Genomic DNA, 144179 nt, shown 5'->3' on the forward strand with positions numbered 1-144179 from the left:
CCTTTCCCAAGGAGGACAAGTTATCCAACTGCCCTGCATGCTCTTCTAAGGGTAATAGATCAAAAGAGTGGAATTTGGGATCTACCCAGAAAATCTAGAATATGTGGCTGTCATGTTGTGAGTGAGGTGATGCTCCTTCCCCGCCCCATGTGGAGGGATACCTCTTATGTACTTTGGCCTCTTGTTTGTCGTCCTCTTTTTTCTTATTTACTGATTGCTTGAAAACATGGGCAAGTGCGAGTGGCATGATTTTTCCTGTTTGTAGTTACACTTCATATTGTTCACATACACCTTAAAAGAAAGATGAAAACTCTACCTACCCCTGTGTATATTTGTAAGTTAGGACCTAAATGTTTTCATCATAAGTTTGAAAAGTTATTTCTTGGCAACAAATAAGACAAATACACAATATTCTATAAGCTGAAATAAGATGATGATTGATTATGATTAGAATATATGTTATGTGACTTGATAAAATAAGTTTTAACTATTTTATTGAAGAAAATCCACCAACTATAAAAGGAATCTCATAAAATCTTTCTCTGCACATTTAATATAATGTATCTTGAAGAATTTGCTCATTCCACAAAACATTCTGCTTATACACAAGAACAAGTGGCAATGACCTGAACCTCTTTGGCTGTTCTACATTCAGAATATCACACAGGTCAATACGCCATTTCTAATACCAAGCTTCATCATTAACAGAAATATCTATCTATCAGACAGGGAAAGACAGGAAGCCCTATGGCTCAATGGTCTTTGTTTAATCATCAAAATGGTCTTTTTTTTATGCTGCCATAGCTGCATTTTGGCCAAGGGCAATGAGCCACAGTAATATTTGAAGTGGGTGAGGGACACCCATTTTTATTGTGGGAAAGGACTATCCTGAATGAAGGATCACTCTCAGACAGACACATCTTAGGTAAGGGTACCGTCTTAGCATAGGTCCTTTGAAAACAGACTCAGAGAGTGGGATGGAGAAGTTTACGGGGGAACATTCTGGGGAAACCTACATCTAAGGAAGTGAGGAAGACAAGAGTGAGCAGTAGGAGAGGCCGAGACTCAACAGCTACAATTGAACTGATACTTATTTCCCCCTTACCCACTGCCCAGTCTAGATTCCCTCCTTCTCATCTGTACCTCTGCTGGTGTAGACCGATCACCTGATAAGATGATCCAGACTCTCGTCTCTGACGAATCTAAGTGCCTGGGTACCCTACCCATTTAGGCCATGGCTGCTGCTCTTTGAGCATTGAAACTGAGCATAAGAGCATCAAGAGACACTCTCGTTTGTTACCCAAGTGCCAAACATATTTTTCCCTGTGCCCACTTCTCTTGAAGACCAGGACTTATCACTGGCAGTGTGGCACCCCCTTTCTTCACCTGCTGGCCCTTGGCATAAGGAAGTTACTGGATGGCAGCCATAGCTTGAGTTTCAATGAGGCTTTTCATATCCCCTGGGGGAAGCATTTCGACACTCTGGGAACTAGGACCTCTAGACCCAGAAATCCTCAAACTGTAGGCACATCAAAGCACAAATTCCTTACGTTGGTCATTAGTAGCAATGGTGAGGGAAGGGCCATCCTATTGCCCACCTCTGGTTCCCAGACTCAGATATTGGACCTGTTTTGGACAGAGCACCATATGCTGGTCATTAGTTAGGGTGTACCACATCCTGCACGTTGGCACCCTATCCCTGCAGCGTATCCTCTCCAAGTCTGTGCCTCAGCTTCAGGAGACCATTCCCGTTTCTCAGGCCAGTAGCGTCTGGGTGGGTGCCGTATAGGATACTCAGCCCTGCCTTTGTTCGCAATCCCTGCTTTATGGATCAAGCAGTCCATAAATACTCAGATAGCGGGGCTTGCTGGGGCCCTGGGGGCGGGAAAGGTGAACCCATACTTGCAACATATGTATATGTCCGAAAATGAAATGATTGCTTACGTGCAAATATCTCCTGGAAATCTCGCCCTCTGGTTGGTTTTGCCGTCTGTGCATGTTGTTTAAGCTCAAGCTTTTGGCTGCCTGTCTTTTTCCTAAGTGTGAGCCAGAGAAGGGTCTGGAATAGTCAGTGAGGTTAATGTCTTATATTAACCTGCTTTCAAACTGGGGCATTTTTACTACAGGGCACACAGCCCTTGGTGGGGCAACATGAAACCACAGGGCACAGCTTCCTGGGGCATCAATATTTCTGAGGTTTTGGGCAATCACTAATTCTATATGCAATATAAAATAGACATCAGTATATTATGGAGTGGGACATAAAATTATCACGAATTACTAAGGTAAATACAAGACTTCAAAGACATTCCATGTTCATTATGGGACAACTCCAAGCTATGCTTCCAGACCCTGGGTGTCTATTCACCCTCCTTTATAGCTGGAGGTACTCAGTAGGAAATTAAAAGAAATGTGGCCCCATATACACCAAAAGCCTTGCAAAACTTGGCCTACTATCAGTGATCCTTACCTAAGTCACAGGGAGCTAGACTTATGATAAGGCAGGCATTTGGGGTACTGTGGAGATTTAGTCCAAAGTGGGGTGCAGAGTCACAGACTCCTGAACTCCTAGCTTCACTTGGGGTCTCCTGGGGGGACTTGGGCTCCAGAACCATCTATGTTATGTGGGAGACCACTCCAGGCAAACCACTGGTATGGGCCTGCCTCTGAGGCTGAGGTGGGGGATGAGCCTAGCCTCCTGTCTGCCTGGCCTCTGCCTTCTGCGATCCACGCAGTAAGGGCACATGAGCTGGGCCTTCGCTTTTGGCGCTTGTTATTCTAGCCAAGTCCTGAGCTCAAGCATGTTCTATGCTAAATATGTCACCTAAAATACATTCTCAGTTACATACCCAAAATGCAGCCTTAGGAGAATGTACTGCATGAGATTTACATATGCAGTTATCTCGAAGTACCGGAAAGTGCTCCCTGACTGACTGAGTGTTCCCTGCCTGGGGTATTTGAGATCCTGGGCCCAAGGAAGGCTGGCCTTGACTCATGGATCCCGCAGTGCAAACCCACAGTTTGGTAGAGAGAAGGGAGAAGAAGGAGACGGAGCTCAGAAATTTCAGTAACCACTCTCTTTGAATCAGGAACCCCCACTTTCACACAACCTGTCTGCCAGTGAAAACGAGAAGGCAGCAAAAAATCAGGTTTGGGCTGGTATTTCCTGGAGCTCTCTTTCTGGGCTTCCGGCCTCACAGTTTCCTGGCTGTGCGATCTTGGGCAATATTCCCATATTCCCATCACCCCCCCTCCCAAGCCTCCATTCCTGCATCTGGAAGGTAGGAAATCATGTATACAAATAATAATAATAATAATAGCTGCCACCAGAATGAATAAAATGGGCGCATGTAAATCCTTAGCAGCGCGCTCAGCACTTTGGAAGTGATCAATACATCTGAGATTTCACTTTTTCCTTGATCACGTTACGCTCCTGGCTGTGGGATCGGAATGTTGGCAGAAGCTAAGCAACGAGTATGAACAAGTATGCCACGCAGGCGAGTGCCTGGGCCCGCTGGCCTCTGAGGTCCTGTGGGTGTCTGGGGAGGGTGTTGGGCTGGGTGGGGCCCCAGAGAAGGTTGGGTGGGAGCAAAGATTCAAAGATGAATGAGGGTTCCTGCCCTCGAGGAGCTCAGGCATTGAGAAGAAAGAAACACGTTCTAAAGGAGGAATGACTGGCGTTGGGCATATTCTAAACTAGAGGCTTGTAGGAGGCACGAAGAGAGGCAGGAAGAGGAATTCACTGCACAACCGGGGAGGCAGCAGGTGAACTTGAGTGTGAGGAGAACAAAAGCTCAGGACCAGGGGGTGGGGTGAGAGAGGCAGGGAAGAGAGGAAGGGAGGAGAGTCACAGGAGGTGCCTGAAGGGGGAGCCTGGTATTTGATGGGAGTAGAGCTCTCAGCAGGCACCAGGCTTCTCCATGGGTGGGAGGGATGGAGTGGGGTGGTTGGCCCAGGCAGGAGACAGAGGTGCAGGCAGCCTGTGAACTGGGCCAGGGTAAGCTTTGAACTGGTGGCAGGGCTAGGGCACAGTACTGGAACGAATCCATCTCAGGCGCTGACATAACATAATATAGATCATCCCAGGACCAAGGTCCTGCTGAGAGGCCTCCAGTGGCTTCAGAAATCCTGAGTGCATGAACCCAGATACCCTTTTGAACTAATCTCCATAGAGCCCACATTGCCTCCAAATACCTCTCTTTCTGTAAATCAAGCTCCCTGGGACTTGATTAAACCGTGAAAGATTGAAGGTAACATTGTGATTGATAACAAAAATGCCTGGACCTGGAGAAGCAGAGTCTAAGTCATGGGCTTGGTGCAGGGGTTGAGGTTTGACGGTGATGCTGCCAGGATGTCCGACTCCAGGAATGACATCTCATGAGTACCGTGATGTCCGGGCATGACATTAGAGCAGATCCACCAGCTGGAAGGCTGAACAAGCAGGGAAGAGACCAAGAGGGCCTTACAGCTTCACTCCCCAAAGTGCAGTCTGTGCACCAGCAGCATGGCCACGCCCTGGGAGCGTCCAGAGATGGAGTCTCAGATCAAGTTGCCGTGAGATTCTCCTCATGGTTGAAGGACACCTTCTCTGGCTTCAAGCATCATGTCCTCAAAGGCCATTACAGAAGCCGGGGAACAGAGGCTGAGGTCTAGTGTCCTAGGGCTGCCATGACAAAGTAGCATAGACAGGGGAGGTTCAGCAGCAGAAACTTATTGACTCACAGCTCTGGAGGTTGGAGGTCCGAGATCAAGGGGTCAGTAGGCAGGGTTGGTTTCTGCTGAGGCTTCTCTCCTTGGCTCATAGATGCTCTCTTTTCCATGTGTCCTCGTGTCATCTTCTCTCTGTGTCTATCTGCATTCTAATCTCTTATTAGGATAGCAGTCCTATTAGACTAGGGCCACTCTAATGATCTCATTTTAACTTAATTACCTCTTTAAAAAATATGCCTCCAAATACTGTCACATTCCAAGTACTCGTGGTTAGGATTTCAGCATAAGAATTTGGGGGTGGGGACAGTTCTGCCCCAGACAGGTGGCCAGGGAACACAGAGCTCTCTTTGCTTGCCTCTTTTCTTCTATCAGAGAGGAAAAGTCTGTCCCAGATTCCCTCCAGCAGATTCCCTCATGGCATCTCTGGAACTGGGTCATATGGTCACCCGAACTGTGAAGGTCTTTGAAAACGAGAGCAACTGCCTTCTTTGACCTTTATAGTGAGAGTGCTTACTGGAGGAGTAAGTTGGCAAAGGGTCTAAGAAAGGGATTCAAGCAGGTCCTGCCCTAACTGGCTTTGTGACCTTGAGGATACCACATAAGCTTAGTTTCTTTTACAGTGAAACGAAGGGGTTGGATTGGATGAGATTTAAGGTCTCTTTCAGTGCAGAGGAATTTATTCTAGAAACCCAAACCCCATTGGCATGTCCAACATGCAAGTGCAAAAGGGTGACTGATTCAGGGCAGTCCCTGGCTTGGGAGTTTGAACTTCTTGGGAGCTGGTTGATCAGCTTGGATGGTTTCTCTTCCCTGGACTGTGTAATCAGAAGCGTGTCTGGAACAGTTGGGCTTGTAGGCATTTCAGGGACCACTGATTAATGTACGAGGTTGGACATCTGAAGTAGAGCCTGGCTGCTAGTGGTCAGTGGGGCCATGTTATTAACCCCGCTGCCTTGGGGACGGTTGTGTGGGACTGGAAAAGTCAAACGGTGGGTGAACAGAGAAAAAGGCTGTGTTTAAATGGAGCTTCATGGGTATCGGGGGAGGGGGCGTGTGGTGTATTTGCCTATCTGCGTTCATTCTTTCTCTTCTCCTCTCTCAATCCACTTCTAGGGTGAACTGTTACATCTGCCCTGGAAGCAATGGTTTATGGGGTCAGGCTCCAGGATTAACAAACAGATTTGAATAACACCTCAGTCACTTACCAGCTGGCCCACGTTGGACGGTTTGCTAAGCTCGATTTAAGCTCCGGATCCACCATCTGTAAAATGGTGCCATGATATTTCACAGGAGCATTTGATGATGACGTTACTAGATGTGTGTGTGGCATAAGGCCTAAAACTGGGGCTTAGTATTATATGCTGCCTTAAATCTGTTCAGATCAGGGGAGCCTCAAATGGCCTAACCTCTAGTCCCTCCCCATTCTGTTCCTGCAGATAAGGTCCTCCTGAGAAGCAACGCTTTTTATCAAGTGGACCAGGTACAGTTCTTGCTTCTTCCTCAGTAGTGGGCTTCATTCAGTTCTCTGCCAGCTCACAGAATTCTTCGAGCAAGGCAATCACGTCCTGGTGCCTATTCACTGATGTCATTGGGGTATTAAAGTCCCCAGCTATTATTGGATTGCTGTAAATTCCTGCCTTTAGGTCTGTTAATACTTGCTTACGTGGAAGCCTCATGGTAACCACAATGCCAAAATCTATAATAAATAGACAAAAGATAGAGAGAAAGGAACATAAGTATATCACTAAAGTATGTCATCAAACCTCAAAGGAAGAGAGCAAGAGAAGCAAGGAACAAAGAGGAACTATTTAAAAAGATCAGAATCTTTTCTATTATCCTTTTAGTCTCTATTTTATTTTTTTTCTGCTCTTATCTTTGTTCTTTGTTTCCTTCTACTAATCTTGAGTGTCATTTGTTCTTTCTCTAGTTCCTTGAGAATAAAATTAGGTTGCTTATTTGAGACTTTACTTGTTTCTTGCCGTAGGCATTTATCACTATGAACTTCCCTCTTAGAATTGCTTTTGCTGCATCTCGCAAATTTGGTATGTTCTATTTCCATTTTCATTTGTGTCAAGGTATTTCTATTTTTGTTTAAAGATTGTATTTATTTATTTGTCAGAGAGAGAGAGAGCACAATTAAGGGGAGCAGCAGGCAGAGGGAGAAGCAGGCTCCCCACTGAGCAAGCAGCCCCATGCGGGACTCAATCCCAGGTCGCTGTGATTATGACCTGAGCTGAAGGCAGACGCTTAACCAACTGAGCTACCCAGGCGTCCCTGTGGCAAGGTATTTCTTGATTTTCTTTTTGATTTCTTCTTTGACCCATTGGTTGTTAAGTAGCAAGTTTTTTCATCTCTACACGTTTGTGATTTCTAAAGTTTTCTTCGTGTAATTAATTTCTAGTTTCATATCACTGTCATCAGAAAAGATGTTTGATATGATTTAAATCCTCTTAAATTTATTAAGACTTATTTTGTGGCCTAACATGTGATCTGTCCTGCAGACTGTTCCACATGCACTCGAGAAGAATGTGTGTTCTGCTGCTTTTGTATGACATGCTCTGTATATATCTGTTAAGTCTGTCTGGTCTAACGTGTCATTCAGAGCCAATATTTCCTTATTGAGTTTTTTTTTTTCTGGTCTGGATGACCTATTGATGTAAGTGGGGTATTAAAGTCCCCTACTATTACTGTATTGCTGTTAATTTCTTTCTTTAAGTCTGTTATAATATTTGTTTTATATGTTTAAGTGATCCTATGTTAGGTGCATAAATGTTTGTAAGTGTTATATCTTCTTGTGGGATTGACCCTTTTACCATTATGTAACACCCATCTTTGTCTCTTATTACAGTCTTTAAAGTCTATTTAGTCTGATATAAGTATAGCTATTTCAGCTTTCTTTTGGTTTCCATTTGCACAGAAAACCTTTCTCCATCCTTTCATTTTCATTCTCTGTGTGTCCCTACATCTGAAGGGAGCCTCTTATAGGTAGTATATAGATGGACCTTGCTGCTTTTTTCCCATTCAGCCACTTTACATTTTTAAAAAGATTTTATTTATTTATTTGAGAGAGAGAGTAAGAGAGAGAGAGCAACAAGTGGGATGAGGGGTGAGGGACAGAGGGAGAAGCAGGCTCTCCACTGAGTGGGGAGCCAGACGCGGGGCTCGATCCTGGGACTCGGGGATCATGACCTGAGACGAAGGCAGATGCTTAACAGTCTGAGCCACCCAGGCACCCCGTCCACTATACATTTTTTGATTGAAGATTTTAGTCCTTTAACATTTAAAGTTATTGTTAATAAGCATGTTATCTATTTCCACTGTGTTCCTTGCTCATGGGTTGAAAAGATCAATGTTGTTAAAATGTCCATACCACGAAAAGCAATCCACAGGTTCAGTGCCGTCCCTACCAAAATTCCAAAGGCATTTTTCAAAGAAATAGAACAAATAATCCCGAAATTTGTATGGAACCACAAGAAACTCTGAATTGTCAAAAAAAAATCTTGAGGAAGAACAGAGGTAGAGGCATACTGAATCCTGATTTCAAACTATATTACAAAGCTATAGTAATTAAAACAGTATGGTATTGGCATAAAAACAGAAATGAAGATCAATGGAACAGAATCAAGAGTCTGGAAATAAATCCGCACATATATATGGTCAATAAATTTGTGACAAAGGATCCAAGAATATACAATGGGGGAAAGACAGTCTCTTCAATAAATGGTGTTGGGAAAACCGGACAGCCACATGCAAAAGAATGAAACTGGACCACTATCTTACATCGTATGTAAAAATTAACTCAAAATGGATTAAAGACTAGAACATAAGACCTAAAACCATAAAACTCCTAGAAGAAAACATAAGCAGTAAGCTTCTTGACATCTGTCTTTGTGCTGGGTTTTTGAATCTAACACCAAAAGCAAAAGCAAAAATAAATAAGTGGAACTGCATCATACTAAAAAGCTCCTGCACAACAAAGAAAACCATCAACAAGATGAAAGGCAACCTACTGAATGGGAAAAAATATTTGCAAATTGTGTATCTAATAAGGTGCTAATATCCAAAATACATGAAAAACTCCTACAACTCTACAGCAAACAAAACAAATAATCCAATTAAAAGATGGGCAGAAGATCTAAATAGACATTTTCCAAAGAGGACATATAGATGGCCGACAGGTACACGAAAATATGCTCAACATTATTAACTATTACGGAAATGCAAATCAAAACCGTGATGAGATATCATCTCACACCTGTTAAAATGTCCATTACCAAAAAGACGAGAAATAACAAGTGTTGTAGGGGATGTGAAGAAAAGGGAACCTTTATTTACTATTGGTGGGAATGTAAATTGGTGTAGCCACATGGAACACTGTATGCATATTTCTAAAAAAAAAAATAGAATTCCTGGTGATCCAGCAATTCTACTTTTGGGCATTTGTCCAAAGAAAAAAAAACACCAACTTGAAAAGATATCTACACCCCCATGTTCACTGCAGCATTATTTACAGTAGCCAAGATATGGAAACAACCTAAGTGTCCAGCAATGAATGAATAAAGAAATTGTGGTACATATATACATTTCTAGCTAGCTAGCTAGCTCTCTAATGGAATATTATTCAGCCATAAAAAGAACGAACTCTTGACATTTTTTAAAAATTGTTTTTAATTAATTAATTAATTAATTTGAGAGACAGGAAGAGAGAGCAAGAGCAGGGGGGAGGGGCAGAGGGAGAGGGAAAAGCAGACTCCTTGCTGAGCAGGGAGCCCGATGCAGAGCTTGATCCCAGGACCCTGGGACCATAACCTGAGCTGAAGGCAGATGCTTAACCAACTGACTCACCCAGATGCCCCGAAATCTTGCCATTTGTGACAACATGAATGCACATTAAGGACATTATCCTAAGTGAAATACGTCAGGGGAATACAAAGACTTTATGATATCTCTTACATGTAGACGTTTTAAAAACCAACAAAACAAAACAAAAAAACCAAAAAGCAAGTTCATAGTTGTAGACGACAGATTGGTGGTTGCCAGCGGCAGAGGCAGAGTGTGGGGTGTGAGGAACAGGTGAAGAAGTTCAAAAGGTAAAAAGAAAAAAAAAATTAGTTGATGTAAAACAGACGTAGAAATTTTAAATCATTTTCAAAATATTGGCTTCACACACACATTTATATAGTGAAAAAAAGAAAATAAATCATAAACAAACAAACAAATAAAACGTTCCCTGAGGCGCCTGGGTGGCTTAGTTGGTTAAGTGTCTGACTCTTGATTTTGGCTCAGGTCATGATCTCAGGGTCATGAGATCGAGCCCCGTGCCGGGCTTTGGGCTGAGCATGGAGCCTGCTTAGGATTCTCTCTCTTCCTCTTCTCTTGCTCCTCCCCTCACCTACACTTTCTCTCTCTCTCTCAAAAAACAAACAAGCAAACAAAAAACAAACCAATAATGCTCATGAATGATGATATAAACAAAACAAAAACAATAAAAACTCAAAACTTCCCTCAACAACCTGCACAATCTTCACCTACTCAGCAGTCTCTTTGGTCTTCTGCATAGCATAAATTCTTGAAAATATCTATGCTCATTGGTTTTATTTCCTAATCTTAAACTTTCTCCTCAACCCATCCCACCCATTATTTATTTTATCAAAACTGTTCTCCTGGGATCATCAGTGAGTTCCATGAGAGTGAAGTCAATGGAAACATTTTGGTACTCATTTTTTGGCTTTTCAGTGGCATTTGAGACTGTTAACAGTGACCTTGGCTTCTGTGACATCACACGCTGCTTTTTTCTCCTCTTGATATTCAAACAAACAAAGAAACGTCAAACCAGGATGTCTTACTTTATCAGTCTATTGTCTCAAACTTTAGCAACCAGTGCTGCACATGCCCAGATGAGAAGGAAGTTCATTTTCCCCTGGCTCCTTATCTGTCTATTTCTAGACAGAGGAGACCAAACTCAGCTATGTTCCCTTGAGGCTGGAGGACTTCACAGCATGACTACTGGCAGCTCAGAATGAGTGTTGCTATACTGCTTATATTGTCCCAGAGCCTAATGTTGCTGCCCAATCTGGGATGGGGGGGGGGTGGGCAGATGGCCACCAGTAGCTCCTAGGGCCTGGCAGGCTAATGGGACATAGCCAGCTTGACCACACTCACCAGCTGTCTCCAATGGCTGCTTTCCCTGGCTGCTGAAGAAAAGTATGGTATCTGGCTGCGTAAACACCATCAGCCTGAGAAAGTGCGGCTTGACTGAGCTTTCATCTCTGGCGTTTGCCCTGCCTTTTGGTGCAGATCCCACAGTGGGCTCAGCCAAGGATGGGCCACAACAGAATTGGATTAAATTCCAATGTGATCCCTATATAGGCACACACACAACCATTTCCCCAGGGTGCGAGCCTATCACTAATATGCCCAGGATGAGAAGTCTCTGACACCAGCAACGTAACTTAGAACTTGAATCACTACCTTCTCCTCCATCATGAGTGCTATCTCATTCAATGAATAAAAAAAAAAAAAATTCAACCAAGTGCTTATTACGTAGGGCATACTCTCATAGACACCATAGATACAGGAGGAAAGAAGGCAAATCCCAATCCTACGGAGCTAGTATTTCCAGTGTTAGTGCTATTTCCTGCTATTGAGCTCAAGTCAAGACCAGCTTCATCCGCCTGCCATGTTTTGTACAAAAGGAAGCATTCTTTCTATCTACCCCATTCTATTCTATTTTATCCTATCCTCTTATGCAAACTGCCAGAACTTGTCCCAGCAAGCAGCATGCTGTATCACACTGGGCAAACTGGGAAGTTGGGAGGTTGCGGATATGTCAGAGAGAAGCTACCTCTCCACTTGCCTACACAACCAGGGTCCCTGTTTCATGAGAATCCATTTCCTTTGCATCATGTCAAATACAGCTTGTCATTAACAGGGTAAATGACCAGCAAGCCTTCTATGCTCACCTTGACATCTCGGTATGCAGCTGCATGTCAGGGACTCAGTTTATTTAGTCTCACTAGAATGGCTTGACCTTCTTCCTTTGCTCAGGAGACCAGGGAATATGGTAAGAAAGGAGTAGTCACATAATTAAACTCCGTGAACCTGATCTATGATGGATCACTGAAGCCCCTCCCCTGCAACCTTAAGTATGACCCATTGTTCCATTCCCCTCAGCTACCCACAAAGCTGTCCTGAAGTGTTGGGGTGGGTGTTGTCTAAAATATGGCCACAGGGGCGCCTGGGTGGCATAGCGGTTAAGCGTCTGCCTTTGGCTCAGGGCGTGATCCCAGCGATCTGGGATCGAGCCCCACATCAGGCTCCTCCGCTAGGAGCCTGCTTCTTCCTCTCCCACTCCCCCTGCTTGTGTTCCCTCTCTCGCTGGCTGTCTCTATCTCTGTCAAATAAATAAATAAAATCTTTAAAAAAAAATAAAATAAAATATGGCCACAGATCCTTTGACACTCTCTTGAAAAGGTGGAGTCTATTCCCCTCCTCTTGAGTGTGGGCTGACTTAGTGACTCACTGCTAGCGAACAAGGAAACAAAGCACAAGTGACAGAGGGTAATGTCAGGGGCAGGGCAATTGAAGGCGTGGTGTCTTCTTGTTTGCTTTCTCTCTTGGATCACTCTCCCTGGAAGATGTTAGCTTTCATGTCATGGGAATCACTATGCAAAGGCCCATGTGGTGAGGAAGTGAGAACTCTAGCCAATAGCCAGTGAAAACTCGAGTGCTCCCATCGATGCTGTCTTCTTCGGTCCCAGCTGAGCCCTCAGATGACTGCAGCTCCTGCCAACACCTTGCCTGAAACCTCATGAGATACTTGGAGTCAGAACCACCTAACTACGTCACTCCCATATTCTTGACCCTCAAAAATATTGAGGTAATAAATGCCGGTTGCAATAAACCACCACCTTTCAAGGTAATTTGTCATGGAACAGCAGATTACTAATATAAGGCACCATTACATTTTCAAAAACTTCTAAGAATCTAGCATAAAATCACCAGTTTTATTAATGTCAGCGCATCATAATGACATGTCTTAAGTCAGAAACTCGAAGTTTACAGCTTGTGTTAGTCAGGCTAGTTGTTACCAGCTATTATAACAAACAAGCCTCCCCCGCCCACAAATCCCAGTGACTTATCAGAATAAAGGCTTAGTTCTCCTTTGCAAGAAGTCCAACGTAGCTAAGCCATCTGCACAGCCATCTGCAGTCCCAGATCACTGATTGAAGGGAAGGAAGGAATGGAAGAATTAACCGCCTTGCTCAGAAAAGGAGACATGATTCGTGCTGGTACTCTGTTGGTCAGAACCAATCACATGTCCTCAACCCAGCTACAAAGAAGACTATGAAATGCTGGAAAGTCTAAGAATATTGATGACTGCTATTGCTACTGCAGCATGGCCCTGTTGGGGTCTTCTAACTTCAAAGCTGGAGTAAACATGGTTTTAAAGAGGTATGTAATCTGTATTTGCTCTTTGTACACAGCCTGGGATTGAAATGGGGGACATATTAACCATAATAAACCTTATTATCTTATTCTTTGGATTTTGTCAGTATTCTTTGGATATTGTTTCCTGTATAAAGTCCCCACCACAAATTGTTTTTCTGAGAATCCTGTAGGCACTTGGGACAAACTTTATCAGATACCCAAGGAGTCTGCCATTGCTTTCCTTTCTCCTACTGGCAGCATCCAGCACTCCACGATCTGCTCAGGCCAGTAGGAACAGAAGTAGGTGCATTAGGGCTTGGTGAGTACTGTACCTTCAACAGAAGGCAAACCGACTGTTCCATGAAAGGGGAGACAACTGCCTGTCTCCCCTTTGTGTCATACTTGGTCTCTTGGAACCTCAAACTGAGCTTTAGATGAAAACAGCTCTTTAGGACTTACATGTGAGTCTTCGCTTGGTACCACATCTCTGAAACAAAGATGGCGCTGGCATTCCCCCTGCACTCCTCTCCCTTTGCACCCACCACCTCTAAAACATTTTCCCTACCATCACTGGTCATGCGTCCACTCCTAAGCAGTCCATAAGCAACTCTCTTATCACATGTTTTTTAAAACAAAGAGTTTCCTGGAGAATGGTGGAGATCCATGCTGGTGGGTGATGTTAAGATGCCATAGTTCTTTTTTTTTTTTTAAGATTTTATTTATTTATTTGACAGAGAGACAGCAGGTGAGAGAGGGAACACAAGCAGGGGAGTGGGAAAGGAAGAAGCAGGCTCCCAGCGGAGGAGCCTGATGTGGGGCTCGATCCCAGGACTCCGGGATCACTCCCTGAGCCGAAGGCAGACGCTTAATGACTGAGCCACCCAGGCGCCCCAAGATGCCATAGTTCTGCTTCATTCTCTTATGGCTGCTAGGGATACACAGCCTGACAGCTAGAGATGAGGGAACCTGGAGTGATCTGACACCACACTTTCTAGACTCCTCCAAGCTTGTCCTTATTGAACTTACCCACATTTCCCTGCACTTTCCAAGAGGTTTTTGAATAGACTCCTTTAGCACATTGTGACCGTGCACCTAACGGGTATGTAATTCTGGGCCCTAGAACTACCTAAAGTGTGACCTTTAACCCCAACCCACATTTTCTGGCATACAATTTTCCCAGACGTCCCCATTGTCTCCTTTCCCGAAGTTAGATGTTTGAAAATAAAAGTTATAAAGTATTTCTCAGACCTCCAAGAAATCTTATTAAACATCTTGATGAGTGGAATATAAAGAAGTTGAAATATGCAGATCAAATTCTCTTTAAAATACGCGAAGACTCATATAAATGTGGAGAAACACGCTTTACAGAACCATGATGTTGGTTTTTCTGAACCAAAAGCACTTGAACAAAATAGTTTGAGACATTCAGTAATTCCAAACTGTGGCTGGGCTCACCCATCCCTAATTTCAAGGGAAATTAAATCCATGTGTTTCTCATTCATTTACACTCAGCTCACCAAAATACTGTTCCATAAGAGCGACGGGACTACCAGGAAGCTGCCCAGGCTGTTTTTAAGCCATGTCCTCAGCTGGGAAGTGGGCCTGGCCAACGTCCCCTTGGATCAGCTTCTCCGGCGGCTGATATTCCACTTTGTGGAACCCACAAAGTCTTAACAGACTCAAAACTCTCTGAGGTAGACTCGTAGAAATGTGAGGGCTTGGAGAGGTCAACAGACCAGGTCCCTGCCTCAGAGAAGACAGTTAGAGCCCTTGTTACTCCAGTTTGGTTCTGTCTTCCTTGCTAATCCGTTCTTATCAACAACAACCTTGCCCTTCAGGAAATGCCTCTTTCCAGCTGCCCTGACAGGCTCCTGTGCTATACTGGACACCGTCAAGGCTTCACTCAGATGCCCTTGGACACCGTCCCCAGTTCCCAACTTCTACAAGCTTTGCTGCTAGAGACTCACCCTGGGAGCTTGGAGCTCTCTTACCCTCAGTCCAGGCAGGAGAACCATGTATTGTAAGGAATAGTTATGTCAATTAAAATGGGTTTCTTTGGTGACTTATCTGGGTGGACACAGAATAACACAACAGAGAGGCATATGAAAGTAAAGAGGACTGATTATCCTTGCAGGTCCTGGAGGAGGGAGGCACAGCATGCAGCGGCCACATAGGCAGAACACCCGGGGAGTGGGCTCAACCAGGCAGGTGGGAAGCTCAGAGGGAATGCCACCCATGGACAAATGCCTTTAGTGGGGTCAGGTGGAGTACACCAGGGGGTTTTACTGGTGCATTTGAATGTCCCTAGGACACAGTCAGGGAGGACAAGGAAGGGAACTTGTGGCAGGGGCCAGCCTTATCACCCTGGTGCACCTGATCTCTTGGGTGGGGTACTCACAGCCTATTTGTGGGCATATTGAGACAACAGGAAAACAGGAAGTTTTAAAAATTTACAATCAAGAGGCTTCTTGGAGGGCAGATGATGAGCCCAGGGTGTCAGCTCTCTCCCTAGAAACTGACCCGATGGAAACGTTTGATAGGCCTCTAGAAAGAAACTCCAGAGTTTTCCCTGTCTTCTATCTCACCTAACAGTCTCCCTTACAGCAAGAATCTTTGATCAACACTCCATTCCATTGGTAGCAGGGATTGAAAGATCAGAAGTCCCCAGAATCTCATATCAAGGCTCTCTCACAGCCTGGGCTCTGGTCCGAGGAGACACTAGGGAAAAGCGTGGTGCTGATTCTGTTCTGACACAACACCAAGACTAGGGGAATGGAAGAGGGGTGAGGAATGTCGGTAGGCATTCTCAGCAAACTGCTCAAAGAGCAAACTGCCAACGGATGCCATGCTTTCAGGGGAACATGCCAAGATCACCACCATCTCGTAGATAAAGACTGACACATGGCAAGTGCTCAATAAATATTTGATGTTGAAATAGGAAAGCTCTCCACAAAGAATGACAAAGTGGGAAGATTCTTGGCACAGATCAGCAGCTCTGACTTTCAGGCCAGAACCTGTCACACTTGGAAAATGGTAGTTCTTTTGAGGAGAAGCCATAAAACACAATGATTACGTGAGCAATGCCTGGGGCTCACTCTGCCATTTCTGGGCATCAGCTGGTTGATCTTGGGCAAGTTCTGTAAACTCTCTGTGCTTTGGTCTTGACATTGATTGTGATGGGATAATAATAGTACCTGGCTTTGCACTGAGGATTAAATGAGAAAATTCCTGTGCAGCTGTGAGGACAGTATCCACACTTATATGCACTTAATTAATACCAGATATGATTGTTATTGCTATTAGAGTCTCACAGATTGATAAGGCTGTATAGGAGAGGTTGTGGGACATGTCACAGCTCTACAAGAATGGAATAGGTGAGCCAATCACACATGAGAAAGGGATTTATAAAATGCTCCTTGGCAGTATCTTATCTAGATTTAGTCAGGTAGTCTCAGGCTCCCTTAAGGGTAGAATTGGACTACCAGCTTCAGCATCATCTGGGAGCTGGTTACAAATGAAAAATCTCAGGACCCATGCCAAGTCTAGAGAATCAGAATTTTCATTTCAACTAGCTCCCAAGTGGTTAGCATGCACACTAATTCTTTAATCCTATTTATTGTGGCAAAATTAAGATATAATAACTTCATTCATTTAAGTTGTCCTGGTTGAGGCGTGTGTGTGTGTGTGTGAGTGTGAGTGTGCGCGCACACACGCACATGTGTGTGTATTTAGCTTATTGAGATATAACTGACATACAAAACAGCATACATTTAATACATACATCTTCATGAGTTTGGACACGTGCACACACATGATACCATCACCACAGCCAAAGTTCTAAACGTATCCATTATCTCAAAAAGATTTCCTTATGTCCTATTTTATGGAGATTTTTTTGTAAGACCACTTAATGTGAGATCTACCCTCTTAACATATTATAAATTTCAGAATAGTGTATTGTAAATTATAGGTTCTATGTCATACAACAGACCTCTAAGACTTCGTTTTGAGATATAAAGACTATGAACAATCATCACAACAAAAATTCTGAATATTTCCATCACCCCCAAGGGTTTCCTCATGCCCTTTTGCTTTATGTTTCTTTATCCACCTTTGACCCCAGGCAGCATCTGATTATCTTTCTGTTAGTATAGATTATTTGGGATATTTTAGAATTTTATATGGAATAAAACAGTATGTATTCTCTTTATCTGGCTTCTTTTTTGTTCCTCACAATGACTTTGAGATCCATCTATATTGTCTTCATCAGTAGATCATTACTTTTTATTGTGTTCCATTGTACAGGTAGGTTACATTTTGTTAACCCACTCACCTATTGATGAACACTTAGGCTGTTCACAGATTTTCTGGCTATTACAAATAAAGCTTCCATGAGCAATGATGTATATATGTCTTTGAGTGGATATAGGTTTTCATTTCACTTGGATAATGCTTAAAAATGGAATGATTGGGTCTCTGCTTGCCTGTAAATTAGGCATTTAACATTATGCTACATGTCCCTGGGCTTTGTTAACTTTTTAAAAAGTCTTTTTTTGGGGCGCCTGGGTGGCGCAGTCATTAAGCGTCTGCCTTCGGCTCAGGGCGTGATCCCAGCATTCTGGGATCGAGCCCCACATCAGGCTTCTCCACTAGGAGCCTGCTTCTTTCTCTTCCACTCCCGCTGCTTGTGCTCCCTCTCTCACTGGCTGTCTCTGTCAAATAAATAAATAAAATCTTTTAAAAAAAAAAAAAAAAGGTCTTTTTTCTCTCTTTTCTTTAGTTTGGATAATTCTGACATATTCAAGTTTACCTATCCTTTCCTTTTTCACTTTCATTCTGCTATCCAAGCCATTAGTAAATTTGTTATTTCAGATATTTCCCTTTTTCAGTTACAAATTTTCAGCTTGGTTCTTATTTATATATTCTATATCCCTAGTGAGTTTTCTTATTTTTTCATTCATCACCATCATATTTTCTCTACCTGATTGAGCAGTTTTAATATTTTGAGTCATCTTAGGGTCAACCTCTGTTAATTGTCTTTTCTCTTGAGTACAGTTCACGCTTTTCTGGTTCTTCTGGTTCTTTAATTTTTTTTTTTAAGATTTTATTTATTTATTTGACAGAGATAGAGACAGCCAGCGAGAGAGGGAACACAAGCAGGGGGAGTGGGAGAGGAAGAAGCAGGCTCATAGCAAAGGAGCCTGATGTGGGGCTCAATCCCAGAACGCCGGGACCACACCCTGAGCCGAAGGCAGACGCCTAACCGCTGTGCCACCCAGGCGCCCCTGGTTCTTTAATTTTGGACTGTATCCTGAACATTGTCAAGGACATGTAGCAGAGAATCTGAATTCTGTGTTCTTCTTATAAGGCGTGCTGATGCTTTTCTTTTAACAGGCAACAACTTGGCTAAGATTAAACTTCAAACTTGATCTCACCAGTGGTCATGCAGTGCCTGTGTTCTCAGTTTGGACTTTTTAGTCTGCCCCACGTGTGAATGGTTCAGTGGTCACCCACAGACTTTTCTAGATTTTATGAACAGAATTAGAGATTCCCATTCCATGCTCTCTCCTTAGATTTTTTTTTTTCCTCCTTAGATTTTTGCCACCCTCCAGTAACCCTGGTTGCCCTGGGCACCTTCTCTTTTCTCCTGGTGACTTTTCATACGAGTTTTAGTTGACCTATGATATACCACAACTGCAGTTGCCTTCGGGTAAGGCAGCAAAGATGGGAACTTCTCCCATGCCCGTTGCTTCCTGTGAGTTTCAACTCTCTTTAAGAGTTTACGTGCTTCTGTTCACTTTGTAGAATCCTTGGGTAATTGATTTTATGTATTCTTTTCCCAGCATATGTAGCTGTTATCTGTGGGAAATTAAATTTGTTACCTCAAATAGAACTATTGTTTGTGTACTTTTTATTTCATTGATTTCTGTGTTGTTTTTGATATTTCCTTCCTTCCATTTATTTTGAGTTCAATTTACTATTCTTTTTCTAACTTCTTGAGGCTAGAGCTTAAATCTTTGATTTTAGGCTTTTCTTCTCTAAAATAAAGACCTAAAGCTATAGAATTTCCTTTGAGCACTTTTGCTGATTCTATCTTTATTTAAATTTTTTATAGTTTGTCCATCACGGATTTTTTGCATTTTGATTTTAAAAAACATTGCTTCAAAATATTTGTCTTGATTACTTAGCCTTTCAGCACCTCTTACATTTAGCACCCAAGGCAAATGTCTCATTATCTTACCTCACCCCACCCTAGTATTATCAGAAGAATCCCTGTTGAGTCACTTATCTAAGTGACCCAAGGTCTGGAAACAGCCCAGTTGCAAGGCCTGGCTCTGGAGATACAGCTGGGCAATTGTGGACTGTTATCTAGAGGCGTGGTAAGTTCAGTCACGTGACAGGGAAACCTTCTGAGAGGTGGGAGCTCTGCGTTATGGGGAGTCAATAAAGTGGCCAGGAGCCCTTATTAGGGATATCATAGACATTGTCAGGAAAGCTATTCATATAAGGCAGTGAGCAGACCTAGCAGGACTTGGCCAGGGACATCCCAGACAAAGGGAAAAGCATAACCAAAAGCCTAGAGGCTAGAAAGAGGAGGAAGCATTCAAGGAATTGCAAATGGTTCAGAAAGTTTGAAGACAGAGTGCAAAGCAAAGGGATGACAATGCAGGAGGTTATCGGGAGCTACACCTCAGAAAGCCATCAGTCCCATGTTAGGACACTTGACTTTTATTTTGAAGAGTCAGGTTTGGTGTGAGGATGTAATATGATCAGATTTTACTGTCATGTATTCTAGAATGACCACCCTGAGTACAATGTGGTTGGTGGATTGGAAGGGAAAAAGACTAGATACAGTGCAGCCACTGCAAAACTTTATGGAAAAACCAGATGAGGAAAATGGCTGCCTAAGTGAAGGGTGGAGCGATAGAATGAGACCCATGTCTGGGTGCCGTGGACAGGGACTGGCAATGGATTAGATGCTGGTGGAGAGAGGTGGGAGAAGCAAGGTGGGTCTCAGGTTTCCAGCACTGGAGGAGGAAATGGTTTAGGAATGAAAACAATGTATAAGGTCATCATTCTCAGAACATGTGATGCCACTTGATTCAGCAAAATGATGCAATTCCAAGAACCCAGCAGGTGTCCCTTAGCTTCTAAACTGATGGTCCCTGTAGAGCTGACTCCATTAAGCATGCCTTAATTGAAAGAAGGGTTTTCCCTAGCCTTTGTGGTAGGAGACACAAAATGCCAAAAAATTATAGACACGGACTTATGAAATGCATCTAAAAATCAAGTACTTTCAAGTCTTGGGAAATCAGCAAGCTCTTCGTGATAACAGTAGGGGTGGCGAAGAGCCCAGTATATGATGAACTTGTAGAGGCTACAGCTAGCCTCTGACTATTTGAAAACCAGTGTCAAAAAGTCCTCCTGTGTATGAAGCAGTGGAGACGATTCCTAGGAAGAAGACTTTTTGTTGTCTACGCTGAGAACCAGAAACCCTCTCAGAAGGAGTGTCTAGGAGTGTGCCCTGCCATAGCTTGCACACTGCTGTGATCAAATCACCACAGAACATCTGCCAGAGGTCTGCTTTGTCTGTCTGTCATGCAGCACTGGGAGATCTAGGGCAGCCACTATAACCGAGGGGATCCTTCATCTCATCCAAGGAAGAGAATAAGAGGAGGGTTGAGTATAGACAAGCTGGTGATGAAGTCGATAGGAAAGAATAGTGTTATAGGTTGAATTGTCCCTTCAAAAAGATGTGTGGAAATGACAGTCTAAATTAACCTAAGGCTTAGATTCCAGGATGCATGATTTCCATGAACTTCCTCCAAATAAATAAAATACCTTTGCAAAAAAAAAAAAAAAAAAAGATGTGGCGGTCCTAACTTCTAGTACTTCAGAATGTGACCTTATTTGGAAATAAGGTCTTTATAAAGATTATCAAATCAAAATGAGCTCGTTACGTGGCCCCTAATTCAATATAACTTGTGTCCTTAAAGAAAAGGGAAAGACACACATTGAGAAGAGACAGTATGAAGACACAGGGAGAGGCCATGTGAAGACAGGGCAGAAGTTGGAGAATTGTGGCCACAAACCAAAGACTGTCAGGGGCTCCCAGAAGCTGGAAGAGGTCAGGAAGGAAACTGTCCTACAGGTTACAGAGGGAGCACAGCCCTGACCACTGATTTCAGACTTTTGCCTCCAGAATCGAGACAACAAATTTCTGTTGTCCTAAAGACCAAGTTTGTGAAAGTTTATTATAGAAGCCCCAGGAAAAGAATACGAAGAGCGTGGCTCTTTCAGGAAACTGCTTTTAACTCCTTAGAGCAAGGAATGTTGTCAAATCAATCGTAAGGTGGAGGTCATAGCACTGCAAGGATGTGGCTTTGTAATCAGGTGATTATTAAAGTGTCTGGCTTGGCTGAGCAAATATTAAGTGAAGCAAGGAACCCCTTATTCTGTCAGTAAACTACACACCAAGTCTGGAAGGGTGTGGCTTGCCTTCTGGCCTCCCAGCTTTGCCTTAGGGAGCACTGAAGCATGAGCTCTGCTTTCCAGCTCTGACTCCTCCTACTCAGGGAAAGTGAAGATGTGATGGGCCATTGGGTCCTTGACCCTGGTCCTCCTCGCTTTGAACTCTTCTTTCCGGGGAAGAAGCCACAATATTTTACCCAGTACCATTTCTATCTCAGCCAGCCTCTTTGTGCTGGAGTTCTAGCCTTAGGTTTTTTGTTCCAGAAATAAGATTTGCTTTGCTTTTCTTCTTCACTGACTCCCTCTTAGGGACAGGGTTCTGGTCCTGATTTGGAGAACCTGGGCCTGCTCCTGAAACTTCACTCTCTTGATCTCGTCCTCTGTTGTGGATTCATACCACCCTTCCCTCCCATTTGCCCATGAAATGGGGAGATTTGCAGACCTGTCTTCCCTGGTGTCGGGACCCATCCTTCGGAACTTCCCTCTGCAGTCAGCTTCTAGGAATTCCCTTGTGATCTTGTGCTTCTAGCTTTTCTTGGTGTCTAGGTCCTAATCACTCCCACTCTATGGTCATTATTACAGCAGTGATGGCATGTGCTGGGGCCATTCATTTGCCCCCAACAGGCCCCATCTACTCAGTATCAGATTCCAGAGAGGTCTGCTGATTCTGTAGTGTTTGCTCATATCTACAAAGCTCTCTTTGTCTCTTGCTCAATTAGCCAAGATCTTGAGTGATTACCCCCACCTTACAGTTCCACTGAAGATCCCAGTTTCAATCCTTCAGCTCAGGTCTGTAGAAGTCAGCAAAATAACCACATGGAAACATACTGCTCCATCCTCAGTAGGCAACTCTTGAGCAAAATCCTTGATTATCTGTGGTGTTCTTCAGCATTAATTCAGCACTCATGGGCCAGTTCTGTGGTGATACAGCAACTCAACCATGCTTTTGTTTTCACTTGGCAAAAACACTTGAGGGCCAAGCAAATGCTGCTTTGCTCCAAAAACATCAACCACTAAATCCCCTGGGTTCCTTTGAAGGCCTTGTGTAAGGGCCCACCCGGGATGCAGGATAGAGCCTGGGGAAGAAGACAGGCTTTCACTGTGGTCAGCCCTGGGTTTTACTTCTGGCTCTATCACTTACTAACTACGCAACTTTGGGCAAGTTACTTAATTTCTCTGAGCCTCCGTTTTATCTTCTGTAAGATGGGGCTCCTAGCAATGCTTACCTATGTTGAGATAGGATGCAATTATTCATTATGACAATGAATATGAAGAACTTTGAAAGAAACGAGGTACATTTGCTTGGTCACCATGACCTTCCTTCAGGATTTCTTGATTCTGGCCACTCCCACATCTATTCTTTGGCTGTTTGTCCCTACTTGGATGAGCAACAGGGCTGTGGATTCTGTTTCAGTCTTGGCGAGTGGCATCCATACCCCTCTGTCCTTTCCTTCCAGGATGATTGCTGCATGTCATTCATTTCTGCCTTCTAAATCCTTATCCTGTGTGCTTAGCTCCTGAATAATGGGCCCCTGGCCGCAGGCTAGGCCCTCATGGAATTCATCCAGACTCCCAGCCTTACGCTTTCCCTGAGTGATCCATTCTGCCCAATTTTGACCTATACCCCATAGACATCAGCTCTGTAATGACATTCCATGTTGTAAATTGAGCGGAACGTACACGAGAGCAGGAAGGAAAACTGTAGATGACTGCACTGGCTTGCTAGTCACTGGGTGAGGCTCTGTACCTCAGTGAGCAGTGGGGTCCTTCTCCTGTAAACTATAGGTGATCAGACATGTCCTACCTCCCTCACCAGGTATATAATGGACTAGTAAATGTTCGACATTGTTGAAGTGTTCAGAACTCTACAAGCATAGTATGGTTTGTTCTCTGCAAATTCAAGACATGGCCGGAAGTCATAAAGCATGTGTGTGTGTGTCGGGGGGGTGTTGTATGAGCAGAAGAAGCATACTGACAATAGAACATATGCTATGACACGCTTCATGTGTAGCAGGTCAACCAGATGCACTGGGTGGAGGGGTAAAGAAAAGCACACAATGTTCTGTGTGTCCTGGGATCGAGCCCCGCATCTCAGCGGGAAGCCTGCTTCTCCCTCCCCCATGCCCTCTGCTGTGTTCCCTCTCTCACTGTCTTTTGCTGTCTCTCTCTGTCAAGTAAATAAAAAAAATATTTTAAAAAATCACACGTAAAGGGAGTTTATAAGAATGTGTGCTACCAAGAGCAAGAGTTTCTGACAGATTCAGAAAGGCTAACAAAGAAATACAGAAAGCGGTCCTTGGGTGAAAATACATTTGGGACATTCAGATATGCTACAGGCTAGGCACTGTAAGGGGTATGTTAAACTCAAGTAAAGATATAGAAAATTTGGCGAAACAACTCAAATGAGTAAGAATTTCCAGGAAGAATATGGACTTTTGCATGAAACATTAAACCATTAAACTTGTTTGTCTGACATTTTTGAAGGCAGGTTACCAAAACCCAGGATTTCTGAGAAGAGAAATGACAGCTGCCAGGATGCCTTGTTTTCAGCCCAGAAGCAAAACTTCCCATGCTGCTGTGACAAATGCCCGTATTCACTGCCCCAGGGATATGGTGTGGTGAAGGCAAAGCTATCTTATGTCTTCAATTCTTGGCCAAGGTGACCCCACGAGGGCAAACAAATCCTTGAATAATGGCATCAAAAAAAAATATATATATATATGGGTCTGAGAAATTCAGTGCAAATTGAAATTAGTAAAATGTTTCCTGCTCCCAAGCCTCATTACTTGTTCTAAATTACTGTGCACTTTCTGGAAAACATTTTGTTTTCTTGCCCAGACAGCATCCTCAGTTTGACTTCTTACTCTATGCACCAGTCTTTTTTATTTCCAAGTGTCATGTTCTTGCTCAAAGAACAGAGTTTTGCCACCACTGAGAACACTAGAGTGGATGAACCAAGGTCCCAAAAGAGAAGGTTCCAAAGAGAAACCTGTAGCAGGTTTGGAGCTATGGCTACTACTCTTTTGTATGTGTGTGTGTGTGTGTGTGTGTGTGTGTGTGTGTGTGTGGTTTCCCCAGCAAGGTGATTCCAGGACAACAGCTGTCCCCAGTGCCCATCTCTGCTGTGTGGCTTTTAATAGTTGTGTTGTTCCACGGTTACCCCCAGACTGATGCCTTTAAGGATTATGTAACCATGTGTTTTCTTTCTTTTAATCCATCAAAGTAAAGAGCAATGGAACATAAGGCACATTGGTAAGGGGATGAGGTGCCGAAAGAACGTTGTTAAATAGCTACTTGATCTTTAATCAGTGACGAAAATGAACTGGTCGCTAGAGCACCGAGGCAAAAGAAAGAGATGAGACAGGGGTTTCATTTTCTTTTCTTTGATTAAAAAGGAAGGAAAATACATTCTTTCAGGCCCTTACAGACAATCCCATCTTCGCAAGGTTTTAGGACCTACTCAGTCCCAAATTAATGTAGTTGCTGTCATCGGAAACAGCCTCTGAGCTCTCCAAGGAAATACTAGATCCTTCTTCACCAGAACCCCCTGGTGACACCATTACCATTCCAGTGAAATGCAAAGCAACTCAAGACCCTAAAATGAGCTTTACTATATTTGCTATTGTTTCACAGACTAGAAGGATTCCGTATATAAACAGGAAAAGGAGGAGATACCTAGGAAAACAAGAAATGCCTTGACGAATAGAGGTGCGGGTTTCTGGAAGATGAAAGTACATATTTTGAGTTGATTGGTCATAGTCTGTTTGGGCTTGGTGGTGTCAGAGTTTACGTATCAGTTAGTGTGAGATTTCCAACATTCACCAGTAGTAACTCAATTCTGAGAAATGTAAGTCACGATTCTGCTTAGACAAAGCCAAGCGTAAGACCAGTTCAGAAGTCAGAGGGAAGCAAGGGCAATCACCTTGTGACACAGTGGAACAATCGGGCGTAGGGTCGTAGGGCTGTACGTAGCAAGAGACTGAGGCGAGATCGAGATTTCGCTATGCGCGTACTGCCAGGGTTTGTAAGTTGTGGGACTGTTTGCTTATAAAGTCTCCATGTCATTTGGAATTTTGATCTCCATAACATTCTCGTGGATTTGATTTAGTGCTATTTTGGAGTGGGTCCTTTTGGAATGGAGATGTCTGTTTACCAAAGCATACTTTTTGTAACTTACAATTCCATGACACCCTACAGAAATAATTCTTCCAAAATAGATCCAAGTTGGCTATTATCCTGCCTTCCTGTCCTGCCTGCTATTTAATACTCTGTCAGCACACACACACAGCTTCCTCTGGTGATCTGGAAGTTTGTTTTTGTAAAAAGTCCCTGATAGAGTCATACTTCCTGCAATGATTTGATTTAATACAACATCCTTAATCCTAAGATTTGATTGCAGATGAAAGAGTATAGTTAAATTACAGTGAATAAAAAGAAAAATCACTCTTTTGAACTCCCCTCCAATCACCTTCTTGGAAGCTTTTTAGTTTTTCCATAATATTGAGGACATTCGCAATAATAACAATAATAGTAATGATAAGTTAAGAGGTCATATTTCCGAGCTCAGAATCAAGAGCTTCTGATTTATTTTATTATTAATTATTATTATTATTATTTTAGGGAATAGGTACTTTTTAATCAATTGTGGTTGCTTCCTTGAAGTCTAATTTTGAGTGGGTTCCACCTTTACTTGAATATTTTTGAGGGGTGAAATTGGGTGTCTTCAGGGGGTGGGAATGCCTGGATATTAGGTATGGTTTGGCCTCGAATGAAGCAAAGCCCCCGGTGAAGTGAAGTACCCATCATGAAGTGGGGGCTGCCAAGCAAAAGCTGGTGATGGACTCTCCGGTTGACTCCCCCATCTTTGGCTTCGCCCACCCAGCGGTCATTGGGAATCCATCCTAACCATCAGCCTGATTCTCTAGCACGGGTTGGGAACCAGGACTCCTGTATACCATGTGGCAGAGGGCTTTGAACCCATTATTCTAGGCCTTTCCTCGATAGACAGCCTCAAAGAACATGCTGTTTTGTGCTGCACAGACTGTATCAAGGACCTCCGTGTTTTGCTGAAATTTACTTCTTTAATGGAGCAAGCCAGGGAAATATCTTTCTGGAATACTCCCTTTCCTTACTGCTAGTTGTATGAAAACTGTTGCTTCCAAATGAAGGGACATTTGTTTGCTGCTCTTCTAGAGATGGGCATAGTTTAGGATTATGTAAGTACTCTCTGCAGGGGTGTCAGACTTAGCAACTAAAAATACAAGACATTAAATTTGAAATATTTTCTAATTGGCTGTGCAATGTTGTAATTTTTTTTTTTTTTGGAAGGGGGAATGAATACAGGACATTTACGGCATCTTAATAAAGTCCCTACAGGATGCAGGACAAAAATCATTAAATACAAGACATATCCTGTAGACACAGCATGCCTGGCATTCTTTGCTCTGGTTTTATCATTATTATTGAGAGTTACATGGCTTTACCTACACATATGACGTCTTCGGCTTTTGTACTCCTGTATCATTATGTCCTTTGACTGCCACAATCAATTATTGTAATTTAATTAGGAATTAACTAGCTACTGCAATTTTCAGCTGTTTCTTGGTTTTCTATTTCCTATACACGGGCAACATACCAATTAAAAAATAAAAATCCTTGTCCCTAAATTTTGGCCACCTAAATGTTTCCAAATTACTAATTTGACTTAATTCTTCTTAATCCACAGGATCATTTGATTTGGTAGAGTAGAGAACAAAGATGAAGAAGGGCCAGTGAAGCGCGTGTGAAACAGAAAGGAAATTGAGCTCGGCAGAACTGGCAGAAGATACAGCTGAAATGGACTGGCTGAAGCCTTATTTCTGCCTCCTGTTTCTTTTCCACTGAGTATTCATCGGAAAACTTTGGTGAAAAAGTTGGACTTCAGCCATCAGTGTTTCTTTAAGGCTAGAAAATTGCTGTCCACAGGCCCAAAGAGGGGTGGGCGGCCCATTCTGAGTAAAGATAAACTGAAGTTCACAGAGGGTGAAATGTAGGTAGTTAAACAATTGGGAGTGAAATGTTAAACTTTAGACTTTCAAGTGTGTCTTCCCAGAGGAAGAAAGCTAAGTGCATCTTGGACCTATCCAGAGTCAAATGCTGGAATTCAAGTGCACACCACGGAACATGGAAACCAGGAGTTGACATGCTAACATTTCATTAAAAAAAAAACACCATCCCAGTAGGCTTTGATAAAATAAATTGCATTCAAAATGACTTGCTTCAAATGTTTAACAGGCAAAGAAAATTCTAGCAAGAATGAAAAACCAAGATTGAGAGACTAGCAGTCTTCATGATGCCACGCGGTCAAATGTCTGACCCTTTGACTATAGTGACAAAATACAGAACCAAACCCGAAGGTGAGGATGATTCTTTACTGAGCTACCAAGGCAAAGGCCTAGAGCCTTCTTTGCTTTTTGACTCTCTTTCCTTCTTTCTCCAGATGACATGAGCACTGAGGATCCAACCAAGGGAGAAAGAATCATACAGGAGTAGAAGTGTCACTTATTTATATATCTTAATTTACATTTAATGGTATCAAAATCACCGTCAATTAAAATAGAAGATTCAATTCAAAGAAAAATCAAATGAATCATTGTTTAAAGTCATCTCAAATCTGGTCCACTGGTTCACGGCATTTTTCACCTTAAGCCAGTTATTTTACATTTCTGGAGTGCCGTCTGCTGCTGTGATTTCCCCTTGTGTGAGGAAGGGAACCAACATGTGACTCCGCCCCAACTCCAAAGGGGTCTTCTTGGGAGGATCAATGAGTGAATCTTGGCTATGCTGTGTGGGACCACCGACGACCAGGTACCAGGCACATACAATATATTTTCTTATTGAAAGAAGACACAGCTTGCAGATTTACACTGATTTGCTGCTATTTATTTTGCGGTTTTTCAAACGGAACGGGGCATTCTTGAGTGGTCTAACTGAGAAGACCTGATGCATTGGAAATGTTTCAAAATGCAAAAGCCTTTTTGGGTCAACAACATTCCATTAGTTTGATTACTTCTTCGTTAGCTGTTGAGCGTGAGTCTGTTGCCGTCAGAAGACTGCCCAGATGTAATCAAACAAGTTTGCCACCTCCATCTTTTGTGAGTATGTTAACACCGGAGTATTGTGTACAAAGTAATAATAAGTAAGGCAATGCTAACTTTCAAACCAGATGCAAGTTTAGAACTATTTACAGAATATTATATTACAATATGATTTATTGACTTATACGAGTTTTGGCTTTTAAGATACTGCATATTTGTTTTGCGTATAGTGCAAAAGATCAAATGATCAAGTCCTCCAGATTTGGCTGAAATAGTTATGCTAAATGAATAAACCAAAGATTTCTCCATCTCACGCTACATCAGTGTACCAAATACAATGTAAGTATGGAGATTCCTAATCTTGATCACATTCAAATTAGCACTGATGTAAATCGCGTAAAGAATTTAATAGTGCAACAGAAAACCTGTAAACATGCCTCTGGCATTATTTTCCTGTCGATTATAGCACAATAGACAAAAAAAAAAAAAAAAAAAAAAAAAAAAAACACCCCACATATAATAACTAAAAGAGCTAATGTCTAACTAAACTAACACAATTTCTTTTAAGAAATTAAAACAATCTGCCATTAAATTATCAACAGAATGAGAGAAAAAATTCCTGAATAATAAAAGAAAAAGCCTCTCGTGCATTGAAATTGCCCCTTCAACCTCTAGAACCAACTTTACCCCGGCTGTTCTTACATCTGTGTTAGATGGTCGGCTCCAGGTCAGAGGTATCAGCCACATCTTCTCTTCCATGGAAGGACATTTGAAAATGTGTAAGCATAAAGATAGGACCACATTTGCTTTAATCCATAGCATCATTTCACTGATAACCTGAATCCAGATTCATGTCCCCTTTTTCTGAGCCCCAATGTCCCCATTTTTATAGAATAAAACATATGTGAGCGTATTGTCGAGGACTTGCTCTCTTAATGGCAAATGTCTTTCAACTTCCACAATTATGCTTGAAAAGCCAGGGTGTGCACGCATGTGTGCGTGTGCCTGTGTGCACATGTATGTGGGCTCACGTGGACGTCTATGCAGTGCCGACCCACCTACAGTCACGTTCTTCTTGCGTGAATACACAAGTCTGTCCTGGTTTGAATGAAATGAGAATTCACTCTCTACACAGACAGCCAATCCCCACCCATGTATATTCTTTGCCCTAAAGAAATGTGGCTCCTGGCCCCTAAGCTCTGCCAGGAGCAAAATGTTACCCTGTACTACTTGGCTGCATGAGATTTATTTAAATACTGAGGGCATTCTTCACATAGCATCAGATTTTCAAATTTGGTTCATGCTTCAAGGAATCACCTGTATATGAATTCATTAACCTCAGCTGTTCTTGTTCCTCATGGCCCCGTCCAACCCTGTGGACGTCAACATCTTAGCAAATTTCCGATTATAATGCGACTTCATTTTTCTTTTGTGCTAACTCTAGTCAACAAGCATGTGCTTGGCATGAGTGAGACAACCATTGCTCTCGAGCAATTTTTCTCAATCTTGGGATATCAGTGGCAGTTCCTCGGCAGACAAGGTATTTTAATAGACAAGGAACGAAATGGCTGATGAGACTATTGGCCCATAATAATAAGCTGCAGAGAGAAGGACAGGTCTGGAGGCCATGTGGGTTTGGGACGCAGAGGGCGCTGTGGCTTCAGGAAGTTCCCTGGAAAACTTTCCAGAGTGGACATTTTTCAGACTTTCATTTGTATACATATGACTTGGCGGTCTCGTGAAGATACAGGCTCTGGCTCTCTAAGTCTGGGTGAAGCCTGAGAGTCTATATGGCTAATAAGCTCCCAGATGGTGTTGATGCTGCTGGTTTGTGACCTAAGGTTTGAATAGAAAATGGCTAGCACATTCCAACAAAAAATTACTGTGGACAAAAGAGTCAATTCCATTTGTATATGTTTTCACAACTGTTAAGTCCTGATTTGTTCAATTTCACTGTGTACAATTAAACCTGATGAAAACAGGTAAGAATGGAATTATTATTTTTGTGAGCACAGGGTCCCCTCGACTCTATTACCAGATAGCCTCCAATAAAGATAATATTTTCTGCTTGAAAAGAGGGTGTTGTGAAGCAATGACAAAAGGGATACTGAACTGCATTTCAACTCTCGGCTATAACGTCTTTCATACCTGTTTTGAATAAATACCTTAAGTTATAGCTGATATCCAGTATAGAAATGCATTTCCTTTCAAAACCAGCATTGCTAAATGCCTGTCCACCCAGAATGACATATTTCAATTGTCCTACACCAAGGTTTTGGAAATATAGCCCCATATTAGAAAATAGGAATTTTGAGAGTGTGCTTCAGACAAAGCATTTTAAAAAGGAACCTTCTCAAAGGTGGAAATGCTTGCTCAGGCACCAGATCAAAGGGAAAAAATGGATTTTATATGTCTGCACAGTTTTTTAGAGTGAATCCACACAATTTCATTTTCACAGTGACCTTTGCATTCGAAGGGAGCTCAGACGTGGAAACAGCTCACAGAGTTAAACCCGGGGCGACCACCGCCATCAGACGTTGCTCTGTTGTAACAAAAGTGTTCTCAGTTCCCTCTCCCTCTGATCCTCCTGCCTATACTTCTCCTCAAGTTTCTGCTTCTCGGAATCCGCGCAGTAAAAGGTACAATCTGGGCTCTTTCGGATCTGTTCAAACTGACTGAAATCAGCCACATACTTTCCATTTTTTGAGAGAGAAACCACAGGCACGAACTCGAAGCCCCAGTAGATCTCCTCTGGAATATAAGACGTGCGGCTCTGGCATACAGCGCTGGTGGATTCCACAGTGGCATTGAGGAGGACCACGAGCTCGAACTCCTTCTCCTTCAGGTTTTGGGGTGTGAGATCTCTCAGGGGGCTTGTCTCATCCAGTACGTGGTAGAATGTCATGGGCAAAATGAGGAAGGGGCTCTCTGAAGAGGAGTCCACGTGGAATTTGACGGTGGCTTGGTTGAGCAGAATCCGTTCCCCCTCCTTAGTGACGTGGGTCTGGAGGAGCTTGCCGGAGAGCTGGCACTGAATCAGAAGGCTCTTCCTCATGTTGGCCACCTGAATCACCAAGCACAGCTTCCCATTCTGCTTGGTGATGACCGCGCAGTGGCTGAACTTGATGGTCTCTGCCCGCTTTTTGGGTCTGGCGATCTTGGCCAGAAAGGTGCCCGTGATGAAGATCTCAATCAAGGTTGTGATGACCAGCTGAGCAACCAACAGGAAAATGGCATGAGGGCATTCTTCCGTGATGGAACGGACTCCGTAGCCAATGGTTGTCTGGGATTCCAGGGAAAAGAGAAACGCTCCAGTGAGAGAGTCCACTTTCATGATGCAGGGGGTGTGATTCGAAACATCCTCCCGCAGTTCTAAATCCCCATGAATAAAGGCAATGGCATAGTAGATCACTCCGAAAAGGAACCAGGTCATCACAAACGTGGCGGCGAACAGGGTGAGCTTGTATCTCCACTTCATGTCGATGACGGTCGTCCACAAGTCTTGAAGGTAGAGTAAGTATATGCCATCCACTTTGTCAATTCTCACGTTGCTGTGCCCACTCTTGGACATGACTCGGGGTCTGCTGGTCTTGAGTCCAGCTCCTGCAGTGTGCTTCACCAGGGGAGCACTGGACATGCCGATGTGAATGGCGTCCATTGTCAGGCTGTGAGAACCACCCAAGGAAATAGCAAAGAAAGATGTTCCATTACTGTCACATGTAGCAGAACATCCAGAAAACAGAAATAGGATAATCACGTGAAATACGTAAGAATGTATACAGACGTATGTAAGACAGGAGTATTTGGAAGGCAAGGTTGGTCTACTAGTACTTGAGGAAGATGGGAGGGTGGAATGGGGAGCATGGATTCTGGAGACAAGCCAACCTGGGCTAAATGCCAACTCTCCAATTTGTTTGCTGTGTGACCTGGGGCAAGCTATTTAACTTGTCTGGATCTCAGCTCCCTAATCTGTGAAATGGGAGTACAACCTACTTCTCAGGTTTTTGCGATAGTTAAATGAGATCATAGCTAGAGAGCCAAACAAAGCCTTATGCTCAAAAAATGATGCCAATCTTCTCATTGCGAAATCACACTCACATGCACCTAATCCACTGAGTATTATGAATATTTACGTATAGTCAGCAAGCACAGATTTCCAATTCTAGAAAATTTACACATAAGTTGAGCATAGGGTCAGTACTGATATAACTAAAATGTACTATCTATAAGATAATTTTGATATAGCAATAGAGAATATTAATACAAATTTTTAAAAGTTCAGTAATATTAATAAAATCTTTAAAAACTTACCCTTTCGTGTGACATTCTCTGCAACAGAAATTCATTCCCCCCCCCATCCAATGAATAATTTAGAACCCATGACCTCTTTAGTTCTTGAAGACATTAGAAAGGACTAAGTTATCAACCAAGCAACAACAAACAGATAGCAAAAACACAACCAATCAGTAGTTGGTTGATATGCTGGTTATCAAAATGTCACATTAGGTATGATGTTTAGGTATGTTACAAAATTTCTGCCTTACTCCTTTCGAACTGACTAGAACCCACATAGGAATCTCTCGTAGGGGCGCCTGAGTGTCTCAGTCATTAAGCTTCTGCCTCCCAGAGTCCTGGGATCAAGCCCCATATCGGGCTCCCTGCTCCGCTGGGAGCCTGCTTCTTCCTCTCCCACTCCCTCTGCTTGTGTTCCCTCTCTTGCTGGCTGTCTCTCTCTCTGTCAAATAAATAAATAAAAAATCTTAAAAAAAAAAAAAAAGCTAAAGAACAAGTAGGTAAGGACAGGCACCCAACATTATGGCAGAACAGACCCACCTAGAATCTGGGCTCCCACGCTGAGTGCCAGGGAACGCTCCCCTCTGCACCAGCAGACAGGAACAGGCTGGGCGTGAGGCCCTCCAGCGTCTTATACTACCTGCCTGGTGACTGAAATCAGTCACCCTACGTTCCTTGAAAAAGATAATGTCAGTGATTACAGGGTAACCCTACCTGGTTGGCATGGTTTTGTTCTGTTTGTTTTGTTTTTTCACCTCATTGGTATTTTAAGGATAAAGGAAAAATCCCCCCTTTAAAAAGGAACTGGATACAGTGGTCTGTGATTCATGCAATAATCTTTGCTGTTAGAGCAGCATTAGCTCAATAGAAGTTTTGGAAGTAATCTTCTGGGCAAACCCTTTCAAGGAAACTGAAACCATCCATCAGAGGCTAACACTTGTTGAGGGTGCAGACAGTTGTTGTGCTTTTTAATTTTCCTGTTATATTAAGAGCGTGTCATTTACTGAATGGCCCTTGAAATGATTTTTTTTTTTCTTGGAAAGGAAAGTTACTTTTTCATTTGCATTGCAAAGAAGGACCCGAAGCAATTCAGAATTTATTTTCCTTGTTGAAGGCTATTCCACTTCCTTGGAGATCAGTTTAGAAGAAAAACACAGGCTGTAACTGATGAGCCTAGACTTTACCAGCCCCTCAGCAGCATTTCTCAGGAACCAAGAGGAAAGGGCCCACCACGGAAGCTTGGGAACGAAACGCCATGCGGCCATGCCCAAACGCCTAGGCAAGCTCAGAACACGAGCACCGCCAAAAACAAACGCATCTTATGCACAAGCAAATGCATGCACTTTTGAGAGAGAGAGAGAGAGAGAGAGAGAGAGAGAGAGAGAAACTGCTAGGGGAAAGTGCATGCCATTCAATCCACTGAATAAAAACAGAGACTTATGTTTTCAAGTGTGAGTGACACACAAGTGTCCTGAGGGCACGAGCGAAGCTCCAAGCTCAGCTGTCTGCCAGATTCTGGAAAACTTGGCCCTGTTTACGTGAAGGCAGTGCCATGAAGCTTCTGTTTTAACCTCTCATTAAAAGGGGCAATGGGCCAGGCTTGGGGTGAGCTGGATCTTTTCCCTCTTTCCGCCGAAAGCTCTTTTGTTGCACTTTTGCACGTCTAGTGTTGGAGGTAGAGACCTCAATAGCTACCCGAGGTTGGTGGTCTTACAGGGGGAACAGACCTAGAGCCTCTGGGGCGGGAGTCTCGGTTTTAGCATCTCTCTCTGTGGAAAAGAGTGGCTGCAGGACCACACTCAGAAGGTAAACACCTTTTCCCTCCCTCTCAACACCCTGTGCCCTCAGACTGTTTACTACCTGGTCACTCCCTCCGCGGGTCAGAAGGCGTCTTCTTCAAGGCAGGTAGGACGTCCTCGCTCCCCTTCACTCACCTGGCTACCATGGGATTCTGCTTCTGCCTGAAAGAAAGAGGCATGTGTGGAGTTCACAGGTGTTTACAAGGAGACCGACCCAGGGAAACTGACCCTTAACCGTTCCCCCAGGGCTAGAGCCCTAACATTCACCTTTCAATCCCTGATAATCTGGCATGCTGCCCGGAATAGACCAAAGGCTCAAGGAATGTTTTAAGAATCAAATTGAAGCCCCAACCACTGCCTTCCCTATAGAATTCCCACCCTCTGGAGGGATCTCAATAGTAAAACACCCTGGAAAGAGTGGGTTAACTCACCCCCATTGAGGCCCACTATCAACTGACCAGCAAACAGGGAGGCAGGAAGGGGAAGTGCAGAGGAAGTAAACAGTGAGCATTGGAAGGGAAGAGTCTAGAATATTTTTACCGCCTGTGGAAATGCATTATTACTGTTGAGTCACAGAACATCAGAGCTGGAAAGACTGTCAAACCCGAGGCATCAGACCCACATTTTTCAAACAAAGAAATAGACCTGGGAGGTTGGAGTGACTGGTCTGCATCACAAAGATGGTTCCAGGCAGAAAGAACAAGGTCCAAAGTCTTTAAAAGGTAGACCGGAGTTCTTGTCAGTACGCCACAAATGCCCCTTCAGCCTCCAAAGTTTAATGTAATGTCTTCTAAATTCAAAAGGCTCTTTTGCCTCCTCCTTAGATCTCCCCACATTTTTGTCTGTCTTACACATAGGGGTACACATACCTTTCACACTTCCTTTCTGATCCACCAATTATTGTAAATAGTTACAATAAATACTCTCTGATCATGCCAATAGTCCCCGTTACCAACCTGGGTAGCCTCTCGCACACTCAATTCCCCCAGTGTGTTTGCGGTCTTTGGCCAACGATGTCTCATCTATTTCCGGCTGCATCTATTATCACTGTAATCCTCATCTGTGAAGATCCAGCATCTCCTTCTATGTGCCCATCAATCTTCCCCATGTGCTTTGTCATTTACACTTCGCCATATGCTCTGAATTTACAGTATTGTGTTCTGCAGCACCCTTCCTTCGTGAAGTCTGCTTCATTGTTTATACACACTCTCATTTCATATAATTTTATGTCACTGCCTTAGATATTTTTTTCCTTAGTGATTCTTCAATCTACCTGGCTTCACTTCTAAAGCGTTAAGAAATAAGAGCAGTTTCCCAAAGCTAAGGATGGAAAGAACACTAAAAGATATTCCCCTCTCCTCTAAATTCCCCGATCCTATCTCCACAAATAAGCAATAGTCCCTAGAAACCATTACAGTTTTCTTTTGTCACTGGAAATTGTATTTATTTCTCCAGTGTTCATTATATTTGTTCCAGCCTGTGGGTTGGGATTGTAATCTTACAACGGTGATATCTTTATTGAAGTGAAGTCCTGGAAACTACTGAATGGAGAGGTCAACATTCCTCTCCTACTTCAAGCCAATCACACACACATGGAATGAAGTCATTGATTGCCTATGCTGTGGAGCATTTGTTTTCTAGAGATTAAGGAAAGAAAAACATATTTTGAAACAGAACTAAAGGGTTGGCACATTGAAAAAGGTATTTAGTTATATGAAGAACCGAACTTCCAGTCTTGGGGACAAAACAATGAGAATGAAAAAATGAACGAGAGTTCCCAACATTTCCTCAGAGAGGACAAAATTCTGTCAAAGAAAGAGGGTCTTAACGAGAAGATGATCAAAGAAATCAGCCACACTGAGCCCGAACACTCTGACCTATCAGAGAGAAATCGGTCTATAAATGACCAGGAAGCCACTGACCAATTAGAAGAAATATGCATGCCAATAATAAGCATGAATAGAATCAGAATAGAGTCAGAAGTGGTCCAATGTAGGAAAGATGTCGATGAATAATAACAATGACAACAATAAAATCAAGATTCTGATAAGTTACCATCATCGTCATTATAAAGAGATAACACTACAACACCGTGTGCGACCATTGTTTTCAATGCCTTCCGTGCGTGAACGTAATGAGCCCTCACCCCAGCTCCATGAGGCAAGTGCCATCATTATCCCCATGAGGAGGAAACAGGCACAAAGAGGTTAAGTGTCTCACCCAAGTTCCCAACAGCTGGTATGTGGCAGCAGCGCCCCTGTGAAGCTCCCAGGCCTACCCTCCCTGCCCCCTTGACAAAGGTGCTCAAGCTTTAGCTGCATCAGAATCACCTGGAAAGGTCAGAGTTTCCGATTTCAATAGGTTTGGGATGGAGCCCAAGAATCTGTGTATCTAACAGCTTGCAGGTGATGCTGCTGTTCCAGGAACACACACTGAAAACTACGCACTGGGATACACAGTTCAGATGATAGCAATAGCTTTCCCTCTTGCTGAAGACCCTTAGCCCTCATTTCCCCTGAGCATCCTAAAATAGCACTGTTGCGCATAGGTACGGAAAACGTCTGGTTGTTCATTTTCAGAAATGTCCTATCTCCACCATCCTTATAGATGAGTGCCAACTACCCCGTGGGCCAGTGATAAATACTGATTTTTTAAAGCATTAAAGAATGATTTTTTTCCCCCTCCTAGTTAGTACAACACTGATTCCTTCTAAAAACTTAGTGCTCTGTTGAGTCAAACTTTGGGAGTTTTCAATTTGCCCGTCCTGATAAAAACTTCATTCTGTGTTCCCTGATGGGCAGAAAAATAACTCACTTCCATCTACAGAAAAATAGCTAATAACAAACTAGGGAGACGGCAGAGTTCCTCAGCCAAAGCTCGAGACATTATTCCACATACCTTCACAGGGGTGGGGAGGCACTAAGTGATGAAATCCAAATCAAACCATAACTTTGGATTTCCAGATGCAAATTGCAATTTGAGGGGATCTGACTTTAAATCTCTATCGAAACAGTTTCCTGTTTGTAAGAAAAGTTGCTTAAAAAGCTTCTTTGGACATCAAGTATTTCTAACAAAACAGTCTTGGCATGATCTGTCTCTTAGCCATGGATCCCAAATACCTGGATTAAATTTCACTTTAAGGAACCATGGGTTTAACTAGTAAGTAGAAAAAGAAATGCTCGACAAGAATGTACTTGGGGTTCACTGAACTCAAGAAGTTTAAAAATAATTGAAAATAAAATCAGTGAGGCTTGGCTGTCCTTTCTTTGGATCCTGTGTCTGTGGCCACACAAATCTATGTGCTGGGACCTTTGGCTCTGGCCTCCCGCCATAGTCTTCCCTGCTCTTCAAAAGCAGTCTAAGACTTGCTTCAGTGCGGCTGGTCTGACTGTTCTTTATGAAGTCGTCAACTCCATCCATGTCAGCCGAGGACACGGTTGCCTGCCCAGGTGGCCTCAGAAATGGGCATGTCTACTGAAAACAAAGATGGTGGACAAAGTTGACTTTCAGCAGATTCCCAAAGGGTGGCTCTTGAGTTCTTATCTATTGGGGAAATGACTCTTTTCTTCTACAAACTCATTTTTCCCATCAGGCCATTGAGTACTGAGAATGTCTGGGAGTAATGACAGCTTCTGGGAAGCAGTGGAATCGGTCCTTCTTGTCGATAAGAATCTTAAGGATCTGAGGGGAAGCACCTGTCGAGATGATGGGAAATTTGCAATTGAGTTTCCTCTATCTTGCTCTGTATTTTGAAGTTAAGAACCTGGATCCCAACTGACAAAGTTAGGGTCATTGTTGGTTATTATAGCTGATTGTGGCTTCCAGTTATGCTGCTCTTCTCTGCTGGGTCCATCTATAAGGAATCCTTCCCTGGACCTGCCCTTGGGGGTGGAGGGTGGAGAATCTGTTTCCACCCTTTTGTGTCAGATGTAGTCATGTGACTGTGTTGGCCAATGGGGCATGAGCTGCAGTGACTCACGCCACACCTGAACAGAGGTGTCAGACTCCTGGCAGGGTCTCAGGTGGGTCTCAGATGGGCTGTTTCTTCTTCTGGGGAATGGGGAGGAGGAGGCACTGAAAGCCGAGCTGCAGCTGAGCCAAAGCTGACTTGCAACACGAGTGACAAAAAACTCTGGTTGCTTAAGCCACTGGATTCTTGGAAGTGATTGTTACTGAGGCAAAATCTAGTGAAAGCCTGACCACAAGGACACCCTTGCTACATGTTTTTGTGTCTTAGGATTATATGCCTGACCTAAAAGATACTGTATTTTAAACGAAATATGGAAAGTCTTGAAATACCCTAATGTAAACTCTGAATGTTGGTCTATGACTAAACACTGAATAGAAAAAGAAACTCAAATCTAACAAGATTCAAGTAGGAAGAAAGATCTGCCTGATCTCTAAGGACAACATAGGAAAGGCGAACAAATTCTCACTAAATTACTTCTAAATCAACATTTGAGTTTATCTTGACAAGACAGCTTTGCAGGGCGAGACAGAAGGGCCTTAGATGCTATCACTCTAATATTCTGTCGAACAGGAAGCCCTCAGTTAAGGTGATGAGAGACACACATTATCATTATATCCCTGACAACTTTCATTCGGGAAGGGGATACTTAAAAGGGAACAGGAACTTTCCAAAGCAATTACAGCATTTCATCCTTCTCTTTACCTTGTGAAGAAAGTATTTTCTCAATTTTCTAAGTGAGGAAACGAAGCTTAGAGATATGAGATAATTCACACATTTCGTAGAGTTAATCCATGGAGGGCCTTGTTGGCAAACCAGGTCTACCTGTCTCTATAGCTGTGTTCCTATCTGGCCACTGTACTCCTAGGTCATCAAATTCAACTCAAAAGAGCATCTCTACTCGTGATGAACTTTGGTGCAGCATAAGGTAAGTTCCTGCTCATTACATGTTAGTATCCGTTACAGAATAAGTTGTTATATTTGATTTATTGTTGATACCATGCTAGACATTATAGAGGTGCCATATATTACTTTAATTCTCACATCGATTCTGAAAGAGGTACTGCTACTGTTTGAGGATTCCAGGTTAGGAAACTATGATGCAGCACGAGGTTTGCTGGAGCCTGTACCCCATGCCTCTCATCTCTAATCCATGACTTCTCTAACTTCAGTGGGCGTCAGAATCACCCAGAGGCCTTGAAACAGGGCTGGGTCCCACCCAGAGTTTCTGATTCAGTAGGTCTAGAGTGGAGCCTGAGAATCTGCATTTCTAATGAATTCCCAGGTGACGCTGACCCTGCTGGTATCGAGACCACACTTGGAGAGCATGACCTGTGCTCTACTCCACTTAATGAATTATAAACATACGTAGGAAATTCGTAAGCACATAAATTGGGTTGTCTCAAAGTTCAATCTCATTACCTTCAAACAAAAGACTTAGCCCTTTGGTGTAAGAAAGAAGAGAAAGTCAATGGGGTTAAACATACAAGTATGGTAGATGCCCGGTAGAGTTTTCAATTGCCGGAAGTGATCTAAGGGATAGAAGTTCAAGTATGTGATCGTGGGAAAAAATGAGAAATTTGGGGGGAAAGGAAAGCAACTGATTGAAAATTGCCCAAAAGTTTCATCCTTCGATGGTGGGTATCATCCTGGAGTTGGATTTCAGGGTTCACTGGCCAAGAACTCAGAGGCCTAAAGCATGAACCTGGCCTCTATGGCTGAGCGAGCTGGAGCTGAAGGGCGTTAGCAGTCCTTTGTTAAGGATTCTCCCAAGTGTGTGGTGCAGGCATTCCACAAATAAAAAGATTTGTACTCAGATAATTTTGGGAAGCTTTGCTTACCAAACACCCAAACAGCTTGCGGTCTGTACCCATTTGAGATGGATGCCTCATGGCTGTCTATTAAAGGGTCTGAGAAGTCCTGCTGAACTCTATCTGGCATTTATATAACATTTGAGAAGTGCTGATCTGGTCTAAGCTCTGCACTTTATATCTGGGGGAAAAGAGGATCAAAAAGTTGGGTGACTTGTTCAAGGTCACTGAGCTAGTGGCAGGATTTGGGGAGGAAGCAAGGCTTTGTGCTTCTCAATCCTTCTGACAGGCAGCTGTCTGTGTTTGTTGTCAGAAAATACCTTGAGATGAGCTGTCCTTCTCACTGGATACTGATGACAGGGGAGCAGAGAAGAGGGTGAACCCGCCCCCCCCCCCAACAACTGCAGCATCAGTACCACTTAGAAGCTCATTTGAAATGGCAATTCTTCAGTCTCACACTTCGGCTACTGAACCAGAAGCTTTGCAGGTGCTGCCCAAAACCTGTCTTAAAAAGAGCCCAACTTCTCCAAGGATTATGTGGCCAGAGCTTGTCAGTGATGGCTTGGTGGGTTGGAGAGGTCTTTCTTTTGGAAACCGATGAGTACTCCTTTAAAGACAAATCCCACATTTTGCATTGCATGTGAGTGTCTGATGATCCAATTTGCCTCTGCGGTCAAATATTTAGCCTTTTCCCTATGTTTCCATTCCATTATTATTGTTTCAAATTCCATAAGTACGAAAAAAATCCTTTTCCATCTCTAAATGTGGTTTGCATAGTTATACCCTTTCTTCCTCAATGCAGGTTTTTTTTTTTTTTAATTTTTTTCATTCCGTAGAACATCAACCTTTCTCTACGCGGCAAAAACAAGTTTAAACAGACGCAGGGTTCAACAGGAGACTCATTTTCCATTTTCCATGGCAAAGAATCTGAGCACTGGAATAAGGCAGAGGTATCATTTGCAGAATATTTTGGTAAGAAAGTTTAATTTCAAGCCCTTTATTTGTGAAAGAGCTGGCTAACCTAAATAAAACATTATACATCTGTCTGTTGTTACAAGTGACCAATTTCAGCCGAACGTTATTACTTAATAACAGCGAACTTTCCTGTAGAGTAAGAATGTGCAGCAGCTAAAATGGAAATTTCCTTTGGTGTACTGCCCTTCATCTCTCCGTGCCCCAACATGTGAAGAACTTGGGTAATAAGCATACTCTCCCCTCTAATCACAGCATGGCTTGGACATGCATTGTTGTGGAATGACTGGTAAAACAGGAAAATTTATGTCTGAGGGGAAGAAAAAAAAACCCAAGGCGAATTGTGTTGCGTTAGCCGCCCCAACGACACTGCCCCCGATTTTCTTTTCAGGGGACAGAGTTCTTTAACTAGCTCACGGACACTCGCTTACTATTCTTGTCTGGATTCGTTCAAACGTAACACAGAGAAGGTGACTCAACATTGTCCTCTTCAGATTTTAGATAAGGAGAAGAAAAGGCAGAGCTTTGGGATTGTCTGACCGTGACCTAGAATCATCAGAACGGAAGGCATCTGTCTTTGTAGACGGTGCTTGTAGAGGAACAAATATTTTATTTGGTGTATTCTGCTTAATAAAACTCAAACTGAGCGTAGCTGGAGCATTAAGAGAGGAAGAGAAACATGGGAAGCAAGCCAGGACGTTCGTTTTCTCTCACTTCATCTCCCTGCTTGAAAAGTCGCTTGAGACTAGAGCACTCTGTTATCACAACATATCATTATGTAATTTGCAAAATTTCAAGTTGATTTTCCCCTTAATAAATCTCTCACTCACCGAGACATCGAATCCACCACCTTTAGCCCCTCACATCTTGCTTTGCCGCACATCGGTAGTATTTTTTATTCTAATGAAGGCATAGAAATATAGAAAGAATATCACATTATAAATATACATACCGATTTCAGGCTGGCTTGTTTTTCCGGCTGCAAGCTGACGACTTTTTCTTCTGTTTAGAATTAATTTGGAATTGTTGGTCTCCCTCAGTTGGTGGTTAATGGCCTTTGGTGTGACTCACCTGGAGACAAATGTGGAATTCTTGTCCTTGGTGATTTCCATGCTCATTATTATCGTGATTGGAACCTCATCGCAGACAAAGGAAATTAGGACTTTTGCTTGATTTGGAACCAGGTTATTTAACAATGGGACAAGCGTCAAAAGGTTTTGAAATTCAGTTTCACTGTCGTTCTGAACCCTGACCACGTTCTCTGATAGAGAAACCGGCTATCACAGTATCTCAAGGGGACACCGTTTACACCCCAAATCTTGGATCTGTGGTCAGTTTGCTTGAAGAACTGGTCATGTATCTGAGTTGTCCGCTGGTCCCAAAGTCGAAAACATAGATGCTTATGATCACTGAGTGATATTAAGAAAATCTCAAACCTCAAAATCCCTTCCCATTCAATCAAAGTCTTTGAGACTTTTGGAGGTTAATGAATCTCCATCAGTAAACAGTGTAAGGAGACACTTTCTAGCCATCCATAGTTCATTAGCTGGAGGACTACCGGCCCAGTTTTGGTGTTTTTAGGGTTGCTAGGTAAAATAGGAGATGCCCAGTCAAAACCGAATTTCGGGTGGACAACGAGTAATTTTCTAGTATAACTACACCCCATGCAATATTTGGTATATACTTACACTAAAAATTATTCATTTTTATCTAAAGTCCATATACATGTACTATATAGATATAGTATAAAGGAGACCTATATATTTTTTTAAAGGTATTATTGATTGATTTGTCAGAGAGAGAGTGCGCACAAGTAGGGGGAGCAGCAGGCAGAGGGAGAAGCAGGCTCCCCGCTGAGCAGAGAGCCCAACGCGGGACTCGATCCCAGGACCCTAGGATCACGACCAGAGCCAAAGGCAGATGTTTAACGGACTGAGCCACCCAGGGGTCCCAAGGAGAACTCTATTTTTATTTGCTAAATCTGGCATCCCTCGGGAAGAGCAAATGTATGCTCGTTAGTAGGTCAGAAGGTCAAAAGATGTAGAGACGGGGTTTCACGTACAGATGACATTCTTAGGAGGAAAACCACCCAGACTTTCCCAGTGCCGGGAACCCTGAAGACAAAGGTAATCACTGTGGGATGAGAGTGTGGCCATTTCACGCACGGCTCACCAGAGAGCTCAGAAAGCATAGCTAGCTAGTCAGTCTCATTTTTATCTTCCAGCTCGGGGTTCCTTGACCATTTTTGTGTTGTGGTCCTTCGGGTCGGACTGCCTTCTCAGAATGGGTTTAAATAGATAAAAATAAGCTCAAGAGGAGTACAAAAGACACCAGTAATAATAAAATGCACTCATTAAAGCATTAAAAAAAAAAAACCCAAAACTGGGCTTGTCTTTAAGCATAAATAACTAAGGGCGGGCATTTTGAAGGTGTGCGAGCTGAAAGCTTATTTCAAGGTGTCTGAAACACATGCGTTGTGAAGTGGAAAACCATGATTGCTGCTCTGACCAAGTCACAGTTGGGGCTGGTAGGATTGCAGTGTGTTCCCCATTCATAGTAGAAAAAGGGTATACATTTTAGTTAGAGGTGATTGACAACAAACTGCTCCACCCCCTGCCCCAGCCTAGGTCATGGACATGCCTGAATTCTGCCCCCGATCTCTCCAGGCTCCGTGGACCTGGGGGAAGCCCCGTTGTGAATGAGGCTCCAGAGTTCAGTGCCTGTGATCCCGTCAGAGAAATAAGGCCAGTGTCCTAAATCCTCCTTGCCTGATTGTAACATTTTTAGTGATCCTTGTTTCTCATAGAGGAATAGCCGGGATCCCTAACAATTAGAACCACAGCTCGTTCTTTTCCAGTAGGACATCACTGCATGGCCCAGCGCTGGCAGTGACCATGCCACGGGGACTGGAACGACCGTACCCCTGGCGAGACAGCCCAACACCCCCTACTCAGAAGCAACGGTACACTTTCTTCTTCCATGGAAACAAAGGAGGAAAAGACAGCTCAGATACACACACCACCCTCTGTCTTCAGAGCCTGACACGTTGCACTTCTCAGAATTGTGAAGCTGGATTTTTACAGCAAATATACCGTTCAATCGCACCCAGCTTTATCTTGCAGTGATTTCCTCCTCATTCTTACCAGGAAGAAAGCAAGCTACTCATCTACAGAAGTAGTCATCCCGAGAACATTCCCCTTTGTGAATCCTCCAGCAGCCCTCACTGCTGACAGCACCGGTCCTACACCCTTCTGCACAGCCAAGGACTCGAGGAAGCCGGGCTCTCTCTCCCTCTTTATCTTTGCTCCCTTCAGAATGTAGCCTGGGTGCATACTTGCCTTTTCCCTGTGCCCTCGATGCCCTCCGACCTCCTTGTCTTGCACATGCCATTCCTTCCTAGAGGTCCTCATTCCCCTTCTCCATTAACTTCCACCTCTGAATATTATGTCCGCTGTACTTGAAAAAACAAAAAATAAAACACAAGCCCTTCTTCAGAAGCATCCTAAAGGTTAAGAGTACAGAGTCCTGCTTCTGTTAATAGTAGCTGTGTGACTTTCGACAACTTACTTAACCCCTCTGTGCCTCAGTTTCTCACCTGCAGAATAGTGACAATAAGAACTCCTACACACGATAGGGTGGTGTGACGTTATAACACACAGAGCACCACGAAGCTGTCTGCTCACGCTAATTATTATATAAGCGCTATTATCATTATGTGTTTGCAAGAAACAAAACATACAAAATTTGACTTACCAAAAGGAATTCTGTTTAACAAACATAACAGCAGAGGGTTAATATTTTGGTTATAGAAATTCTTGCAAGTTAATAAAAAAACATTGCCCCTCAAACAGCAACCTTTATAAACATACACCTCAAAAAAATTAAAAAGCTGAAAACTCTGAAGATACTTCGACAGTGTTTGTTTGTTCATTTGCACACCGAGAGATTACTGAGCACCTGTTATGTGCTGAGCCCTGCACTGGGTACTGGGACTCCAGCAGTGAATAAGACTAGTTTGGTCCTTGCTTTTCTGTGGTTTATAGTAGAACAGGGAAGGGAGGTATTAAATAAATTATTAGATGAATTTTTTAAGATATTTGTGGAAAGAATTAGGGAGAAATTCAAGAGTGAATGAGAGAATAGAACATGGGGCGTTTAATACATCCTAGTCTGCGGTCCCAGGAAGGCATTAAGGTGGAGACATAAAGAATGTGGAGCACCAGGCAGGTAAGGAGGTGGGCTAGGAGTGAGAAGAGTGTCCTGGGCACAGGGACACATGGCGTTTGCCAAGGCCCCAGGCAGCACGGAGTTCCCGCCTTCCAGGAAGTAGGGAAGGGCGTCGAGTAGGGGGAGTAGAGCAGGGTCAGGCAAGAGCTTGGGGCAAAGCCACACCATGCAGGGCTTGGGGGGCTCCTTGACGACCATTGCCCTCGCCCTAGGGGAACGAGAAGCATCTCAGTGTTTCAACCAAGGAAGAGAGGATCAGACTTGCTTTTAAAGTCATCATTTCTGGGACTTCTGGGTGGCTCGGTCAGTTAAGTGTCTGCCTTCAGCTCGGGTCATGATCCTAGGGTCCTGGGATCAAGTCCCACATCGGGCTCCTTTCAGGGGAGCCTGCTTCTCCCTCTGCCTGCTGCTCCCCCTGCTTATGTGCTCTCTCTCTCTCTGACAAATAAATAAATAAAATCTTAAAAATAATAAAGTCATCATTTCTGGCACAACATGCAGAATGAAGTGGAAGGAGGCAAGCACAGATGCTGGAAGTCTAGTTAGCAGGTGCTTTCAGCAATCCAAACTTTTAAGTCCCGATGCACGCACAAAGACAGCATCAGTGGACTGAGAGGAGTCAGGGGCTCTGGGTGTCCTGTTCCAGATAGTCAATAGATGCCTCTAACAGGTGGGGGGGGGGGCAGGTGAGGTCTCAAAAATAGCTCCTGACCTCCTGGCATGAAAATGAGGTGGATGGGACAGAGGTGACAGGTTAAAGTAAACATATTGATTCAGAGGACACTGGATCTCATTCTGGAATTTAATAATCATTCATATGTTCTCAGGTCCCATCTCAGAACACTGATATTCTATGTGTGTGCAGCCCACTCTGGCACACAATCTCGGTACAGAAGGAGGACCCAGCCCTGCCAGGGGTGAGGTCTGCGGGAGAGCTCTGGGGGAAGCATAGGACAAATGTACGCAGAGATAAGACCTGGGGTCTGGGCTGATGTTCAGAAGAGAGGGCTAGGCAGGAGGGCCGCCTTTATGCTGACGCCTGCAGACGGAATTGGAAACACGTAAGTGGATGAGATTCTCCCAGACGAGGAGTGTGGGAGAGGCAGTCCCAGTCTGAGCCTTGGGCAGCCCCGGCGGCTGGCAGAGTAGGAGACCCGGGGCCACGGGTCCACGAAACACAGCTTGTCATTGGTCGGGTCATCAGAGATTTGTAAGGACATGTCAACAGTCCATACTGACGAGGTTGCCGAGATGAATGGATGAAAGGCTTCATATACGGCTTCCAAGGGCGTCATTTGCCCGCTTTTTCTGGTACCAACTGACAATACGTTCAAAGTTTAAAACTATTTATTTACACTGTTCGACCCAGTGACTTTACTTCTAAGAATTAATAAGCAGTGTGCGTTGGGATTATGTACAAGAATGCCTTCCATGTTAGTTATAATGTTGAAACATTCAAATCAACCCGCATCGCCAGTAAGGCAGAAATGATCTTAAATTTATAAAATATTTGTAATCTGAAATATTGTGCAGGCTTTAAAAACCATGGCACAGGGGCACCTGGGTGGCGCAGTCGTTAAGCGTCTGCCTTCGGCTCAGGGCGTGATCCCGGCGTTCTGGGATCGAGCCCCACATCAGGCTCCTCTGCTAGGAGCCTGCTTCTTCCTCTCCCACTCTCCCTGCTTCTGTTCCCTCTCTCGCTGGCTGTCTCTCTCTGTCAAATAAATAAATAAAATCTTTAAAAAAAAAAAAAAACCATGGCACAGATGCTAACCATGTTGGATTAAAAACATGTATTTGAAATCACTTAAAAAATAAAAAATAAAAAAATAAAAACATGTATTTGATAAACCTGGACATACAGTGTGTTTGCTCCGTGTTCCCTCTCTAGGTAAGATTAAAATGAAATGCCTCTAAAATGTTAATAGCAGTTATCTCTTCAAAGGAAAACAAAATTAGGAAGGTTTTTCAACCACACTTTCCATTTTTATGCAGTTAATCTGAAAATTCAATTTCCCTAGTACAGACCATTCCCAAACATTCCAGATTTTACTGTAAATGAGAAATACTTACTGTGCCCTACTGAGAAACTTTCCACACACCGCTGTGGCCAAACCGTATGAAATAATTTATGTTCAGAGACGTTTAGATCGCACAACTCCAAGAACCCAGTGTTCAGTAAGTGTTCAGGGTTGTTATTTCATGTCAACTTAAGGCTTCCTTTAATTGAGTGAATTAGAAGAGTTTGCATTTCACTCAAGAGGCATGCTGATAATGCGGGTCCCTTTAGCCCCAATTCCTGGCAACCTCCTATTCATCCCGCAAGGCCCAGCTCAAACACCACCTCCTTCAGCTTCCAGGGAGAGTTCCTCTTGCTCCTTTCTTCTGCTTTTTGCAAGTTGTTCCTGCCTCACGATGACGTTTAAATGTTGCTCTACTGATGCATTTACGAGCTGATTCTCCTTAAACCCGGCTCAGCGTTAATTCATCTTTTAACCCTAATGCCAACACAAGTCCTGCCACATGCAGGGACCCTGACTGAGGGAAGAACAGGGCAAAGATGTCACGCAAGTGAACTCCCAGCTGTCCAGATTTAGTAACCGGCGAAGCTCGTTTAAAGATATGCGAACTGACGTCGTAGGTCAGAGGGGAGGCCAGTCCAGAGCCAGGCACCTCGGAAAGGAGAGGGTACAAGTACGCCATTGACTTGAATCACCGAACTAGAAATGAAGGTTTAGACTTTCTATTTTGAGTCGTAGCTCAAAGAATATCCTACAGGATCCTGCCTTGAAGAGAAAATGGGTTTTATATTTCTCACACTGATGCAATTGACAAGCACGAGAGGCATCAATATATCCGACTTAGCCTAACAAATTACCTTCTATGGTTTCATGTTCCATGAGGCTCCAAGCACACTGGCCATCGTATATAAAAGGCTGTAAGATCCCTTTCAGCAATAGCTCTCTGTTTGCTTCCTGAGAACGGGAGTCTCTGATGTTTTGTGTCTCAGGAATCCAAGAGCAAGGAAGGCATAGAAGTACTCAAATTGAGTTTCCACTTCATCCTTTTCAGTGTTTATATGTTGCGTATATTTTAAAATGTACATAATATATTATTACAGGACAAAAAGTGTGTGCATCATGCCTGCAGGTCCCAAAGTGTCCTTGTGAGTGTGTGTGTGTGTGTGTGTGTGTGTGTGTGTGTGTGTAGGGGGACGGTTCATTTTTCAATCCTTTGCTTTAGACCAGTGCTTATTAAACCTTAATGTGCAGACAGATTCCCTGGGGCTCCTGTTAAAATACAGATTCTGATTCAGAAGTTCTGGGCTGAGGTCCGAGAATTTGCATTTCTAACAAGCTCCCCAGCGACGAGGTGGCTATACTTGGGGTTGCAATCAGCGTTTTGCAACCACAGTTCCTCATCGGAATGACACAACACAGAACACAGAAAATGATTTCGGGGACTGAGTTGTCTCCCATGGATGGCCATCACCAGCTGTGGGGGCCAGGAAGGCTGATTTCTCTCACACGCCTCTGTTGTGCAAAGAGCTTTACCTATAGGAGAAAGTTCAAGGTCACTAGCTGACCTCATTTAAAAAAAAAAGAGAACATTAAAAAGCATCGTAAGCCAGCCTCGTAGTCAGTGACTGTTTTCCTGTGTTGGCTTATATTAGGAAACCTCCTTTACGAGAAGCAGAGCTAGAAACCAATGCCTTGACCACTCCTATCTTGGTAAGTTGAAGAAGGCTAAGCCAGAAGTTTCTGACTAGTAAGAGCTACTTCCACACACACTCACCCCGATGGGACCCTGGTGTTAGTGGGTTACAAACACTCTTTGTCCAAAGGAAGAGGAGAAAAATACATATAGTGCTCAATGAATATTTGCAAGTGAAAACACACACACACACTCATTATTGAGAAAATGATTCTCTTAATTCGCAAAGTCTACCCGGCCATTCATGGTGGTGTGTCCCAGTTCAACCTTCAAAAGACTACTTTGGTCTAATTTGAACCACATGCCTTAGCTTAATTTCTGAGCCACCTTGTGCTCGGCAACCGTGGTTGTGAACCCATTTTCAAGTATCTGCATCTTCTGTACTGTGTGGCTGGTGTCAGGGAAAAGTGACATGTGATGAAGACGATGCTTCCTCTGAGTCTAGGCCCACACCCCACAGACATAATGCAGCCCAGCGGGACTCAGACTCGAACACCCCGACGCCTGGGAGCACGTGTTCAGGACTAACAAGGATGGTGGAGAGGACGAAAGAGGAAGTTCTAAGGGGCAACGACATTGGCCACTTGACATGAGTTGCCCCTGAATTACACCTAGTTTGGCCAATTCCTAATGTTCTATCTTGGATCTGTCTTCAGCCCTATTTTCCAGGAGAGAGCCCATCTTCAGAGGCTGGAACTGGGAACGGGACGCTGGTTGTGAAGCCAAGACACAGCACCCTTGTGCCCCCTGTGCCATCTTTTGTCTCCTCCGATCACTGGTAAATAACCCTCATGGAACGAGAAAGGCCACATCGCTGTCTTTGGATTGTGGGGAGGGACAAAAAGTTCGGCTTGGGAGAACGCCTTGCATCACACAGCCAAGCTGGGAATAACCCTAGTTTATCTCAATGTCCTTGAAGCTGCCCCCTCCCTTCTCACCTCTAGCACCTCGGTTTAGAGGCACATACTCTCTTTCTTTGGCGACCACAGCAGGCTCATAACCAGGTCCCTGTCTCCAGTGGCCACCCCTCTAAGTCATTCCCCGTGGTCCAGCCTCGTGATCTCCCGAAAGCACTCCTCCACTGCCCAGCTCAGGGGCCCGGGTTGTCTACAAACCAAGACCTGAGCTCCTGACCTTCTGCACATGCACGCATGCCCTTCAAGAGCTGAGCGCCTACGTCGGCCTTGGTACCAGCGGCGCCACAGCCCGCGCCAGCCGTGCTGAATGACTCACTGTTGCCCCAGTGGGCCGGTCCTCTGTTGACCGATTTGATGCTTCCAGACATGCCAGGCCACCTGCTAGAAAGCTCTCTCCCTTTCCTCGCCTGCTTTCTCATATCTATTCGAGACACTGCTCCTTCTGGGCAGGTGTTTGCCCTGTTCTCACGGTTCCGTGATTTCCTTGTAGGCTCCCCGGTCGGTCCCTGTGCTTCTGTCTCTCGGAATATCTACCTCGGTATGGTGGAACTGTTTGCTTCCTTCTGTATATCTCACCGCAATGACACTTATCAAATTATCAACAACCACTAGCCGCGAACATACACGTGACCAGCACTACTTAACTCCCAACGGCAGAGTAGCTCGGGAACTCCGGTAAAAATAAGGGGCTCGGACAAGTTAGAAAGTTCGCCTAAGGCCACACAACTCGTCAGTAGTGGTGACAGTATTTAGATCCTGGTCTGACTCAAAATCCAGCTCATTGTGCGTCGCACTCCATTGTCCCTCATTGGAACAAAAGCTGTCATACCTTATATCACATGTGCTGATGCCAAGGTTCCAGGAGGGGCTTGATGTTGATGAATGAATGAATGAATGAATGAATGATGGAAGCAAAGGCAGCTTAGAGTCTGGCAGTTCTAGAAAAGCAGCCACGGGTCTCAAAGTGAACACTCCTGGGTACTGGTGTACTGACGAACGGAGTGGACAAAGAGTTACTGTGCCTCTCGGTCCCCTGTACCACACAGCCCCGCTCACTGGCGGAAGACGCAGGAGCGATCCCACCTACAATATCGGCCTTCTCTGGAAACACGCTGTGCTGAGGGCAGCGCCCCCACCCCGAAGTGCTGCTACCCTTGTGTCCTTTCTGGGAGTGGCTCCACAGTCTCCCAAGCCCGATGCCAGTCCACCTCCCTTCCCCCCTCCTTCATAACCACAACACAAGGTCTTTAGTTCTGCCTCCAGGATAAGCCCTGTTTCCATCCCCGGCTCCACTGCCCTTTCAAGGCTTTACCCTGCCCCCTGCGTCCCTGGCCTCCTTTTGGCCCCTCTTCACTCTGGCTCCCTCTTAGTGCCGATCTCCCTTTCAAAAATGAGAATTTGTCTATGTCAGTTCCCTGTGTCAGCCCTCGAACTGTTTTTCGTTTCTTGCTGATAAAATTTAAGCTTTTTACCCAATGTCCGAGTATTCCAAGTGAGAACCCCTGGCTACCATTTTGGTGACATCTCTGGATGTTCTCTCCATCGTCCCTGCTTCCATGATGACGAACTGCTGTCCCTTCTCTGCACACTGCATGCTGCCTCAAGCTTTTCTACTTGCCTTTGGCTTCCCAGCGTCTCAGCTGCCTGAGAAGCCCATCCTCGCGCCAGATCCCCCAGCTGAAGCCCCATGGTTCACCCGGCTAACTCCTCCCACTGAGGCTTCATTGAAGACCCTGTCTCTCCTTCACCACTCTAACACGTGCTGGTAGTACCCCACTCCAGCATCATGACTTTCTCTTAATGCATCCATCACCCTTCTGGATGGTGAGTTCTTTGAGAGCAGGGATTGAGCCACATTCATCTTTGTACCCAGAGTAACACAGTCCCTGACATACAGTAAGTGCTCAAAAAACTTTTTTTGATGACTTATACTGACCACTTTATAAATGAGTCACAAACGAATCAAAAAAATGGATTAATAATCCATCTATAAATTAAAGAATGAAGGTCAAAGACATGACCCAAAACACGTGGCTGTTTCAACCCATTTATCAGTACACGTGATGTTTTCTGAATTCCTTCTTTGAAGTGACTTATAGTTACACATTGTTCTACTTCTATGGGAAGTGAGTTTCCACCGTGCCACAATTCTCTGGGTTAAGGAACACTTCCCTTTGTCTGTCCTGACTCAGATGCTCCCGGAAGCTGGGCTGACCACTTCGGCTTCCTCCACTGATGACCCTTACGCTGTGATTCACGGGTGTCCTCAAAGAGTACGTGGGGGTTCAGATATGGCTCTTCTCCCCGAGGATGCCTTCCTTTTTAGGGAATGATTAATCATACCTGTAGTTACTCAAGGGCTCAGAGGTTTCCACGAAAGAAGTGTAATGACTTTCACATGTCCTCTGTTTCCTCCCTTATTTACCCCACCCACCCCATACACACACATGCACACACACACACACATTCACACACACACACACACACACACACACACATACACGCCTGAAAATTGCTGCCGAATCCTATTTGCCTTCATTAACTTGGTGACCATTGTAGCAGATTTCTCAATAATATCTTTAAGAGGCCCGAGGACTTAAGTTGAAGACTGTGGTAAGGTCAGAAGGAAAGGAGGGAAGGCTCATTGGACCCATAGGGTGGGCGGCAGCTGTTTCTTCTAATCTCCTCCAGTTCTTCCCTTTATCCATTAAACCATCACATTTGATCTCTAGGATTTACTTATTAAAACCAAAGGAGCTGGGGCGCCTGGGTGGCACAGCGGTTAAGCGTCTGCCTTCGGCTCAGGGCGTGATCCCGGCGTTATGGGATTGAGCCCCACATCAGGCTCTTCTTCTATGAGCCTGCTTCTTCCTCTCCCACTCCCCCTGCTTGTGTTCCCTCTCTCACTGGCTGTCTCTCTCTGTCGAATAAATAAATAAATAAATAAATCTTTAAAAAAATAAAAATAAATAAATAAATAAAACCAAAGGAGCTAAGTATTAATTTTGGGTAGACCATTACCCCCTTCTAGGTCATGAGAAATGGGACCTTGTTTCTAGTGCTATTCCTATTACTATTTTAAATAAACTATGGAAAGGAAGATTGAAGAAAACTGTAAAACTCACACATAGCCTAGGATTAAAAATGATGACATGGCTTTTAAACTCCAGTGCGACAACACCTCCATCCCGGCCACTATTTCCTGGAAGCTGTTACTATCCCCCAATGATGCCTAATCACCAGCATGTCATTCACTCACTCACTCGTTTACTCACTCACTTATTTAGGAAACAGTTAACATATTATAAGAAAATGCGATCTTATGGCTGGTCTTGGTCCTCAAATTATACCATCTATAGAGGAGATGACATATACGTGAACTGTTATAACACCAAGCAGAATAGAATCCTTTACGGCTAACCGTTATCTTGTGGACACTTACAGACTTCTATCATAAAACTTATGTTATTTACTGGCTCATGTGTTTCTCCTATCCCACAAGACTGTAAGCCACATAAAGACAGGGACTTTGTCTTATTCTAATACTCTATGTTGTCCTTATCTAACTTTTCAGTGTCTCCCCAGCTGACATGAATGAATGTAATATATAGAAACATACAGAAACTTCCAGGAAAGGATTGATTCTTTCCATCTGAAAGAGTCACAGAAGTCTTCATGCATTTTCTGTAGGAAGAGGAAATAGAAGAGAGGGAATTGTCTGTGAGGGGAATTGCCCAGGCAAAAGCATGATGCGGTGACAAAGTACTTTCCTGAGTACGTTTGTTTGATTGGATCATAGGTTATATCAATAATTCTCAACAGTGGCCGAATCTAGGAAACATCTGGGGAAATTTTGAAGGGCCCTCCTACCTTGGCTTCCCCACATATCAATTGCATTAGAATCTCTCATTAGGAGGAGGGAAAGGAGGGACGTATTATTTGGAGCCCGAGTTTTGGCACTTTTTCAAAATTCCCTCGTTTCTTCTAATGTGTATTGATGGTTGAGAATCTCTGTGGTACTTCAAGAAAGTTAGTGTGAGGCTAGATTAAAAGCTACACTGGCAATAGATTTTAAAAGGCCATGGAAATCAAACTGAAGAGTTTGAACAGGTAAACAGAAGTCAGGCTCATGTAGCAAGACAGACGGGGACGGGACAAGAGCTCCACAGAGATCATTCGCGATGCTGTTAAATTCACATAAGCAATGCATGAACTCAAGGGCACCACCACCTTGGCTTCCTAACAGGTGAAACTCACACAACTATTAGATGCCGAGTGGTGGCAGGGGAACTGGAGCCGATAGGTCTCTGGGGTTTGGTCCCTGGGTGAGGAGGAAGACTTACACAAAAAGCGGAGAGTATTGAAGGCAACATGGTGAGGTTGATTCTCATCACGTTTGCATCGAGGTGCTCATCTCTAGGAAATAAATTTGGGGCTAGTGATGAAGATTTGGGAATCACTGCACAAGGAGCAGACGTTAGCCACATGAGTCCATGAGATCTGTATTAAAGAAAAATACCAAGAGCAGAAGGCCGCTGAAGACAGTCTTGGAAACTGGCTGCACTGGGGAGAAGGAGAGGGGACTTGCCGGCAAAGCAGCTGGAGAAAGGGCAGCCAGATGGTTGGACAGCCATGTAAGTTTGTCAGAGTGGACAACTAAGGGAATGAGATGTCAGGAAAAAGGACATGATCTAGAGGTCAAAGATTTGAGGGTGGACAGGAGACACTGAAGCTCCCAGGGGTTAAGTCCTAGAAAGGAGGGGGAAACCTGTTTCCCTAAGACAGGAGGGAAAGAGGAAAGGTTATACCCACTGCACATGTATTTATTGAGCACCTACTATTTTCCAGACTATTCCAGACACGGGGGATGCCAGTGTACAAACCAAATGCTTATTCTTGTGAAGCTTCTGTTCTGGTTGAACGGAAGGGGAAGAGAGATAAGAAAAGCTATAGAAAAATATGAAGCAGTAGAGGATGAAACTTGATGAACTGTGCTCTTAGTCCAGGGAATGATGATATGATCCTCTGGGGTAAGATGAGCAGGGCTGAAGGACGTGGAAGGATCTGGGCTGGCTCCCGAGAAGCCAGGAGAGCAGACAAGAGATGAAGAAAGGTGTTCAACCAGCTGCCGGGCCCATGAGCCCCTCACACAGGAAATGGTCTCTCGGGTGCACCTGCTATGGCGTTGCGGGTACTGTGCAGCCTGGGAGCCCTGGCTGGGTATGGAAGAGGGGAGGTGCCCAGAACTGGGGACTGGCAAGGCCTCCGCGGTAAAAGGTTACCGGGCCTTGGGATTACAAATACCACGTTGGAGACATAAACATCTGAAAACCACAGAATGTAAATGGTCAAGGTCACAGCACACTCATCAGCTCGTGGGATTCGTATGGTAATTGAGCACATTAAGAAGCCTACTAACTCTGCTATTGAGTTTTAGAAGGGCTATAATTTAGTATTGCCAGCTATCAATTAGGCCTGTTTTCCTCATCTGTAAAATGAGAGGGTTGGACAAAATGGCCTCCAAGCTCTCTTCAGCATGGGCAGAGCTGAACGTCAGAGCGCACGCGAAATTCTGAAACTGCGCTTACTTTTTAACGTGTGCAAGGAGTGTGTCTCTGTTGGTGCTCAACAACACAGCTGCAGGGCTAACACAGCTCTGGGCTAACTGAGCCCTTGGTCTGATGGACCATCTTGGTTTTAAAAATACATTGCCTCGTGAAAATACACAACCTAAATTCTGGTGGGAGAGATCTCAGGTGTCACGGGTAATTGATAAGTTATTCATAGGACATCGGAACAGACTGACTAGAAAGTTATTAGAGATGAATAGGTTCTAATATTTGCAAGAAATTGCAAATTTCAGGGGAAATTGCTTTGTTAATATCGGAGAAAAGGAAACACTGGTTAAAAGATACCAAGAAAAGAAGGAAGGAAGGAAGGAAGGAAGGAAGGAAGGAAGGGAGGAGGGAAGGGAGAGAGGGAAGGAAGAAAAGAAAAGGTGCTTTTCAGTATTAGAATGAATAGCTAGGGATATTAAATACAGTTATACACAAGTGAGTCGTCTCTCAGAGCTAAGACGGATCTGTAGCAATATACGTAGGATCTTTCTCACTCTCAAAAATTGTGGATAAGAGTTATTCAGCCTTAAGTAGGTCCTAAAAGCCCAGGGTAAAATGTGATCCACCGGACAGGCAGTAAGGATAACTAGGTTACTAGCTAGCTACTGTCACTTAATATTTTAAGCATCTTATCACTTTTCACATGTAATGTGGTTTGTGGATAATATGATACATGATATTGAAAGAAACAAACCCAAGAATGTGTTTGTTCACACAGCTGCCTTTGTCACATACCGTGTCACTGAGATCAAGATCTTTAAGGCTCGAGACTCAGCAGTAATTCTGCAAGTTATTTATTTGTAAATTTAATCTGAATTAAGAGCTAATTGCTATTTTCAGAAGCATGCTTGATGCATTACTAACAGTTTTATACCCAAAGCCTTTGTTTATGTAAGTAAACTGGGGTTTCAGTCTTTACAGTATAGAATACAAGTATTACTCACTCTTTTCCCTAAAAAAGTTAATGCTGTATTTTATTTGCAATCTCATAGCATCGTACTAATCCATATTTAAACACTAGAAATTTCAAAAGTGGAAGTTTTCTTCAAATCAGTAAGATCCATACTGGTGGAAATGAAATAGAATAGAGAGTAGGGAAAACATCATGCCTGAGGTCAAGATGAATCATTTTGGTTGGACCTTCCAGAAATTCCCTGGTCTTTTGAGGTTTGGGTGTTTTATTTTTCCCTTCCTTCTGTACCACCCTGGGTGACCAGTGGGAAGCACTCTGGGGATCTTACCTCACTCGAGTCCAGGTGCTGGGGCCCAGCTCAACTGAAGGTCCCGGAGCTCCAGGGTGGTAATGACGGGACCTGGCTCTGCAGGAAAGAATCCTGGGCCTCCCAGAGGGCATGTGCTGTCCAGAACTTATGCTCCATGCTCACGTGGTAGCTGAGAGAATGGGCGGGAACCTGCCCTCTACCCCAGGAGGCAGAAGCTGGGCTTTTAAGCCGTCCTCACCCACTTCCCGTGGTGGATGAACAGCAGAGCCCTTGGGCCACAAGGACTTCCAGCACAGGACTTTAGTTTTTATGGGTAAATGACAGCCCCTTCACCAAAAAAAGGTATCTGTATCTGATTTTTTTAAAAGCTATCTGGCCACAGGAACTGCCAAGCAGAACTACCACGTGTACGGCAGGACGGCATTTTCTCAGTCTTCACAGGTGCTGGGGGGCACTAGAAATTCCTTCTCCCTCTTGAATTCTTTCCGAAGGCTCTGGAACGTTGGACAATTATCTGATCCAGAATCACATTTTAGGGGACGCCTGGGGGCTCAGTAGGTGAAGTGTCTGCCTTGCCCTCGGCTCAGGTCATGATCTCAGGGTCCTGGGACTGAGCCCCGTGTTGGGCTTCCTGCTCGGCGGGGAGTCTCCTTCTCTCTCTCCCACTGCCCTTCCCCCCATTTGAGCTCTCTCTCAAATAAATAAATGAAATCTAAAACAACAACAACAACATGAATCACATTTTAGTAGCTCTCCAAGCTGTCATGGGCCTCACACTCCGTCATGGGCCCGATTCTGGTCCTAGGTCACAGGTTTTATGGTTTGTTTTTAAAACACCAGGCTACGAAGCAGCCCGTTGTGGTGGATAATTATGATAAACGAATGGGAACACACTAGAAAGTTCCCTGACATTGGATGGATCTCATGCACCTTCGTTGCCCATGACCCCCACATGCACTTCCACAGATGTTTCTTCTCTGCCAATCTGCTCCCATAACGACCTCTGGACAGGATGTGGACTATCTGCATGAAATAATAATGGCCAGGCCCGCAGCCAGGGTGTGGACGATTACACTGTGCAAGCAGTGTAGCCCACAGCCTCACTGCTTTCCCACTAGAGAAATACCGAACGGTGCTCACCTCAGTCCTCAGGGGTTTTCCTTATAGGACCACCCTTAGGAATGACAGTTCAGGGAAGAAACTACTGAGAAATGTCAACAGTCTAGGGACAGTAGGGATGGTTCACCTGTGTTAAACCTGTCTTCTCTCTCTCTGTACACACACACACACACTCACACGTTCTGGTCCAATTTACAGATTTTTGTCACCTTCCCTTGATTTTGACAAAATTGGATGAATCACCATGTATTCATTTATTATCATCCCATGCTCAGCTTTGTCTTGAGCATTTTGGTGCTAGGGAAGCAACATGACAGAGTGGAAAGGTATAGGGTTGGAGCCAGACAGACTTGGGTTCAAATCTCAGGTCTTCTGGTACCACAGTGTTGGGGGTGGGCAAGTCCTTAAAGTCTGAAAGCTTGTGCCAAGACCCACCTGACGGGCGCATCCTGAGGACGGAAAATGCCCCGTGGAAGATACTTGGGCTGGTGACTTGGGACAAGCATCCAGTCTTCCTGATTTTCAGCATCCTCCTTTCAAAAAAGGGAGATAAAAGAGCTCGCCTCGCATGAGGCTAGGATCACAGAGAGCTGGCTGAATGCACCCAGTGCAGAGTGCAAAGCAGGACTTTGAGGACGGTAGCTGCTTGTCACCTGGTCAAATGTGATGCCCACCCCCGCACCCCGACCCTGCCGTCAGGGGCTTGTCATCTGATTGGGGTGGGGGGCAACACCTGCATTGAACAAATGCACACCCAGGGACCCAATATATGAAAAGGTCTTCATGGCACAGACACATTCTGGATCTGGATCTGCCCAGAGAAAAGGAAATTCAGGGAGACTGGAAGCGGTGAGGCTCCATGGAAAGGGAAGCTGAGCCGAACGGGCCTTGAAGGAAGGGTGTTGAAGGTGGATGACAAGACTGGGAGGATAAGGAAAGATGTGCTGCTTTGAGGAAGGAGACCACACAGGCAAAGGCAACAGGTGAGGACGAATCCAGAGCAACCGAGCAGGGGTCCTTGGTAAGGGAAGGTGGGGGAGGAGCGTGAGAACCTGAGCTCAGGGATGGAGGATGCCGGCTAACAGGTACCCTCGTTGATGCTTATGATCATCAGGGTCCATAAATCCAAGCAAGACCACTCCTAACTGCAAACGTCCCGGACTCCCAGGGACACCTGGTGTGTTGGTGCCAAACTTCCTCTGTCGCCTTTTCCCTGATTTTAGAGAGCACTGTGGTTACTTTCCATACCAGCCTGTGCAGTATGTACTCAATTTATAGTTTACAGGGATTTCTCACACACCCATGTATGTTTTCCACTGAAGTCTGTACTTTTTCCTAGACCCACCCGAATTCCAGAGCATGGTTCATTTGTATGCCAAGTTCATAGTATTTCTCTTTGTCACTCTCCTCTCCTTATGAAACCTAGGGGAAAGTTACCTTTTTAATGTGTTGCTATGTGTTTTTGACAACAACAACAACAACAAAAAGAAGCGTGTCAAAAAATAATTACAAGGGTAATTTCTGATTGAATTTACATTGAGAACAACCCAGTAAATCAGCTTCTGCCAAATCAAAATCATGTTCATCCCAGTTTGAGTAGCTATAGGAGTAGAATCCCTTTTATAAGTAAAAGAATAATAAAAAATCTGTTTGAAGATTTTGTAAGGGTAGTGACCTAGACTCTGGAATTCTGAGTTCCTTTATAAAGTCGGGGTTTTTTTTAAGATTTTATTTATTTATGTGACAGAGAGACAGCCAGCGAGAGAGGGAACACAAGCAGGGGGAATGGGAGAGGAAGAAGCAGGCTCACAGCGGAGGAGCCTGATGTGGGGCTCGATCCCATAACGCCGGGATCACGCCCTGAGCCGAAGGCAGACGCTTAACCGCTGTGCCACCCAGGCGCCCCTATAAAGTCAGTTTTTAAAACACAGGACTGTATAAAAAGGGAATTAAGTCCCTAAGGAGGAAAGTAAGCTCGTCCCGGTCATTTGGAGAATGCTTGCTATCTGTTGATTCCTAGAAGACACAAGAGCCTTCCCGACACTTTCACAGAGAGCATATCATTTAACTCCCCGGTATCCCTGTGGCAGGAATTCCTCCCAGTTTACAGATAAGAATCTGAGAAGTCAGATAACTGGCGGAGGATCACACAGCCCTCTAATCTAGGGCTTCTGCCTCCAAATCTACCCTTTTACTCTCCAGCCACCTTAAGGAGAAGCCTCTGTTCACCTTGGGCTGGGGCAGGGGGCGGCGGGGATGCTGAGAAATCCATGCGGGAGGTGGGGACCTTGAATGGAAACAGAAGGAATCAGTATCCCTTGATTGATGGCTTCCCATGTGCCCCCAAATGTGCAAAGACACCGGGGCTCAGAGCGTCAGTGAGCCTTACCCAAGGGCTCTGTGGCTGGGAATCTGCATGCCTGGAATTTACATCTGGGAATGTCGGCTTCCAAAGTCCAAAGTCTCTCGTCATGAGCTCAGCCTGCCTCTCTTAACAACTACCAGCCTGGGGCTTGTTCTCGCTCATCTTCTGTTTCTGTAGGGCTTCAAGAACTCTTATCACATATGTATGTTCTCCTATCCAGAAGTTTCCAAAATATTCCTCACTTGACTTTTGCTAAGAAAACGAAAGCTTCCATTCTTTTAATCCCCCTATATTTTTCAAGATGACTATAATACAGCCCTTTACGTTGTGCTGAAGTTTTGTTTAATCACAGCACAGCACCAAGAAACCAGAAGGTAGTCCCAGCAAAACAAACTTTAAGCTGTCTGTTCAATGCCAATAGCAGCTAATTGTTCCGAGGGAACTGGCATTGCTTGCTCATTCTCTTTCCCTCGTTAGGACTGTCTTTGTCAGATCCTGCTTGTGTTCAAAAGGTCGCTGATCTTATGAAAGAATAAACTTGAAAAGTCTTGCTTTAATCATCGCAGTAATTAGCAAATTTGGACACGGCATTATCTTTCCCTTTTTACTGGAAACACATTCAAGAATGGGCTTGTCGTTTATCCAGAACGGCTCAGGAGAACTGAAGCTCGTAACTTGCAAAAACCGGGTGTTCACCCAGGTGTGAAAGGGCCTGAGCTGCTAGAATCTTCCTTCAGGAGCACATGTGAGTTCCCCTCCACACTAAGCCTATACTTCGAAAATCGTGATAGAGGTGAATTTATTGATTCACTTGGTTGAGTTTCAGGAGGAAAAGGAATGGGCTAGCCACCTTTAGAGTGGAGCATGGAGGGAAAGAAACTCACTCTCAACAGTCTCAGAGCCATCCTGCAGGCCTCTGAGGACTCTGATTTGCCGTCCAAATGATAATCTCTCAATCCTCTGATTTTTTTATCTGCAGTGTAAGTTGGGAAGAGGCCATCAAGTCCTCTACACCATCTGTTCTTGTTGGTACTATCAGACCACCGGAAGCTTCTTTCTCTCAACTTCCAAACCTGCTTCTCACCCGCTATGATAAATGAGTCAAGGTGGTGTCAGCAAGAGCGTCTCCAGAAAGTTCCTACTGTTGGTTGCTACTTTGGTCCTCTATCTGCTTCTCTGATGATTCATTCTCTTTCTGCATGGTAGACTTTCCCTCTTCTCCCCCGAGGCCCCCACCAGCTATGTTCCCCCAAGGTCCTATGCTCATCCTCCTTTATTTCTCTTTATACTGTCCCTTGTGTCCTCCACCTGACCCTCTGGACCATGCCTGGTCCCATCACATTAACTCCTGTTGACTGACAGCACTTCCTCTGAGATCTACTCTGTGTTTCCAGCATCCCCTGGGACACCTTTCCTAGAGAACTGCCCAGAACTGACTTGTCCCAAACAGAAATCATATTACTCATTCTCCCTAAATGCAGTTACTTCTCCTGATTTTTGGTTCCAAACAATGGCATCCTCATTCCACCACCTGTCTGTAAAATCCTTCGCTCCTGCCTTATCTAGTGTGAGCCCCGAGATTCTGCCTTCCAGTGCACCTTGTGAGCACCTTTCTTTCCCCTTCTGCTGTCACTCTGGGCTCCAGTTCTTCATGCCTTTTAAAACCTGGTCTCTCGAAACACCCTTCCTGCAAGTCACGTGGCCTTCACTGCCAGGCTGATATTCCTAAAGTGCAGCTCAGATCCCCCAAAACCAAACTTCGGTGACTCCTCACTGCTTACCAAACCTAACCCCAAACAGTCCCTGGCAACCAGCCTGCCTTTGAGTCTCATCTCTGGAGGCTTGGCACTGAAAGGCATGGTCTCTAGAAGCCAATGACTTTGCATCGAAGACGGCTTCACCCCTCCTGAAGCAAGTTACATAACCTCTGCGCCCTCCTTTCCTCGTCTCGAAAAAAAGACTCATAGTAAAGCCTACTGGATAGGATGGACCGTTGTTGTTAGGATTAAGGCAGACCTAGAACCAAGTGGCCTTCAGTGAGCACTCAGAATCACCACCTTGACTACTGCCAGCACGGCCCCTCCTTCTCTCCCTGGTGCACCTGCCATTCATTCTGATGGCTTCTCCTCCCATCCTGACTTTCAAAGTCCTGTTCATTCTCCAACACTCTCTGGAATGCCCTAGGCCTTTGCCAAGTGTCCCAAACATACCTAGTCTTACCTCTTGACTATCTCCAGCTGTTTGCCATGGCTCCTCGTGCAGTTCTCATGTTCTGCCTGGTACCACAGATGTTCTGCTCTTAGAGTGGTTTTTACTATTTCTCCACCTCTGTTCCCACACACATGTCCTCACAGAAGCAGACTGGGGGCTTCTTCAGATCAAGGACTGATTCTTCTCCCTCGGCCACCCAGCTTCCTGCCAAGCAAGCTGCCCGCACACATGTGCTAAGCAAGGGGACTGGGGCCGGAGGCCAACCATCCAAAATCCTGATCGGATTTGATTAAAAACTCATTAAATATGCATTTCCACCGACTTTAGGGCTAGTACATCATAGACCGTTTCTTCAGATATTGAAAACTAAATGAAGTGTGCTACAAAATCATAGTTTATAGAACATCCCTGGGAGACTGGATTAGACAAGCTAATATCCATCGCTATAAAATTTATTTTTCAATATACGTATGCTCACATGGCCTTAGACTCTGAAACACCATGTGCCGGCATAGACTGCTCCCAGTCGGAGTGAGATGCCTTTGATGGCGATCCCAGAAAGGTGGCTCTTGTAAAGTTTTAGTCCTAGACTATTTCATCCTTAAAATGGGAAATCTTAGAAAATTCTCTTGAACTTAAAATTTAAAACACATTGAGAGCCAAATACCTATATTGCCCCAGGTATGCTAACACAGGCCAGATCAAAACAGAGCACTTGAGGGCACTTGAATGATGTGAGGTTAGGGCCTGGTTCCCTGGATTGGCCAAACCGGAGATCAAAGCACCCTCTTCTTCCCCGGGATTGCAGCAAATTCCTCCTATTCTTTCCTTCCCTTGTTTTCATCCCCAGGATCAAACTTTCAGTCCACACTCCCATGCCAAAACCATGGAGTTTTGTTTCAATTTCCTTCTTCCCAAAATACTCTGCATGCCACCTATTTTCCCTACATGGGGTTTACTCAGCTACTTTTGTTGTAGGTATGGGGTGTCCTGTAGAAATTCATAAAAATATGTCTCCCTTCCATAATAACCCCATTTAAGCAATTCTAGCGGTCGATCTATCACTTTATAATGTTCACCAAGGGGAAAAAAAAATGCACCAGTTCATAGTTTTCAGATATATGCATTTTTAAAACACTTTGGATACAAAGTTCTTTGTTGGCATAAATGCAGGTTGTGGTTCAGCTGAAGACGTAATTATAGCAAAAATTCCACCTTCATGTCAATGCGTGTTGATTCAACAAGCATTGCCCGAGGAATGATTTGGGCCAAGCTCTGGGAGCCCAGAGCAGGCTTCCGGTAAAATCTCCATCGTCATGGAGCTTGCAACTCCGTAGGCAAAAGACACAAGTAGGTGCGCTCTTGTAATGTGGGGCCAAGTGGGATGAACCAGCTAGCCTGGGGTGGGGAGGGACGTCTAACAGGGCTTCTAGCCTGGATGTGGTGGGTCATAGATGGCTTTCTGTTGCTGGTGCCAGACCTGAGTCTAAACCAGTGGAGAACGTTTGTTTCCTCACTTGTGGACAATTAAATTATAGACGTAGTGATGCAAAAAAAAAAAAAAAATCCTAAGAGGGAGAATAGACATTGTCTTTCAAAGGAATTATAAAATATGGCGCATGATAAGGCTAGACACAGCAAGAGCCTGGTTGATTCTCAGGTTCAAATATGAAGTGTTTTACAACTCACATTTAATTCTGAAGTCACAAACAAGACTCTGTCCCTGTAGGCCTGTGTATACTTAGTTTGTGTTTTGTAAAAAATAAATAAAACTCATATAAAGCAAGCAGATGATTTAATCAAATTACCTCTCTGAGGCTTACCCGTATTTTTCTTTCTCATCTACTTTTATGTCATGTTGTATTTGTGTGAGGGTATGAGGATGTGCCTTTGACAATCCACTTAAATCCTGTGGGAATCAGATGAATGTAGAGAAACAAAGAGTCGAAAAGTAAGTACATTCTTAGGGGCTATCTGTGGTCATGTTGCAATCCCGAAGGCTGGCCAGTCACCTGCAGGGACAGCTCAGGTCCCAAAGGTCCATCTCACAGCCAAAGAACACATGAACATCACAGCATGTTCTTTCTTGGAGCATGTGACACCTTGCCACCCCATACCAATCATGGCCTGGAAAGGTGTCCCCGGTGGGGCTGCACGAAATATTAGTCAGAGGAGTGAATCATAGTAGTAAGAAAGTAAGAGGAGATGGGAGGCAGTTCTGTAGTCCAAAATAGTTGTACGACTTGGGACTCAAAGTTAAAGGATGTCTCTGCTGTGGGATGTCTCAGGGGTTTTGCATGCCAGTGACGACTGTGAAGGCCGAGTGGGAGTTAGAGACTATGGTAGATTCCTATCCAAGGACAAGCCGCCTTACTTTTCCCTGGGTGAGAGTGCCTCTCCCAGGAAAGAGGGTGCTTTACTAGCAAGTTCTATTGTGGTTCAGAAGAGCCCCTCCTGCCTTTTGGCCAGAGGAACCACTCTTGCCCCCAGAACCATGAGCCAGGAAGTAGAGGGCCAGCACCTAAAGGGTCTCCCCCAGTTCCCAGGAGATGGAGTCATGGAGGCGCTGGAGTGGTGTCCTCACCTCCCCTTACCTCCCAAGGCAGCTTTGGCTTGCCTGGGAGAAGCAAGTTCTTCTGTTCATAGGGGCCAGGTGGGTTGTGGTGTCAGGAACTGGACCCTGAGTATTTCTTGATCAGATTATCCCAGCGTTCTCCTTAACAAGAATCGAGCCATGTGACATAATACCCAACTCCTTTGCTAAGGACTGTTGTTAAGACCAACATCACGGGCTCCTGGGTGGCTCAGTCAGTTAAGCGTCTGTCTTTTGCTCCGGTCATGATACTGGGGTCCTGGGATCCTGTGTCCAGCTCCCTGCTCAGCGGGGAGCCTACTTCTCCCTTTGCCCCGCCTCCTCCCACTGTGCTCCCTCTCTCTCTCCCTCTGCTCTCTCTCCTTCTCTCAAATGAATAGATAGATAAAATCTTAAAAAAAAAAAAAAAAGACCAATATTACTATGACAGCATTTTTGGGACACTTTTTAGATGGCAACTTGGGGGCTGTTTCAGCTTTAATATGCAGCTCAGGTGGAAATTACAGATTTGAAATTCATTAAAATAGACAAGATGTTGAAAATAAAGCAGCACTGTGATCTTGTCAATACTGGACTATTCCTTCTATACCTACACGGATTCATTCTTAATGTTGGGGCTAAATGCACACCCTTGCCTCATTTGTCACTTGCATGTCTATGTCTGTATGTGGTGTTGCTCACTATCTGTTTATGTATAAATTCTTTCCGTGGACTTTTGAAAACATGAAGAAGACAGGGCGGGTTCTCTTTCCTTAGTATTTAAAGAATTCTAGACAAAGGAACCAGGTGCTCTAGGGTTATAGATTTTTCTTCAGCCTCTAGAAGCTAGGTGGGGATGGGGTTTTTAGGAAGAGTACAGATGATGCCAAGTTTTGTGATGTTTCAAAGCAGAGGATAAACTTTTCAAATGTGCTCTTAAACGGCAGGAATAAAGGGTAACTCAGGAAGTAAGAAAGCCAGATTTGGGGAGCTGACCTTGTGTCCTTTGGCAGAGTGACGTAGGATGGGGCAAGATATCCATCTGCCAATAGTTGAAGGCATCAACATCGCTGAGTGAGAGCATTCTCTGGCTTGGTAGGCATGGGTTTTGCAAGCATCCGTACCAAGAAATGGCACAGTTACCTTGCCTGGCCTGGAAACAGCATTAAGGGAAGAGGCTGTCCCTTGTCAGACCTGTGGACGTTTCATGGACATTTCACGGGGGCAAACCCTCCAGTCTGTTAGAAGAGAAGCACGTTCTCGATGCCTTTATATCATGCTAGGTTCCAGGCTCATGACTAGCACGGTGTTCTTCTGGTTTTAACTTGAGTGAGGGCTTTCCAAATGGAAAAAGTGCACCACTAATTTCAGTGCCCACACAGTCCGCTGTAGGAAAAACAGACCTTTGATAGCATCTTGCCCTTGGGCCTAGTTATGGCCCCAAGGTTTGGCCACAGCACAAGGATCTACATTGCATGGCAACCTGCCAGTGAAATGAGAAACATTCTACGTATCGCCCAGATCAATTTTCCATATATCACCGATCATTAGATATGTATAAGCACGATGGTATTTTTGCTTATCATTTTCCAGTTACTCAGAGGGCAGCCAGCAGCTAAAATTTACATAAGTGAATGCAACCATTCTTGCAAACAACAAGGATTGGGTCTTTATTATGTATGACACAGAGTGGATTTATCATGAAGGTGATGAAACCAAGCTTCAGGGAGCCTCGCTTATGCCCATACCCGCCCTCTCCAAACTTTGTACCTAATTTTCTAGTCGTGATTTTGCATTCATTTTCCTTAAACAGGGCCCCCAGATTGTATATTCTTCAAGCTCCAGATGCTCTTGATCAGACCCCAGTGCTGGTACTGGAGGAGAAAGCACCAGAATCTCAGAGTTACCGGCCTGATACCAGGGCAACTTCAGCTGAAATAGGATGTAGATGGAAACCCAAACCTGCCTACCCGGGTCCTCAAAGCCCCCTGAGAATTGGATCCGTACTGCAGGAGTCCCCCTCAGAGTCCCCTGTGTATTCCCATGGCCCCACGGTGAGCTGTGATCCCAGGGACATGGTCAGGTGGAGAACCCGGAAACGTGGGTGGGGGCATAAGTGACCAAAGGAGCTGGTGGCTGTAGACCAGCAGGCTCCCCGCTGAGCAAGGAGCCCCATGCGGGACTTGATCCCAAGACCCTGGGATCATGACCTGAGCCAAAGGCAGCCGCTTCACCAGTTGAACCACCCAGGCGCCCCAAGGATTTGCTCATTTTCCCCCTTTCACCTCAACCAAGTAACACTTACGAAACACAACTTTTAGATGATATGTTATTTTCTCTCATTCTGTGCCCTCATTTCTCCCTTTCAAGGTGGGGAAGCAGGCTACCCTTTTTTCCTTTAATTGAGGGAAGGTTTGGTATTTCAAGGGCTGCTCATTTCTGGCTACACAGTTCCCTTTACCTGCCTGTAAAATAGGCACAGGAGAGCTACCCGAACGGCAGCAAAGAGCCAGGTGGTTGGGTCAGAGCTGTCCCCTTCCAGGGCACCGCATCCTTGAGGGGCACACAGCAAGGCCTGGTTTGGTTTGCTTTGCTCCTCTGCTACCCCACTTCCCAGGCCTGCCGCACCCCGCTCTCCAGCTGCACCAACAACAACCCCACAGCCTAGGGGGCTCCATGAGACGGAGGTGAAGGGCGGGGGAGAGAGAAGATGGATAATAATAACCTCTGCCTGATATGCCTCCTACATTTACCCATTAATCCGCAACAACCTTGTCTTTACAAGCCTACCAACTAACATTAACTCGGCTCCTAGCTTCCTATTTTTGGAGTAAATTTCCTTTGACTTGAAAGACGAATTAAAACACATTTGGAGATGCCCCCATTTCCTCCAGTGTGAGGTGCCTAAGTCGTTGCAGACGGAAAGACGGTCGCTGACTGACTTATATATGAAAGACGGCGGGAAATGATTAGGGAGGTCGCTGCGTCCCGAGCAGGGGCTTGTCATCCGTGCGCCGTCACGTTCACGGCCCCGTCCGTGGACTGCTGTGTTGGCTCTCAGACACAATCCACAAACAACGAAGGACTCTGAAGTGGGGCATGCAAGGAAGTCAGAGGATTGCTGCACGTCTCTAACTGAGGAAGGGGTGAGGCAGGAAAGGGTATTTCAAGTGCTTGACATTTACTGATTACGTCTGAAAATGTTTGCCTCTGCACAGTCAGTACCACACATCGGTGGTTGCTCTTGTACCGAGCATGTTGCTGTCTTGCAGGTATATAATTACACGTGCACACACACACACACACACACACACACACACACACACCCTGAAACAAGAAAGCGCAGCCCTTCCCTGATTTCCTCCACGCAAGGGCAGAGCAGCAGTGGGCTGAGCCCTGCATCGAGGAGCCAACAGACCTGCTTTTGTTGGCTCTTGGGACTGCTGGCGTGGGAAGCCTGGGGTCTCGCTCTCTTTCCCCCCAAAAAACGGACTGTCTGCACTGGTTTTAAGTGTGAAGAGAGGAAATTGGGGAAATAGCACTTTCCGTAAAATGACCACAACTGTTGGTGGAGGAAGGAGTGGTAAGAGGGTGGGAGGGCTTTTTAAAAATGTGTTTTCCTCAAGCGACCAGAATCACAACATTCAACCAAGTCTATTCCTAACGACCCCCCAAAGTACTTAGGCGTTTACTCAGCTCAGTGAAGACGGGTCAGCTCCGTTGTTTGATTAGCATTTCTGAGATACGACTCCCTGATCTGGTTAAGCTCTTCTACTTTCTAGCCTTTTCTGAAGACTGGCCGTGCGACCTCTGGGTGGCTCCCTGCATGGTCATTGATTCTATTCCCAGCTAGAAGAGGAGGAAAACTGCTAAAAAATCAAAACTAAACAACACAAAGAATAACCACCCCCCAGAACCCAGGGACAGAACAGCAGAGGGAACCATGGGTGAGGTGAGTGCTCACTCCTTCCACGGCGAGCCTCCTGACTCGGTTCCACAAGGGGACGGCGTCTAAACTCGCGGGGTGGCCGCAATTGACAATTTTCTTTGGATTCTTCGGACAGCTTTAAATTGAGAGAATGTGTCACCTAAGGCTATTGTCGATCGTTACACAGTTGTTGAAACATTTACGAGAGAGGACAAAATGGGGTAAGATCCGGAATCACTGTCGATTGTGCGTGTGTGTGTGTGTGTGTGTGTGAGTGAGTGATTTGGAGGTTTCAGAGAAAGGACTTTACAGATCAGTTGTCATTTTTATTTTCAAAATTCTTCCTTTAGGTTCAAAAAAAAAAAGAATGAAAATATTTTCCATTCAGAAGACATAAACCTGCCTGTGTGCACTGAGTGGGGCAAATCACGTTTCTCCTTAATTTTCCCCAGTTGAACACGGCGTTTGTTGTCCGTGTCCTAACCCGTGGCTTTCAGAAGCTGAGAGGTCACGAAACACCTCATCTAACGACAAATTCTTATTTCCTTCGGGCGACTGAACGCGGAAGTGCAGAGACGAGATAAGAAGCCAGCTCCACTGGAGCAGCGTGTCAATTCCACCCCGAGTAACATTTCGGAGCTGAGAGAGCTAAACTCACAGGAAATCACACACAGGTTCTAAGACACATTCCCCACAGGTTGTGAACAAAGGTTCATAATGTTTCCAAAGTCAGAATTGTTTACCTTCCTCCACCTACCGCGGAAAACTTACGTAACTTTTTTTTTTTTTTCCTCCTAAGGATAGGTAACAGATTTTAAAATATTCTGGTGAGGTTTCGCCTTACGGCAACCTACCCTGACTTCTCCCCGGACAAAGGAAACTGACTGCCAGAAAAAGACCCAAGAACTCTGGAATCACTGAAAATCAGTAACAAACTTGCTCTGACAGCCACTGCGAGAGCAAAACACTTGCAAGGAGAAGTCGGAGTCGTTCCTTCCCTCCACCTAGATCACTTAAACCCACAGCAAACAAGACAACATCTGGATATTGTTTCACAGGCAAGAATAAAGCACTTTTTTTTTTTGCCCCATCATTAAGTAAAAAACCCGTTTTCCACATGCAAACAGCTCTTGTAAATTTCCCCCAGATAAGCTTGGAAGTTTTGAATGATTTCAGTGAGTGTTAAGAGAATCACCCCTCGTTCATTGCCTGGGAATACAGTGTTTCAGAAATCTCTCCAGCCGGCTGAGTGCTACGGTGTTGACCGAAGCGCATACCTCTTACCTGCAGAGACGGATGCACGGACGCCTGCCTAGATGGGAAGTTATGACCAGGCAAAGAAACGATCGGCCGATGCAGGTTGCCTTGGGAAAGATAGGTGTTTAGGTTCTCTCAAAGTGAAGAAAAGTCTCTCGCTGTTCGCTGTCAGTCAAAAACAAGTTGGTACAAGTTTGAGTAGGATTTACCTGAAGGAACTGAAGAGAGGAGGAAAGAGATTGGGAGAGATTGAGCAGAGGGAGGAGGGACGAGGAGGGAGGAGGGAGGGGGAGAAGGAGAGAGGGAGAGGGAGAGGGAGAGAGGGCTCCATGATGTCAGCAGTGTGCCTTAAGGAAATCTACAGACCAGCAAAAAATTCTAGTGGACACCCAGTCCTGAGCTCTGTGAACACCTGTAGGAAAGAAAACTAATGCCCTTTTAAAGAAAAGAGCCAGTTAATCTTTGAAGACTTTTGGCCACTCTTATCAAAGCCTTTTTTTTTTAAGGCCCCTTTGCCTAAATAAACCATAAATAAATAACCAGATGATCTCTTCTAACCAGCTCTCCTCTACCCCAAGTTCCCTCCTCCTCTTGCCTCTCCCCACTGCAAATGAATGTTACCAAAACTCCCTGCTCCTTGGGAAAAGCAGAAAAACCCATACAGACGATATACATCCCGAATATATATGAGCCAAATGTCACAGAGAAAAACCTCTGTGTTTTTAGTTCAATCTCCCTGTAGCCTCCGTTTTCCCTGACCAAAAAAGCATAAAGAAGTTAGACAGGTAAAATTGGGTTCTTCTGGATCGTGGAAGTTGGGATTGAGGCTGGTTTCCAGCATTTGTGCCCAGTGTCCGCGGTTTTATGAGAAACGGTCAGACTTCCATCCCTGAAGCAGAAGTCTAAGGAGAGGTCTTGGTCTCTGGAAATGGAGGCAGAGTTTCTTTCTGGACTATAGCTGTATGTCCTCCCTACACCAAGCCATTTCTTGTGGCCACCATGCCCAGGCCTGTGTGGGTCGCCAACCTTCCTGTGGCCAGGGTGCACACAGACCCTGACAAGCCCTCAGAGGAAGGTGGCTTTCCCACAGGTGCCTTCCCCAGTGAGATCCCCTGCACGAGTCCAAAGGCAATGCCAAGGGAAGCTTAGGGTCTCTGTCACAAAGGTGGTGATGACACCTCACGTGTCTTCTGCACAGGGACCGTGGCAGCGTCAGGGCTCTTCAGCGCATTAAGCTGGAGGGAAGAAGAGGTGACTCGACTGATGTGTTGGCAGCAAATGATATGTCCCCTCCCCTGAGTTCTGGGTTCCACACTCCCGTGCATTCCCTCCACTTCACGCTGGGGGCAGCCGCTGCTTTCCGGGAGCTCGACCTAAATGGGGGCAGGGAGGGTGAGGGACTGTTCTTTTTTTTTAAGGGGGAAAGTCTTCAAACTGCCTACTTTATCCAACCTTCTCCCTTGACTCCAAGCCCTGGCATGAATCATGCCCTTTTTCTGGTTCCCGGGGGGGGGGGGGGGGGGGCTGGTGCATCAGCCTTCCCTTTTGTCCTTCTCTTTCCCCAGGGAGCAGGGGCCTCCTCTTCAGCCTGCGAGAATAGGGTGGCCCCTGGGAGAAGATGCTGGGCTTCCGGGGGCTTAGGGCTGAAGAGAATGAAGAAGACATTAGGGGAGCAGACATCTTTAAGCTGCTCTTACTCCAGAGCGCAGAATCAGACACACGTCAGAGGAGGACGTGATGAAAGCCCCATAGAAAACAGGGAAACACAGAGGTCCAAAATAACGAGAAGGGGAAAACCCAGCTTCAAGGCCTGACCGTATCCTACCCCAGGTGCTTTGCACAGGCTGTCCCATCGGCCTGGAATGTTCTCCCTCAGGTCTTCATTCGCCCAGATGACCTGGTCAAGACTTGGCTCAATGACACCTCTTCAGGGGGACTGGGCCCCCCCCTCATACGGCCCCAACCCAACTGGGTGCCTAGTTCTCCCTTTCACTCTGTATGCCAATTTGTACTATCTAAATTGTCCTGACTCTATCATTTGCTGTCGGTTTCATTCAGCACTTGACTGCACCTGTCTTGTTCACTACGTGTCCCTCGAGGGACAGCTGGCCCATCCCAGTCCCTAAAACAATTAATCATCAAGTAGATTGATAAAAGATTATAAATGGACAATGTGATTTGTTACAATTGAAATTTAATTCCTATTTTCTTACTTTTAATGAATATTTCCAGTCTCAGCTTTAATTAGTAAACTAACATTTGAATACTTTTTTTAATTTATTCAGTTCTTTCAGAAATGTTATTCATTTGATGCCCCGACCAAAAAACCACAATTAGCTTAACAGCAAAGAAGTGGAAGCCAGAGAGGTTAAGTGATGTGCTCAGAGTCACAGAGCTGGAAGGGGGTGAGGGGTGAGGCTCAAAACAGCTCTTCTCTCTCTCAGTCCATGCATTTTTCATTAGGCCACATTTTTCTCAAATTAGTCGATTGTGGGCATACATATGCACGTGTCAATTCCTTTGAATATCAAGTCATACACTACGTGAATGATAATCACGGCCTAATACTCCCGCAAGTTTTAGTTCTTATAGGACCGTACACGGCAGAGCTCATCTTCCTTCATAACACACTCTTAAAAACGACAAAAGAAGAAAATGAGTTCAAAATAGTGTGGCTGCATGAAGTCATTTAAAGGTTAAGACAATATGCTTCATGTTGGTGATGTTTACCTGTTTTTGTTCATTTTCATCAACTGGGGCTACGTCAACAATCAGATGTCGAGGTTGTAGATACGACAGAATTCACAAAAGGAGGCGAGGTATTACGCATGCATGACGAAGTGTTGAGTCATGGGTGGGAAAGCTCTAGAAAAATATCTATGAGATTTCTGTCACAGGCGACAGATTTTCCTTGGCATGTTTTAGTAACTGAATGATCTAAGTATTTCCAATGTTGCATGAGAGACAGACAGGGGACAAATTATTAATGTTGACAAAAACCATTTTCTGTCACCCAATCTCCCTCCCATCCAGTGAGTGGAATCTGCTTTACAACCCACTTCTAAGGAGGAGGGTCCAGAAGCTACAATCAGATTACTTCAAAAAACATAGCTAATCATCTTGTAACTGATGATGGTCAATGTGATTGATCTTTTAGCCTAAAATACAAAACAAACATGAATGAATATTCAGTAAATCTCCCTTCCTTCCTTCCTCCCTTCCTTCCTTTTTTCCTCCCTTCCTTCCTTCCTTCCTTCCTTCCTTCCTTCCTTCCTTCCTTCCTTCCTCCCTTCCCAGTTAATTGAAAGCAAGACTCTTAGGGGTGTCAAATTTTAATAAAGTATACATCTAAAATCTGAAGTTTTATCCAAATTTCTAAAGTGAGTTCTGAAAACTGGACAGAAAAGACTACAAGAACTAGCTCTTTCAAGAGAGCCATTTCCCAAGAATAATTTCCAAAAAAGAAAAAAAAATGCCATAATGCTTCCAATTCCCATCTTGGCTTAAATTGAGACATAAAAATCCTTCACGTGTGGTAAGAGGAAGAAAGTACATTTTTTAACCTTCGACTAGATCTATTTAAGTTGCGTTAGATGTGGGACTATTTACAGAGGATTATGTTAGTTTTTAAAACTTCCTGGAAACCTCCTATGACCCCAGTGCCTTCGAGTGTCCTCCACAGGCCAAGCAGGACTTGGTCAGGTGTCTTGTGTGCTCCCACAACCCCTGCCCAGAGATACGTAAAACATCCTGTTGGAATGCAGATGAGCAGTGGAGAATGAAGAATGCCCATCTCAATCCTTTCAAGACTCTGCAGGCCAGAGCTGGGGGCCTGCTTGCCTTTTGACCTTGCCAGTGGGAAGCTTGTCTCAGGAAGCCATGAAGTTGAAATCTCGTCTTGGAGTGGCTCTCTAGAAGCAACTATGGCAACAAGGATGCGTGTGCCATGTATTAATGTGCTCCTGGGAGAAATCTGAGGGAGAGGAGAGCAGGCCAGCAGGGGAGGGATGAAGTTAAGTTAGGAGGAGGTTTCAGGCTCAGGCTAGTTCCCTGCTTGAAACTGGGACGGGGTTTTGGAGAGAAAGTAGCATCCTAGATGAGGAAGCTGGACTTCCTTGCTCCTGCCCAGCCACCTTTGCTAAAAGTAGAAGGGCTGACAGGGTATCCCACTGGTGCTCTGGCTTTCTGTATCCATAAGGAAGTGACTCTTGTAGCCCAAGGGCAGCCTTACGAAAAGGCGTGGGGGGGGGGGGGCGGCGGCAGAGCATCAGAAGTAGGAGGCATGGAAGCCTGCGAATGCACACCCAGAACGGGGGAAGGAGGTCCAAGGGGATCTGCACAGACCACCAGCGGCGTAGCTCATCCCGTGAACACTGGTAGTGTTCCCTCCCACTAGTACATGTTCTTTCCTTACTGTGAACCCTCACTCCCTCAGCACCCTCTGCCCTCCTCCTCCCCGCCTCTGCTACACCATTTTCCCACTCAAAATAGAATTGGGCAGGGGAATGCCTGCATGGCTCAGTAGGTTAAGTGTCAGCCTCTTGGTTTGGGCTCAGGTCATGATCTTGGGGTTGTGAGATCAAGTCCCCCATCGGGGTCCACACTCAGCTTGGCATCTGCTCGAGATTTTCTCCCTCTCCCTCCCCCTCACCTCCTCCCCCACTCACATGCGTGCACACACACTCTCTCTCTCTCAAATCTTTCAAAAAGATAATGAAAAAATAATAAAATAATAAAATTGGGGATCTCAACACTAAAATTTGGAATTTGACTTAAGATGCACATGGTCTTTCTATGCACATGGTCAGTTCCTCCAAGTGCCAGGAGGATCCCAGCAGGGCCTTCTAGCACCAATAGAACACTTTGTTATTGATATCATGTCAATCTATTAGATTCATCACTAAACTGGGTGTTTCTCTTTGCTGGGTTTTTACAAAGACCCCACAGTCCCAGGACTGGAGTAAAGGGTCGTTCAGCAGAAAGATCGGGAATAGCTGATTATAAACAGTGTGATAAGTGCATATGATGGAAATATTCTAGAAGCCCACAGGAAGGGCAGTGGACTCTGCCCAGGAGCTTGAAGGTAGGCTTCCAGAGGAGGGAATGATGGAGTTCAACTGACAAGGTTTTCACAGGCAGGGACAAAGACAGGCTGTAGGCATTGTAGAGACAAGGAACAGAACGAGTAACGGTGAAGATGAGACAAGCCAAGTGAGCTCCCCCCGGGACAACTCAGCAACGCAGCTCTAACCTTAGCCTCGTGAAATCTTGTCCAAAGAGCAAGAACCACAAAAACAAAAACTGATTCCGTTATTCATTAGGGTGTTTCATTGAGTATAAAGCCTATATGTCAGGTTGGCCTTAGTACGACATCATTAGCCTGAAAGTTACCTTCCTCTTAGTAACATCTGAAGAGTAAAGGCCACATTTTTTATTTATTAAGGTTAACATTTTGTTGATATTAATTTTTTTAACTAGATGATCCGAGCTCACATTTGTTCTCTATCATTTCTACCTTCCATTCGGACATTTCAGTCACCAAAGAGAAATAAGCTTGCCCAGAACTAACCCCATAAATCCCATTTTATCCAGGCAACTCTCCAGCTTTCCAAGCCATCTCATACTTGAACACCTCGTCTCTCCCCTTTGCGGTCCCGCCTCTCCCACCGAACATCTCTTCATGATGTGGCTTTGAGGCAGAGGGAAACTTTCACCAGCAGTTACATTCCAAAAAGGAAGCAAGGAGAAAAATCAGCGAGGCTTAGTTATAGCTCGAAAGATCCTACAGGTCATCCCATCCAGTCTCTTAATATTTGAGTTAGTCTCAGAAGACCGGAGAATAACCTTCACAGTGTCCACAGGGCCTGAAACCCAGGATCTACACCAACATCGCATTGAAGGTTCTCGTACACTGCGCTATATTATGTTAGTCCCTACTTTTACACATGTTTGTACACATATAGTTTATTCAAGTGGCAGAAACCCACATCAAAGCTTGTATTGGTGTAAAAAGAAACGTGGGTATCAGGTTGACGCTGTCAGGAGGTGAGAACATGCCGTTTGACTCATTCCCTTCCCAGATTTGGCCGACGGGCTTGGAGGCTCACGCTGATGAAGTGTTAGTGAAACAATAAGAATAATTACTCCAAAGGCGTGGGCACGAGTATCCTAGTGGATACTACACCAGATCAGGCTAGAAACAAAACAGTGTCCCCAGGCATTTGACGCAAAATGGAAGCAGGTGGCAGCCCTTCCCCCAAAGCTCACCCTTCGCTTTTGGGGCTTCATTGATGACGCATACAACATCTCCGAAGAATACAAAGATTCAGAATCGTTTCATTTTGCCTTTCAAGGATTGTGACCAGTTCTAGCATTCTCTATCTTTGCTCCTTCTTCCCAAAACATGCCATATGGCCCAGACAAGATCCCTGAGGCATTAACTTCCTCCTGCTGCCTCTTGCCTCAACCCGGAACTCACAAGCCACTCAATTTCTTTTTCCTTAATTGAGGTTGAGACAGATAGAGAAGCAGATAAACACACAGGTCTGGCCCTCTTCTGTTGAATACAGTCATGATCAAACATGCCAAGTTTTAGGACATCCTTTAGGGCGAGGAATGTGGCTGTTCTGTGTTCCATGAAGGACCTCAGAGATTTTGAAATTATAACGATGACAACACATTCTGAAAAGGAGCTTAACAAGCCAACTACTCAAGTCATAGGGGCTACCAACTGAAAGAGTAAGGCAAAGTAACCAACCGTCTTTCTGTAAACCTAGGGGACAAGCTGGCCTTGTAGGTAAGCTGGCCTTAAAAGATGTTCAGCCCTTGTCAAGGCCACTTACTCCCATCTGATGGAAGTAAGTTTGTTTTTTTTTTAAGACTTTATTTATTTATTTGACAGAGAGAGAGACAGCCAGCGAGAGAGGGAGCATGAGCACGGGGAGTGGGAGAGGAAGAAGCAGGCTCCCAGTGGAGTATCCCGAGGTGGGGCTCGATCCCAGAACGCTGGGATCACGCCCTGAGTCGAAGGCAGATGCTTAACGACTGAGCCACCCAGGCGCCCCCTGACGGAAGAAAGACTTCTTGCACAGAACGGGTGAATGGCCCTCCCTGAATTACTGAAAAGGTCATATGTTCTTGAACTTGATATCATGTACTGGTTTTTAAACCAGGTCCCATAAGACACAACCCTTCCAATTAGTAGATCATTTGCCCTGTTCACTTTTCCAGAAGATTTCCAAAATTACCTGCCTCTCCTTGTCCTTCATGCTCCTGGGGGAGAAGCAGATGGGACTGACAGCAATCTCCAGTTGGTCACTGGAGGGTTCTCCATATTCCCACCACCATTCCGAACAAAAAAGAATTCCTCCTCAGGACAACACGGAGGCTTTCTCACATGCTTCTTTATTGGGACGGCACAAAAATTATCCTAAAATGCGAAAGTTACTTAACAGAAATGTAATCTCCAATTATTCCTCTGGGGGTGGGCAACCATCCTGGTTTTCCCATCATTCCCCGAGGTTTTGCTCTGAAAGTCTTGTGTCCTGGAAAATCCCTCAGTCCCAGAAAAACTGCTGCGGCTGGTCACCTATTCCCACGTGTGTCCTCAGCTCTTTTGGAGTCAACTGCTAAATGTTTAAAACTTGATTTGACCTGATTTGAAAATAGAAGTGGTAGTATAGGCATGATACCCTCATTTGTCAGCACCAAACTGACCCTTGCTAGGGCGTGTGTAAAATCCAATTTTGTCAAGGGCGCCTGGGTGGCTTAGTTGTTAAGCGTCTGCCTTCGGCTCAGGGCGTGATCCCGGAGTCCTGGGATCGAGCCCGACATTAGGCTCCTCTGCTGAGAGCCTGCTTCTTCCTCTCCCACTCCCCCTGCTTGTGTTCCCTCTCTCGCTGGCTGTCTCTCTCTCTGTCAAACAAATAAATAAAATCTTTAAAAAAATCCAATTTTGTCAAATGGGAAAATGTGTAAATAAAAAGACACAAGAAGCGCTCAGCACTCTGTTTAGAGGCTGGACACCTGCGTTTAAACCCCCACCGGTGTGAGTTGGTGATTGTAGGTCCCCACCTGTAGCATGGCTTGAGAGTTGGTGAGTTACAGAGCAGTGGTGACATGAACCCAACACCCCTTGCCTTATTCAAGCTGGACTTTGTTGCTTTGGCTCATGTTGGTGCAACCTTATACCTCATGTTAAATACACACAATTTGTTTCTGGTTCACTTCAGAGCCACTTTTACTAAGTGAATCGTGGCAATTCCCACCAGTGAAAGGTATAGCATAGTGTCTGGTGCTCAGTGTTGACAGTATGGGCCAGTACACAGAAACACAGCTACAGGGTAGACTCACCATCTCCAGGTCACTGCAACCGATACGAGGCCACCTTCCCTTCAAGGCCTAACCGTACACCGATCTGGCAAAGTGTTACATGCATTAATTCACTTCTTTTATTGCTAGCTTATTGTTTAATCCTGAACCGACCACGCACCAACTATGCAGATAATCTGCCAGTGAGTGATGCGTGGCCACGGCCCCAGCTCCACCAGATGGCCAAATGCAGTATTTTACACATGGTAGGTTGAATCCGTGTCTGAGACCCCAAGAGCAACATTTAGAATATTTAAAATACAATAGTACAGAAAATGTTAGTATCCCCCTGAATAATTTCAATGATCCATTGGGGAAGATAAGAGCAGTGAATTATTCTACTTTCCCCCGTTTTCATATTTTAGCGATTGCCCCTTGGTTAGTGACAAGCTATATACTTCTGCCTTAAAAAGAATCACCAAGTTGATTGAGGGTGCATCTTTCTTTGGGGGCTGGAAATACCGAAGGACAAGCAAGGCGTGCGGCTCCATCGGCTGTTACAGACACGCCCCTTCCTCACCACGCTGCGTCAAACTGGCCCCTCGCTACAGGCCTCATTGTTCTGACACTTCTAGCCCTGATATTTGGGTTTCCTGAGCACGCACAGAGACTTTTCCATTTCTGCCAAGTTCAGGCCCTGGCTTCTGGCTCAGCCCACTGGGTGCGCATTGCATGCTTTCCAGCCCTTTATTTGATTTAGCAGTTAGTGATATTATTATGCTGTAACTCTTTCATCTCTAATGCCCCGGGTTATTTCCCTGGGAGCCCATACAGCCCCTATCTCTGATAGCCACACGAAAGAATGTCATAAAACGTTCTGCTTCTGCCTCAGTACCCCTATTTCTACATGACATAAATGCAGGAGGGCCTAGGAGAAGTCTCAGGACTCATGTTAGGTATTTACTGTTAGTAGAGCTGGGTAAACAACGAAGGTTTTGACTTTGGGATCTTTCCCATTGCAGAAGCGTACCTTTTGCCAAATATTCTAGTTATTGTGGAAAAAGTGAGTGATGCAGATTGGCTAAATTATGCAAAGTGCAAGATCCCAGCCGAGTTGTCATCAACTCTGAAGGACTTCACACCAAAGATGTAGTATGAGTGTAGAAAGAGGGTGTTGAGCGCTCTTAAAACATCAGCCGTAAACCCCATCCGTTCCTTGTCAGCCTCAGCAGAGGGGCTGTGCTGCTCAGACGAACGCTACCCGGAGATGGTGCCCATGTACCCCAAACTACACACGTGCGTGAAACAAAAAATGGGCTCAAAGGGAAGGCTGTCCTCGGTCACTCGTGTCCTTGCGTGGCACTTCATCTTATCAAGTGCCCCTGCAGACACTGCCGCATCGCCAGCAGAACAAAGAAATGATAAAGACGGCCAATAAAAGGATGCAATTTTTTTTTTCTTACTGTTCTCCTTTTTGATGGTCCAGCCTGAATAAGAGAATCTGGTGAATTCTGAGGCAAGCCTGGGCTCCTGAAAGCCAGCTTGTGTTACCTTCGATTTCCACGGCGGTTGCCAGCCCCTATCCAGGCTTGAAATGTCACGAGTGAATTTGCTTTACTCCCCCACTAAGAAATATTCCTGGAGTTATTTGTCATTCATGCATTTACTTTTGGCCACGGGCTCCCTCATCTCTTCTGTCCCACGTGCTTGGGTTCGGCGCTGTGGTCACCCGCGTCCAGAGAGAGCGCTGACTGATAACTTGCCCCTCATCACTCGACTCGCGTTGTCGATTTTCTGCTAATCGCTGAACATGTGCTCGAGCCCCTTCCCTTCTGAAATCCGTGCGTCCTTACTAGGCAGCGGTGATGGCCAAGGCACAGCGTCCTGGTCTATCGGTCAGTAAACAGCACTTATCACTCGGCGAAGCGCGCACACCAGCACGAGGACTTGGACTATCAGCTTAACTCGCACTGAGCTCCCGTGCGAACATCGCCCTGTTCTGTTTTTCAAATTGCTTAATCCTGTATCTTATCTTACTTGTCGGGTCTCACTTTACAGCACGAGACTAACAGAAGAATGGAAGGCAACATGTCATCCCTGCCTCGGAATGTCGAGTTGTTGAATTATTTCTTTCTGGCAAGCAGGACAATGTAATGGGGGAAAGTATAGGTTTAGTCTCAGACGGGTGTGGCTTTGGTTCTAGAATGGCTGTGTACTAACAGCATGACCAGGGGGAAGTTAACTCACTTCTCAGAGCTGGTTTTTGCACTAGGAAACTGAGAGAAGCAAATTTACCTCCTGGGTTCTTGTGCAGTTTACGTGGGGGAGGGGGTGGGAAGGGTCTGACTCCATGAGCACTCTCTCGGGGGACACTGGGGAGCAGAGTTCTCTGGCGAAGGTGGCCGGTATCAAGACACTCTTCCTGCCCCTTGCGCTTGGCCACTGTGACGGATACTCATTTGTTTTGCCGGAACTCACACCCACTAATGGTCCTGTGCAAATCCCTGTTCCAATACCTAGATTGTCCTTTCTTCTGTGTTTGCACTGTGGAACAGATAAACGGGATACTCTAATTCCTTTAAGATCTATTGTGTTGGGTTTTTTTTAAAGATTTTTTTTATTTATTTGAGACTGAGAGAGACACAAGCAGGGGGAGCAGCAGGCAGAGGGAGAGGGAGAAGCAGGCTCCCCAATGAGCAGGGAACCCAAGGTGGGGCTCGATCCCAGGACCCTGGGATCATAACCTGAGCTGAAGGCAGATGCCCAACTGACTGAGCCACCCAGGCGCCCCAAGATCTGCTCTGTTTTTACCAGTCCTTATGCAGACACCTTGAGCTGGCTCAAAATACCTTAAATGACTTGCATTCCCTAGAAGTCCTGCTACTTCTTCCAAGGGCATCAGTGTAGGCGCGAGGGTTTTCTGAGTATTACTCTTTTTTTTTTTTTTATCGAAAACCACTTGAGTAGTCAAATAGTTTAGATTACTTGAATAAATAGAACTTAATTAGCTCATTCCTAGGAAACTCGAGTTTTATCACACCAATTTTCCTGAAGTGCCTCGCATTGCAATGATAAGCTATAAGGTTTAGGCCACTTAGTTAAGCATTGTTCCTTGACTTTCATGGGACATCAGTATTCCCAGAAATCAAGCATAGGAATCTATCTCCTATCTTGGTTATAGAACCTAAGATAATATTCGACGTTGCCCAAACACCCCCTTCTGTTCCTTGTTTGCTTCTGAAGTGCTTACTCTGCCTGATGTTGATTCAAATACAATGAACTTGCTGGCGTGTGTAAGCAAGGAGGGGCGGAGATTAAGGGGTGGGGAGTGTATGGATGGTGTCACCTGTCCTTACGATGCAATGGGCTCTTACCCGCAATGTATACAGGGAAAAGTGGGACTGTAGAAATCACATGGGCAGGGTCAGCGGGGGGCAAATTTGGAAACAGGGATGCTTGTCAGTTCACTGAGTCCTAGAGATGGAATTTCAGTTAAGAGGGAAGCCTGCATCAGCAAGGTCCTTTTTGGTGTGAGTTAGGGGTTGGGTTCCCTCCTCGGAGTGCAGTGAGAGGGTGGCAGGCAATGAAAAGCTTCTGTTGCATGCAAAACCACGTGTGCGTGTCCCTGACGCACATGGGGAGATCAGCACGAGATGGAACCAGAATGAGAACAGCGACATTGTCCTTCCACTGAGAGGCTAAGTGTACGAGTAGCCTGGGCAGCATGGCGTACAGAGTAACAGGGATTTCTTGTAACTCCAGTGTTTTATTGAATCTACCTATCATCTGTCTGTCTATCTACCGATCCATCCACCCATCTGTCCTTCATTTTCTGGTTTTATGATGGAATTTTCTCTTTTTCTTTAAACGGAAGCTCAGGATAACTTCCCACTTTAAATGGCTCCTGTCAAAAGGACTGAGTTCAAGCTTGGTTCTCAAACATGCATGTTCACATACTATTGTGAACAGCAAATCCCAGATGTGAAATTTGCGGAGTAGGACTGGTTCTACCAGTCTGATAGAGAAGTAGGTAAATACATGCCCCTTCAACACACCACACCACACACACACACACACACACACACACACACACACACACACACACCATACTGGCCAGGGAGCTAGTATTGGGGTCATAAGGTAGGGCTACATGAAACATAATTTATCTCCTAAAGATTATGTTGAACTCCACTTGCTTTGTAATATATTTCTGCTTTATTTTTTTTTTATAATTGAAGGCACTGGAGAGGTTCATACTTCGTCTTAAATGATCAACACTTATTTTAACCAAGATTTTAGAAACACTCCTTTCAGGTCACTGTAACTCATCTCATAACCCCCAGCAGATAGTAGGGAATATGGAAATAGCCTCATCCCTCGTATGAGTTTCTATGAATTCGAAGAACATCAAAGGCGGCCCTGGATGCCTTATTTTTGGCTTGCATTCTACAGAAAGATGCCTCCAAACGTTTGTCTTCATCGTATACCAACAGTAACCAATACTCCTGGATCTGACTGAAGTTGGCAACACAAGCCAGGTCCAGTGAGCTCACTGCTCAAGAAAAGTCGAGACTTTATTAGTGGGCATGATTCTCATTCTGGAGCCATTATCCCACATGACAAGAAACTGAGACTCTGGCCCAGACACACAATTCATTTTGGTTTTAATCATAAAAACTGCCATTTGTGGAAGTCTTACCTTGAATTAGGAATTTGATGTAGGTGTATTATACCCACTATCTTGTTTAATTATTATTAACTATTAAGTCATTTATTCTAATAGTACATTTACTACCGTATTTAACAAATCAGTGTCTGTAAGATAAAGATGATTCTTTCTACTTTATGGATGAGAAAACCAAGCCTTAGATTAAGTCACTTGCCCAAGACCAAATCGCTGGTAATTTGAGGCACAGAGATGCAAATCTTGGTCTCACTTCAAAGCTCACACTTTGACACACTGTATTTTACAGCCGCCCGTGAATTCATAACCCACATGGGTCATCTTAGGGCTGACTGAGCTGCAGTCATGGGTCACACCGTAAAGAAGACAGAAATGGCCAAAAATGAACTCATGACATTAGACCAGAGTCCTGTTTGATTTCTAGCTATATACTTCCTTCATCTTTTTAAAAGAATATAGAAGTGTAATCATTCACAAGGTGATCTCATAGCCTAGTTTCAGATGAGGGGATTCTCAAGTGAAGGGACCATGGGGCAAATGGGAGCCCTTGGTAACTCCCTTCCGGTAGTATTTTTACCATCGTGATGATAATAAAATAGAACAGTGGTCCCTAATCCCGACTACACATTAAAATCACCCAAAGACACTTTTCAATGGCCAAGGGATTCTGATTTAATTGGTCTGGGGCGAGGCTGGGACATCAATATTGTGCTTATAACCCTGGGATGATGAGAATAAAACCAGGGTTGAGAAACAGGGAAGCAGACAGAGAGAAGATGCTGGGCACAGACCCAGCATGAGGTAAACTCAAAATTCCAGTCCAGGTTTCCAGCCCACTACCTCTTCCCACTGAGCCTCCCCCTGTGACTTCCTTCTGTTTTCAGACCTTGCCTGTGATGGGGCTGCCTATAGAACCCTTCCATGGCCACTGAGAGTCTTTCCCTGTACCTTTCCCAACCTTGAAAAGAGCATCTCAGACCCACAATGTCCATGAGGTCATCTGCCTCTGGATGTGTCCAAGCCCCTTAGCTGGCCCTTTGGTCTGCTCCCAGTGTGCCACTCTGGCTACTTTGATGACCTCTTCTTAAGAATGGAAGCTATTCAGGGGGCGCCTGGGTAGCACAGTCGTTAAAGTGTCTGCCTTCGGCTCAGGGCGTGATCCTGGCGATCCCGGATCGAGTCCCACATCAGGCTCTTCCGCTGTGAGCCTGCTTCTTCCTCTCCCACTCCCCCTACTGTGTTCCCTCTCTCGCTGGCTGTCTCTCTGTCACATAAATAAATAAAATCTTTAAAAAAAAAAAAAAAAAGAATGGAAGCTATTCTTAGTCTGGAATTCCTACTGGCTCCCATTCGCTCTGCAGAAAAAATACTTAAAAGTTACAAGACAGGGGCACCTGGGTGGCTCAGTCGGCTGAGTGTCCAAGTCTCGGTTTCAGCTCAGGTCATGATCTCAGGGTTGTGCGATTGAGCCCTGCCTTAGGCTCCGTGCTTAGCTTGAAGATTCTCGCCCTCTGCCCCTTCCCCCCACCTGCCATTTTTCTCAATCTCAGTCTCTAAAAATAAATAAATCTTGGGGGGGAAAAAGCTACAAGACAAATTCCCACTGTCTCGTTAGCCGCCAGTGCCATTGTCCCTAGGGCCTGGATGAGACACAGCTTTTCCAGGGGTCAAAGGAAAATGTTCCTCTTCCCCTACTTCCCAAAGTCATTTTGAACTCGGGGTTGTGCAGGGGTGGGGTGAAGCCAGAGGTAAACATCTTATTGGCTGGGCTTAGATCTGTTTAGAGGGGGCAGTTGGAGACCAGGGGCCTCTGGGTGTCCCCCTGCCAGGGGAGTTAAAAGCTCTACCGACAATCTCCAGCCTGCCCCAGATGAAACAGATGGCGCATTTGCATGAAGCGGAAGGCACAGCTGTGTAGAGGGTGGTTTGGTAACCACCAGATGAGGAAGGACAATGGTCTATGATCAGGTCCTAAGGTTCCGTTTACGTCAAACGTCTGTGCCAAGGCTGGAATGGGACTCATCTCTGCTTTCCTGGTATTTTTAGGGTCTCAACTAAGGGACCAAAGTCCATCTCTTTGTGCTCCCTGTGTACAACCTGTATATGAGAACTAGTTGTTGTCAGGCCCAGGGAGAATGAGGAGGTGCAGTCTGGTTTATATTACATATCAATCCCTCCTCAAAATACATCGAATCTGGTACAGTCCTTTCTTTCTCCCTCCCAGACTCTGGTGGGTGAGAAACCAGTTTAACCACAAAGAGCTTAGTGCGCCAGCGCCGGGAGCTTTGTCTCAGGTTCGGTTTGTGTAAACAAGATAGTCACAAAGATGGGGTATTATTTAAAAGAAAAAGGAGGAAAAAAAGAAAAGGTAGTGCCTTGGTGCATTTCTGAAATGGGTCAAGCTTCATACCATCTAAAAATGAAATAAATAAGGATTCAGGCTTGGGAGTCACTGAGCAAGTCTTTATTTAAGTAACAAATGGATAACAATAGAAATGCAACGAAAAAGATCTCACATAGTTGAAGTCCAATTCAACACAATAGAACCAAACAGTTTGCTTTGCTAATGGTTATTTTATGGTAAGAACAGTTTAGCACAGGGACCGGCAAACCACAACCCAGAAGCCAAATATGGCCCACCCTGTGTTTCTATAAATAAAGATTTATTGCAACGCAGCCATGCCCCTTTGTCTACAAACTGTTTATGGCTGCTTTCATGCAGAAGGGGCAGTGTCACAGAATTGTGACAAGGAAGTATGGCCCACAAAACAGGAAATATTTACTGTCTGGTCTTTTTGGAAAAAAAAAAAAAAATTGCCAACCCTTCATCCCGGAGATCAAACAGTATAAAATGTATCATTTGAAACAACCTTTCTGGTCACAGTAAGTACAGGAAGTCTCCAGAAAGAAAAGGGGGTTCTCTCCAATAAGTAATTACTGAGCACCAAGTACCAGGGTTTGTGCTATGAATATAAGAGAATAAAAAGGTGCTCACTTTATAATCCTACCCTACAGTCCAGTAGAAAAAGTCAGAAAGAAGATAGATGGTCCCAAAACGTTGTAACTTGAAAACTCATCCAAAATCTTAACTTTCTCAAAGTTTAGCCAACTCTCACTAACGGTGCAGACAAGGGCAAGAGACGTTCAATGTTTCTGAGTCAGACACAAGCTACATCAGCTACTTTGAGCTGCACTTCCGTTGCTGGCCATTCATTACTTGAAAAAAGACTTGGTAAAGTGACTCTCAAGGGCGAGTCCTTCTTTATTTCATTTTTAGGCTGGACTGGGGTCCCAGAGCCAGGTGAAGGGCAGGGAATCGAATCTCTACTCTTTGTTTCCTCCTCATGCCCTGCACTGTTTGGCTCGACAATTTTGTTCGTTCAACATTCACCAGGTTTACTGAAGCAACTGCTACGGGCTGAAGACAGCAGCAAATAGAACAGACCCTTCGTGCGGTCGAGTTTTCTTTCCTCTTTCCTTGAAGCTTCTAAGTGAGCATACAGATGCCTCATTTGTCAGGAGGAGAAGAAGACAAAGAAGGCAAGTGACGGTCGTGGGGATCGATGAGGTGGCTGGGAAGCTGGGCACGTGCCCCTGCAGAGGTTAGGTTTGGACTGAGACCCGCAGGGCTGGAGGAGTTGCCTGAACAGATGGAGAGAGTCCTAAAGGGGAAGCAGGGGAAGGGAAGGTCTGAGTGTGTGTGGAGGAGCAAGGATGCCAGTGCCGTAGGAGGGCTGAGCAAGAAATCCTGTAGGGCCTGCAGGCACGGTAAGAATTTGAAAGGAAGCTACATGGGCACTTAAAATGATAACACGTGTTGGATGGGGCCCTTTCTCTTTAAACTCCTTGCCCTGGGTGTTTGGTTTGGACTCAAAGGGTGCGTGCTCGCATGTGTGTGCCGGTGTGTGTGTGTGTGTGTGTGTGTGTGTGTGTGTTGTGTGTACGGGGAGGGAGTCTTTTCCGCATGCAACCCCATGTGAAATGCTGGTGCTCGGGTATCCCCAAATCACTGTCCGGAAGAAACAAGCAGCAGTGGGACAGCATGGATTTCGGAGCCACTTTGGGTCAAACTGGGAAGTACAAAACCATAGTAGTGTTGGCTCCCTGATTACATTCTCCGTTTGGGTAAAGAACCAAGAAAGAGCATGGAAAATGCACCATTTGGGTCTTGCCTGAACAAAACAAAAGGACCAAGGCACACAGCGTGGGGGTAGAGGTGACCGCAGGTCCAGGTACGCTTGTGCTCGTAGAGGATAATCCCTCCCTGGACAGAAGGGAGCGGTTTACACACAACACTGGGACCAAGAGAAAAAAGAGAGCAAGTCTTTCTTGAAACGTTTAGACTAAAGCAAATGGGATAATCCATGGAGGGTGAAAGTCCCTTCTTGCTCTGCCCAAATCTATCTCGGCAGTTGCCTCAGCCATACACATTGTCACAAATTTGCTGTTCGTAGCAGAGAGTCTGGATCTGGAGAGCCAGTTCATTCGTACAAGATGAAAATTCCACGGGGCTACCCCCATCCTTGCTGCTCAGCACAGATGGGGAGGTGTCCAGCAGGTCTCACCGCAAAGGCTGCAGGCTTACGCTGCCCACTGGTGAGCTGGGCTCCAATGCCCCAGCCCTCGATGAGACACCGGGAACTAAAGCCAGGCCCCACTGCATCGGAAGGTGACCTGGCTGCCTTGCACTTGGGGAAACTGCAAACCTGAAAATTTTCAGCAAGAAAAACATGTCTTACCAAAGCGCAAACCAGACACTTGGCACCCACTCTCTGTGACGCAGGGCTCCCCGGCTGGCAGGAAAACCACAGTAAAGAACTGATTAGGCTGCTAGAACACATTCCATGGGCTGTCCAAGGCTATTTTTATTTTACAATAAGGTACAATATGTTCCATGATGCTGTCTATCCTGGACTTCTTTTCTTCTTTTATTGCATTTGCCATACTCATCAATCCTGGTAAATCACAGAGGATCTGTCAATCATTTGAACAAATTAACTAGTTTGGGTGTGTTTATTAAATTCAAGAGCAACAATGATACACGCATATAACCTTTACTGTGAGCAATGCACAGATGGCTCATACCACCTGTTGACCATGGAAATCTTTTGTGGGAGATGGGCCTTTCTAGAAACTCGGCCCCTGGAAAACTCTTGAGTTTACAGACCAAATGCTTGCATTTTTTAAATCTTTTTTTTCTTTCTTTCTTTCTTTCCTTTAAGAGAAGTCAATTGTGAAAACAATGTTTGGTCAAGTGTTATTTGGTCAAGAAATGTACTAACTCTTTGTAAGAGAGCATTCCAAGAACTTTACCCATAAGAAAATAAATGTGCCTGTTTTCACTTAGACTCCATAAAAATTACAGTTGTTTTGGAAGAAGGAATGGCTTCCCTGTAACATAATGGATATTCAACAACTCAGATGCATGTGGGGAACGACTTCCCACCCACCTCTGAAAGGAAAACAGACAACCGGTGTAAGATTACTAGTAAAGCCCAGACCATGCATTAAGACTCACGCTCAAGAAAAACTTCCTTGCTAATGCTTAACTTGTTATCATAACCACTTTTGATTTTTCAGAACCTCTTAGCTACTTTTTAACCGTTTTCAATCAGGAAAACTGGACAGAGTGCATCCAATCCAGTCGTCAGGCCCTCTGAAGAAGGTCTAGCCTCGACGCGCTTTGAGAATTCCCCATTTTTTTTAACTCTTTGCCAACTTTGAAAAATCTAGAGGTCACAAGAGTTTAACCATCACATTTCTTGATGGCTGTTAAAAAAGAGGGTGGGACACAGCAGTCCCTGTGATAAAGTGTATTTTAGTACAGTGGTCCTTGGAGATACAAGGGTGAGGGCTGGTAGAAATGACGAGTAAATTTATTCATAACAGGGAGAAAGAGTAGGCAATATACCCCAGAACCAGAAGCTCTGCAAGGGACCGCGGTAAAAATAATGCTCCTATGCACAAATTTACACCTAAGAAAACATACATAAACCAAGAGTCTTATTCTAATGTTTTAGCATCAATTTTGCTGACAAGATCAGAAGACGTGAGCCAAACATCTGCATCGAATGGTAAAGTCACGGCAAAAATGTCCTTTTTCCACTGTCAGTCCATCACAGAGAAGCAGACACACAGAATGTTTGCTGCTTTCACCTCAAGTTGAGAGGAGAGCCCAAGGAAAGCTCTTGTGCTGTGAGCGTTGGTGCTGGTGTTTCCCTGGTAGCTCTAATTTGTATTGTGAGATAAGGCTGGAGGAATGGACTTTTCTCGTACCTTTGGTTTGCTCATTAGCCTGCAAAGATCTTGCACATCTATGCAGGACCTCGTGCATTGGTTAACTACGATTTTTTATTTAGCTTTTATAGGCTCCCAAAAATGTGGTTGGAGTTAAGTACCTTTTCTGCTTTTCCAGCTACAGTGGAAATTATTTTTGTTTGAAGCTCTTCAAAAGAAAAAAGTGGCGGGGGGGGGCAGGGAGGAAAAACATAAAAATAAATCAGGACCCAGAAGAGGTTTTTCAGAACCCATGTGTTCAGATTCCCTGCCAAGGGAGTCCTGTGGGTTGCCCATGGGTTCTCTGGGAAAGCGGGATGCCTTTGCTGAGCGCCCTAGGTGGCTATTAAATTTGGTGTACTTTCTGGCTTGGTGGCTTTGTGACCTTGTGCTGGTTAGATAGCAATCTCGTGGGAACTGAGCGATGGCTACAAATATCAAAGTTGTAAAGTAAATGTTGAATCAAAGAGATTTCTGGTTGAATTCTTGTAGTAAGTGTGAACATACCTCCAGGAACATCTGACTCCCCGAAATATTGAAAACAAAAACAAAACCAAAAAACTAGTTCTGAGTTCTTCGTCTATGTCATGTGGATAGGTCACTTCTTCCTCCTGTATCAGCAAGCCAGGAACCACAGCTTCTATGGTTCCGTGGGAAGTGACTTGTTACCTTCATCCAGGAACACCCTAGATGTCCACGGTCACAGTTACGAACCTCCTGTTAAGGTTTGAACTTACAGACCTTCCCAAGGGACTTGCCTTCCAGTTGCAGGGTTGTCTTTAACCAGGGAGTGACCTCTGAGTACAAAAAAATGCTTTGTAAGGGAAAGACAGATAAAGAGATTTAGAGAGCCAAAGGCAGAAATGTTTTTCTCCTACAGTCTTGTTTTTCCATACCAAACCCTGGACAATATAGTATTGGAAAACACTTTTATCTAATTATTCTATTCTTTCCTCTTTTCCTCCCAGTGGGGAAACTTTCTTCCTTTTATGAATAATCTTCCAGAGGACTTCTTCCTCAGGATTAAAGCATTATAGCCTTCAACCCAGAAGTTATAATTAGACTGGTTTTTAAATAATGTGTGTTCATTTTGTCTTTGCAATTAACAAAAGGAGATATCGCTGAGATCAAGCTTTAAGATGACTGTATTCATATGCTTGCATTTTTAACTGAACACACACTGTGGGTCCAGCTATGGCCCAAAGGGTAGCTTCTCAGAGTTGCCCTGTTGCTCCTCCAAGCCTTGGGAAAGCCCGAATTGCTGTAGTTCACTGCATCTGCTCATTTACCAAAAATGAGCAGAGTGCCTGAACACCACTTATCTTGATGGAAAGCCAAGATCAATTTTCATGTCCAAATGAAGGACAGCAGGAAGAACTATTTCAATAGTTGTTGGATGAAGACAATAGGAGGGAAGAGACTGCTGCTTGCCTAACTCACCAGCATCTTCAACTCTTTATGCATGAAGAATCAAGCCTCCATTATAGCAGCTAAAACACTACACTTCTCAGCTACCTATGAGAAATAAGCAGAAGATAACTGAGATGGTCTAATAAAGGGTCTGACTCCATTTCCGATATCTGACTGCTTTCAAGCCCCACCTCCCTCCTCTTCTGCCCCACATCTAGGAAGCTGATAAGAAAGCCTAGGTCCTCCCTCCTTTGGTGTGGTGGAAAGTGTCAATCCCACAAGCTCCTACCCATGTGCGGGAACTCTCACCCTGATTTCATCTCCTACCATTAATAAAAGACAAGGCAGTCTCCTTTCTCTGCTGTCTTAAGCTATTTTTGAATCTTCTTGGGAGCCTGCCTTGCTCACCCCATAAAGCCTCATTATGTCAGTAGTGAACATTTCCGTACCCTCCTGGGGCATGCACGTATGGTATCATCAGTTTCAACACCTGAACCAAATTCTGGATAGGGTGTCCATCCACCTCTGGAAGACCTCATTACAAGAGTTTACTTAACCGGATGTGTCATTTTTGCCCTTCACCCTTTCCCTATTCCTGCTGGTGGTATAACAGCCAGCCCTCTTGCAATGTGGAGAACAAACCTGTGCTAAGAATGGCTGAGTAGAAAGAAAGAGGGAACCTAGGTCCCTGGTGACCTTGTTACCCTCCCATCCCTACACTGCCTGCTTCTGAGTCTCTCAAGTCATGAAAACAAGACAAATTTGTTCAGCTGCTTGTAGCTGAAGACCATTCCAAGTATAGGACTGTGACTGAGTTGTGTCTCGACGTCATAAGTGGAAGTTAGTACTTTTGCCAGGATGTGAACAGGTGAAAATCAAAATACTTGAAACACCTATGACTAAATCATTCTCAGTGGAGTGCCCTTGTAACTAAGGACATTCACTGGGTATTTTCTGCACCAGATTCCTTTGGGGAGAAACAAGCCTGCATAAGCTCACAGAGAGGACCTGTTTTCATAGCTAGAAAATGGTCTGGTTATTGGCCTACAGTAGAATTTGGAGAGAGGTTCAGAACCCAAGCATTTTGGTTGGGAAGCCACCCATGTATCTAGCTCATACTGTGAATGTACCTAAAAGAACCAAAGTGTCAAGAAGAAAGGGGACAGCTGGGGCACCTGGGTGGCTCAGTCGGTTAAGCGGTTGCCTTCGCTCAGGTCATGATCCCGGAGTCCTGGGATCGAGCCCCACCTTGGGCTCTCTGCTCAGCAGGAAGCCTGCTTCTCCCTCTCCCTCTGCCTGATGCTCTGCCTACTTGTGCTCTCTCTCTCTCTCTCTCTGTCAAATACATTAATAAATAAATAAATCTTAAAAAAAGAAAAGAAAGGGGACTGCTTATTGAGTACCAATTCTTTTTCTGGTTATATGTTAGATGTGCAAAGAGAAGAGAATATAAGTTTCCTTCCCTTAACACTTGGTGGAGGAGTTAGTGCAAGCATGCTGAAAGGTCATGAAGGGAATGACAAGAGGCTTCTTCAAATATAATTAGAATTTGATTTGAATAAATTGACACATGAAGCCAGTGCAAGTGATGATGAAGAAAACCATGGGAGCCAGATACAGGAAACTGACTAAAGCTAGATCCCCATCACTGCCCTCAATAAGCTAAACAGTATGTCCCATCCTGACCTGGCAGATAATGCAGAAAGGGGAGAGAGCTGGAAGCAGGTCCCCTGATGGTGTGGCTTTTCTATGTAAGCACTGTGATGAAACAACATGACATTTATTTTTTGAGGAAATGAGTAAATACCAAGTTTATAGGCAAAAGGAAGTACCAATACAATTGCAGAATGGAAATGTTAATGTAGTCTAAATCACCTATCTTTACAAAAATGACATACTTGTTCTAGAGATAATCATCTCTGCCTGGAGCTCATCAAAGATCCAAGTATTTTATCTTCACATTTCTCTTTGTTGCTGGTAAAAGTTAACAGACAATTTCCAGAGTGCATCACAGACCAATAGCCGCTGACGTGAAGCAGTTTTTAAAAGTAGTTTTAAATACTCACTATCTTAGCATTTTTGATAGTTCACATGTCAAAAACAAAATGCTAAACATTCATGCTGTTGATCGAGGAAGCACACAATCAAAGAAAACAAGGAGGAAAATCCCCCTCACAAGGCTTCCACCACAGTCCTGCCTGGGGTAGCAGTGGAAGTTTCTATACCTTCTTTTTCAGGAGTAACAAATAAGCTCAAATTCCAGCTCAGTTCTTTGGGCAAAAGAAGAGAGAGTTTAGTCAAAACCTGGAGCGGTTTGTTGACAGATTTTTCTAACAAACAAAGGCAAAAGGAAAAGGGGGGAAACTTCCTAAACTACTTCAAGAAAGGCCCCAAACTAGAGTCTCGGTGTCCAAAAACCTGTTAAATCTACTGAAACCATTTGCTGACCATATTGATTTTTTCTGGAAAGTGAAGGTCTCAGTTAAATTCCCAGCTTTTCTTTATTTTAGCAGGAAACTACTTTACGTGGGTGTCTGGACATCACCCTCTGCTGAAGCATGGAGAAAGTGATCCAGCAACACGCCCAGCCTGCCTGACGGGTACGACCTCTACCTGGATGGCTTAGTCATGAGTCAGAAAACACCTCTGTTGCCAGGCCTGCATTTCATTTCACTCTTAAACTGGTCAGACTTGGGATGCTGAACAAATTTTGAAATTCAGCAATATGAATCATTGTAAAAACCAGTCACTCACTACTCAGCTTTCCAAAATAGCAGATGTCTTTATGCATTAACTCCTATTTATTGAAATGTTTATATAAGCAAGAAGGAACCCTATAATAATACTAATGGCAGCACTCAAGCTGGGTGTCTATACCCACAGGAATATCAGACATTGAAGCTTTGGTTGTAATGATTTCGGGGCATTGATGGCCCGTTCAAAAGAAGTTCCCGGTTGTGAAGCACTCTTTCACGGACTGGAGATCTTTAGACCCAGCCTTAGTCAGTCCTTCAAAGAGATCACAAAGTCATGGATTTCCTTAATTGTCATCGTTATATCTTGCTGGAAAGAACTTTAATTTGGATGTTTCTTTTTCATCTACATGGGACCCAGGGCTGCAGTAACTAATCACTTCACCATATTGTGTAGAACTTTTATTCAAAATATGATTCAGGGCTTATTACATATATTAATGTAATATATGTGACTATGACAGCGTGAAGGAGGTGGAAAGGAACAAAGCTGGGTTACAGAGAGGAGATGACACCAGATGGTAACTTGAATCTACAGGAACGAATAAAAAGAACAAGAAATGAACAATACAAAGATTGATATAACAAAGTCTTTAGATATATACTTTCTCTCCCTTCTTAGCTTCCTTAAAAGATATAAAATTATATAAAGTAATAATTACAGCAATTTATTCTTGGGTGTGTACCATATAGAGAGATAACATGTATAACAATAATATTACCAAAATGGGGAAAGAAGAGCTGTGTAAGAGAAAAGTTTCTATTTCTCACTGGTATTAAGTTAGCATAAGTCTAAAGTCAATTTCGGTAAGTTAAGACATATACCATAAACCCTAGAAAATAACTCACCCTAAGCCACTAAGAAAATTAAAAATATAGTTGAAAAGTCATTGGAGGAATTAAAATATTACACCAAAATATGCATTTAATACAAAAGAGAGTAGTAAAGGAGGAAGAGAGGAACAAGATGTGACAGGAGACTTACAGAAAGCAAAAAGTAAAATGGAAGATGTAAATCCAACCATATGAATAACAACATTAAATGGGAATGGATTAAACAGTGTAATCAAAAGGCAGAATTGTTAGATTGGATAAGAAAACATGATTCAGCTATATGCTGTCCACAGGATGCAAACTTGAGATTCAATAATACAAACAGGTTGAAAATAAGAAGGATGGAAAAAGATATAGCATGCAAAGAGCAACCAGAAATGATCTACTCATATCAGGGAAAACAGATTTGAAGACCAAAAATATATATATTACTAAAGATAAACAGGACATTTCATAATGATGAAAGTGTCAATTGATCAAAAAAATATAATAATTGAAAACATATATGCAACTAGCAATAGTGCCCCAAAACACATGAAGCAAAAACTGACAGAACCAAAGAAGAAATAAACAATTCAACAATAATAGTTGATGACTCCTTTATCCCACTTTGAATTGTGCAGAGAACAACTAGGAAGTAGGTCCAAAGGATATGGAATTGAACAACATTATAAACAAACAAGAACCAACAAACATTTATAGACCATTTTACTTAACAATAGAATATATATTTTTCTCAAGTGCACAAGGAACATTTTCCCAGATAGACCATATGTTAGGTTCAGTAAATTTCGAAGGTTGGAAATCATGTAAAGTATGTTCTCTGAACCACAATGGAGTGAAATTAGAAATCTATAATAAAAAATAATTTGAGAAATTAACAAATATGAGGAAATTAAACAGCACACCCCTAAATAACCAAAGAATAAATTGCAAAGGAAATTGGGAAATACTTTGAGATGAATAAAAACTGAACACAGCATATCAAAACATACAGGATACAAGTAAAGCAATGCTTATAAGGAAATGCATAGCCATAAACACCTACATTAAAAAGGAAGAAAGATCTCAAATCAATATAACCCAAACTTCCACCTTAAGACATTGGAAAAATAAGAGAAAACTGAAGCTGAAGTAATCATAGGGAGTAAATAGTAAAAATTAGAGTGGAAATTAATGAAATAGAGATTAGAAAAAACATGTAAAAAATTAATTAAACCAAAAGTTGGTTCCTTGAAAAGACCAACAAAATTGATAAAGACTGACTAAGAAAAATAATTAAAAACTCAAATTATTAAAATCAAGAATGAGAGCAGATTGGCCATCATTACCAGTCTTCTAGAAATAAAAACGATTATAAGGGAATAATATGAAGTGCTCTGTGCCATGGGCATATATGACATGGACAAGTTCTTAGAAAGACACCAACTACTGCAAGTGACTCTAGAAGAAACAAAATAGGAAAACACATATAACAAGTAAAACAACTAACTTACTAACTTAAAAGCTTCTTGCAAAGAAAGGCCAAAGACCCAGATAACTTGATTGGTACATTTTACCAAACAGTTGAAACAAAAATTAATAGCAACAAGTCAAGGGGCACCTGGGTGGCTCGGTCGGTTAAGTGTCCGACTCTTGATTTCAGCTCAGGTCATGATCTCAGGGTCATGCAATCCAGCCCCACGTCATCCGGCTCTGCACTGGATGTGGAGCCTGCTTAAGATTCTCTCTATCCCTCTGCCCCTACCCCCCCAAATAAAAAATAATAAATAGCAACTATTCAAAAATTATTTGAGCAAATAGAAAAAGAGGGAACAATTTTCAACTCATTCTATGAGACCAGTGTTACACAGATACAAAAACCAAACAAATACATCATTAAAAAAACTCTTAAAACTACAGACAAATGTCTTTTATGAATACAGACCAAAAAAAAAAAAAAAAAAAAAAATCCTCAGCAAAATACTAGCAAGCCGAATCCAGCAATATATAAAAAGAATTATCCACTATGACCAAATGAAATGTATCTCCAAAATACAAGCCTGGTTTACCATCCAAAAATCAATCAATGTATTACACCATATCAATAAAATAAAGGACAAAACCACATGATCATTCCAAAAGAATGGAAAAAGCATTTGACAAAATGTAATACCCATTCACGATTTAAAAAAAAACAAAACACTCAACAAACTAGGAAGAGAATAAACTCTCCTCAACACAATAAAAGGCATCTACAAAAAATCTATAATACTTAAGGATGAAAGATTGAATGCTTCTTCCCCAAGATTGGGAATAATACCAACACGTCCCTTCTCTCACCATGTGTGTTTGACATCATACTGGAGGGTCTAGCCTGGGAAATTAGGCAAACAAAAGGAAGAAAACCCATCCAGACCGTAGAGGAAGAAGGAAAATAATCTCTAGAGAGGATTTTCTTATATGTAGAAATAATCTCTAGACAGGATTGTCTTATATGTAGAAAATCCTAAGAATCCACTAAAAAATCATGAGTTCAGCAAGACTGCAGGATACAAGAACAATTTACAAACCTCCATTGTATTGCTATATGCTAGCAATGAGCAACCTGAAAATGACATTAAGAAGGCCATTTTTAATAGCATCAAAAATATTTAGGAATAAACTTAGCAAAAAATAGTATAAGACTTACACCCTGAAAATTACCAAAAAGAATGTTGAAAGGAATTAAAGAAAAGCAAAATAAATGAGAAAGTATTTCATGTTCACGGACTGAAAGACTTCATATTGTTAAAATGGCAGTATTCCTCAAATGATCTGCAGATTCAGTGCGATGCCTCTCAAAATCTCAGCTGGCTGTGTTTCAGAAATTGACAATTTATATGAAAATCCGAAGGACACAGAATAGCTAAAAGAATATTGACAAAGAGCAAAGTTGAGGAACTCACATTTCCTGATTTCAAAACTTGTTACAAAACTACAATAAACAAGACAGTGTAGTACCGGCATAAGGACAGACAGATCAATAAAACAGAATAGAGGCTCCAAATAAACTCTCACATTTTTGATCAATTAGTTTCACCAAGAGGCCAAGATAGTTCAATGGGGCCAGAAAAGTCTTTTCGACAAATGGTGCTGGCAGAACTGGATGTCCACTTGCAAAAGAATGAAGTTGGATGCCTTCGTTACACTACACAAAAAAATTAACTCAAAATAGACTATAGAGCTAAATGCAAGAGCTAAAATTATATGACTCTTGAAAGGAAACATGAAAGTAAGGCTTTAAATATGATGTAAAAAAACCCATAAGTAACAAAAGGAAAAAACAGATAAATTAGAGCTTAGCAAAATTGAAAACTTTCACGTTGCAAATCACACCAAGAAAGTGAAAACACGACCCACAGAATGAAAGAAAATATTTGCAAATCACAGATCTGATAAGGGACTTGTGTCTATATTTTTAGCAACTCAATAATAAAAAACAAATAACAGAATTTAAAAATGGATGATTGATCTGAATAGACATTTCTTCAGAGAAGATAAGCAGCTGGTCGATAAGCACATGAAAAGATGCTCAACATTATTAGTCCTTAGGGAAATGCACATCAAAACCACAGTGAGTTACCACTCGGCACCTGCGAGCAAAGTTATCATGAAAAAGACATGGGATGTGAAGAAATTGGGACCTCCTATGTTCCTGGTGGTGATGCAGAGGGGTTGCACTGGTTTGGAAAACAATTTGACAGTTCCTCAAAATGGGAAACGTGGAGTTATATGATCTAGTAATTCTACTCCTTGGTATGGGCCCAAGAGAAATGAAAACACACATTCACACAAGAACTTGTACATGAACACACAAGTAGCACTATTCAAAATCGCCACAGAGTAGAAATAACCCAGATGCCATCAACTGATGAATGCATAAGTGAGATATAGTTTATTTATATACCATGTTATTCATCAATGAAAAAGGATGAATTACCGACACCTGCTACAATATGGATGAACCTGGAAAACATGATGCTAAGTGAAAGAAACCAGACCCAAAAGGTCACATACGGTATAACGCCATTGATATGAAATATACACAATAGGCAAGTCTGTAGAAATAGCAAGTCGATTGGTGATTGTCTAGGGCTTGGGGATGGGAAGGGCGGTGGCATGATGCTGAAAGTGGATGAAAATGTAACTTTTGGGGGGATTATCAAAATGTAAAATTGATTATGGTGATTGTACAAGTCTGTGAACAAACTAAACGTTGTACGATGCACTCCAAATGTGTGCGTTTTTTGATATGTGAACATCTCAATAAGGACGTCAAAAAATCTAATCTATACACATCAGTCATGTAGTATGAGTTTTGGTTTCCCGAGAAAAATTATTACAGTAGCATTTTTCAATGTGTTGCCACTATTGACATTTGGGGCTAAATCATTATCTGTTGTTGGCGAGTGTTCTTTGTCCTGTGCATTGTAGGATGCTTGGCTGTATCCTGGGACTCTACCCACTGGGAGCCAGCAGCGTCCCGTCCCCTAGGTATGACAACCAAAACTGTCTCCTACCTTGACAAATGTCCCTGGAAGGTGCAGAATAGTTCCACTGGAGAACCACTGTGCGGAGGGCTTAACAGCAGTAATTGTATGACATCAACATTTCAGCTCTTACTAACCCTTTAGGCTGCTAGAAACTTAAACACTTGCCCCTTATTTCTCACAACAAAACTAAATAGATTGTTTTCATTACTTTCCACTTTTGTCCTGGAGCTCAAGGGGAAGCCAGTGAGGAAAATGGTCTAGGTGCAATCATAACTTTCCCCAGACCGGTGCCTGCATTGTCTCTACTTAACGGCTATACCCGGGGTTGTAATGTAGCCTGTGTCTAATGAAATGTTAAATTTGCTTGCCACACGTTTAGTAGACAGTCCTCCTAAATAAGAAAATATTTAGAGAGGTAAAAATCATTTATCTTTTATTCTATTACTGGTTATGGAGTTAATAGCATGACTGTCTATGCAAAGTAAGAAAAAAAAGACAAGCAGGATTCCATGGAGATCTAGATAAAAATGTTTCACTTGAATTTAATTCTTTTTGGCAACTCAGCCAAGTGAACTTCTCAATCTGTATTCAAGGAGTCCCACAAAAACTTCAGTGATTGGAAAACACGAAAGTTGATTTCCAAGTAAAGCAAGAAGGCATGTGATTGATTCTACCACTGCTTAACACAAAGCTGAAAAGGAAGGAATGAGAAAGATTAATCATCTTGAAACCCCAGGAGAGGCCAGAATCAGAATTGTGAGTCCCGGGGAGAAAAAAAAAAGAGAGAAATGTGACGAATGTGACAAGAGGGTGTTGAATCAGTCACTGATAAAAGGGAACGGGTCGCTCCCTCACCAAGTTGCAGCAATAGAAACAAACAAGGAAAGCCAAAAGCCAATGCAATGGGAAAACATGTCGGTTTTATGCACACATCCTCACAAACACATTACTCACCACGGAGTAGTAATGCTCCTCGTCATGTACTCACTTCATGCTACGAAAACTGGATGTCTCCCATTGACTGACTTTCCCTGCACAGCAAAATCATGCAGTCTTTCCATTACGGACCTCCCATGCTAATGCAATGCCCCACCGTGTCCTCCCGGACGTCTAGAAAGGACATCAGGATGGGGGGTGCGTGGGTGGGAGGTGGTCGGAGGCGTGCACTCTGCCTTTCCACATTGCCCGGGATCAGCCGGGAGCACAGCCAGTATTTTCCAGCTCGTTTGTGTTAGTGATTTCTTGCTGTGCCCTGCACTGATTTCTTTTTCCAATCTATCTGATTCAGAGGAACGGACACCATCATCGTCGTGCTCCAGTACTGCCCTTTACACTCACACCCTGATCTGAATATCTGGCATCACATTTTTTCCTCTCCTTGTGACTACATCTTATCCTGGACTTTTTCATCGTAAAGTTCTGCCCGCTCTCTCATGCTGAGCCCCCAGGTCCAAAAGCCCGAATGACCATGGCCACGTGTTAGGAGAATGGGAGGCCTCTGGCCACCAAGCTGGCTGTCGTGCAAAGCCATTCTGCACCCCTCTTGGCTTTAACACTTACCACTCGGACTGGTCCTGTTTTGTTCCTCGGGGAAATCCCGGACTCCAGGGTTGAGGGCAGGAGAGGACGAGGAAGCCCTCCGCGCAGAGCGTGTGTGAACGCCAGGTGTGCGCGCCCTCACCTGCGCGTGTCCCTGTTGCTACGCGTGGAGTGCGAGGTAGAATGAGAACCTCGAGTCACCTCAACGAAGGCACCAGGGCCGTGGATGTTCAAGCTCTTCTCCACAGACTTTCTAGTCTCACAAGGAATTTCTTCCACGTCTTGGAGTTGACAGGAATTGGACAAGCCTTGGTCTTACCACAACCCAGCGCATTGGGCAATCTAAGGGCGGGACTCTCCCTCAACGTTGGGGTTGCCAGTTCAGTAGGGCCTGAAGTTCCTTTTCTGAAAAGGAAAGTTCACGCTGTGGCAAAACTGACTAAACACGGTTTTTTTGTTTGTTTTGTATTTGGTGGGGGGTGGGGGTTCCAGTTTTAATCAATCTGAGTGAGCAAAAAAAAAAAAAAAAAAAAAATCAAAGGAAGAATCACCTGGTGAAAATGTTCCATAAAATGCAGACTTTCCTCAACTTTGGATATTTTCCCCTCTTTGTCCTTCTGCTCTTCTGTTGGGACAACCACTTTGTTGTTGAGGAAGTTGAACAAAATGTAAATGGAGTTGTGCTGGCAGAAGGTGCTTTCCTATGTTGTTTGGGAGAGATTACAATACATCGACTTTCCTGACTGCCTCAAGCTTCATACAACTTCAGCCTTCCACCAAAACTCTCCTTTTAATGATAAATGGTTCTCCTATGATTCTGAGCCTCACAGAGGACCTTCCCTGGAAGCGGTTTGTATTTACGCCATCTACTGGGTGTTGGTGGAACTGCAGATACTGCTGCTAACAACATTTATCCTTGTTCTGTGCCCAAGGCTTCCAAGAAAATAGAGGTCTCTCTCAGAAATGATGAACAATTTAGGAAACACAAATATACGGTATATCACTTAGATCATCAGGTGTCCCTGAGATGTTAATTTTATTTTTAGAAGTGTTTTTTTTTTTTTCAGGAAAGGAAATGTTCCATATTTTAACTCTCCAGTTCTTCATGTTGAATCTAAGGAAATATCCCTGAGATCAGGTCGTAAACCTCATGCTCCAAATATTTAAAAATACTGCATAGCATTAAAAAAAAAAAAAGCAACGCTCAAAAGAGGTTCCAGAAACATGTGACCTGATATTAAAGCAGATGGGAGGGAGTGGAGTGGATTTTGGCTTTGGAAATGCAGGAAGCTAAGTCTTCAATACCCATACAGGGACAGAAGTTGAGGTCTTGGAACCAGACAAAGCAAGAGCAGGAACTGAGATTACCCCATTAGGACTGGACTGTGAAAGCTGGACTGGAAAATCACCTACTCATTAATAAAGGGTTACAACAAAGAAGGCTATTTCTTTCTGTCCGGATTTAGGTGCAAAGGTAGAAATATCCTTAAGAATCCAATAGCATAGCCCTTTCTGATCACAAAGTTCAAATTTGCATTCCCCCACTTTGTCCAGGAATTCCCTAGCTACGAAATAAGCACAAAACTTGTTCCAGACCAATGTGTCCCTTTGGAATCTTAGCAGATAAGCAAAACCAAAACCAAAAACAAAACAAAAACAAAAACAAAAAAACCCAAAAAACTCTCTTGAGAAAAACTCTGATAACCCAGACCACATGGAAAAAAGACAAACCTCAATGAAGATTAGTTCCCATTTAAAAAAATTAAAATATTCAAGGACACAATACACCCCACAAGGTGGTGAGCAGGCACACAGTGCATATCAGAATTAGAATTCTAATAGCAGATATATAAGAAGATAATTGAAAGAGAATATCAGATAAGAGTGTTTAAAATGATTGAAGATACAGGTTAAAAAATGGTAGAGAAAAGGAATAAACAGATTAGGAAAAACCAAGCTATATCTTTGTGAAATAAAACACAGTTACTGAAATTAAAATCTCAGTTGGCAGGCTAAGTTAACAGAAGAGATATGGCTGAAGAGAATATTAGTGAACTGGAAGACAGGTATGAGAAAATTACTAACAATGCAGCAGGGAGGGAGAAAGAAATGGGAACTATGAGAGGATAAGTAACTCTAACATATGTTTTATAGCTGTTCCAGAAAGAAAGTAGAAAAATTAATGCAGATGTAAAATTCAAGGTAATAATTGCTGAGAATTTTCTAAAACAGACAGAGAAAGACAAATACCATATGATTTCACTTATATGTGGAATCCAAGAAACCAACCCAACAACCACACAAGCACAAACTCAAATATAGAGGACAAACTGATGGTTACCAGAGGGGAGGGGGGATGGGTAAAATAGGTAAAGGGGCGTAAAAGGTACACATCTCCAGGTACAAAATAAACACGTCATGGAGATGAAAAGTACGTATGGGAAATAAAGTCAATAATATTGTAATAAAGTATGGCGGCAGACATCAGGGCGAGCACTGAATAATGTACAGAATTGTCAAATCAATATGCTGTGCGCCTGGAACTAACACAACATTGCATGTCAATTATATTTCAAGAATTTAAAAAATCAGTTAAATTCTTTTAAAAAAGGAAAAAAGAGAAGGACACTCAGACTCAAGAAACATACTGAGTTTGGAGCAAGAAGATATGAATTTAAATCTACCCCTGGACACATTGTAGCAAAGATCAAATACTAAAAAGTACCAGAGAGAAAAGCAGATGAACTATAACCAAACAACAACTAGTGTAGTGTAAAGCAGAGTTCTTGAAGCAATACGAGAGATCAAAAGATGGTGAGGTAATAGAGTTAAGGTCCTGAGGGGAAAATATCAGCATAGAACTTTATATACAACCAAGCTATTGTTCAGGAGTAAGCATGGAATAACATTTTCATTTATTTATTTTTAGGATTTTATTTATTTACTTACTTATTTATTTGAGACAGAAAACACGAGTGGGGGGAAGGGCGGAGGAGGAAGAGAATCTCAAGCAGACTCTGTGCCCTTGATCTCGAGACCCTGGGATCATAACCTGAGCTGAAATCAAGAGTGGGATACTCAGCCAACTGAGCCACCCAGGCCCCCCAATAACATTTTTATTTTTAACTTTTTTATTTATATAAATATAATTCTATCCTACATATAACAAATATGATATGTTTTTATTTATATAAAACCTGAGTAAGAATACAAACTTAGGGGCGCCTGGGTGGCTCAGTCATTGAGAGTCTGCCTTGGGCTCAGGGCGTGATCCCGGCGATCTGGGATCGAGCCCCACATCAGGCTCCTCTGCTGAGAGCCTGCTTCTTCCTCTCCCACTCCCCTTGCTTGTGTTCCCTCTCTCGCTGGCTGTGTCTCTCTCTGTTAAATAAATAAATAAAATCTTTAAAAAAAAAAAGAATCATAAACTTAATTGAATATGCAAATAACTACAAGTGATTTAGGGACCATTAAAAAATTGCAACTAAATATAAAGCATAATGACGAGGCTCAACTAAACCAGGAGATGAGCACAGCATAGAAGGTGGGAGGGGTGATCTGGACTTCAGTCAAACCCCTGTGCTTCTGCAGTTCATGAGAACGGCTGAGACAATCATTAACATTAGAACCCAGTGAAGTATGCATACTAAATATTTAAGTGTTACCAGTGAAAGACCAGAAGTACAATATATAACTTACAAGAGTAGACAAGAGGGAATTTTAGAAAATATAAAACAAAACAGAACTTAATTTCTAAAAGAAAGGACTAGAGAAGAAGCCAAAAATTATGGTATGTATAGAATTTAAAGGGACACGGTAGAAATTCATTTTTAAATTGTTAAAATGGGCTAACTTTATGAATTAAAATATAGGGATTTTTAGTTTTGATTTAAAAAATCCAACTATGCTATTTAAACTAAACAAAAAGTAAAGATATAAAGAAGATGGAAGAAAACTAATGGAGTTATTCATGCCAGACAAAATAGGCTTTACGGTAAAAAACAAAATAAAACAAAAAATGTTATTTGAAATCAAGAGGGTCACCACATCATGAAAGAGGCATAATTCAAGAAAAAAATACGTAAAAATTCTGAGATTATGTGTATCAGACTATATAACCTGAAAATAAATACAAACAAGATGAGGAAATAATCAGGTTAAAACTGAAACATCGGCAAGAAGAACTGAAAACTTGAACACATCCATCTCAGAAAAAGATGAGCTAAAAGGAACTCTTAGGTAGAAAAAGAATTTTTAAGTGAGAGAATTAACAACTTGACATAGTTAGTATCCATGGAAACCCTATCTCCTAATGAGAGAACGTAACATTTTTATGCATCCATGAACACGCAAAAGTTGACCTCTTAATAAGTCACAAAGCAAATCTTTAAAATACCAAAGAACTTCTATAATGGGACCATGTTCTTTTGGCACAATATTTTTAAAAATAGAAAATAATTATTTGAAGTTAATTTAAAACATCTGTTTTAAACATTTGGAAGTATAAAACACACTTCTAAATAAACCCGGCTCATAGAATGGGTCAAAGTGGATGATGGTTAGAAAGGCATGAAAATACAACTACTACACCCCAAAAACGGAGCAGTATTTTGAAGGAAATGTATCGACTTCAGTAGGAATATATATCACAGTCATTAGGAAAAAAAAGAGCAAGTCTTAAAATTAATAAGCTTTGCAGTCAGTGTGAGAAGTTAGAAAAAGGACAGACCTAACCATAAAGAAAGTAGTTCAAGAAAATAAAATTTAAAACCCCAAATAATGCAATGACAAATGAAGAAAAAGTAGGTAATGTCAACTATGTTAAAAGAATATTTTTAACACCAAAAAATATATACAAAGAGAGAGAGAGACAATATTATGTCAGAATAAAAGATAAGTCACATAAATTGAAGAAATGGCTTTATGAAAAATGATTATTACATTTTTCTTATTATCTTACATTTTGTCCTTGACCCTTGAAAATTTCTTTATAGACTGGCCTGAAGTTTTGAGTTGTTTTTTGGAAATGATTGCATCACACCCTGAAGTTTCCTATTTTGTGTTTTTTTTTTTATTAATAATGATTTTTTATTATATTATGTTAGTCACCATACAGTACATCCCCGGTTTTCGATGTAAGGCTCGATGATTCATTAGTTGTGTAAAACACCCAGTGCACCATGCAATACGTGCCCTCCTTACTACCCATCACCGGTCTATCCCATTCCCCCACCCTGAAGTTTCCTATTTTGATAGCATATGCTCGATATACTTCTGAAAGCCAAGCGATTTTTATATAAAATAACATTTTTGTGACATGCCCATAAACGAGTTAGAAGTTGTGCTTCATTTATCTTTGAAATATCCATGAGTTTAAAAATTAACAGGAGAAACTGTTTAGCTCAACACACCTAGTGCTTGGAAAGGACTTTGATGTGTTTAGTGACCCCTTACGGGGGGCACGTCTAGAATTTAGATCCCGCTCTCTCTTCTCTGACAACCATCTGACATATGCTCCCAGCTGCATGTTAAAAAACCTCTCTTATTCTATGATTTTAGTCGCACAGTCGAGGTGACCACAATAGGTAAACAGTATTTTATTCTTACGCCAACAAGGCACTTTTATGGTCAATCTTTTCTCTTCTACTATTCTAGATTCCCTTTACAAATTATCAGTAGTTTCATTTGAAAGTAAACTCACAAAACCTACTATGGCCAGAAAAGTATTCATGGCACCACATATTCTGAATTAGTAAATGAAAGGCATGAACAAAATCCTCGACTCAGATTATGCTCACGTGGAATCTTCTGGACACACAGGTTAATTGAAAGAGATGCCGAAATGACCTGTGTTCATAGTTCTATTTCTTACCAGTTAATGAGTTACCCTACAAGTCAGTTTTCTCATCTGTGAAAGTGAAATAATAGTGGTACTTCTCCCTGAGGGTTGCCGTAGGTGAAATTATGAGACACAATATTCATAGTTTGCTGTTGGTGCTCGTGACGTATTATACGCACTCCCTCACCTCCACAGATGTTGTAGCAGCATCAGTGAAAGTAACAACGATTAATAATAAAAATAATAAATATTATTATGAAATTACTAAAATTTAAAATTAAAAATAACAGCAACAATAGTAGTTATTATTATATTTATGGAATATTATATAGCATATTATATATGCATATTATATAGCATATTATATAGCATATTATATATGCTCAACAGTTCCAACGTATTAACTCAGCCTTTGAACTACCACTTTGGGTAGGTACTATTATTATCATGCCCATTTTACATATGAAGAAACTGGGGAATCCAGAGGTTAAATCAGAGGTGGGCAAATGGCAGCCTGCAGGCAGATCAGGCCACGCCCATTTGCTTCCCTATGGCGGCTTTCATGCTACACTGGCAGAGCGGAGTACTTGCCACGGGGGTGCATATGGCCCACAACGCCTGAATACCTACTTTCTGGTTGATCCTTTACAGAAAAATCATGTGGGCTCCTGAGTTAGATAATTGTCCGAGTTCACACTAAGATCAGTCTTTAGAGCTAAATAGTTCCTTCAAATTGAGAGCCTTCGTCTTAACCGTGGTTTTATGACATAAAGAATGTATTGCCTCTCTCCTGTTTACTAACTGTGACATTCCCAGTATTGAGAGCCTCTGTAACAAGTGAACCTGGGAATCTTGAGGCTGACCGTGATAGAAGGGTATCTCACAGAGTCCACGGATGTTCGGTGAGGGGGTAGCTGGGCTGGGGGTGGGAAGGAAGGACTCTACTCCTCGCAGTCATTCTGGGGTTGTGGCTTCCACAGTTGCGAAGGCCCCTTGAAGGTCAACATCCAAGGCAAAGAGAGAGTGGAGGGTTACATAGGAGGTGTCTTGGGGCCGGGCCCAGACGCTGCATGCATCACTTCCATCCATATCTCCTTGGCCATAACTCAGAAATATGGCCTTATTTATGCAAAGGATGCTAAGAAATGCAGGCTGTCAGGAAAAGGGAAATGGGATTAGCGTACAATGGGCCAGTTTCTGCTAAAGGATGATTCTACAACTTCTTTTTTCACTTGACTATTACACCTTCCACATTTTATCCATGCTGATGGGTGTAGATGGAATTTGTTCGTTTCATGTCCACGTAGTATTCCATTGTGTGGCTTTCCCACAATTTATGTGTGCATTCTCCTGTTGACAGGCCTCTGGATGGCTTCCAGTTTGGGGTTATTGCAAACAATGCTGCCAAGAATGCATCGAACTGGTCTCCTCGGACACGTAGAAAGGTCCCCTATAGTAATATGAACAAGGAGAATGGCTGGGCCCGTGGTTCATTGACCTGTAGCTTTTACCAGATATCACCATACTGCCCTGCACCGTATGTGAAACAATTGACGTGCACAGCAGGAATTAGGACTAGTTTCTCACTTGCTTCTCATGTGTTTTAAATTTTGTCCATTGGATGGGTATAAATAGCTCATTATTATTTCAATTGTTTCAAGAAATTTTGAAAAGTTGACTTGTATCCAGCCTCTATAAAGAACTCTTCCAATTCAACACTAAAAAGATAAATAATTCAATTGAGAAATGGAGAAAAGTTGTCAATAGGCAGTTCTCCCAAGAAGGCATGGAAATAGCCACTAAGCCCATGAAGACAGGCACGCCTTCGTTAGTTACTGGGGGAAAAAAGTAAAAACTATGACAAAATGTCACTCCCCCTCTAGGATGCTTCATTGTCCAAAGGCAGGTAATGACGTGGGCTAGTGGGGTTTTGGAGAAATTAGAACCCCCGTGCATTGCTGGTGTGATTGCAAAATAGTGAAGCTGCTTTGGAAAACACTCTGGCAGTTTTTCAAAATGTTAACATGGAGTTACCATATAACCCAGCAATTCCAGTTCTAGGTAGATACCTCGAGGAACAAAAATATATGTTCACCCAAAAATGTGTACATAAATGTTCACGGCAGCATTATTCATAATAGCCAAAATGTGGAAACAACCTAAATGTCTATCGACTGATGAATGGACCCATAAAATGTGGTCTATCCATGCAATGGAATATTATTCAGGCTTAGGAAGGAATGAAGTGCTGATACATGGCATAGCATGGATGAACTTTGAAAACATGCCACTAAATGGAAGAAGCCAATCACAAAAATGCTATGTACTGTATGATTCCATTTATAGGAAATGCCCAGAATAGGCAAATCCGTAGGAAGAGAAAGCAAAGTCATGTTTTTCTAGGGAGGTGAGGGCAAGGAGGAATGGGGGGTGACTGTTAGTGGGGACAGGGCTTTTGGGGGGAGAGATGAAAATATCCTGAAATTAAATAGTGCAACACATACAGTTGCAGAACGTGAATGTAACAAAACCCACTAAACCGTATGCTGTAAAAGGGTGAATTTGATGGTATGTGAATAAAGTTCAATAAAGCTGTCATTTTAAACAGTCTGGAAAGGTAGACAGTATTTCCCTATATCATTCAGCTTTTCAAGTTGCTCATCTGTGATTTACCTATAAGTATTTGCCAAGTTTGATCAGTTATTTGTCCTCTTTTAATTGATTTTAGGTGTTTACTTAACATTCAGTGGAGTGAATATCAACTCCCCTTCTTCTCTGGTCTCTGTTCTTTTGCTCTTCTCCTTCCTTTTCAAAACTGTCTTGATAATTCCCAAACTCTTCCAGAGAAACATGGAGATCAGCTTGTCATTTTCCACCAAAAACTCCTGATTGGATTTTGTCTGAAATTAGATTAAATTCAGAGATCAACAGGGAATTCTCCCCTTTGAGAAACGAAGTCTTCTCATTTGTGACCATGACATGTCTCTCCACCTAGAATTCCTCTGTACGTCTCTTGGTGGGTTTTGTTTTTGTTTTTTTACTTTTTCCACCAGCGCCTCTGTGCTTCAATGTCTTTTATTCCATATAGGTATTATTTCTGGGTGTAATATAAATATAATGTGTGTTTGTACACAGATGTGTCTATACAGAATTGATCCTCATTGTTCACAGATTCCATATTCGTAAATTTGCCTACCTTCTAAAATGTATCTGTAACCCCCAAATCTAGACTAGGGGCAACCGCACTGTCATTTACAGACACACACGCCCGAATCAGTGAAAATTCTGAGATGTAGAGTTTCAATCTCAGTGGAGTTTAAGCAAGGCAACGCCCTGCGTTTCTGCTTCGGTGCTTGCCCTGTACATAAGTGTCCTTGCGGGCTATTTAGTGTGCATTTTCCACATTTTTGTGCTTTCCGTGGGTGATTTCACTGTTTAAAATGCCTCCCATCCCCAGCGTGGTGCTGAAATGCTGGCTGGTTGGTGTTCCTACGTGTAAGAAGGCCATCAGCTGCTTTATAGAGAGAATATGTGAGTTAGATAAACTTCATTTCGATAAGAGTTACAGGGCTGTTGGCACAAGTTCAATTTTTTTTAAGATTTATTTATTTGAGAGAGAGAGAGAGTGAGCATGAGCAGGTGAAGGGGCAGAGGGAGAGAATATCCAGGCAGACTCCTGCTGAGTGTGGAGTCCAACGCGGGGCTGGATCCCAAGACCCAGGTCGTGATGTCTGAAACCAAGAGTCAGACGCTTAACCGACAGAGCCATCCAGGTGCCCCCCACGAGTTCAATGTTAATGAAATAATATATGTTAAATAAATACAAAATTATGTATCTTTAAACAGAAACACACACAAAATAAGTTTATGCATCTATCTATTGACGAGAACACCGTGACCAGAGGTTTCGGGGATTTTAATGTGTATTTCCCTAGGAGCAATGACTCAGGATGGACTAATTCAGTGTTCATGGTGACTTCATAGAATGTAAGTACTGTGAATAACTAGGATCAACTGTGTGTGAAAATACGCTTAAGTACATATATATGTATAATTATAAATATATGTAATAAAAACATCTATGGGAATCTTAGAATCTTGTAAAAGGACTATTTTGATAAATTTAAATGAAATATTTTAAATATTTCATATAATGTCTGTTTCCTATGTAAAGGAATGAGATTTACTTTTTTGTACTATTCTTCTCCCTGGCAAAATGTGTTTTCTCTAAAATCTTCCATGCAATATTGAACAGAAAAGAGCGAGCACCTTTCCTGGTTTTAAGGGAAATGCTTATAAAGTTTCACCATTAAGCATCATATTTGCTTATGATCAATACCAGACTTCTGTTAGATACATTCTATTATTTCAACTTCATTAATAGATTTTTTTAATGAATGAGTCCTAGATTGTTGAATTAATTTCCTACATATATTAAGATAATCATGTTTTTCTCCCTTAAATCTGATAATATGGTGAATCAGGTAATAGATTTTCTAAAGTTAAACCATTAATACACTCCTGTGATAAATCCTATTTCGTTATGCTGTATTTATATGTGAGTTCTATTTGGTTTGCTGATATTTTATTTACATTTTCATATGCACTATTGCTTGTTCCTATCAGTGATATGGATCTTACCATTTCCTTCCATGTACTGTGCTTATCTGCTTTGTTATCCACGTGTTTTGTTTTATTTTTTGGTGTCATAGAGTACATTGTCAAACTTACTCTGTCCATTACTCTTCCGAAAATGTGATGTGGAAGTATCTATCTCCTGAAAAGTTGATTGAGGTTGAACTATATAATACTGTGCCTTTTTCATGTAGGGACAATCTCGCTATCAATTTTATTTCTTTAATTGTTCTAGGTCTATTGACATTTTCTTTTCAGTCAATTTTGGTAATTTATTTACAAAACTACTACCATGTGATCAGTCATAAAAGACTTTATGATCCGTCATAAAGGACACCATTGTGGCTCCCTTCTCACTTGCTCTTGGGTCCCTCCTTGGGGGTGAAACCACCTGACATATCATGAGGATACTCAAGCAAACTTATGTCTGAAGAGGTCCACGTGGTGAACTGAGGCCTCCTGCCAACAGCCGAGCGGGTGAACCGTCTTGGGAACAGAGCCTCCAGCCCTGGTCAAGCCTTCAGCTACCTGCCGTGCCAGCCAGGACCCCGACTGCAGCTCTGCAGAGATCCAAACTAGAGCCCAACAGCCAAGCTGCTCTGGGATTTTTGACCCGCAGAACTTGTGAAAAAATAAATGTTTCTTGTTTTCTTGTAATTTGTTATGAAGCGATAGGTAACTAATATAATCATAGAATTTTTTAAATGTCTACAAAAACTATTTATATCATATATGATAAACACAGGTATAATATCATCGAGGCCTTATACAAACACCAAGAGAAGCACTAAAACTGGAATAGAAAAATAAGAAGCGTACATGAAAAAATAATTTGGTGAAAGAAGTGTCAATGACCAAAATGCACATATATTCAACTTCCCTAAAAACGCAAAGAAGTGTAAATAAGAAAAACTGTTACAATTTTTACCTATCATATTAGCAAAGATTTAAAATATTTCTAAAGAAAAAGTGAACTATGGCCCATAGACTTTTTTTTTTGGTTGCATTTTCTGATTGCTTATTTTCTTCTCTCTTAATGTACCCTAAGTTCTTCAGATATTGTTTGATCTTACATATCTATATGTCTACCATCAGCAGTAAGACTTGGCAAATCAATTATCCAAATGAATTATCCAGGCTTGGCTTTAATTTCTATTTTAAAATAGAATGCATTGAATTAGAGGTATCAGCACATGAAAATATTGCCTATGCTTGTTGCTAATTTTAAATGGGAATATTTCAAATTCACACATAGTTATAGATATTCAAACACATTTTCTTTTTTTAATAATAATTTTTTATTATGTTATGTTAGTCACCATACAGTATATCCTTAGTTTTTGATGTAGTGTTCCATGAATCATTATTTGTGTAAACACCCAGTGCACCATGCAATATGTGCCCTCCTTAATACCCATCAACCCCACCCCCCTCCCCTCTGAAGCCCTCAGTTTGTTTCCCAGAGTCCACAGTCTCTCCTGGTTCATTCCCCCTTCTGTTTACCCCCCCCTTCATTCTTCCCTTCCTCCTCCTACCAATCTTCCTGCCCTTCCTTCTCCTATCGATCTTCCTGTATAGCCCAAAGCCTTAATACCACTCTTGAAACTAATATCTCTAGGAAACTCCCCTTAGGAAATTATGAAGTCAATCAATCAATTGATTAGTTTACCAATAATTAATAAATTAAATATACATTGAAAGAAAATACATCTCAGCGTAAATGGTGATTTTCACTTGGTGATTTGGGGGATGTTTCTTTAGAAATTTCTGTATTTTCCCACGGTTTTCCTTTAATATTATTTCGAAAACAGAAAAATAAGCAAGTATTAATTTTCAGTGCAAACAGATTATTGCCTGTATATAAGTATGAAATTGTCTGGGTGTTACGAAGTCAAGAAACACTCAAGACACGCACAAATGCACAGTGCCCCCGTTTCCTGTTTTTTTAAAGGTACATCTTTCTAGGTCTCTTCAAGGCTCAACACATAAAAGTTAAATTCACTTAGGGAAAAATGAATTTTGTGCTTCATACGTGCCAGCCACTCACCTCCCCTGGGGGAGATTTCATTTTCCCACGTTTCAGATGAGGAAAGCAGAAATCAGCAATCACTTGATTATCTCAAGATTAGATAGACTGAGAGCCGCAGAGCAGGGACTGACCTTGGAACCTCTAAATACAAGAGTGGAGCCCTTTCCAAGACCCTCAGACCCTCTCAGGCCCTAAATCCTACAGGAATGGCCTCCATTCATAACCACTGGTGGTCACAGGCTAGAAATTTTGCTGCAGGACAAGGGGAAAGCTTGAACTAACCAGGAATGAGGCCTGTTCATGGCAACTGCCAGGTGCCTCTTGGTTTACCATCGTTCATCTTTATGCTCCAAACCATGGGTTTCTAGTGCTGTTTAGTGCAGATTACCATTCCTGACCCCAGACTTGTTGCCAGATTTGTAGAACATATATATATATATTTTTTAATTTTTAATTAAAATTCCATTTAAGTAACATATACTGTATTATTAGTTCCAGAGATAGAATTCAGTGATTCATCAGTTGCATACAACACCCAGTGCTCACTCCATCCCATGCCCTCCTTAATGTCCATCTCCCAGTTACCCCATCCCTCCACCCCCTCCCCTCCAGCAACCCTCAGTTGTTTCCTAGAGTTAAGAGTCTCTTATGGTTTGCCTCCCTCTCTGTTTTCATCTTATTTATTTTCCCTTCCCTTCCCCTATGTTCATTTGTTTTGTTTCTTAAATTCCACATATGACTAAAATCATATGGTATTTGTCTTTCTCTGCCTGACTTATTTCGCTTAGCGTAATACCCTCTAGTTCCACCCACATCATTGCAAATGGTAAGATTTCATTCTTTTTGGTGGCTGAGTAAGACATGAACAGACATTTCTCCAAAGAAGACATACAAATGGCCAAAAGACACATGAAAAAAATCCTGAACATAATTTTTTTAATTCAAAATTTTATTTTATTTATTTTTTGAGAGAGAGAGAGAGAGAGCACGCAGGTGGAGAGGGGTAAAGGGAGAGGGAGAGCGAGACTCCATGGTGAACGTAGAGCCTGATGCAGGGCTCGATTCTTCCTGAGGTTTGGATTGTTTCCAAGACTTGGATGGTCTGGAGGAACAAAAACTAAGCTTTGTTTCCAGATACATTCGAGTTGTATGCAGGGCTGTCTCCTCCATGTACGCGCGCGCGCGCGCCCACACACACACACACACACACACACACACACACACACACACACAGAGTCTGGATAAGAAACCTCACCTTACTGGGCAGGTGGAATAAATGAACGCGACTTCTTGGGAATGAGTCTTTCCAGTAAACCTGAGTGTCTCGAGGGAAGAGAGCTCACCCAGAGTGGAGACCATCACATTTCAATTTGTGCCTTGGAGAACCTATCCAATGTCACTGATTCTGAGCACGTTCCCGAATATTTGGGCAATAGTAAGCACATAGTCCTATATTAGAGTCCTAAGCCTAAGGTCTGTTGCTTTAATGCCTTGCTGCCCAATCTGTTCCAGCAACGCCCTGGAGCAGTGAGAACAGCCCACCCTTCCCCAGGCTACCAGGAGTTGAGCTGTGGCCTTGTATGCCAGAGGAGGTCCATCATGGCGCCAGTACTGACCTGACGCTGAGGGAGCAGATGGCTTCATCAACTGGTCCTGCTGGGAAAGACTTCAAAGGAAGGATGCTCACTATTCCTGGACATGAAGAGCAATACTCACGGGAAGTCGATGAGGTACGTTATGATAGGTGGGAAATTTCACCTCCCAGTGACGGTTAAAAGTCATATTCCTTTTGGTTTCCTCTGAGGTGACAAGAGGGTAATTCTTCTTCTTCTTTTTTTTGGTATAAACAAATTTTTAAAAAATTAAATCCTGGCATCTTAAGGATGATGGCTGCTATCACTATTATCATCTTAGGTAAAGATGGTTCTGTGAGGAAAGTGAACTCTTTGATCATTGGGTATTTGAAGTTTAACCTTTTATTGGACAAGACCTGGAGGCAAGATCCAAATATCCCTTCAGAGGTACGAGTATAATTGTTTCTAAGATCAGACACAATAATAATAATAATAATAAATAATGATTTAATAAAAGTCACAGTAAGGAGAAATCTGGTGAAATTAGACTCTGAAAGACCATCTGGGGCTCACTTGTCAGTTTTCTAGCTTGTCGCGAACATCCGGTTGAGCTCTAATTTCTTTGTGTCCCTGCTGTGATTAGCTGCCTTCACTGGACCCCCATAAGTCACCGAGCAGTTACCGGGATCCTTCACGGGGCTGTGGGGGTACCGAAGAGGTGTTTGCTCAGCTGTTCAGAACAAAATGGAGACCCAGGTACAGGACCAGGTGCTGTCTCCAGCCACCAAGGGCACAGGGAAGCATGGCTGAGACAGACCCAGGGGAGAAAAGGGTTATAAGCTGAATTGTGTCCCCAAAAGATGTTGAAGTCCCCAGTACCTGTGAATGTGACCTTATTTGGATGAAGAGTCATTTGGTCGCAGTTGATCATGTTAAGACGAGTCCATTAGGGTGGCCCTAATCTAACAGGACTGATGTCCTTATAAAAAGGGGAAATTTGGGCACAGGACAGTGACACACAGAGGGAAGATGGTGTGAAGACACAAGGAGAAGATGGTGATTAAGCCAAGGAATGCCCAAGGCCACAGTAGCTGGGGGAGAGGCCTGCAACAGATCATTCCTCAGGGTCCTCTGAAGGAACCAACCCTGCCGACACCCTTGATCTCTGACTAATTTCCAGAACTGTGAGATGATAAACTTGTTGCTCAATCACCTGGTTTGTGGTTTTTGTGTTATGGCAGCCCCGTGAAATTGACGTAGGAGGCAAGTAGCTCCTCCCACCATTGGTCTCTGGCCTGGTGAGATCAGCTGAAGCACCCTCAGAATCGGCTTAAAAACAGCTGGCCCTGGGCCACTCTGTGGGGGCTCACGCCTGAGTGAAGGACGGAACTTCGGGTGGGTGGTAAGGCTTAAGTTGTGCCATGTAAACCCCTTCCTAGATGAACAGAAGGGGACAGAACGGCCCAAATATTTGTTTTTGTCTCTTCACAGTGCATTTATTCCAAGTACACAATTATTATACCCTCTCTGAGAAAGCACTTCATAGATGACCACTCCATGAAAAATCTGGCTTGTTCAGTGCCCTGTCCAGACTCCCCTTTGTCCCTTAGTGATGGTCACTGAATCACTCCCAGAGATCATTAAGTATCTCCTCTACTCTGAGAAAAGATTCATAAATGCAGTCACAGTTATTGGTTCTCAAATACTAATGTTCATAGAAATCTCCTGGGGGGCCTAAAGTTCAGATTCCAAAAGCCCTCCGCAGAGCTACAGAATCAGAATCTCTGGGGGTGGGCTTAGAAATATCCAATTAACCATGCTCCCTTCTCCCCCTCTCACCTCTAGGTTACTGGTGCAGGCAATTCAATCATCCCTCCTCTAGAAACACTCTGGCAAATGACTGATGAAAGTGTATGACTTGGCCTCTGTGACATCTGCATCTTTGTAAGCAGTACAACCTCAGCAGTCTAAAGCCAAAGGTATGAAGATCTGACTGTGGCATGTTGGGCTTTGGTGACTTGGATGGTGGGGACATCTTCTCCAATAGCCCCTCAGCTGGGCTGGGCTCATTTGTAAGTTACTGGGTAAGGAGTTGTTTCTGCATACGTTTTTCTGTCGCCCAAATACATGGGTGGTCCCGACGGTGGTGACTATCAGTCTAAATCAGGTGGCACAATGGGGAGTTATGACATTCTGTAAAATGAGTCATGAAATATTGACACATTTAATTCCATCTTCGAGGCACCATGCCTGCGTCTGGTGAGAATGTGACTTTATCGTGTGCAATAGAATGCCGCAGCCTGGAGAATATGAGGACAGCAAGCTGCCTTGTCAAGCACGAGTGACACATTCATGGCTCATCTTTTGCCATATGGTGATTCATTTCCTCATAGGCCAGCAGGAAACCAAAGAAACTGCATGACATTTAGTGGAGGAAAAATTTTAAGTAGAAAGTTGTGACCCACTGATGTTATTTTTTTTCTTATAAATTGATAAATTTATGTGTAGTGAAGGGGTACCTCAGACCAACTCGAGAGTTGGGTTGGAGATTCTTTTTTCTTGAGGAAATCCACTTCCTCCAAGCCTTGGAATTATGGCCAAGGAGTCTCTAATTGGATATTAGTTCTCCCATGTGTATGTGTTGGCAGGGTGGGCAGGGTTACGGATAAAAATTACCAATGAGTTTTTTCCAGGGACATAGAGTATTTTAAAGATCTTATCTAAAATTAAGCAAAAAATATTCTTGAGTGTGTATAAGTGTTTATTTATTTATTTACTTATTATTTTAGTGTCTAAATGGCATAACCTAAAGTGTCAAAGAGTACAAACAGCAGCTTTCATTTACATAGATCAAACCATTTTTTATTTTTATATCTTTTATATATTATATATTTTATAATTTTATATTTTCCAAAATATATTACATTTTATGTTATGTATGTTTATTTGCCTATAATAAAGTTTACATTTCATATTTATATACTGCATATTAACTATTAAAACAAATATAGATATGTTTTAGAGTAGACTGTGAAGTTCAAATAAATATTTTAGAAAAAAACTCTAGATTTCAAAGGACATTACATGTGCAATGGGTGTCCTAGGGATTCTGCCACTCAGATACCAAAATGTAAAAATATAATTAAGTGAAAAAGCACAAGACAAATATGTATAATTCATGAACGCAATTTTGTAGAAAAAGAAAAAATGTGTACATCTCAAAAAATGGTTATCTTTCATGGCAGAATTTGGTAATTTGGATGATTTTTATTTTCGTCTATATGCCATATTTTTATTTTTCATATTTTCCACTAAGAACATGTATATTACTTACATAATCAGAAAAATATATAATTCCCTGCCAATTGTCCCATGCAGTTTTGTATTTACTTAATTCTATTTGTAAATCTCTTTTCTACATGGTGTTGTAAGCTCCTGGTCAAACCATGAGCAGAGCTCTTCAGGATGCAGCAACACTGGCTACTGGGTCGCACCACCACCCTTCTTCAGAGCTGCTATTATGCTCCCTTTTACAATCTGGCTCTCAAGGTCTGTTGCACTATTCCCAGCAGACCCTCCTCTAGCTAAGAGAACATTCGTGTATGTGTGGCTTTTTCATCATAGAGTAAGTAATTGACGTTAATTCCAAGGAACTTTGTGAGGCAGTCTTGGAAATATTTGCTCTAGCGTTTCAAAATAACAGTGTTTGCTCTCTTTTAAGGTTTCCAACTGTGGGACGGACTGCAGAGTTCAAGGGCATGTCTCTCTTTGGCGGGGTGTAAAATGTGAGCTCACCCAAAGAGTGAAGAAAAGTGAGTTGGTTGGAACCCCCAAAATTCTGGTGCCTGTTAGTCATGCTAGGTGCCATGTCCTGATTCTCTGCACCCAGGGAACTTGCTAGAAGTGGCAGCAGTGGCCATATTTGACTGAAGCATTACAAGGAAGGTAACCTCAGAGACCGCCTCCTACTTTGGAAAAGATGGTTAAAATCGACTGGAAAAACAAATTCCTTTATACCTCCTCTTAAGACTTTCATTAAAAGTGTTTATTCTTGGATGATGGGGATTAGGGGAAAAGGTATTTCAGATGTTGGTGTGGGGCCGAGTGCAGAAATGCCGGCTTTCAGCTTGTGACGAAATTATATAACGCACACTTCTGTAAGAGCTGTTTAATCCCTCCTAGTTAGGGACCTTGCTAACTAAAAACAGACTTCCTTATTGATATTTATGACTAATGCTTTGGTAGTCATTACTTAACTTTTTTTGTCTTAAAAAATTTTTTTTAAAACGTCTGTTTTCAACATTCTTTACAGTGGTATGTTGAGAGAGATGATTTCCTTCCATTTGGAGGGCATGAATCCAAGCACAAAACGAGAGGTGAGTTTCCAGAAGGCAGAGCATGGTCAAGCTTGACAGCTTAGAGAACAGCCCACGACCGCTCTCCCCAGACACTCATTCGTATTGCTGCACACCCACTACGCCCCAGCACGGCCGAGCAGAGGGCTCGCACACTGGCCGAAGTTTGCAAAGTTCAGCTTTGCCACTGGAGCCCGGTGCCAACCCTGTTCCCAGATCAGAGTCTCCCAAGAGGGGAGAGAGAGCCTGCTACTGCTGGGTAATTCTGTTCCATGAGAAGCTTCAAGCCTGCTGCACGATGTACGTCATTTCTTCAATCCTCTCAACTTGACTTTGAGGTTGACATTGCAGGTGAGTAAACTGAGGCTTGAGAAATTAAGGGAAGAGCCTGACATCATGTTTGTAGGTGAAAGAAGTGGATTCAAGTGAGGATTGCTCTGGAGCCTAAGTTATTCTCCATATACCATGCTATCTTGTTGTTGTTTTTAATTAGAAACAAATAAATATTTATTCCTTTTCAATAGAAACAAAAGGAAAACAGAGAAGGATCAAGGCAAGAGAGGAGTTCACTGGGCGAGACAGTTGGTTTTCTGTTACAGAAAGATTAAATTCTGAAGATTCCTCTCGGTCCTTTGGAGAGCCTTAAACAAGGGAATGAGCACATTGTTTATACCTGTGCCCAAACTATGTACGTACGGGACCATGCGAGAAGCAAAGCAGCAGGACCGTTTCCTCATCTGTACACGAAGCTGGCCCCTCCGTATCTCGTGGTGCAGGTTCTCCCGAGACCACGCCTGGAACAGATTTTTGATTACCAAGCACCAGAGTTACCGTTACCATCACTGTTGTTTTTACAAACTCTGGCCTTTGCGTAGGCCCAAAAAGAAAGGCAGCCAGAATTTCTTCTACGCAGCATGAATGGGAAAACCATTAATTTGCTTCCCCTGGGCAAGTAGTCCTAATTGATCAAGACTCAAAAATATACAGTCTGGATTTTTTTTTTTGGTCAATCAAATATGCAAGTAATTAACTTTTCTTTATCATAGAGCCAAACTAACTAGAACGAGGTTGAACAGAAAAATGCAGTGATTCTGAGTAACTCAGCAAGGCCTAGTCCTCTGTGAGCAACAGAGAACCTGGGAGCGGGCACCCCCACGTACCCACCATGGCCATTCTGTAACCTCCACAAACAGGGCCACACAAATCTTTCCTTTTTCAGGATCCTGTGTAGAAGCCACACGTGGAACACGCGCTCTGTTTAATACGCCCGGGCTATGGGAGCCAGTGTTGGGTGTGCAAGCGGCATATTTATCACTGGGGGCCGTGGAATACAGAAAAAAGAAGCTGAAAGAGGAATGGGGAGTTTCCTGGGGTGGGGGAGATTCTGAGAGGTACGTGGAGGGAAAGAGCCCTATGCGAAGGTAAAATCTAGAATCAAGAAGAGACAAGACAGACTCTTTATCTTGACGAAGTTGAAGCCACAAAGCCCCCTGACCCTCTAGACACTCTCGTGTATCCCCGCTCCAGTACGGTGACCAAAACTGGAATTTAGCATGGACACGATGTTTTCCTTTCTTTTTTTTTTTTTTTTAAAGATTTTATTTTTATTTATTCGACAGAGATAGAGACAGCCAGCGAGAGAGGGAACACAAGCAGGGGGAGTGCGAGAGGAAGAAGCAGGCTCATAGCAGAGGAGCCTGATGTGGGGCTCGATCCCATAACTCCAGGATCACGCCCTGAGCCGAAGGCAGACTCTTAACCGCTGTGCTACCCAGGCGCCCACGACACGATGTTTTTCCAATCCACTGTCCATATTCCCATTTTTTCAGTTTATTAAATACTATGACCTCTAGCTGCTTCTTTCCCGTGGTCCAGGATCTAACCCAGGATCATGGCTTGCATTTAGCGGTCCTGTCCCTGGAGTTTCCTTGACTCTGAAACAATTTCTCAGGCTTTCTTGGTCTCGGGTGACGGTCAGAGGTTTGAAGCACGCGGGCCCGTCATTCTGCTGGATGTTCCCCACCTCAGGTTTGTCTGGGATCTCTTCATAATGGGATCCCTGCTACGCACGCTTGGCAAGAGAACCACAGAGGTGACGCTGTGCTCTCTTCGGTGCCTCGTATCAGGAGGTACGTCAGGTTGGCCTGTGCCAATATTAGTTCTTTTTTTTTTTTTTTTTACGTGCAGTTACATCATTAGTTTTTGATGTAGCGTTCGACGATTCATTAGTTGCGTATAACACCCAGTGCTCATCACCCCATGTGCCCTCCTTAATCCCCATCACCCAGTTACCCCATCCCTCCACACCCTCCCTTTTGTAACCCTCAGTTTGTTTCCCAGAGTGATGGAGAAACTTCCCACTGTGTGCAGACATATGAGCTCCATCTGTGAGACGCACAAGCTCTACAGGAGGATGACCCATGATTTGGACAAAGAGCTGGAGAGAAACACCTGTCACTATCGCAAGGCTGTCCTCTTCCATCGGGACAAAGCAGCCAAAAGCTGTGTGGCAGCTGCGTCCAGCGAGAGAAAGTTCGAGGAGCTAAGGAAAGAAAACGATCGCGTGAGGCAGATGCTGGCCGGTGTGGAGTCCCACTGCCCGCCTTTCCTGAGTGACCCTCTGGCTCCTGCAGCTCCGCCCGCAGCCCACAGAGGCTGGCAAGTATCAGGGGGGTCCCTGGGGTCATCAGGACGCCAGGAAGGAGGGAGGTCCCCCTGGGAGGGCGCAGAGTGGGGAGTCCCCTGCAAGTGGGGCTCAGCCCTGTGTAGCCAGGCCTTGAACAGACGCATCCGAGGCACAGCATGTGCGTGGATTTTCTCTCATTAAAATTGATTTTTCTCTTTTTAGTTTAGCTACTATTATTTAACTGATGCCATGATTGCTCTTATTGAAATTTGTTTTATAACTTAAATTAATATTTTTAAAATATAGATTCAGTGAAAAAAATTCTCTCGAATACAGATTTCCTCATCATGGACCCCGTAGAATTAGATAGTTCAAGTATTGTGTTTTGATTTGAATGACAGGTCCACTAGGACAAACCATCATCCGAGTTTGACAGGAGAGAGACACCTAAAACAATGAAGTCCATTTCTGTGGGCTGGAAGCTATCATTAGAAAGTGGTACAAGTAGAGGCGCCTGGGTGGCTCAGTCGGTTAAGCATCTGACTTCAGCTCAGGTCATGATCTCAGGGTCTAGGAATCGAGTTCCATGTTGGGCTCCCCGATAGCGGAGAGTCTGCTTCTCCCTTTCCCTCTGCTCTTCCCCCTGCTCTTGCTCCCTCACTTTCAAATAAATAAAATCCTAAAAAGAAAGAAAGAAAGAAAGAAAGAAAGAAAGAAAGAAAGAAAGAAAGAAAGAAAGAAATCAGTACACGTAATTTAATATTTGCCAGGAGGAATTTTGATGTGCTTTAGAATTTCGATTTGTTTAGAAAGTTTTATTCGTGTAGCCCCACATTCTTTCATTACTTTAGAGGAGTTCATATTTCCCAACCACTGTTTCTTATTTTGTAATTGTTAAACCTTTGTTAATCTGTTTAAAATATTATTTGTGGGGCGCTTGGGTGGCGCAGTCGTTAAGCGTCTGCCTTCGGCTCAGGGCGTGATCCCGGGGTTCTGGGATCGAGCCCCGCATCAGGCTCCTCCGCTGGGAGCCTGCTTCTTCCTCTCCCACTCCCCCTGCTTGTGGTCCCTCTCTCGCTGGCTGTCTCTCTGTCACATAAATAAATAAAATCTTTAAAAATAATAATAAATAAATAAATAAAATATTATTTGTTCTTTAAATGTTTCTAATATTTATCAGACAAAATAAAAGTTTCCCTTGATAAAAGTTTCCCCTTGATGGCAAATACACACACACACACACACACACACACACACATGCACACACATATAAACTATTAAATACACTCTCACACACATACACATGGGAGGGAGCACAGTTCAAAGGTGACCCTGCAGTGGAAAGTGGAAATGTAGGCAGCCTCTTTCATTCATGATTTTATTTATTTGGGTCTTTCTCTTTTCTGATAAATCTGGCTAAGGGTTTATTGATTTTGTTAATTCTTTCAAATAACCAGCTCCTTGTTCCGTTGATCTGTTGTTTCGATCTCTATCTCCTTTATTTCTGCTCTAATCTTTGTTATTTCCTCTCCTGCTGGATTTAGGTTTTATTCGCTGTTCTTGTTCCAGCTCCTTTAGATGTAGGTTTAGCTCGTGTATTTGAGGCTCCGCTTGCTTCGTGAGGAAGGCCTGTATCGCTATGTACTTCCCTCTTTGGACCATCTTTGCTGCGTCCCAAAGGTTTTGGGCTGTTCTGTTTTCATTTTCATTTGCTTCCATGTATTTTTTTAAATTCTTCTTTAATGTCCTGGTGAACCCATTCATCCCTTAGTAGGATGTTCTTTAACCTCTATGTATGTGGGGTCTTTCTAAATTTTTTCTTGTGGTTCACTGCAAGTTTCATCGCATTGTGGTCTGAAACTATGAATGGTATGACCTCAATCTTTTTGTACCGGTTGAGGCCTGATTTGTGGTCAAAGTGACACCTGCACCCCACTGTTTACAGCAGCAATGCCTACAACAGCCAAACTATGGAAAGAGCCCAGATGTCTATCAAGGTGAATGGATAAAGGAGATGTGGTGTGTTTATATTACTCAGGCATCAAAAAGAGGGAAGTCTTGCCATTTGCAATGATGTGGATGGAACTAGAGGGCATTATGCTAAGTGAAATAAGTCGGTCAGAGAAAGACAAATACCATATGACTTCACTCATATGTGGAATTTAAGAAACAAAACAGATGAGCATAGGGGAAGGGAAGGAAAATTAAGACAAAAACAGAGAGGGAGGCAAACCATAAGAGGCTCTTAGCTCTAGGAAACAAACTAAGAGTTGCTGGAGGAGAGGGGATGGGGTAACTGGTCAACGGGCATTAAGGACAGCACTTGATGTAATGAGCACCGGGTATTGTATGCAAGTGATGAATCACTAAATTCTATCTCTGAAACTAATAATACACTATATGTTAACCAACTTGAATTTAAATAAAATCTAAAAAATGGCTAACAGACACATGAAAAAATGTTCAAAATCATTAGCCATCAGGGAAATTCAAATCAAAACCACACGAAGATACCACCTTCCGCCAGTTAGAATGGCAAAAATTGACAAGGCAAGAAACAACAACTGTTGGAGAGGATGTGGAGAAAGGGGATCCCTCCTACATTATTGGTGGGAATGCAAGTTGGTACAGCCACTCTGGAAAACCGTGTGGAGGTCCCTTAAAAAGTTAAAAATTGAGCTACCCTATGACCCAGCCATTGCACTACTGGGTATTTACCCCAAAGATACAGACGTAGTGAAGAGAAGGGCCATATGCACCCCAATGTTCATAGCAGCATTGTCCACAATAGCTAAATCGTGGAAGGAGCCGAGATGCCCTTCAACAGATGACTGGATTAAGAAGCTGTGGTCCATATATACAATGGAATATTACTCAGCCATCAAAAAGAATGATTTCTCAACATTTGCTGCAACATGGACGGCACTGGAGGAGATAATGCTAAGTGAAATAAGTCAAGCAGAGAAAGACAAATATATGATTTCTCTCATCTATGGAACATAAGAACTAGGAAGATCGGTAGGGGAAGAAAGGGATAAAGAAAGGGGGGGTAATCAGAAGGGGGAATGAAGCATGAGAGACTATGGACTCTGAGAAACAAACTGAAGGCTTCAGAGGGGAGGGGGGTGGGGGAATGGGATAGACTGGTGATGGGTAGTAAGGAGGGCACGTATAGCATGGTGCACTGGGTGTTATACGCAATTAATGAATCATCGAACTTTACATCAAGAAAATAAATAAATAAAATAAAAAATTAAAAATAAATAAATAAATAAAATCTAAAAGGAAAAGAAAAGAAAAAGCAGGCAGCACTCTGCGCAGAGCAGGGGAGGCTGTGAGCTGCCTGAGCACGGAGACCCAAGAGGACATAGAGCCCATACTCCAAGTGCTGCAAGCAGGGGCTTGAGGCTGCTCAGGGGAGTGGTGCTTCTGTCTGGGGTCACAGGGAGCAGCTCACATGCAGGGGACAATGGGGACAGACCTCAGGAGACACTGTATGATCTGGGCGATCAAATCCAAACCTGGACATGTGTAAACTGTGAAGAGTTACAGATTATATATGTTTATACTTACAGCATAAAACTTTGAAAAATACATTTTAAAAACTGCAAAGAAAGAAGGGAAATAATAGGATATAACAGAGGAAAGGAGAGGAGGGGGAGTTGGGACAGGACAGAAGAGGCACAGAGCACAGCAGGGAGGGGAGGGAAGGGAAGGGAAAAGGCTCCTCCCAGCTTCTTTAAATTCCACTCCATGGAAGGGGGTTGGGAAAGGGCTACCATTCCAGAACATTCTCTGAGTCCTTTCTCTATATATTTTCTTGCACCTGGTTATTTCAGTCCATAAAATATCCTGGACTTCTTCAGGGCTCAAAGGGTTAACTTTATTTCACCTTTTCAGGGCTGGTATATGGAAGACTAGTGTCATTTTTTTCCTAACCTATTCTCATCCCTTTTAAAAGACCAACCACTTGTAGTTGGAGAGCTGGCTTCTACTGCCCTGAAAGGGATCTGACTTCACTCAGGAAGCACCACTGCCCCCACACTCACTCTATGTCCACTGGCACCTCCAGGACCCTCCCACTGGAGTGCAATGACCATTGCCTTGTTCCCTCTCCAGTAATGGGGTTAGGGAGCAACCTCAAGTGGCAGACTCCCAGGTGTTGGACAAGAGGGCTCTGAGCTAGGCGCTGTCACAGAGATACCAGGAGAGCCACCTGTGAATTAAAGAGATAAAAGGTGGCAAACTGAGCCAAAAGACGAACTGTCCCCTTCTCAGAGACCCATTTCCGAAGGTGACTCTCTGGACCGGGAACCTTCCACCGCGCACCTTGGGAGGCACAGGGGGCCCCATGAGGGAAACAGGCCGGGTCACTGGGTCACCCTGTAGCAGACTCATCCCGTTGCAGGGACGCTTGGATTGATCGAGGACAGGCTGGCTCCACAGAGACTATGAAATTGTGAGACCCTGCCAGTTCCAGCTGATTCCTCCTGAGGTGTTAGCATTGGAATGCTGGTCTCTTAGGTAATAACTCTGGGGACATCCTCGGTCTCAGACCCACAGGGACCTGCCAGCCCACAGCGACCACACAGAGGAGGGAGGGAGCCTCGGAGGAGGGAGACTCTGGGAACTTTGCAGAAGGACCAGGAGTCCCTGCAGCAAAGGGGAACTTCGGATCAGGAGAATGGGCCTCGCCCAGGGAAGGAGGACTTAACACTCTGCCCTGACTTCCCTGTGCGCACAGACAGACCCGGCCCTGCTTTGAGCCCCTAGGTTTGCTGTGGGGCCAGGTGTGCCTGGAGTGGCTAAGCTCCAGGCTGGGATCAGCCCTTCCCACCTGCCCCAGTGCTTGGGTGATTGAGACAACTCTCTACTGCACAGCAAAGTCCGGGACAACTGTTTTCTAGAACCTGGCTGGCCTCCCCTCCCCCGGCCAACTGCTCTGCTCTGGTTGCCAGGCACTGGTTGACCTCAGAGGTGGAACTCTCCGCAGGGTTCTGAGCGGTCAGTTGTGGCCACAGGATGCTGGCACTCGCAGGCATTGCTGTGGAGCCCGACGCAGCCATGGAGAGCCCGCCTTCGGCCAGCGGATCCGCTTTCCAGCTGGTCCTGGAGCACCTGTGGGGTGCGCTGCGGCTGATTTCTCGGAGCTGGAGACCCAGCCCAAGTCTCCTCTCTGTGTTGCCCTGGGCGATGCTGGTATGCACCGTGCTGCTGGTTTTCCTCGTGAAGAGACGACTCACTCTGAGAAGTGCGAAGGCGCTGGGCCAGAAATGTTCTGCCCGCCACGACGTCTGTGCAGCTGGCACTGAGGACACTGGCCCAACCACACAAGCCGATGACACCCTCCAGCCACCCCGGGTGGTGGCCAGTCCTCCCACATTACAAGCCTTGTGCTTGTCCACGATGAACACAGACCTGGAGATGTTGCTACGTTGTGACACTGTTGACTTTCTGAAAAAGGCATGGAAGAGCCAGCCTCCTCCACTCCCCCAGGTCACTGGTGAAGAACCCATCCTAAGAGACGCAGAGAAGGATGGAGAACAACTTCTGAGGGAAAGAATGAATGACTGGAGTGGAAACTCTCCTTTTCCAGAACGACCAGAACTGTTCAACCCAGAAGTTTGGAGATGGAGGCAGAGAGGGCAGGAGAAGGAGGGGGAAGAAAGGCTGGAGCCGCCGAAGGCAGGCATGGAGCCGGTCCCCGAAGATCAAGCCAGCCGGTCACCGTCCAGGGCAGGACCCGGGCTGCAGGCCGTCCCCTCGCCCGACCTTGCTGCACATCACGCCGGGGCCGGGACCTGCGGAGTCCAGCCGAAGAGGGGAGCAGGAAGTGGCCATCACCCCACCCATCGGGCCGCAGTTCATCTGAAGGGTGTCACTGATGATGCTGGCTTCCCTGGGTCCCCTCCAAGTCCCGACGGCCAACAGCAAGCCAGAGCCACACAACCATGGGCAGAAAGGGCAGAGATCGCAGTGCTGACACGACAAATACACAGTCGGCAAACCCAGGAAGCATCTTTGCAGGAGGAAAATTCCCAGCTGGACCGTGAGATTCAGCAGCTGAAGCTGAAAGTCCAGAATGTACCGGATGAACAGGACCAACACATCCTGCAACTTCACAGGAAAATGTTTCAAGGGGAAGATCAGTGCTTGGCACTGAAGAAGAAGCTGGCCGGCCTGTATAGGGAGATGAACTTCACGCACCAGTTTCACAACCTCTACAAGAAGAGGGCCCAAGACCTGGGCGAAGAGCTGGAGAGAAATGCCTGCCACCATCACAAGACTGTCGCCTTCCATCAGGACAGAGTGGCTAAAAGTTGGGCGGCAGCTGTGACCAGCAAGAGAAAGTTCGAGGAGCTAAGGGAAGAAAAAGATCACGTGAGGCAGATGCTGGCCGGCGTGGAGTCCCACTGCCCGCCTTTCCTGAGTGACCCTCTGGCTCCTGCAGCTCCGCCCACAGCCCACAGAGGCTGGCAAGTGTCAGGGGGGTCCCTGGGGTCATCAGGGCCCCAGGAAGGAGGGAGGTCCCCCTGGGAGGGCACCGAGTCCGGGGTCGCCTGCAGGAGGGACTAGGCTCAGGGCAGCCGGGCCCCGAACAGCCACAGCCCGGCTCAGCCTCTGCCTGGAGTTCTGTGAATCCCGTCTCCCTGCTCTGTCTCTGCTGGGGCTGCTACTTCTAAACTGATGCCACAGTCACTGTCAGCGGTAGAGCCTAGAACTCTATGCTGCTGGTACAGACAGAGCTTTGTGCCTATTCTCTTGAATACAGAATTTCCCCATGAGAGGATTTAGAATTATATACTGTAGGTATGGTATTCGGATTTAAATTAATGCCACAATGACCTAAGACATGTCTATTGTTGACATGGATAGAGACGTTCAAAACAAGACCGTTTCCGTGCGCTAGGACCAGCGTTACGATCTGCAGAACTAACTCAATATTGATGTGAATAAAATGGGATTGGCTTTAAAAACAAAGAGAAAAAAAACTTAAAACAGCATCCCACTCAAACTGTATAAAGTAGTTAGTGTAGTCGTAAATTAAATTTTACTCCTAACTTATATTTAGTCCTAAATTCAAATTTTGTTCTAAATTCAAATTTTAGTCCTAAATTCAAATTTTAGTCCTAAATTCATATTTTAGTCCTAAATTTATAGCAGTAGGTTAGTCTTAAACTTATAGATAGGAAAATTTAAGAATTTGCAGCCATTTCTTTCTTATTCTGTAATTTTTTTCCTTAATCTTTGTTGTTTTGTTTAAGGTAGTATTTATTGTTTAACACTTATGAATTCTATACAAAGTACAAAGTTTTCTCTTGACGACACACACACACTCCCGGGCACGTGGGCGTGCACACACGCACCCCCCATGATACAGAATCTAGACTATTGTAGTTGTTTTGTGAGTACCTGAAAATGTAAAAATAGAATTGAAAAAATGCTTATTGATAAATAAATTACTGAAAAGAAGAAACGTGTGTGTGCAATGTGTAAGAGAGGAAAGCCTCCTCGGTCTCCCTCACAGAGAGCAGAGTGCGCTGATGGACCAGGGACGACCCCAGGCAGGAGCACTTCTCCCACGCGGTGCAGAGGAGGGAGGAGGCCAGGGGACAGTCCCCAGCTGGAGCAGGGAGGAGGGCAGGACCAAGGAGGGGGCTCCCAGACACCAGCCAGAGGGGGAGGTAGTCCCACTTCTGGTCCTGGAGGGAGGACAGGGGAGTGGCATCAGCTGAGCCCAGTGGGGGGCTGTCCCAGGAATGGGACAAAGTGCCCCCCTCTGTCATCCAGGCCTCCATGGACTGCTGGTGCAGGGCAGCCCCCGAGGGCCCGGAGTGCTGGCGGGGAGTCAGCCTCAGGCACGGAGCAGGCAGAGCAATTTGGAGAAGCACCCGCACACGTGACTCTCTGACCCGAGGTGGGCTTGTGTGTTATGCCTTCATTCGCACCCACATGTGTAGTGAGTGTCTCTGCAGCTTCTCCCATGTCTTTGGTGCTGTTCTGGTGCGTGGGGGACAGTGATGGAGAAAACAACCCAGTGAGGCCTGAGGACCCCCAGTTCTTATGCCCTACCTAGTGAGGGACAAGGCCAGGGAATCAAGAACAAGGGGACAAGGAATAGCAATCTCTGCTCTGCGGAGAATTCCAATAGGGTGATGGTGAACGGGGTCAGAGGCCACACCCAGAGGTGACCTTCAGCCTGAGATGAAGGTAAGAGGAGGTAGTCTGGGAGGGCAGGGGGCAGAATGTTCCAGGCAGAGAGCACAGGAGTGTAAAGCCTGAGGGCTGTGCTCCTGGGGCTGGGGAAACAGGACAAAGGTGACAGGGAAGGGGGCAGGGAGCAGGGCCGCTGCACAGACTCTCCCTAGTGCAGGGTAGAGACACCAGGGGCGGGTGTAGACCTGGAGACGGTGGGTGGTGGCTGGGCACGGGTGTGATGTGTGTTCTGCACAGATCTGTGTGACTATGGGGACAAGGGAATGGTGGGGGAAACAAGGGTCTGCATGGAGCACTGGGGGCTGGCATTGGGGTGGTCATGATGGAGATGGAGGAGGAGGACAGATTGGTGCTGGGTTTGGGCAGTTGGGGGGGTCAGAGGACAGGCAGGAAGAAAGACTCCTTCCTTTTGTAGGATTGCTGTGTGTTCTGGGCGTCCTCAAGTAATCCTTAGAAAAATCTCTGCGTGGGGCCCTGAGGAAAGTCAGCAAGACACGCAACCATTCCACGCACTGGGAGGCCTGCTTTCTGAGGAGTGGGGCATGGAGTAGGCCTGTCCATTTGGGCTCCCACCAGGTGTCCACCGTCCCTGACGGCCCTCGTGAGCAGGTGGTGTCACCTCCCAGCTGCTCCCTCAACAGGGACCTCAAGGGCAGCTTGGGAGGGGCTGGAGGGCAGGGTGAGGATGCCCAAGGGGGCGCACGTCCTACCTGATGCAGCCGGTGCTGCTACCAGTGGGAACCATGACAAACAACACGTGTCCTCCCACAGAGTCACAGGCAACAGGAGAGAGAGGCTCACGGACTGGACGTGCTCGTGACTGTGGCATGTGCCCTCATTGCTGGGCCACCCCGGCTCTCTAACTGTCCCTGCTGTAGGCTGGGGTGGGGTGGCAAAGCCGGAGGGCTCCCTGGAGGAGGCGGCCTCTGAGCTGAATACTGACGGATGTGCATGAGTTACCGACGGTGCTTTCACACTTGAAGGAGCGTATGAATCTCCTGGAGACCTTGTCACAGAAAGATTCTGGTTCCTCAGGTCGTGGAGCTGAGACCCTGCACGGCCCCCGTGTGCTGTCTATGCTGGGACCAGACATGGAGAAGCAAGGATCCTTAGATGAGGTTGGGATAGAAGTGGGGAGTGGGAGGGGTGGGAGCATTTCTGGCAGAAAGCACCACACAGGCAAAAACACAGGGCACAGAACAGCCTAGTCTGGGTGAGCGAGGCACGTGTGTGCAGTAGCGTTCTGGAGTCCAGAAACTCAGCGCTGGGAGGGCGGGAACGGGGATCAGAATAGATACAGGCCTTGTGCATGGTATTGCACCCGCTTCCTCTGTGCAGGGCTCCTATCCTCCGTGGGCAATCTTGTCCCCCTAGGGAACCTCTCCCCTGAAATCACCAGCATCTAGAATCCTCTAATTGTGGGGTGCCGACGGCCATCATGTCACTTTGGGAGCTTCTGTGCGAGAACTGAGGTATTACAGAGAACGAAGTCGAGTCAAGAGACAGAGCCAGAGTCCTGACACCTGGTGCCTTGATCCAGTTGTTCATGAAGGCTCTTTCCTAGTCTCAGAAAGGACCTAACCCAAGTCCCTTTGGAGTCTTAAGCAGGTTGAGATGAGTTTCTACGACCTGCATGTGAAAGAATCCTACTGGTTTTCTTTTGTAACAATTCTGCTGATGCGCGAACACTGTCTTCAGTAGAAGGTTCTGCCCAGAGTCACCGAGTCCCTCAGACCAGACAACGTGAGACAGCTCACAGGTTCAGTTGGCCACACTTGGGCTCCTACCTTACCAGTGTAAGGACAGTGACAAGCTTCCCTGTTTCTGAGGTTGCAGGGCGTTCTCCCTCTGGGGTCCCCCACTGCCCATGATGGTAGTCCTCTCCCTGGGTGGGCATGGGGGCGTCAGTGCTCAGCAGGGACCATGAGCTGAGGGCTCTTCATTGGCCGCTGACCCATCCTGCCCACAGTGGGCTCCTCCTTGAGCAGGGCCTGGGCTTGGGGTCCCCGAGCTCCTGTGTGTGCAGGGGCACCTCCCTCCTGGGTCAGCTTCTGGGAGGTGCCACCACTGCTTGGGGAGGAAGGAGGCTTCAGGGGCAAGACCCAGGCCTTTGGGTCCCCAGCAATGACTCCCTGCATTTCTGACCGAGGATTCTTCCTGGGCCTCGGGATCCCAGTGCTGGGGCCACGCCTGTCCCAAGGCTGGAAGGGGCTGCACAGACACGGCTGCCCGCACCCCGCAGTCCTCCTCCCTGGGCACCTCTGCAGGCCCGGGAGGGAAGAGGGACGCTGGCCCTGACCAGAGCCCCCATCCTCAGACTCCCGAAAATATTATCCAGGCCTGAAGGAGAGGGGCCTCGTTCACAGATCCATGGAGGGCTCATGTCCACCATGAGGCACGTCTGAGCCATGCCCCCCACACCAGCCTCTGATCAGCGACCTTGGCAAATACTCACGGGTGTAATTGTATCATTAGTTTCAATGGTGGCCCATTTGGGGCTCGTTTAATATTTGACTTTTCTCTCCTGTCCCCACTGCTGATGAAATTTCCAGTCTGAATCCCAAGGTCAGGATGAAGGAAACCTGATAGATGAGAGTATTTGTAAGATGAAGCAGCGGGCACTTCTGTTCCCTGCCCTTCCTGTATGTCTCACTTCAGGCCCGACACAGAGTCTGCCCCCTGAAATAAAGTCTCAGCCTGGGACCACTGGACCCTCTGAATGGGATGAGACAATAAGGGAGCTCTTCCCATCTGTTAGTTTGTGAACCAGAGGCCGGAGAGAAGGCGCTCTTCTCCTCCCGAGCAACGTAGATTCTGATTCTATCAGCTAACTATCTGAGGGAGCCGAGGCCTGGGGGGAAGGGTACTTGTGGAATCGGGGACGTGCAGGAGGCCCCGACCCCCGGGCGCAGACCGGACTGTTCAACCACACATCCCGCAGGAGAACGTCCAGGGAGATGCTCCCGGGCACAGGTCTCAGAGCCACACCCCGCCCAGTCCTCAGGTGCATGACGTCACAGTGAGGACACAATCCCCAGGCTCCGCCCTCCCTGACAGAAAACCCCACCAGAACTCTTGCCGTGGCACCAAAGTTTGACTCCCGGGAAGCTGTGTGAGTGGCTGTGTCCTGAGTTAGGCTTTGAAGGATCCTCCATCCGTTGGTAGGGTGACAAATCCAGCGTGCTCCCTCACCCGGGACTCCTGGGCAGGACACCCTCCTGCAAGGGCAGGCCGTTCCTACCCCTCCCAGAGCGACTAGCCTCCTCCCAGGCTCCATGATGGACCCAAACTATGGGGGGAGGAGGAAAGGCTGCTGGCCACCCACAGGCTCTGTGTGTAGGATGCACTGACAGTGAATAACCCAGACCTGTTGAGGGAGGGACAGGACCCTGTGGGAGCTGGGAGACCCTGGTGGACACAAGACACAATCCCCATGACAACATGCTCTCTAGCCCTGGCCTCCGCACCTTTGCTACGTCCAGACCCCTGTCTTTTCCGACGTGTGTCCTGAGGTTCTCTCCAGGGTGTGGTCACAGGCAGGTCTTTCTGCCACATGCAGAGCGAAGTGACAGACGTACCCATCTGGTGCTTGGTGCCCGTGCTTGAATAGCATTCCCCCAGATTCATGTCCTCCTGGAACTTCGGAAAGTGAGCTTATCTGGAAATAGCGTCTCTGCAGGTGTAATTAGTTGCGATGAGGTCATACCGGCTGCGGCACCCCTGATCCCCCATGACCTGGGTCCTCACCGGCGGAGAGAGCAGACTCAGACTGGCAGGAGGGAAGCCGGGGAAGCCAGGGGCAGGGGCTCCAGGGAAGCAACTACGAGCCCAGGAACGCCCCGCTGGGCAGCAGCCCCCAGAAGCCAGGAGAGAAGCTTCGAACGGATCTCCCTTTGGGCCTCCAGAAGGGATGCACCCTGAGGGACCCTGACGGCAGAGCTGTGGCCTCCAGAAGAGCGAGAGAATAGCGCTCTGGGGTTGTGAGCGCGGCTTGCGGGGCGTGTTACCGCAGCCCAGCAAACTAACGCAGCCACACAGCCCTTCAAGCGCAGGCCGGGTGAACCCTCAGAGCTGGACTCCTACGAGCCCGAAGCCGCCGGGAGAGGAAAGACGAACGTCTGTCTGACGTGCACCCCTCGTGCTTCTACGGGACAGACGTCACCAGAAAACCAGCCCAGAGCCATTTAGCCCCTCCTCTTGGCTACTGATTTAAAAGTAAGCTCCTAGGGAGCATCCTGGGCTGGCAGGAGCCCATCATGGACTGAACCCCTGACCCCGGGCGCACTGTTGGCCTCCGGGAGTGACCCCGCGGCTGCGGGGTGGAGACCTCCGCAGTGGGGTGCTCTGCTGACTGAGCGAGAGTGATGGGCAGGAAGGCAGGCTGGAATGCAGACCTCTGTCTTACTCTTCCAGAAGTTTCTTTGTCGGGGGCGTGCTCCCAGGAGGAGTGGAGACTCTGTCCCATGGCTTCTACTTCTGCGCAGCCCCCACTGTCGCTGGTGAGGGCGCTAAGTCAGACCCACCTGGCAACGGTGCTTGTGGACCTGCCAATCCACGCACGACATCATCCAGCACTTGGCGTAGCAGCGCTTCACATGCAGTGACGGGGGAGGGACAGGGACATTTCTGATGGGACTCCAGCCCTCCACGACCACGTGAACCATAATCCCAGCGCGTGGGAAACCATCAGACCATAACTGAGAGTTGCAGGCGCCGAGTGTGGCTGACGACCAGAATCACCTGTTACGGATCTCTCACACTGCTTCGAGACCAGAGGGGGCAGCATTCTCTGTCCTTCCTTCACGTCTGTGACCCTGAATCCACCAGCACCCTGTGCAGCTCAGGGTGGGGGCCCTTTCCTGTCTGGGGCATGTCAGGGTTTCTGGTATCTGCTCTGCATGGTCAGGCTTGGGTTCACCTAGAAAGACCTTGGCCCTGTGTCCTTGTCTGCCTGGATACTGCTGGGACAAGCAACACAGAGTCACATTCACCTTTGAGTGAAGGAGAAGGCTGTTGATTGTCCCCAGTGCATAAAGCAGTGTCAGCCTGGGCCAGTGGTTCCCTCACTGGGCGTCTTAAGACATGTCCCCATCAGAGATCAGGCTGGGGAGTCAGGTGAACACGGGGTTAGTCCCCTCAGCTTTGGGGAAAGGGGATTGGTAGGGAATGGGGAGGTGAGGATATGAGGAGGGCATAGGGAGGGGAGAGAATGGGTTACTATGGAGGATTTTAGGACAGATGCACAAATACATTCTGAAATTGCTTTTTCTGATGGCAAAGCCTAAAAGGTGTTATAGTTTGAATTTAGTTAAAACTTCACCCAGCAAAAGAGAAATTAAGAAACTGTCCCATTTATAATTGCACCAAAAAGAATAAAATACCTCAGAATAAACTTAACCAAGGAGATGAAAGACTTGCACTCCGAAAACAATAGAACACCGATGAGAGAAATTGAAGAGAACACAAACAAATAAAGATATTTCATGCTCGGGGATTGGGAGAAAATATATTATTAAAATGTCCATACTGCCCAAAGCAATCTACAGACTTAATGTAATCCTTATCAAAATATCAACAGCATTTTTCACAAAACTAGAACAAATAATCCTAAAAATGTATATGGAACTACAAAAACAAAAACAAACTAACAAAAAACCAAATAGCCAAAGCAGTCTTGAAGAAGAACAAAGCTGGAGGTATCACAATCCCAGATTTCAAGATATACTATAAAGCAATAGTAATCAAAACAGCATGGGACTGGTACAAAAACAGACACATAGATCAGTGGAACAGAATAGAGACCCCAGAAGTAAACCCACATTTATATGGTCAGTTAATCTTCAACAAAACAGGCAAGAATATCCAGTGGGAAAAAGACAGTCTCTTCAACAAATAGTGTTGGAAAAAGCTGGACATCGATGTGTTACAAAGTAAAACTGGACTTCTCTTACACCATACACAAACTAGATTCAAATGGATTAAAGACCTAAATGTGAGACCTGAAACCGTAAGAATCCTAGAGGAGGGCACAGGCAGTAATGTCGCTGACTCGGGTGCAGCAACAATTCTAGATGTGTCCCTGAGGCAAGAGAAACAAAAGCAAAAATAAGCTATCGGGACTACATCAAAATAAAAAGCTTCTGCACAGCAAAGGAAACAACCAACAAAACTAAAAGACAATCTACTGAATGAGAGAAGGTATTTGTGAATGACCTAGCCAACGAAGGGTTAGTATCCAAAATATATAAAGAACATTTACAACTCAAAAAACACCCCCAAAAAACAAATAATCCAATTAAAAATGGGCAGAAGACATGAACTGACATTTCTCCAAAGAGGACTTCCAGATGCCAACAGACACATGAAACGCTGCTCAACGTCCCTCGGCATCGGGGACGCAGATCCAAACCACACCAAGCTACCCCCTTACCCGTCAGAATGGCTAAACTGAACAAGACAAGAAACAACAATGTTGGTGAGGATGTGGAGAGAAAGGAACCTTGTGCACCGTTGGAGGGATGCAAACTGGTGCAGCCACCGTGGAAAACAGTATGGAGGCTCCTCAAGAAATTAAAAATAGAATTACCATATGATCCAGTAATGCCACTACTAGGTAATTACGCAATGAATATGAAAAAAACTAATTTGAAAAGATACATGCATCTCTATGTTTACTGCAGCATTATTTACAAGAGCCAAATTATGGACGAATGGGTAAAGAAGATGTGGTATGTATGTATGTCCCCCCCACCACACACATGAATGGAATATCATTCAGCCATAAAAAGAGTGACGTCTTGCCATTTGCAACAACATGGATGGATCTAGAAGGTATAATGCTATGTGATATAAGAGGGTCCGAAAAAGACAAATATGATTTCACTCATATGGAGAATTGAAGAAACAAAACAAACAAAGAGAAAAAGAGACAAACAAAAAACCAGACTCTTAACTCTAGAGAACAAACAGGGTTCTCAGAGGGGAGGGGGGCGGGGGGAAGGGGGAAATAGAGGATGGGGATTAGGGAGGGCACTTGTCGTGATGAGCACTGGGTGTTGTGCGGGTGTCGAATCACTGTGTTGTACACCTGAAATTAATACAGCGCTGTGGGTTCACTAACTGGAATTAAAAAGAAAAAAACGACTGCTGGCATAAGGTTCAAAGCCAAATGGATTCCCAGTATTTTTTCTTTACTATTTTTACTCTGTACTGAGATATACATCATTTCTACTGCAGGTGCTCAGATCTTAGGGGCACTTAACTATTCAGTGACGTTTTACATACGTCTACAGCCGTGTAAGCATCTCCCCGAGCAAGATGCAGAACATTCCCAGGCCCGGAAGGCCCCTCCTCAATAACTAATCCCCCCACCCTAGAGGCAACCGCTGCTCTGACCTTTGGCACCACGTGTCACTAAACTTAAAATTCGGAGATGGGATCATACACGCTGCATTCTAGGACCTGCTTTCTTGTGCTCAATACTGTGTCTGTGCCATGTCCCTGTGTAAAGTAATAGTTCGGGGTTTTGTTGTTGCATACGGTCCCGTTACGTGACTATGTCACAATAATTTCTTCTGCAGGTGGTGACCATGTGCGTTGTTTTGTGCTCGGGGCTGTTAGAAACAAAAGTGCGATGACCATTGGCGTGCATGTGTCCTGGTGGCCGGAGCCCTCGCTTCCCCTGAGTACACGCCCAGGGACGCTGGCCACGGACATCTGCGTGCTCAGCTGTACTAGACACGGCCACGCAGTGTCCGAACGTTGTGCCACTTCACCCATAGACGTACGGAGCTGCGGCCGTCCCCCTTCATGGTCACACTTGGTGCCAATCTTTTTTATTTTAGCCATTCTGATGGGTGTGTAAGGGTATCTTACTATAGGCTTCATTTGCATTTTCTTGGTGGCTAATAATGTTGGGCACCTTTATGCTTATTGGCCTGTTGGTTTCCTCTGTTACCGGGGTCTGCACGTTTTTCTGTCGGGGTCTGATAGTAAACATCTTTGGCTTACAGGTCAGATGGTTTCCACTCCAGCCACCCAGTCCTGCTCTTGTAGGGGAAAGCAGCTGCTGACGATGTATGAATGAACGGGCATGGCTGTGTTCCAATAAAACTTTATTTATAAAACAGCCTGAGGGGTCGGATTTGGCCTCTGGGGTCTTCATTTCCCGACCCCTGCTCTAGGGTAAAGCATCAGCTCAGGACGTCTGCCTATGGCTAAATGGGTTTGTTGAAATTCTCTTATTGATCTGTACATGTTATGTGTAAGTTCTGTATCCCAGTCTTGTGCTCCTGATCATTTATCATGTTCTGGAAATGAGAAGAAATCATGGTATTACATCCGACCATTTCTATAGCTTTGTCCTCGATGTTTCCACCACGAGGGCCCTAAGGGAGGAGATGACAGTCGTCGCAGGGAGGCTTCCTCCTGACACGGGGACCCAGGAGAACTGTCCACTGCTGTGTCATCCGAGTGGCAGATGGTGCCGCACAGCAGCCCAGAGCCCTGTGTCCTCTGTGCCCCTTACTGCAGATCGCCATGCCGTGATGGCTACAGTAAAAATGGCTCTGCCTTGTTAACAAGCACACATTTCCCAAAAGGAACAGAAACTTAGTATGGATAATAAATGTATATGCCCCAGGACTTTTCTCATCTGAAGGAAATTTTCCAGTCCTTCAGATTGAAGATAGTCAAAGTGGGGGAGCTGGTAGGCACCCCCCCTTTACATTATTTGCCAAAAGCTTGACAGGTTGGGCATTGGCTGACAGACGGCTGGGGGGGAAATGGGCCCCCATTCGAAGACTGGGCTGGAAGGGCTGCTCCTGGAAATCTGGTCAGGTTCTGCCCACCAGGACGAGACCTTGAGGTTGGGGGCGGGGGATGGCATTGGTCAGAGGACTCATCACTCAGGCCCCAACAAGCCAGCTGCACAGCTGGGATGAGAGCCCAGATTTCCCAAGTCCAAAGTCTTCCTCACATCTTCCCTTTATCTAAGTAACTTTGACTTTGCCAGATGAACCATGATGTGAGCTGCATAAACACTGCCATGTATTGTGTCTTTCTCTCCACCATACCTGCGTCAGTAAGAGCATCGAACGACCGAGGAGCCCCATTTGCAGAACAAACGGATCATAAGGAAAATAGTAAGTGATTTGATTGCATCTTGCAGAGACGTTTTGGTCCTCGTCCCACCCATCCCTCCCTCTCAGTGTCTCCTCAAGACAGACAGGATGGCTCGATGCCCAGCGTCAGTCAGGACCCGGGGCCAAGAGGAGACTCACGGTATCAGGCCTCTTTCCCTTGTAAGTTACTAATGCCATGGAGGTACCACAGTCTGTGTCCTTCACAGATGCTCTAATCACAAAGAGATATATCAAAATACGGGAGCTGCTCTCATCCAACCTGGCCTTGAATGGCCAACTACTCTTACCTTCAGTTTTACCTGATTCCAAATATACAGCTCCTTAGGAACAGAGGAAAGCTGTTCCCAGTCCCTCAATGTGGGATTTATCAGTCATGTATTGTTTATTCTTGTGCAATTAGGGACATAATTTCTGGAAAAGGACTTTCAGGACTGAATAAATCTGTGTCATTTTCTTAGCAGCAATTCTTCTTTGGGCATGCCCTCCTTTCGTACCAAACTGGGGTTACGGGAAGTTTGGGTAAACAAAGCTCTTATGAGTAATTAGCATTCAATTAGGCCAAGGTTTCGTGTCTGTGGGAGCCAAGGCCTCCTTCTCCAACCTCTGGGAAGAATTAAGTAGGTCAGACCTCTGTGTAGAAGCAAGGCCCATGCTGACTGCCCGCCCGTTTTACTAGTTGCTGTTAGTGGCTGGACGTCTACAGAAAGCTACTCAGTATTTTTGTTGGCCCTGGCTGCCGATGAAAGTCAAGACTGGCCCTCAGTGACCTAGGTCCTTCCTCTCTTTGTCTGTCTTGTAGGAGGTTCCAGGATCACCAAGGAGCTTCATCCTGACCCAGAGAGAAGGTCACAACACTGCTCTCTGGGTGAAAGGTCATGACGTTGTCCTTCCCATCATCAGCCGGTTTCAAATGATGAACCTGGTGTGAGAACCTCTCTACTGACAAGAGTTTGTGTCTGGTTTATCTTTCCCAACTTTGTATTATGAAAATATTCAAATATACGGAAAAGGTACAAGGAGAACACAATGAACATTTGTATACCCTGCCCTTAGATTCACCAGTTGTCCAAATTTTGCTGCACCATTTGTTTTTTGTTTTGTTTTGTTTTTGTTTTAATAATAATTTTTTATTATGTTATGTTAGTCACCATACAGTACATCCTTAGTTTTTGATGTAGTGTTCCATGATTCATTATTTTTGCTGCACCATTTGAAAGTGAGTTATACCTTAAATATTTCTACATGATCTCCTAAGAATAATACATTCTTTAATACAACCAAAGTAACATTATGATGAAGAATTTATCTATTTCTTTTAACTTATTGAATTAACTGGAGTAAAATTGCTCATCATGTTTTCTTCTTATCCTTTTAAAATCTATAGGATCTGTAGTGATGCTTCTGTTTCATTCCTGAGGTGATAAGTTGTGTCTTCTCTCTCTTTTTCTGAATGAGTCTAGTTAGATCAATCACTTTCATAGATATTTTTTCTCACAGAAACTGCTGTGGGATTCTTTTTCTCTTTTTTAAATTTTGCATCTCATTGATTTCTCTTTTTGTGTTTATTATTCCATCTTTTTTGGGAGGGTTAGTTTTTTTCTTTTTTTCTTTTTGTCATTTCTAACATCTTAAGGTAGAAGTTCAAATTTTTAAAAATTGTATCCTTATTTTATTTTTTACTTAGTTCTAAATATTCTTAGTCCCCTTGTGATTTCTTCTCTGACCCGTGGGTTCTCTAGAAGTATGTTGTTTAACTCTCAAATATTCAGGAGTTTTTGAACTATTTCACCATATCCTTGTTCAACACTTGTCATTGTCTGTATTTTCTCCTTTTATGTTAGCCATTCTAGTACAGGTAAGTACCACCTCATGGTGGTTTTGATCAGCATCTCCTGAAAGACTAATGAGGTTTAACGTGTTTTCATGTGTTTATTCCCCATCTGTGTATCTTTCTATAGAAATGTCTATTCACTGGGGTGCCTGGGTGGCTCAGTTGGTTAAGTGTCTCCCTTTGGCTCAGGTCATGATCTCAGGGTCCTGGGATCAAACCTGGAGTTGGGCTCTCTGTTCTGCAGGGAGTCTGCTTCTCCCTCTCGCTCTCCCTCTGTGTGCTCTCTCTCTCAAATAAATAAATAAATAAATGTCTATTCACGTCTTTTTTTAATTGAAGTATGTGTTGCTCTACTGTTGATTTACAAGTGTTCTTTGTATATTCTGGACACAAGTCTTTTATCAGATATATGATGTGTGAATATTTCCTTCCATTCTTTGGGTTGTCTTTCCACTTTCTTGATTTTGTCCTTTGAAGCACAAATTTTTTAGTTTTGATGAAGTGCACTTTATCTGTTTTATTCTTTTGTCCCTTGTTTTTTGGTATTGTATCTAAAAAACTATTGCCTAATTCGAAGTTACAAACTGCCTTATGTTTCTTTCTAAGAGTTTTATCATTTTAATTTACATTTAGTTCTAATTTTGAGCTAACTTTGGTGTGTAGTATAAGGAAAAGATCCACCTTTACTCTTTTGCATGTAGACATCCAGTTGTGCCCTTGATCATTCATCATCATGCCAAGAAAAAAAATTTCTTCTAACATATAAATGAAAAACTTTCTAATTTTTTAAAGTCATAGGACATTACCTCTAGAATTCTGCTTACAGGTACTTAGTCCAAATGCCCTCAAACAGGTCAGCTGATCTATCCAAGGTCATCCATGCACCAATTCTGGTCTCAGCTTATGCACCCAGGGTCTGCACCAACACTGATTCTCATTGTGCGGTATTTGGAGATGGGGCCTTTGGGAGGCAATTAGGTGGAGAGAGTGGAACAGTTGTGATGGAATTAATGCTCTTATAAGAAGAAGCGGGAGAGATTTTGCTTCCTATCTCTCTCCACCATGTGACTACATAGCAACGAGGCCACCATCTATAAATCAGGAAGAGAGCTCTCCCCAAGAACCTTATTATCCTGGCACCCTGATCTCAGACTTTCAACCTCCAGAATAATGACAAATAAATGTTTGTTGTTTACACCACCCATTCTATGGTCATTTGATATGGCAGCCTAAACTAAGAGCCAGCTACATAAAAATGTCTTTGCTTCTCTTGAAGACATTTTCCTTATCTTTAAAATGGGGTAACCACATTTACCCAAGGTTTGGGAAAGATTAATTGAAATGAAATATATCAAGCCCTGAGTACGCTGATATGCTTGGTTGATGGAGCATAACCCTGGCATGACCCAAGGGTGGAGACGTTGCTCATGAGCTGAATGACAGACCGTCACTGACTGCTTAGCTCAGGGGGGCTGCTTCTTGAAGCATCCACCCACCCCCAGGGGCTCTCTAAAATTGGCAAGATCCCAGTCTTGCCTGATAAAGCCTGAAGCTTCCTAAGTCACACTCCCTGCCTCCTGAGGACATAGACAAATAACCCTGAGACATGTCATTTTAACCCTTCTGCTCTTCCTGCTGGAGGGGCAGCTCGGTCAATCCCACTACGGGCGATCATTCACTCTGTGTAAGCTCTTTTCTGCTGCTCTCCTCAGGTCACCATCCAGCTCTGCAAGTACTCTCTCCTGTCTGTCTAGACTTCCATACTCACGTGGCCGAGACCAGGCCCAAATCATTATCCACTTGGCCTTTGACAATCATGTCTTAGCTGGTGACCACACTCTCAAGTCCTCCCCAGTTTCTAACCCCTTGTTCCACTGCCACTTGAGTAACCTTCTGAAAGTCTGTGTAAAGTGTGATCCTGATAGCTTCTGCTCTAAGAAGACACCATGCTCCATTTCTATCATTGGAAATCATTATGAGGCCATTATTCTGAGAGAGAAACTTGACACGTCTACCAGGGGCTCCCTTTTCCTTTCAGTCCAAAATCTAAGCTTTGTGGTAAGTCTTTCAGGTCCTTGGTGCCCTGTCCCTGCTGTTGTTGCAGCTCCACCCCTTGCCACCCCTCATGGAGTCTCGGGCTTTTCCCAAACTAAACTAGATGGACCTTCCTCATGCACCAAGCAATACCCTGCCTCTTGGCCTTCCCTTGTTGCTTTCCCTGCACCTAGTTTATCCTTGCTTCTCATCTTCGCCCACATAACACGTATGCTATTGTCTCGACTCAGGGTCTCCTGGTTTCAGAAGGCCCTTCTTGGGACCCCAACAGACTTAAGTGCCCCTCTCCTCGTCCCCCAGTCTGAGCCCTTGACAGGTCCTTACTAGCTGGCCAGCTGCCTTATCAGAGGACAAACTCCTTGTGCATTACTGCTCACTGCAATGCTAGAGCTAGCACCCACTGTCAGCGAGTGCAACTCTTCTTAAATCTGTGTCAGTAGGTGGGGGAACCTTAGTTTGGGAGCTAGCTGGGTAGAATGCAGACATGCTCTCCATGTCAGAAGAACTGTTGAGTGGGTGGGAAGGCAGCCAGGGGGACAGATCAAAGAGTCTCCTGGGAGAAAACACAAACTATGGGAGAGTTTCCAGCTACAAGCTGTTTTATGCTATTGTTTGCTGACCTGCTCACCTTCTACTTTCCAGAAATCTCAGATAAGAGGATGCGGCTGGGGTGAGGGAGAGCACCAAGAGGAAAGCCATGGGATGGAAAAGAATTGCATGACTCCCAAGGTCTCTGAGGATAAAGGTTTTCCTGCTAGGTCATGTGGTCCACACCACACACACTACAAGCCCACACACACAGGCACGCACCCTCAGTTCCAGCACATTCCTAGCCAAGTTGCACAACCTCTCCAAGTTCCATTTTCTTGGCTAG

The 144179-nt window shown here is 44.2% G+C and overlaps 1 protein-coding gene across 3 annotated transcripts; it reads right to left on the bottom strand.

The window, feature by feature from the left end:
* Positions 1-28152: 28152 nt before the first annotated feature.
* Positions 28153-101264, bottom strand: LOC130542859 (ATP-sensitive inward rectifier potassium channel 15). 3 transcript variants are annotated; one of them, XM_057307661.1, is made up of 4 exons: positions 71048-71124; positions 70709-70846; positions 34842-34942; positions 28153-32353 (listed from the first exon to the last, which is right to left on the bottom strand). In XM_057307661.1, the coding sequence occupies exon 4, from the start codon at positions 32344-32346 to the stop codon at positions 31219-31221; it is 1128 nt and encodes a 375-aa protein (XP_057163644.1). In that variant the 5' UTR covers positions 32347-32353; positions 34842-34942; positions 70709-70846; positions 71048-71124; the 3' UTR covers positions 28153-31218. The 3 variants fall into 3 exon arrangements, with proteins under 3 accessions (XP_057163644.1, XP_057163645.1, XP_057163643.1); XM_057307662.1 differs by lacking the exons at positions 70709-70846; positions 71048-71124 and adding an exon at positions 101023-101264; XM_057307660.1 differs by lacking the exon at positions 71048-71124 and having other exon boundaries at positions 70709-71041.
* Positions 101265-144179: the final 42915 nt, after the last annotated feature.

The sequence above is a fragment of the Ursus arctos genome, unplaced genomic scaffold (genome assembly GCF_023065955.2).
Source record: "Ursus arctos isolate Adak ecotype North America unplaced genomic scaffold, UrsArc2.0 scaffold_58, whole genome shotgun sequence".
Lineage (NCBI taxonomy): Eukaryota > Metazoa > Chordata > Mammalia > Carnivora > Ursidae > Ursus > Ursus arctos.

Bases quoted from the DNA above. Each gene is read 5' to 3' on its own strand.
- LOC130542859 (XM_057307662.1), bottom strand. From the start codon at position 32,346: ATGGACGCCATTCACATCGGCATGTCCAGTGCTCCCCTGGTGAAGCAC.